Below are 144,179 nucleotides of genomic sequence, written 5' to 3' on the forward strand. Positions count from 1 at the left end.
TTTTTTTCTTTTTTCTCTTTTTACCTTTACTGATAGTCTTCATTTCTACACTCTTCTCCATACCTCTCTCTTGCCTTTTCCTATCTGCCTGTAGTGCTCCTTTAGAATTTCTTGCAGAGCCAGTCTCTTGGTCATAAATTCTTTCAGTGATAGTTTGTTTGAAAATGTTTCAATCTCCCCCTCATTTTTGAAGGACGATTTTGCTGAATATAGAATTCTTGGTTGGCAGTTTTTTCTTTTAGAATCTTAAATATATCATACCACTACCTCCATGTTTTCTACTGAGAAATCCACACATAGTCTTATTGGGCTTCCCTTGTATGTGATGGATTGCTTTTCTCTTGCTGCTTTCAAAATTCTCTCTTTTTCTTTGAAATCTGACAGTCTGATTAGTAAGTGTCATGGAGTATGTCTGTTTGGATCTATTCTATTTGGAGTATGCTGTACTACTTGGATCTCTAATTGCATGGGAAATTTTCAGTGATTATTTCCTCCATTAGTCTTTCTCCTCCTTTTCCCTTCTCTTCTTCTGGGACACACACAACATGTATATTGGTGTGCTTCATGTTGTCATTCAATTCCCTGAGACCCTGCTCATATTTTTCCATTCTTTTCCCTATATTTTCTTTTATGTGTCAGATTTCAGAAGTCTAGTCCTCTAGTTCACTTATTCTTTCTTCTTCCTCTTTAAATCTATCATTGTAGATGTCCATTTTTTTTTTCATTTCTTCTACTGTGTCTTTCATTCCCATAAGTTACATAATTTGTATTTCAAACTTTCAATTTCTTCTTTTTGTTCACCCTATGGCTTCTTTGTATCCTCCCTCAACTCATTGATTTGATTTTTGATGAGATTCTTTCATGTCTATTTGAATATCCTGAATTAGTTGTTTCAATTACTGTATTTCATTTGAACTGTTGGTTTGTTCAAACAGTTTTTTGACTTTGACTGAGTCATATTCTCAATTTTTCTAGTATGACATTATTTTTTTTTGCTGGCATCTAGGTATTTGATTATTTGATTTCCTTAATTAGTTTATTTGGGAGGTTGTTTTCACTCTTTTGCCCAGGGTTTTCTTGCTGGATGGCTTTTGTTTTCTATCTGTTCTTTTACAATTAGTTCAACTTATTCCAGACTTCTAGCATAGGTTCTGTTTAATTGATCAGAATTTTTTAGTTCTTGTTTTTTCTGTTTCTTGCCCTGTCTATATGAAGCCTTCTTTTTTTTTTTTTGAAGAGGGCTTCCTCAGATATGATAGACCCCAATCAGATTTTCCCAGACTGGACTGGCTTCCTGTCAGGAGGAAAGAGTCACCTGCATCAGCTTTCCCTGGGGGTCAGACCCAGCAGGTTTACAGATTTTCCTATGAAGCCTCTAGACTCTGTATTTTTCCTATCCTGCCCAGTATGTGGTGCTTGTTGACCCAGGGCTTCCCACAGTGTAAAGTGGTGCAGTGCCTTTAACTTCAACAGATTCTCCCTGCTAGGGATATGGTTGAGACAGAGGTGAAGTTGGAAGTTGGCTTTAATTGCTTCAGTTTTCCAGTCACTGGGGCCTGAATTCCTTGAGGGAAGGATTCCACTTGAGCTGGGCCCCACCTTTCTCCTGGGAAAGGTACAGTCTTTAGTGATTTATTTCCTTTCACCTGATTTGTTACTTTGTCAAGCCTGGTGTATACTGTGTTTCCAATCACTGACGTGGCCACAGCAGTTGTTCTGTACTGTTCCTGGCTATTTACTAGCTGCTTTGGAGGATGAACTAAATTCCACACCTCACTGAGCTGCCACCTTGCCCTGCTTCCCTTAAAATAGTTTCTCCTTTATTATTAATAAATTATTATTATTATTTGCATTCTCCTTTATTTTTGAAGGACAACTTTGCTGGGTATATAACTCTAGGCTGGCAGTTTTTCTCTTTCAGTCTCTTAAATATATCATACCACTGTCTTCTTTTTTTATTATTTAAGACCTTTATTAACAAATGTTTTAAATTGTTGACTTTTTTGAAAAAATCAAGTTGTAAACATTTATTACAAATTGAATAAGAGGTTCTTAAAAATCTCAACTTGACCAGATATGAAAAATTTAAAAACCTTTAAAGATGCATTGAGAAAAACTAGGCTTTAAAAAAACTGCATTTGTCATTACCAAAAAGAGACATCTTTAGGTAAAAATAATAAAAATCCCATGCTGCATAGATAATGCAGATAGTTCTTGCTATCTGGTTATTGGGCAAAAAGCAAGCACTTAAAGTCTTCAGCTCCAATCGTTTTTCATTTCATATTGCTGGAATTTCATATTCATTTCTTCTTGTTGGATGAGTACACCAGATGATGGTAGAGATGGTAAGCTGGCATTTACTCAGCCTTGCCCAACTCAGCCTCAAGAGCAGATGAATTCTCAGGCAGTGGATTGGCTGCTTTTGTCTCTTTGTTTTCTGCTGGCTTAGGGTTTTCTGGGTGTCTACATTGGTAAAATTGAAGTTGTGGCAGTACTGACATTGAGGTAGCTGCTGACCTTGAACATCATTTCTTTGATTTTTCTTATCATCTTCATTGCCATCCTTTCTAGGCTGTCTTTGGCAAGGATGGCTTCTGTGGAATGTGGTCTATAACCCGGATACATATTCTGCCTCACTGGTCTACCTTGTTCTCCTACACCCTGGTTGTCAGCACCCTCCATCACTTCCCCTTGCACAGGAGGTTTGGAATACTGTGACTGACACTCATAGGGTCTCCACATGTAGTAAGGAGGGAATCATTGTCTGTGGCAGAGCCAGCATTGTTGGGCCTGGCCTTCAGGAGCACTTTCTGATCCCTCCTTCTTTCCCCTACCCTCAAGATTCTGGTAATTTTGCTGGTAATTGCATGGAGGACCCCTACATCATGGATAATGTCTGTAATAGTTATGGTCTGCTGCATATTTACTGCCTTGCACTGGAACTCCACCAAGGCCTGTGATGTTTGCTGCCTCCACTCCCTTTTCTCCTTCAACAACATCAAACTCCACAGTCTCTCCATCTTCTACACTGCTAAGGTACTTCCTGGGGTTCTTCTTCTTTCTGGCAGTCTGTGTACAAACACATCTTCCTTGGTGTCATTCCTGTTGGTGGAACCATATCCCATTCTACATTGAACCACTTTACTCTTCCCCAAAACCTTGTTGCAGTGACCTTCATATCCTTGCTGGCAGGCACTGCCAATGTGAGGCCACCTGGCATGTGCTCCCTGTGGGCTCCCATGGTGCCAGGATTGGTGTTGGCAGCACCGAGGGTGGGAAACGTGTGGGGGGTTGCAGGCAGCTGCTGAGTATCTGCCTTGCTGGTCATGGTTGCAGTGATGGTGACTAGGCCAGCTATGGCAGCTGCAGCTCCTCCCAGGGTGTGATGGTAACTAGGCCGGTGGTGGTGGTGGGGCTGCTCAGGACTCTCTGGGGTTCACTTTTCTCTCCCAATACTAATCAGACTGATACCACTGTCTTCTCATCGACATGGTGTTTGATGAGAATTTAACACTTAGTCTTGTTGGTTTTCCTAGTATGTGGTGAATCACTTTACTCTTGCTGCTTTCAGAAATTTCTCTTTCTCTTTGGCATCTGAGGGCCTGATTAGTATGTCTTGCAGTGATCTATTCAGATTTATTCTGTTTGAAGTATATTGGGCTTCTTTTATTTGCATATTTATGTCTCTTATAAAGGTTGGGAAATTTTCAGCCATAATTTCCTTGAATATTATTGTTCGGAATATTTCTTGGCCCTTTTCCCTTCTCTTCTCCTCCTGGGAAACCCATAATGTGTATGCTTTCTGCACTTTTTTTGTTGTCAATTATTTCCCTGACACTTTGCCCAAATTTCTCCATTTTTTTTTTTTGTCTATTCAAATGCCATTGCTTTGTCTTCTAGTTCACTGATCCTTTCTTCTGCCTCTTCAAATCTGCTACTGTGTGTTTCTAGTATATTTTAAAATTTCATCTATGGTGTCTTTTATTTCCATAATGTCTGTTATTTATTTCAAATTCCTCTTTATGCTCTTTTGGTATCATGTTAATATCTTCTATCTCTTTATGCATATTTTCCTTCGTTTTTTAAAATTGATTCAGAAGATTTGTTTGAACATCACATGTTTGGTTGTTCCAGATTCTGCATAACCCCTGACATTTTTATTTGTTCATTTGGCTGAGCCATTTCTTCCTGTATTTTAGTATACCTTGTGATCTTTTGTTTGTATCTGGTCATCTAATTACCTTGATGGGTCTATTCTGAAAGTCAGTTTCTCTCTTTTGCCTAGTATTTAGCTTTTTCCTGAGTTTGTATTAGGGCACTGGATTGATACTTGGGTTACCAGTGTTTCTCAGCCAAAACATGGCTGGGTACCCACACGGCATAGGTTGGCCAGCTCCCATGGGTCTGGGATAGGGTCTGGAGAGGCTCTGAAAAGCCCTGCTGTTTTCTCATTCATTTTCTCTTCTGCCCAGCAGATGGTGTCCTTTGATTATTTATTCATTCTCCAAAAGGTGTTTACCTCCTGGAGCCCAGCTGCATCTGGCTGAGTGGGGCTAAAAATGCAGGGTACCTGTGCTTTCACTTGCTTGTCTCATTACAGTTCCAGGTGAAAGTAATGCAATGTTTGACATTGCCATAAATTCCATTTAAGAAAGAACTTCATGGTTTTATCTGACTTGTGAGCCCTGAGATTTTACTTTAACTCGTAGCTCTTATCAGAGTCTTCCCAACCCATGCAAATCACACTGCCAGGTTTTGGGAAGAAAAAAAATTCTCAAGAAATAAAAAAATCCCCTATCCTTCAGCTCTTCAATGTTCCAGCATTGAAGTCATAATTCCCATATTGATTGCATAAGAGTCATATCTGATTTTCATTTCCCACTCTCTCAGCTTAGGCAGTTGGAGTGAGACTTTGTACAATATGGATTGATAAATAAAAAACAGATTCATGATAGAAAAAAACAGTAAAAAAATTATTTTAGGAAACTGAACACCCAATGTATCACCTGGGACCATTGTTGAAATTTACTCTACATATTTAATCATGAAGTTATGCTTTTTCCAAGCATCTGTCAAGTATACAATTTGAATATGTGCTCTTTTGCTCCAGTATAAGGAGTAAGGTAGGCCCCAAAAGAATTTAAGAGAGTCACCAATTTCCTTAAATATCTGAGTCTTACATCACAAAACCTTGTGATTACTCTCTACAGGGCATGATAAAATAAGGGGGAAAAAAATGTCCCAAGTCAAAGAACTAGGCTTGAGAGGTCATTGATAGTAATTACTTTCTAGTAGTAATGCAAGGAATATTTCCAGGAATGTAATGTTTCCAGGGATATAACACCATGAGAACAACTGAAGAATTAACAACCCTGCAATGGTCTGTCAGCTCATGCTAGAAGGAAGACTCACCTACATTGGGTACTTGCATCTTCCATTACATTCCAGCACCTAGAAGAGTGACTGGCACATGGTAAGCATTCAATAAACACTTACGCATTGACCTAACTCCTTGCTATCAAAAAAGAATAATCATTTTCAAATACCACAGTCCCCAAAATTCTGGATAGGAAGGAGGAGTTATTACCCACTTCAAACCTGAAGATATTTGAGATGGTAGAGATAAACAGAGATGATTACAAAGTTCTCAAGTCAATTAAGGAAACCTTAAGATTAAACACTTTTCAGGTATGTGGTTCATTTGAAAGAGGACTGAAATGTCCCGGGGAAATATTTTGAAATATTAACAGAGATCCTTCTACCTTCCATTTTCTTTGCACTCTCTGTTTTTCTCACAATTAACCCATTAGAGTTTACTTACCTATTTCCTATAAGAACAAAATATTTAATGAATGATGTTTTAGTGTTTTCAGTACAAAAAAAAAGAGAGTATTTTGATTAGTAAGACAAACTTTCTGCTGCTTGCTTAAATAATACAGGGGTAAACATGAGAGCGAGAAAAATCAACAAGTGAATAAATAATGGGAATCCCTTAGAAAAAGAAAAGGAAAACTGCCCTCTTCTGGGTGAAATGAAGGGATCATTTAGACACTCTAGATAAGTTTGGGGAACTGTACTTCAAGGGGTGACTGTATATCCTTGAGGTATCAATACTACAAAATAGAAACTGCTGGTTGACATGCGTAATCAAATGGGTCTACATATTAGCAAAGATATGTTAACCTATAATAAAAATAGACCCAATCTAATAATGGCTAGACAGACTAGACATTTATTTATTGATAAATAACAGTCCTCATAATGTTCTAGATGATGGTTCTCCACTGTATCATTCAGGAAGCAAGGCCTATGCCAGCTTATATCTCTGCAATCTTTATGGCCTAGTATGTCTATGTTGCATCTGGCTTGTGTGATGTGGAGCAGAAGAATGATCCTTCATACCCTAGACAGACTGGGAGTTAATATAGAAAACATACCTGAAGGAGACTTTTGGGTGGGAGGGACTTAGCAGTGACTGGTTTAGACAGAGACTTACTAACCAAAATGAGTCAGGAATTTCTCAACTGATCTCAGGAGTTGCCAGCATATAGATTATGACAGAGAAGCTGAGATGCCCAACTTCTCTTAACTACCAAACATTTGATACCCAGTGCTAAGGCAAAAGTCTTGCATTGATGATATTAAATTTTTTCAATCTGACTTCTTGGAAGCTTGCAATAGAAAATCAACTTTATAATGGAAAAATAAAGTTGCCTATGTGCACATCTGTATTTGTATACTGAATTTTATACCTAGTACACATATCTACTTAAATAATATCGTGAAAGCAATTAAGAAACTCTCATAGAACCATGCCGCATATCACCTTTTCCAAATAAGTACAACGTATTCACTCATGTCTGTTGATAAAGCACTTTCTAAATAAAGGAATAAATGGGTTAGTGATATAAGAATAGAAGCTACTGTTGTTTCAGTAACTTTTTTTTTAAAGTATGTTATCATGACTCTTCAACCTTCCCAATGATCTTGCAAAGTATGTTTCATTATATGCATTTTCTTGATGGGACAACTGAAATCCTGAGAGGGTAAGTAACTTACTCAGCATTATACTGCTAATAAGCAATGAATCTAGAATACAAATCTATCTTTCTTAGTTTCTGTTTTTCACATAATATAGTCATTATTTCTTACTTATATGTCCTTCATTAAATTGTGATCTTCATAATCTTTGAATTCCTATTGCCTAAGAGTAACCATGAAACTAATTTTATAGTATTTATTATCTCAAAGAACTTTATATCAATTGTGTATGTGTATATGTGAATGTTGGAGGAAAAAAGTACCAAAGACCTGTTATTGAAAAACTGATATTTAGTTCTTCCTGTATTATGTTAATGTGACTATTGCTTATATTAAAGAAAACACATTTACATTTTTCATGACTGCAGTTTATTCATATATGAAATAGGATTCTGGAAATTGTCAAAGCGGAAGACCATTATTTAATATCTGAAAGCTATGAGCCAAAATTAAAGCTTAGATAAAGAAATGCTGTGATTATTAGACTAAGTCTTCTAGAGCAAAATAAATTGTCACTCTTTAGGAAGACTTTGCTGGCTATAGAGGCAAAATGGGTTCAAGCCTCTTTATGTTGCTTCCAGAAATGGAAGTGGTGTTGATATAAATCTTAGAGGCATGTTTTGTGTTGTTAATATAAGCAGAAGTATGGTGATATCAGTCTTAGAGTTTGTGGGGAATTGAATTGCATATTCCCATTTAGACATATTCTTGGTTTGTTTTGCATTCCAGTAGGTGCAGACCCATTGCAAATAAGATCTCTTCAATGTGTTACTTCAGTTAAGATGTGGCCCAATTGAATTAGATTGGGCTTTAATCTGGATTACTATTTAATCCTTTATGAACAGATCGAGTTCCATTGTTCCATTTCTTCATCAACACTTCTTATTTTCTGTCTGGTGAATTTTATACATTTGTAGGATGTATAGTGATATTTCATTGTATTTTCAGTGTGTATATTTTTGCTGATTAATCATGTTGATCATTTTTTCATGTATTTACTTAGTCATTCATATTTTATTTTTAAAGTGTCTATTTGAATTCTTACCTATTTAAATTTAAATAAACTTTACTATTGAGTTAAAAGCATTATTTATATATTCTGGATGCATGTGTTTTGCCAGACATACATATCACAGATATTTTCTTCTAGATAGTTGCTTACATTTTCATTTTCATAATGGTGTATTTCTAAGAGAGATGTTTTTAATTTTGATGAAATCTAATTTATCATTTTCCCTTTAACGAGTTGGAAATCTTTGGTTACACCAAGATGGCAAAAATTTTCTTCCAGGTTTTCTTATAAAAATTTTGTGGTTTTAACCTTTATGTTTAAACCTGGCATCATTTTTAGTTAAGACTTTGTTACAGTGGGAGGTGAACACAGACAATGATTTGTCCCATTGACAATGAACTCTAGTTGTTACATGTTTTCTGAAAACAATCCCCTTTCGCTATTGAATTATTTTGGTATCTTACTGGAAAAACCATCTATTAATTGTAACAGTGTGTGTATCTGACTATTTCCAGATTCTATTTTCTGACATGGATCCACTATTTGTTCTTACTTTCATTACAACACTGTCTTAATTACTGTAGCCATCTAGAAATCAGGTAGTGTAAAAGTCTTTCACATTTGTTCATTTTTTTCTGTGAAATTGTTTTGTTTATTCATTGTCCTTTGCATTTGATACAAATTTTAGAATCTTTCTGATTTTCACCTCCCCTCAACAATTCTTGGAGTTTATTTGAGATTATGTTAAATGGCTATATTAATTAGGAGAGAAGTGACAAGATTTCTTCTCCAGTCCATGAGCATAGTGCATTTCTCCACTTATTTTAGGTATCTTTAATTTCTCAAAATAGAATTGTATAGTTTTCAGTATTTGGGTGCTATTCATGTACTGTTTAATTTATCCCAAATTATTTTATATGATAAACACTCCACAATACATTGCTATTTTTTAAACTTTTTTATTGTATGCTATAACATATACAAAGCAAAGAAAGAAAAAAGAATTAATTTCCAAAGCACTTTTCAACAAGTAGTTACAGGACAGATCCCAGAGTTTGTCATGGGCTACCATACAATCTAGCTGCTCCAGAATATAGGAGGCTAGAAGGCTTAAATATTTTTTTATAACTACAATCAACTTTTTTCTTTCTTTTTTTTGTGAAAAATAGCATGTATAAAAAAAGCTATAAATTTCAAAGTAACAGCACAACAATTAGTTGTAGAACATATTTCAGATTTTGACATGGGTTACAATTCCACAATATTAGGTTTTTACTTCTAGCTGCTCTAAGATACTAGAGATTAAAAGAGATATCAATTTAATGATTCAGCAATCTATATTTGTAAAATCCTATATTCTTTGTTTAACTCCACCATCACCTTTGATCTTTCTATCACTCTCTTTAGGGTGTTTAGGCTATGGCAATTCTAAATTTTTCATACTGGAAGGGTCAGTCACTAATATGGAGTAGGGAGGTGGGACAATCTGATGTTCTGGAGAGGCTGAACTAGGTTTCAGGAATATCTGGACCAGGGACCCATCTAGAGGTTGTAGGTTTCTGGAAAGTTACTCTAGTGCACGGAATCCTTGTGGAATCTTGTATATTACCCTAGGGGTTCTTTAGGATTGGCTGTAATGGTCCTGGTTGGGGATTGGCAGGTTATGATAGGTAGCAATGTCTAACTGAAGCTTGCATAAGAGAACCCTCCACAGTAGCCTCTTAACTCTATTTGAACTCTCTCTCTGCCACTGATACTTTATTATTACACTTCTTTTCCCCCATCTGGTCAGGATGGAATTGTTGATCCCATGGTGCCAGGTCTGGATTCATCCCTGGGAGTCATCTCCCACATCACCAGGGAGACTTTCACCCCTGGATGTCATGTCCCACATAGGGGGATGGCAATGATTTCACTTGCAGAGTTGGGCTTAGAGAGACAGGCCACATCTGAGCAACAAAAGAGGTCCTCCAGAAGTAACTCTTAGACATGCCTATAGGTAGTCTAAGTTTTTCCGCTACCTACATAAGCTTCACAAGAGTAAGCCTCATAATCAAGGGCATGGCCTATTGATTTGGGTGTCCCTAAAGCTTGATAAAGTATCAGGGGATTCCCTGATGGTGAGGTTTAATGGTTCCATATTCTTTCTCCCCTCCCTCAGGGGACTTTGCCAATTCTTTTTGACTATCTGCTTAATATACTCTAGGATGTTTCCAGGCATTACAATAAATATATAGGATTAAATGGAAATGGAATAATCTTATTCTGTGCTCCCTGTGTTTCAATTGCCCAAATGAGCTATACAGATAGGTTGCATTAGATTATGCACTACAGAATATCTCAGTTCCAGACCAAATAAACTTTTCTTTCATTGGTCTCAAAGAGTATGTGTGGTTCTAAAATATAGACACTGTCTTCCTTACCCCCATGTTCTTGATTACTTTAACCCCAACCTGTTTGGTTCACTCTTATCTCTTAAAATCAGGTTATATATATATATAACAGCCTCTCACCACTTCAGACATAAGGTGTCTGCTATAAAAGCTTACAATCTAGGACCCTGTTTTCTTATAAGCATTTTCTAAAGGTGACCATACCATTCTTGTACTTTTTTTTTCTGGCTTATTTTGTCTCACCAAGTGTCCCATATGTTCATTCACATCGTTGCATGCCTTACGACTTTGCTCCTTTTTGTAGCAGCACAACTTTCATTCATAAGTATATACCATCGTTCAATCTACTTCTCCATCAGTGCATCCTTCAGCTACCTGTATTCATCAAGTATCATGTAGAGGGCCCAAAGTCCACAGTCCATCAGTATTCTCAATTTTATATAATTTCATTGTCCAAAGAGAAAGAAAACCAATAAACACACCCCTGCCAAATAGGAGATCTAAACCTCCTCTTAACTCTTGTCCCTCCTTACATTATTTACCTTTGCTTTGCTGTGGTAGTGCTGATGGTTTCCTTTTGAACACATCTCATAGCATGCAATAACAATTTTCCCCCTGTACCCTGGACTTAAACATTCTTTGTACAAGAATTATATCTTTGAAGTAATTATTGCAAGAACTAATTCATATTTTTAGTGTTAATCAGTGTGACACAGGTCTATACAACCCCTTTCAATCTTGCTCATTTTCAATATGGTAATATTACTTATAGACCCACTAGAGAACAACCTTCACTTCTATCTATCCCCTTACATTGGTGTTCAACCTCATTAACTAACGGTTCACCCATCTCTGGCTTCTATGAATCTATAAGTCCCCTGTATCCTGTATTATAAGCTTCTTGATTATACATTTATGCTGGTCATAAAAGTGGAATTATACAGTATCTATCCTTTTTGTCTGGCTAATTTCACTCAGCATAATGTCCTCAAGTTTCACCCATCTTGCCATGTGCTTCATGATGTCATTTTGTCTTACTGCTCCATAATATTTCATCATATGGATATACCATATTTTGTTGATCCACAAGTCTGTTGATGGGCATTTGATTTGTTTCCATCTTTTAGTGATTGTGAATAATGCTGTTATGAACATTGGTTTGCAAATGACTGTGTCGTTGCTTTCAGCTCTTCTGGGTATATATCAAGTAGTGCTATTTCTGGGTTATAGGGCAACTCAATATTTAGTTTCCTATTTTATTTGTCAGATTTATATATTCTTTTCCATCTTTCTTTTTATATTCTTTAAATTACCCTTAGTGGTACTCTTCAATTCTGTGCTCTCCTCCAGATCTCCCTCTCCTGTCTTTTTTTGTTGTTGTTTTTTATTCAGCCAAAATCTTTTCAGTATATCTTATAGGGCCAGTCTCTTGTTGATAAATTCTTTCAGAATTTCTTCATCCGTGAAAACTTTAATTTCCACCTCAGATTTTGTTCTAGTTTGCAGCCTTATGGGCTGGCAACAGCCTGCAGGGAACAGGGAGGGGGAGGTAGGGCTCAGGAGGGGTACAGGAGAGGTGGAAGGGGTAGTGCTTGGGGTAGGGGTGTGGGGCAGGTATGGTCACTGGGGGCTGGCAGGGTGGGAGCACCTGGTGCTCAGGTGCTCAGGGAATGGGAGAGGGTGATGGGGTTTGGGTGTGTGGGGTATGGGTGCCAGACATGGGTCTGTGCTGGTGAGAGTAGCACGCCCAAGGAACACGGCCTGGCTTACTTCCTAGTCCTTGGCTCCCATCTGTGCACTCCCCAGGCCCCATGCCTCCACACCAAACTCCAGCTTTTTGCCTCTCAGTTCCTCAGCCTCTGCAGCCAGGGATGCCCTATGTGGTCAGAAGGCTCTCCCAGGTTAGCTGCACTCCTGTCAGCCTCAGTTGCCCTCCTGTCCCTTCTCTAACTTTTGCATGGAGCAGGGCTAATCTTGAGCTACTCTATTCAGCATCTTCCTGGGAGTCTCTCAGTTTACTCATTTTTAAAATGAAAATAATAGACCCTGACATGCCATTATTGTACAGTCTAAATGAAAAAGCATTTTAAAGTTCCTATAACATAGCACATGTCAAAAATAATAGTTTCCTTCCTTCCTTGATACTGGTGGTGAAGTAATAGAAAAGATTTAGCCAATTTTGATTTGAAATACTACTTAAAAGAAGTTATGGTTTTGCCTTCACAGATCTATGAACAGGTGAATTTTAACATTTGATGTGTTTTTAAAAAATTTAAGTTTTAGTACTTCAGTTCATAGGAAGGAAATATCTCAAGATATAAGCCATGCTTTTGTTATTTCACATTAAAACACTATTTTCAATTACTTTCTCAGGTACCATTTTGCTCAGTCAATTGAGGAAGACTGCATGAATAGACTGCAGAAGACTTTTCTTCCTTTCACGTAGAGTTAACATTGATTGGGAATGAAAACTTCAGCATAATATGGATGATGCAATGCAAGGTAAGACAGTAATCATCTAAATGTGGCATAAATACAATTGTAATTGTGCATTCTTTTCTTTTTTTTTTTTCTAAAAAAAGTATGGAACGCTTCACGAATTTGCGTGTCATCCTTGCGCAGGGGCCATGCTAATCTTCTCAGTATCGTTCTAATTTTAGTATATGTGCCGCCAAAGCAAGCACTGCATTCTTTTATAAGATGTAAATAGGCCAAATTAAGTTATGATTTCAGTTTGTGTAATTACTGCAGTAAAAGATATAATATTTGCGTTAAGTACTGGAGCAGTTTTTTTCTGGATTTTTCTTACCCAATTCTCCATTACAGTTCCTGCTTCCCATAATTGGCTTTCTGTCCCCTTTAAAAGATCTCAGTATACAATTTTACATGCAGTTTATTTTGCTTTAAAAGAACTGGCACATCAGGAAGGAAAAAACAATGACAATATCAGTCTTTAGATAGCGTGGGCAGGACTCAGAGGCATTTCCTTTTCAGCTCTTCTTTGACTTCAAGTCATTTAAACTCCTCCTGAAAACAATTTTTTTGTCGATATAGCTGTATGATGTGAACAGCATCCAAATTCAAATTGTTAAAGCCTAAATACATTCCTTAAAAAGCTGCAAGAATAAAATATTTCTGATTATATTATTACTAATATTGAGAAAGAATGGACAATAAGTATATGGCATTTTGCAGCAAGTTGAAAGTTTTTGTGTTGTATTTCTAATCCTTCTCAGATATTATTCTTAAATCTTACTGGCCTTAAGTGCTGCATGTTGGCATTAATAGCACATTAAAATAAATATGCTGAAAACTGCTAATTTTCTAAAGAATTATTTTTTAAAAAACTTAAGTTTTAAAAATGACAAACTGATTACTCGATAATTAACAGAAGTTTTAGGGTTAAAAGCGGTTGCTATGCTTTCTTGAGTGGTATCTTTCAGATCTCTTAAAATAATTCTTCTCTTATTTCAACGTATTTCTCCACACCTTAAACTCCCATGCCAGAAACAGAGCATGAAATGCCTCCTATGTTTCTCTTTCCTGAAGTTCCAATCATATCAGGTAAATATTTTCTCCTTTTCTAAAATCATTTGACATAATTCAATCCTCTGGATTCAGAGGAATCCAGGCTCAGATTCACTCTCATCTGGATTCAGATTCACTCATATTATCACAACATTGTTTTTAAAGGTTAGTTGATATACAAGAATTAACATCTTTTAAAGAAATTCTTTTTTTTAATGTTTGATAATTTGATTTCTTTTTGAGCAAAACTTTAGAACTACTTTCACTAAAGGAAAATTGCCTTAAGAGTAAAAATCTATTTGATTCCTATTTAAACAACATAAATGAATTATGAACTCAGTCGTTATTTTGTTATTTGGTTGTTATAGTAATAAGGCATTTATTTAGTTTTAAAGTATTTTCAAAAATTCTTTTTTTTTTAATATGCACATTCACTTTTTTGGTACTCATTATGCCCATTTTGTGATAAACAAATGAAGAATTACTTGTTTGTGGTTACATAGTTCCTTCTGATCAGAAGAAACAGTGCCCGTGGTTCCCAGATTCTCAACGCCACTCCTTCCACGAGACTTCACCGCCATGTCCGACCTTAACTCATTTTTGTTCCATGGTTTCCCCTTTTTTTTTTTTTTTTAACATGGGCAGGCACCTGAGACGAACCCAGGTCTCCTGCCCGGGAGGCGAGGATTTTGCCCCTGATTTGCCTCTGAGCCACTATCGCAGGGCCTGCATGGTTTCCTTTTAATGACCCAGGGTAAGAAAGGGTGATGCAGCTGCCTGTGTTTTTGCAGCTGAGGGAAGTGAAGTAAAGAGGACACTAGGGTGGAGATGCCAGCGGAACTCTCACGGCGCTGCTGTGCAGTTCTTTCAGTCCTGTTGCCTTTGAAATTCACACTTCTTGAAAGTAACTCCTTCCATTCCATGTATTCAAAGGTGGAAAAATCTTGAGGAGTTAGTAAACTTAAAAGGATCCTCAGCTTCACGTGAGAAGTTTATGAGGACGGAGAGAGAAAAGTGTGTGCACTAATATATCTGCTACTCATGTTATGGTTGTGGTGACAGATAATGAAAATGATCACAAGTAAAACTGTTTCCAGGAATGAAGGAGGATAACTAATAGATTAGTTGGTGATTAGTGGTTTCCCCATTTTCTGTGGTCTGTAGTATTGATAAAAATTGCTTCTTCATAAAAATAATGGGAGGGTGTATTAAAATTTTCCACACTCACTTGCAAACCTAAACTGTGTGCTTGGAAAAGTGTTTATATAAAACTAATGACAAAAGTTGTCAACACTAGACAAAGCTGATCTATTTAGAGAAAATTCTACAAAAACATGCAGAAGAAATGCACGTTGCCCTGAAACTACAGCTAGGGCAAAATATAAATTGAGAATCATAAAAGTAAATTTAAAAATGTCATCTCGACAAATGAAGTCCTTTCCCATATCTGTTGGATTTTAGAACTGGGAACCCCCCATGTTTGATTAGCAATTTATTTTTTCTATTATTATTATTATTATTATTTTGTGCACTGTATGGCAGGGTCACATTTCATTATTTTTCCATGTGAGTCCTATTATTGTAGCACCATTTTGTTGAATTTTTGTTTGCTTGTTTTTTGTTTATTTGTCTTTTGCTTGCTTGTTTGTTTTTTGGGAAGTTCATGGACCAGGAATCAAACCCAGGTCTCCTGCATGGCGGACAAGAATTCTACCTCTGAACTACCCTTGCACCCCCTTGGGTAGCAATTTAGAAAACATCATGTATTAGCACACCCTGAAGTTCCAAGAAATTTCTTTTCCAGAAAACAAAACAGTAAAATGTGCTTGCCTGATAGAATCTCTGCTGTTAATATTGGAACATACCAGATAATTATAGTAATTACCAACATCAAGTCTTATTTACATAATAGCAAATCTCAATAACTAAAGACTCATGCACAATAGCTTACGAATTTGAACGTACACATTTTTTTGACAAAATTTTAGCAAAGAGCATTGCATAGGACTTTTCAATTTAATTTTTTTGTGTGGAATATTTTATTTACTGTACTGTAAGAATTTAAGTGCTGTGGAGAACATAAATTTTCTGAAATTCACTATATAATCCAAGGCAAATCTCACTTTGCTTAGTCAGAACTCTACTTTCCCATTCACATATTTTGTCCAAATCATTAAAATAAAAAAATTTTCCAGGTGGACTTGGAGAATAAAGGGAGAAGGGGTATTCATTGTCAACCACAAGCAACCTCTGTCCCATCATCATTTATCTTCCTCAATTTCTTGCATCATGCTTCATTCAGGTTAGTGTTCAAGAGTGCTGGGTTGTATGATAGTTGTATGTTTTGTTTCATAAGAAACTGCCAATCTGCTTTCTAAAGTGGTTGTACCATTATACACTCCTTTCAGCAATGTGTAAGTGATTCATCTTCTCTGTATCCTTGTCAGTATCTGATGTTGTCACTACTTTTAATTTTAGATAGGTGTGTAGTGACATCACATTGTGTTTTCTTCTATTTGTTTATTTTGAATCTGCAGATTTTGTTGAAATATATTTATACAGCATGCATTATATCCAAAATGAACTATCACTGTCTCATCATTATCATCACTTAGTTGTACAATCATCATAACTCTCAAATTTTATTCAATGTTCATTGCCCCAAAGAGAAGGATAAGACATACCCAAACCACAGAGAAAATCTCAAACACCCCTTAACTCTTTTTAAAAAATTTTTTTATTAATTAAAAAAAGCAAACAAAAACATTCTTAACATATGATCATTACATTCTACATATAAAATCAGTAATTCACATCATCACATAGTTAGGTATTCATCATCATAATCATTTCTTAGAATATTTGCATCAATTTAGATAAAGAAATAAAAAGACAACAGAAAACAATTCATGCATACCATACCTCTCATCCCTCCCTCAAATTGATCACAAGCATTTCAATCTACTAAATTTATTTTAACATTTGTACCCCTATTATTTATTTTTATTCCACATGTTTTACTCATCTGTTGATAAGGTAGATAAAAGGAGCCTCAGACACATGGTTTTCACAATCACACAGTCACATTGTGAAAGCTATATCATTATACAATCATCTTCAAGAAATGTGGCTACTGGAATACAGCTCTACATTTCCAGGTAATTCCCTCCATCCTCTCCATTACATCTTGACTAACAAGGTGATATCTATTTAATGTGTAAGAATAACCTCCAGGATAACCTCTTGAATCTGTTTAGAATCTCTCAGCCATGACATTTCATTTTGTCTCATTTCATTCTTCCCCCTTTTGTCAACAAGGTTTCCTCTATCCCTTGATACTGAGTCTTAGCTCATTCTAGGATTTCTGAACCATGTTGCCAGGAAGATCCATGCTCCTGGGAGACATGTCCCATGTAGACAGGGGGAGGGCAGTGAGTTTGCTTCTTGTGTTAGCTAGAGAGAGAGGCCACATCGCAGCAACAAAAGAGGTTCTCTTGAGGATGATTGTTAGGCCTAATTTTAAGTAGGCTTGACCTATCCTTTGTGGGGTTAAGTTTCATATGAGCAACCCCCAAGATTGAGGGCTCAGCCTATTGCTTTGGTTGTCCCTACTGCTTGTGAGAATATTAAGAATTCTCCATTTAGGGAAGTTGAATTTTCCCCCTTTATCACCATTCCCCCAAGGGGACTTTGCATATACTTTTTTACTCACTGTTCAAATCACTTTGGGATTTATTGGGGCATCACTCAGGACAAACCTACAAAATCTTATGCCCTACTCAAGGTTTCATGTACTTATGGTATTCAATTAAGCTGTCTGCATAAGTTATATTAGGAACTGCACTAGTCAAAATATAAATTTTGTACCAAATAAAGATTTTTTGCTTTAGTCTCAACACATACGTTAAAATTTTAAAATATTAATTGCCATCTATTTTCAACACCCTTCAGTAATGACATTCCTTTGTTCTTCCTCATGCAAAAACATTTTTAAACTTGTACATTTAGTTACTATCATTATATACTCTAAGCATTCCAGATTATACCATCTCAGTCTTTATCATCTGTCTTTCTTTCTGATTTCACTTGTGCCCCCAGTCCTTCTTCCTCTATCATTCTCACATTCAGCTTCATTCAGTGTTCTTAAATAGTTGTATTACAGTTAGGTAGTATTGTGCTATCCATTTCTGAGTTTTTACAATGAGTCATGTTGCACAATCTGTATCCCCTTCAGCTCCAAGTATCCAATATCTTATGCTATTTCTATCTCCTGATGTTCTCTGTTACCAGTGAAATTCACCAAGTTTATTCACTAATGTCAGTTCATATCAGTGAGATCATACAGTATTTGACCTTTTGTTTCTGGTTAATCTCACTCAGCATAATGTCATGTTGTTACATACTTCATAACTTTATTCTGTCTTACAGCTGCATAGTATTCCATCATATATATATATATATACTGCAGTTTGTTTCGCCACTCGTCTGTTGATGGACATTGGCTGTTTCCATCTCTTTGCAATTGTAAATAATGCTGCTATAAACTTTGGTGTGCAAATGTCCGTTTGTGTCCTTGTCCTCATGTTCTCTGAGTAGATACCTAGCAAAGATATTGCCGGGTCATATGGCAATTCTATACTTAGCTTCCTGAGGACCCACCAAACTGCCTTCCACAGCATTTGTACCATTTGACATTCCCATCAACAGTGGATAAGCATGTCTCTTTCTCCACATCCTCTCCAGCACTTGTTTTTTCTATTTTATTGATAATGACCATTCTGGTGGATGTGAGATGATATCTCATTGTGATTTTGATTTGCATTTCCCTAATAGCCAGGGAAATTGAGCATCTTTTCATGTGCCTTCTGGCCATTTGTATTTCCTCTTCTGAGAAGTGTCTGTTCAAGTCTTTTGCCCATTTTATAATTGGGTTGTCTGTCCTTTTGTTGTTGAGTTGAACAATCTCTTTATATATTCTGGATACTAGACCTTTATCTGATGTATCATTTCCAAATATTGTCTCCCATTATGTAGGCTGTCTCCCATTGTGTAGGCTTTTTACTTTCTTGACGAAGTTCTTTGATACCCAAAAGTGTTTAATTTTGAGGCATTCCCATTTATTTATTTTTTTCTTTAATGCTCATGCTTTGGGTATAATGTGTAGGAAACTGCCTCCTTATTATAAGATATATAAGATATTTCCCTGCATTTTCTTCTAACAGTTTTATGGTCTTAGATCTAATATTTAGGTCTTTGATCCATTTTGAGTTAATTTTTGTATAGGGAGTGAGATATGGATCCTCTTTCATTCTTTTGCATATGGATATCCTGTTCTCTAGGCACCATTTTTTGAAGTCTGTTTTGTCCTGGGTGTGTTGGCTTGACTGCCTTATCAAAGATCAATTGTCCATGGATAAGAAGGTCTATATCTTAATACTCTATTTGATTCCATTGGTCATTATACTATCTTTATGCCAGTACCATGCTGTTTTGATCACCGTAGCTCCGTAATATACCTTAAAGTTAGGTAGTGTGAGACCTCCGGCTTCGTTTTTCTTTCTCAGAATACTTTTAGCAAGTTGGGTCACCCTGCCCTTCCAGATACATTTGGTTATTGGTTTTTCTATTTCTGAAAAGTAAGTTTTCAAGATTTAAATTGGTATTGCTTTGAATCTGTTAATCAATGTGGTTAGAATTGACATCTTAACTATATTTAGTCTTCCAGTCCATGAACACAGTATTCCATTCCATTTATTTAGGTCTTCTGTGATTTCTTTTAACAATTTCTTGATGTTCCTTTGTATAGATCTTTTGTCCCTTTAGTTAAATTTATTCCTAGATATTTTATTCTTTTGGTGCAATTGTAAATGGATTTTTTTTTTCATGATTTCCCCCTCAGATTGTTCACTACTAGTGTATGAAACACTACAGATTTTTGAGTGTTGATCTTGTAACCTGTCACTTTGCTGTACAATTAGTTCTAGTAGTTTTACTGCGGATTTTTCGGGGTTTTCAACATATGGTATCATATCATCTGCAAACAGTGAGAGTTTTATTTCTTCCTTTCCAGTTTTGATGCTTTGCATTTCTTTTTCTTGTCTAGTTGCTCTGGCTAGATATTCCAACACAATGTTGAATAACAATGGTGATAGAGAACTTCCTTGTCTTGTTCCTGATCTTAGGGGGAAAGTTTTCAATTTTTCCCCATTGAGAATGATGTAAACTGTGGGTTTTTCATATATTCCCTTTATCATTTTGAGGAAGTTCCCTTCTATTCCTATTGTTTGAAGTGCTTTCAACAGGAAAGGATGTTGAAAGGATCATGTGGTTTTCTGCTTTGATTTGTTGATATGGTGCATTACATTAATTGATTTTCTTATGTTGAACCATACTTGCACACCTGGGATGAATCCTGCTTTGTCATGGTGTATAATTCTTTTAATGTGCTGCTGGATTCAATTTGCTAGGATTTTATTGAGGATTTTTGCATATACATTCATTAGAGAGATCTGTAGTTTTCTTTTTCTGTAATATCTTTGTCTGGCTTTGGTATGAGGGTGATGTTCACTTCGTAGAATGAGTTAGGTAGCTTTCCCTCCTCTTCAATTTTTTTTGAAGTGTTTGAGCAGGATTGGTACTGATTCTTTCTGGAATGTTTGGTAGAATTCACATGAAAAGTCATCTGGTCCTGGACTTTTATTTTTGGTGACCTTCTCAATGACTGATTCAATTTCTTTACTTGTGATTGGTTTGTTGAGGTTGTCTATTTCTTCTCGAATCAGTGTTGGTTGTTCATACCTTTCTAGAAAGTTGTCCATTTCATCTACATAGTCGAATTTATTAGCATAAAGTTGTTCATAGTATCCTTTAATTACTTCCTTTATTTCTGTGGGGTCAGTGGTTATGTCTCCTCTTCAATTTCTGATTTTATTTATTTCCATCTTCTCTCTTCTTCTTTTTGTCACCCTAGCTAAGGGCCCATAGATCTTATTGATTTTCTCATAGAACCGACTTTTGGTTTTATTGATTTTCTCAATTGTTTTCTAAACTAATATTTTCTCAATTTCATTTATTTCTATTCCAATCTTCATTATTCTTTCCTTTTGCTTGCTTTGGAGTTAGTTTGTTGTTTTTTCTCTAGTTCTTCCAATAGGACAGTTACATCCTCCATTTTTGCCCTTTCTTCTTTTTTTGATACAGGCATTTAGGGCATTAAGTATCCCTCTTAGCACTGCCTTTGCTGCATCCCATAAATTTTGATATATTGTATTTTCATTTTCATTTGCCTCGAGATGTTTACTGATTTCTCTTGTAATTTCTTCCTTAACCCACTGATTGTTTGAGTGTGTCATTGAGCCTCCAAATATTTGTGAATTTTCTGACACACTGCCAGTTTGATTGATTTCTAACTTTATTCCATAATGATCTGAGAAGTGTTTTGTATGATTTAAATCTTTTTAAATTTATTGAGACTTGCTTTGTGACCCAACATATGGTCTATCCTTGAGAATGATCCATGAGCGCTTGAGAAAAAGGTGTATCCTGCTTTTGTGGGGTGTAATGTTCTATAAATATCTGTTAAGTTGAGCTCATTTATTATATTATTCAATTTCTCTGTTTATTTATTGATCCTCTGTCTAGATGTTCTGTCTGTTGACAAGAGTGGTGAATTGAATTCTCCATCCATTATGGTAGATGTATCTATTTCTCTTTTCAATGTTTTCAGTGTTTGCCTCATGTATTTTGCAGCATTCTGGCTTGGTACATAAATATTTATGATTGTTATGTCTTCTTGTTCAATTGTTCCTTTTATTAATTCACAGTGTCCTTCTTTGTCTCTTTTAACTGTTTTACATTTGAAGTCTAATTTGTTGGATATTAGTATAGCTACTCCTGCTCTTTTTTGATTATTATTTACATGAAATATCTTTTCTCAACCTTTCACTTTTAACCTATGTTTATCCTTGGGTCTAAGATGTGTTTCCTGTAGACAGCATATAGATGGGTCCTGTTTTTTAATCCATTCTGCCAGTCTATGCCTTTTGATTGATGAGTTTAATCCATTAACATTTAGTGTCATTACTGTATGGTAGTACTTTCTTCTACCATTTTGCCTTTCAATTTTTCTACTTTTTACCTTTACTGATAGTCTTCATTTCTACACTCTTCTCCACACCTCTCTTTTCTGTCTTTTCATATCTGTTTCTAGTGCTCCCTTTAGTATTTATTGCAGAGCCGGTCTCTTGGTCACAAATTCTCTCAGTGATTTTTTTGTCTGAAAATGTTTTAATTTCTCCCTCATTTTTGAAGGACAGTTTTGGTGGATATAGAATTCTTGGTTGGCAGTTTTTCTCTTTTAGTTATTTAAATATATCATCCCACTGTCTTCTCATCTCCATGGTTTCTGCTGAGAAATCTATGCATAATGTTATTAGGTTTCTCTTGTATGTGATGGATTGCTTTTCTCTTGGTGCTTTCAAGATTCTCTCTTTCTCTTTGACATCTGACATTCTGATTAGTAAGTGTCTAGAAGTACGTCTATTTGGATCTGTTCTGTTTGGGGTACACTGCACTTCTTGGATCTGTAATTTTAAGTCTTTCATAATAATTGGGAAATTTTCAGCCACAATTCCTCCATTAGTTTTCTCCCTCTTTTCTCTTCTCTTCTCCTTCTGGGACACCCACAACATGTATATTCATGCACTTCATGTTGTCATTCAGTTCCCTGAGTTTCTGTTCATATTTTTCCATTCTTTTCCCTATATTTTCTTTTGCTTGTCAGATTTCAGGTATTCCATCCTCCAGTTCACTAATCCTATATTCTGCCTCTTGAAATCTGATATTGTAGGTTTCCCTTGTTTTTTTTTTTTCATCTCCTCTACTATGCCTTTAATTCCCATAAGTTCTGTGATTTAGTTTCTCAGACTTTCAGTTTCTTCTTTTTGTTCATTCTTTGCCTTCATCATATCCTCCCCAACTCATTGATTTGAGTTTTGATGAAGTTTTCCATGTCTGTTTGAACATTCTGAGTTAATGGTTTCAATTCCTGTATCTTATTTGAATTGTTGGTTTGTTCCTTTGAAGGGAATATCTTCAATTTTCCTAGTGTGTTTCATCATTTTTTGCTGGCACCCAGGCATTTAATTACGTTATTAGTTTATTCGGGAGATTGTTTTCACTTCTTTTACCTAGGATTTTCTTGCTGGATGACTTTGTTGTCTATCTGTTCTTTGACATTCAATTCATCTTTTTCTAGACCACTAGCTTAGGTTTTGTTTAACAGAGCAGAAATTTTCAGTTCTTGTTTTCTTGTTTCTTGCCCTGCCTGTATGGTGCCTTTTCCCTCCCACCCTTAGGAGGGTCTACTTAGGTATTATAGACCCCAGCTGGATTTTCCCAGACCAAGCTGGCCTCCTCTCAGGAGGAAAGAGTCACCTGTGTCAGTTTTCCCTGAGGATGAGATCCAGCAGGTTGAAATACTTTCCTATGAAGTCTCTGGACTCTGTGCTTCTCATATCCTGCCCAGTATGTAGTGTTTTACTTCTTGTGGGACCCACCAGCATATGGTGATGCAGTTCCTTTAACTTCAGCTGACTCTCTGATTCTGGTTGGGCTTGCAGCCGGCCCAGCTGGTCTAGACTGGGGCACACTGTGTTCCTGGTCACTGACATGTCCCCAGCAGTTGTTCTGTACTGCTCCTGGTTATTTGTTCTGGAGGACAAACTAAATCCCACACCTTGCTAGGCTGCCATCTTGGCACTCTCTCCTCCCCTTGACTCTTTACCCCCAAATTATTTACCCCTAGTATTGTGGTGCTAGTGAGGTATTTCTGTTAAATATAGATGATAACATGCAGTAGTAGTTTTTCCCATGTATCGCTCTATTATTAACTCTTTGTGCAAGTGTTATACCTTTGAAATAGCTCGCTCAAGAATTTATTTATATTTGTAGTACTAATTGGTGAAACACATGGCTCTAAACAACCCCTTTCAATTGTATTCATCTTCAGTACAACACTATCACTTGTAATCTCACTAATGAACTACCATCACCTCTATCCATTCCCATACATTTAAGTTCAACCTCGTTAACAAGTCTGTATTTTTTGGGAAACTGCTCTCCTTTCTCTAGCTTCTATCTTCCTCTAGTGCCATATATCCTATGTTTTGAGACTAAGTTTACATTTTCCAGGTGGTTCATATTATTGAAATCATCCAATATCTTTTTTGTTTGGCTTATTTCACTCAGCAATATGTCCTCAGTTTTCATCCATGTTGCCATATACTTTGGGACCTCATTTCTTCTTACTGCTGCATAATATTCCATCTTATATATATACCACATTTTGTTTACCCACTCTTCTATTGATGGACACTTGGATTTTTTCCGTCTTTTGGCAATTGTGAATAATGCTGCTATGACCTGCATCTGTTCATGACACTGCTTTCAACTCTTCTGGGCATATACTGAGTAGTGTTATTGCCAGGTCATAGGGAACTTGATATTTAGTTTTATCGGGACTTGCCAAACTGTTTTCCACACCAGCTGTGAGTAAGTGTTCCAATTTCTCCACATCATCTCCAACATTTGTAGTTTCTTGTTTGTTTAATGGCAGCCATTCTTGTAGGTGTGTGATGATACCTCATGGTGGTTTTGATTTACATTTCCTTTATAGCTAATGAAGATGAACATCTTTTCAGGTGCTTTTTAGCTATTTGTATTTCCTGTTCAGAAAAAATGTCTATTCATATCTTTTGCCCATTTTTAAAAAATGGGTTGTTTGTTCTTTTGTTGTTGAGCTGCATGATTTCTTTACATATACTGGATATCAATCCCTTATCTGATATGTGGTTTCTAAATATTTTCTCCCATTGGGTTGGCTGTCTCTTCACCTTTTTGACAGTGTTTGAGGCACAGAAGCATTTGATTTTCAGAAATTCCCTTTTATCTATTTTATTTTATTTTCTTGCTTGTGCTTTGGGCAAAAGGTCCAAGAAGCAACCTAATAGTCTAGGTCTTGAAGATGATTCCCCATATTTTCTTTTAGAAGTTCTGTAGTACTGGCTCTTATTTAGGCCTTTGATCCACTTTGAGTTAATTTTTGTATAGGGTGTGATTTAAGGGTCCTCTCTTGTTCCTTTGGCTATGGATATCAAGTTTTCCCAGCCCTATATATTGAAAAGATATTTCTGTCCCAGTTCAGTGGATTGGGGGCCTTGTTAAAGATCAATTGACCATAGATCTGGTGGTATATTTCCAAACTCTCAATTTCATTCCATTGATCAGATCCTCCAAACTGGCTGCAGAGGTAGGCAAGGTGTGGGAGCCTACCACTCTTGCCTATGGGTCACAACCTGCCCCAGGCACATCATGACTGAGTAAACTCAACCTGTTCTCTGAATAATAATTTCTCTACTTTTTCATTCAGGTCCTCCCTATATGATGTAGAAGTCCCACTCTGGTCACTCATATCTTGGAACTATTGTCTTGGTTATTTTCTGTCACTTCTCTTGTTACTTTATGGAGCAGAGGTGAACTCATCTATACTATTCCATAATCTTCTGGTAAGAATCCCCCTAATTGTGGTTTTAATTTGCATTTTCCTAATGGTTAATGATATTGAACTACTTTTTGTGTGCTTAGTTGTCTGCATATTCTCTTTGGTGTTATATCTGTTCAATATGTTTGGCCTATTTTCTAATTGGAACATTTGTTTTCTTATTGCTGCGTTTTGAGAGTTCTTTATTCTTTATACTTGTCCTTTATTGGATAGGTAATTTGCAAATATTTTTGCCAAATCTCTAGCTTATTTTTTCATTCTTCTAACAAGAATTTTAACACAGAAAATTTTTTATAATATTGATGTGGTTCAATTTGTCAGTTTTTCCTTTCATAGAACATGCTTCTCATGTCAAGGGTTACTCTTTGCCTAGCTCTAGATTTTGGAAATTATCTCCTACTATGTTTTTCTGAATGTTTTATGGTTTTACATTTAAGTTAGTGATATATTTTGAGTTAATTTTTGTATAAAGGTTTAGGTTTGTGTCCAATTTTTTTTTGCCTATGGAAATACAGTTGTTCTAGTACCATTTGTTAAATGGGATATCCTTGTTCAATTGAATTGTTTTTCATACCATTGTATATTTGCATGGATATATTTCTGGGTTCACTATTCTTTTCCAGAATAGAGAATTTGTATGAATCTATTTCTGGGTTCTCCACTATGTTCTGTGTTTATAAGCTTGTCTATGTCTCAAAAAAAATCATAAAATCCCTGAGGTTTTTTTTAAAATTTATTTATTAATTAAAAAAATTTAACAAAAGAACTAAAACATTAACATATATAATCAGTAATTCATAGTATCATCACTTAATTGCATATTCATCATTTCTTAGAACATTTGCATCAATTCAGAAAAAGAAATAAAAGAACAGAAAAAGAAATAAAACAAAATAGAAAAAAAAGATTGTGTATACCATACCCCTTTTTCCTTGCTTTCATTAGCACTTCAAACTAAATTTATTTTAACATTTGTTCCCCCTATTATTTATTTTTATTCCATATGTTTTACTCGTCTGTTGACAAGGTAGATAAAAGGAGCATCAGACACAAGGTTTTCACAATCACACAGTCACATTGTGAAAGCTGTCTCATTAAACAATCGTCTCCAAGAAATATGGCTACTGGAACACAGCTCTACATTTTCAGGCAGTTCCCTCCAGCCTCTCCATGACATCTTGAAGGACAAGGTGATATCTACTTAATACATAAGAATAACCTCCAGGATAACCTCTCGACTCTGTTTGGAATCTCTCAGCCATTGACACTTTGTCTCATTTCACTCTTCCCCCTTTTGGTCGAGAAGGTTTTCTCAATCCCTTGATGCTGGGTCTCAGCTCATTCTAGAGTTTTTCTCAATCCCTTGATGCTGAATCTCAGCTCATTCTTGGATTTCTGTCCCACGCTGCCAGGAAGATTCACACCCCTGGTAGTCATGTCCCATGTAGACAGGGGGAAGGTGGTGAGTCTGCTTGCTCTGTTGGCTGGAGAGAGAGGCCACATCTGAGCAACAAAAGATGTTCTCTTGGGGGTGACTCCTAGGCCTAATTTTAAGTAGGCTTGACCTATCCCCTGTGGGGTTAAGTTTCATATGAACAAACCCCAAGACTGGGGGCTCAGCCTATAGCTTTTGTTGTCCACACTGCTTGTGAGGATATCAAGAATTCAATTTGGGGAAGTTGAGTTTTCCCCCATTCTCACCATTCCCTGAAGGGGACTTTGCAAATACTTTTCCACTCACTGATCAAATCACTCTGGGATTCATCAGGGCATCACCTGGACAAACCAACAGAATCTCATGTCCTATACAAAGTTCCATGTACTTAAGGTGTTCAATCAACTATCTACATAAGTTATATTAGGAGATGCACTAGTCAAAGTATAGATTTGTACCAAATAAACATTTTTTGCTTTAAGTCTCACATATTAGTTGAAATTTTAAAATATTAATTACCATCTATTTTCAGCACACTGCAGTAATGACATTCTTTTGTTCTTCCTCATGCAAAAACATTTTTAAACTTGTACATTTAGTCAATATCATTATACACTCTAGACATTCCTAGATTACACCATCTCAATCTTTATCGTCTATCTTTCTTTGTGATTTCATTTATGCCCCAGCCCTCCTTCCTCTATCATTCTCATGTGCAGTTTCAGTCAGTGTTTTAACATAATTGTATTAGAGTTAGGTAATATTGTGCTGTCTATTTCTGAGTTTTATATTCAGTCCTGTTGCACAATCTGTATCCCTTCAGCTCCAATTACCCAATATCTTACCCTATTTCTATCTCCTGATGGTCTCTGTTACTAAGGAAATATTCCAAGTTTATTCACTAATGTCAGTTCATATCAGTGAGACCATACAGTATTTGTCCTTTTGTTTCTGGCTAATCACACTCAGCATAATGTCCTTAAGGTCCATTCATGTTGTTACATACTTCATAACTTTATTCTGTCTGAAAGCTGCATAATACTCCATCTTATGTAAATGCCACAATTTGTTTAGCCAACTGTCTGTTGATGGACATTTTGGCTGTTTCTATCTCTTGGTAATTGTAAATAATGCTGCTATAAACATTGGTGTGTAAATGTCCATTTGTGTCCTTGGCCTCATGTCCTTTGAGTAGAGACAGCATATAGATGGGTCCTGTTTTTCAATCCATTCTGCCAGACTATGTCTTTTGATTGGAGAGTTTAACCCATTAACATTCAGTGTTATTACTGCATGAGTAGTACTTTCTTCTACTATTTTGCCTTCTGGATTTTATATGTCATATCTAATTTTCCTTCTTTTTACCTTTACTCATAGTCTTCCTTTCTACACTGTTCTCCACACCTCTCTCTTCTGTCTTCGTATCTGTCCTAGCGTTCCCTTTAGTATTTCTTGCAGAGCTGGTTTCTTGGTCACAAATTCTCTAGTGATTTTTTGTCTGAAAATATTTTAATTTCTCCCTCATTTTTGAAGGACAATTTTGCTGGATATGGAATTCTTGGTTGGCAGTTTTTCTCTTTTAATAATTTAACTATATTATCCCACTGTCTTCTCACCTCCATGGTTTCTGCTGAGAGATCTGCGCATAGTCTTATTGGACTTCCCTTGTATGTGATGATTGCTTTTCTCTTGCTGCTTTCAAGATCCTCTTTTTCTCTTTGACTTCTGACATTCTGATTATTAAATGTCTTGGAGTATGTTTATTTGGATCTACTCTCTTTGGGGTATGATGCACTTCTTGGATCTGTAATTTTAAGTCTTTCATAAGAGTTGGGAAATTTTCAGTGATATTTTCCTCCATTAGTTTTTCTCCTCCTTTTCCCTTCTCTTCTCATTCTGGGACACCCACAACATGTATATTCATGCGCTTCACATTGTCTTTCAATTCCCTGAGTCCCTGCTCATATTTTTCCATTTTTTTTCCTATAGTTTCTGTTTCTTTTTGGATTTCAGATGTTCCATCCTCCAGTTTAGAAATCCTATATTCTGTCTCTTGAAATCTACCATTGTGGGTTTCCATTTTTTTTCATCTCTTCTACTGTGTCTTTCATTCCCATAAGTTTTATGATTTGTTTCTTCAGACTTTCAGTTTCTTCTTTTTGTTATTTCCTTGCCTTCTTTATATCCTCCCTCAATTCATTGATTTGGTTTTTGATGAGGTTTTCCATGTCTGTTTGTACATTCTGAATTAATTGTTTCAGCTCCTGTATGTCATTTGAGTTCTTGGTTTGTTCCTTTGACTGGGCCATATCTTCAATTTTCCTAGTGTGATTTGTTATTTTTTGCTGGTGTCTAGGCATTTAATTACCTTAATTAGTTTATTCTGGAGATTGCTTTCACTTCTTTTATCTAGGGTTTGCTTGCTGGATGAATTTGTTGTCTCTCTGTTCTTTGACATTCCGTTCAGCTTTATCTGGACCTTTAGCTTAAGTTTTGTTTAACAGAGGAGAATTTTTCAGTTCTTGTTTTCTTGTTTCTTTCCCTGCTTGTGTGGTGCCTTTCCCCCCCACACACACACTTAGGAGGGTGTACTTAGATATTATATACCCTAGCCAGATTTTCCCATACCAAACTGGCCTCCTATCAGGAGGAAAGAGTCACCTGCGTCGGTTTTCCCTGAGGGTGAGACCCAGCAGGTTGAAAGACTTTCCTGTGAAGTCTCTGGACTCTGTTTTTCTTATCCTGCCCTGTGTGTGGTGCTTGTCTGAGTGCAGGTCCCACCAGCATAAGATGATGTGGTACCTTTAACTTTGGCAGACTCTCCCTGCTGGGGGCGTGGTGGAGACAGAGGAGAGTTTGTAGGCTGGCTTTAATGGCTTCAAATTACCAAGCCCTGGGGTCTGAATTCCTTGAGGGAGGGATTCCCCCTGAGTTGGGCTTTACCCCTCCCCTGGGGAAGGCACAGGCTCCAGACAAGCCCCCAAAAGAGCTCACTTCTGCCTATGCCTGGGGCAGTTGCAGCCTGAAAAGTCCTGCCACTGTATCCAGAGGTAGTCAAGCCTTTGTAGATACACAGCCACAAAAACCTCTGTTTCCTCCCCCCCCACCCTTTTTCTGTCAGTCCTGCCCCCTTGGTGCTGGGGCAAAAATGAGCAACCTCTGCTTTGATCAGGTTCACCTAAGCTGGGGGCCTATTTTTAGTAGTCAGAATTTGTTAATTAGTTCCACAGTTGGTGTTTGATTGTGCCCAGTCCCTGCTGCTGGTAAAATCCTTTCCTTTCCCCTCTGGGAAGCGGTCTGTGGGGGAGGGGTGCTGGCCACCGCATCTTTGGGAACTCATGGTTCTAGGGGGTGCTCGCAGCCAGTCCAGCTGGTCCAGACTGGGGTACGCTGTGTGTCTGGTCACTGACGTGGCCCCAGAAATTGTTCTGTACTGTTTCTGGTTATTTAATTGTTGTTCTGGAGGACGAACTAAAACGCGCACATTGTTAAGCCACCATCTTGACCCGGAAGTTTTTTCAATCCCTGAGGTTTTGGTGAAATTGCATTAAACCTATATATCAGTTTGGGTCAATTGATTTTTTTCTTTACTTTTTAAAAACAGGTTTAATGAGATATAATTGACATGAGCCACACAATTTATCCATTTTAAAGTGTACAATTAAGCAGTTTTTAATATGCCCACAGAACTGTGCAACCATCAGCACAATTAATTTTGAGACATTTACTTCACCTCCTCTCAAAATCCTGTACTCATTAGCAGCATCTACCAACCTCCACCCATCTAAATCCTCCAGCCTTAGGCAACCATGAATATACTTTCTGTCTCTATAGATTTGCCTAATCTGAAAATTTCATGAATGTTAATATACAATATGAGGGCTTTATGACTGACTTCTTTCACTTAGCATAATGTTTTCTATGCTCATCTGTGTTGTACCATGTGTCAGTACATCATTCCTTTTTATTGCCAAGTGTTCCATTTTATGGAAACATTTTGTTTATCCATTCATCCATTGATGGGTATTTGGGTTGTTTTTGGTTTTTGGCTAGTATAAATAATGCTACTATGAACATTGATGTACAAGTGTCTGTATGGAGATATATTTTTTATTTCTCTTGCTTATAGACCTAGAAATGGAATGTCTGGGTCATATGATAACTGTCTTTAATTTTTGAGAAACTGACAAACTTGTTTTCCAAAGTGGCTGCACCATTTTACTTACCCAGCAACTAAGTATGAGGGTTTAAATTTCTTGACAGCCATGGAAACACTTTGTTATTACTTGTTTTTCTTCTTTTAATTTACAATACCCATCCTATAGGGTGTTAAGTAGTCTCTCACTATTGTTATGATTTGCATTTTCCTAATGGCTAATTATGTTAGCCATCTTTTCACGTGCTTATTGGCCATTTATAATCTTTTGGAGAAATGTTTATTCAGATCCTTTGCCCATTTAAAATTTGACATATTTATTTATTTGCTTTTTATTATCAGGTTTTAAATTATATATACATTCTGAATATAAGTTATTAGACATATGATATGGAAATATTTTCTTTCAATCTGTGGGTTGTTTTAAGTTTCTTGATGATACAGTTTGCAACACAGAAGGTTTCAATTTTGATGAAGCCCAATTTATCTATTTTTTGTTGTTTGTGCTTCTGGTGTCATGTTTAAGAAAGTGTTGCCTAAAATAGAAGATTCACTCCTATGTTTCTCTGAAGAGTTTTGTATTTCAGTTCTTACATTTAGGTCTACGATCTGTGTTGAGTTAATTTTTTTTTTTTTTTTTTTTTTTTTTTTTTTTTTTTATTAACGGAAAGAAAAAAAAGAAATTAACACAACATTTAGAAATCATACCATTCTACATATGCACTCAGTAATTCTTAACATCATCACATAGATGCATGATCATTGTTTCTTAGTACATTTGCATCAGTTTAGAGGAACTAGCAACACAACAGAAAAAGATATAAAATATTAATATAAAGAAAAGAAATAAAAGTAGTAGTAATAGTAAAAAACAACAACAACAAACAAACCAACAAGCAAACAAAAACAAAAAAAAACCCTATAGCTCAGATGCAGCTTCATTCAGTATTTTAACATGATTACTTTACAATTAGGTATTATTGTGCTGTCCATTTTTGAGTTTTTGTATCTAGTCCTGTTGCACAATCTGTATCCCTTCAGCTTCAATTACCCATTGTCTTACCCTGTTTCTAACTCCTGCTGAACTCTGTTACCAATGACATATTTCAAGTTTATTCTCGAATGTCCGTTCACAACAGTGGGACCATACAGTATTTGTCCTTTAGTTTTTGGCTGGATTCACTCAGCATAATATTCTCTAGGTCCATCCATGTTATTACATGGTTCACAAGTTTATCTTGTCTTAAAGCTGCATAATATTCCATCGTATGTATATACCACAGTTTGTTTAGCCACTCTTCTGTTGATGGAGATTTTGGCTGTTTCCATCTCTTTGCAATTGTAAATAACGCTGCTATAAACATTGGTGTGCAAATGTCCGTTTGTGTCTTTGCCCTTAAGTCCTTTGAGTAGATACCTAGCAATGGTATTGCTGGGTCGTATGGCAATTCTATATTCAGCTTTTTGAGGAACCGCCAAACTGCCTTCCACAGTGGTTGCACCCTTTGACATTCCCACCAACAGTGAATAAGTGTGCCTCTTTCTCCGCATCCTCTCCAGCACTTGTCATTTTCTGTTTTGTTGATAATGGCCATTCTGGTGGGTGTGAGATGATATCTCATTGTGGTTTTGATTTGCATTTCTCTAATGGCCAGGGACATTGAGCATCTCTTCATGTGCCTCTTGGCCATCCGTATTTCTTCTTCTGGTAGGTGTCTGTTTAAGTCTTTTTCCCATTTTGTAATTGGGTTGGCTGTCTTTTTGTTGTTGAGTTGAATAATCTCTTTATAAATTCTGGATACTAGACCCTTATCTGATATGTCATTTCCAAATATTGTCTCCCATTGTGTAGGCTGTCTTTCTACTTTCTTGATGAAGTTCTCTGATGCACAAAAGTGTTTAATTTTGAGAAGCTCCCATTTATTTATTTCCTTCTTCAGTGTTCTTGCTTTAGGTTTAAGGTCCATAAAACCACCTCCAGTTGTAAGATCCATAAGATATCTCCCAACATTTTCCTCTAACTGTTTTATGGTCTTAGACCTAATGTTTAGATCTTTGATCCATTTTGAGTTAACTTTTGTATAGGGTGTGAGAGATGGGTCTTCTTTCATTCTTTTGCATATGGATATCCAGTTCTCTAGGCACCATTTATTGAAGAGACTGTTCTGTCCCAGGTGAGTTGGCTTGACTGCCTTATCAAAGATCAAATGTCCATAGATGAGAGGGTCTATATCTGAGCACTCCATTCGATTCCATTGGTCGATATATCTATCTTTATGCCAATACCATGCTGTTTTGACCACTGTGGCTTCATAATATGCCTTAAAGTCAGGCAGCGCGAGACCTCCAGCTTCGTTTTTTTTCCTCAAGATGTTTTTAGCAATTCGGGGCACCCTGCCCTTCCAGATAAATTTGCTTATTGGTTTTTCTATTTCTGAAAAATAAGTTGTTGGGATTTTGATTGGTATTGCATTGAATCTGTAAATCAATTTAGGTAGGATTGACATCTTAACTATATTTAGTCTTCCAATCCATGAACACGGTACGCCCTTCCATCTATTTAGGTCTTCTGTGATTTCTTTTAACAGTTTTTTGTAGTTTTCTTTATATAGGTTTTTTGTCTCTTTGGTTAAATTTATTCCTAGGTATTTTATTCTTTTAGTTGCGATTGTAAATGGGATTCGTTTCTTGATTTCTACCTCAGCTTGTTCATTACTAGTGTATAGAAAAGCTACAGATTTTTGAATGTTGATCTTATAGCCTGCTACTTTGCTGTACTCATTTATTAGCTCTAGTAATTTTGTTGTGGATTTTTCTGGGTTTTCTACATATAGTATCATATCGTCTGCAAACAGTGATAGTTTTACTTCTTCCTTTCCAATTTTGATGCCTTGTATTTCTTTTTCTTGCCTAATTGCTCTGGCTAGAACTTCCAACACAATGTTGAATAATAGTGGTGATAGTGGACATCCTTGTCTTGTTCCTGATCTTAGGGGGAAAGTTTTCAATTTTTCCCCATTGAGGATGATATTAGCTGTGGGTTTTTCATATATTCCCTCTATCATTTTAAGGAAGTTCCCTTGTATTCCTATCTTTTGAAGTGTTTTCAGCAGGAAAGGATGTTGAATCTTGTCAAATGCCTTCTCTGCATCAATTGAGATGATCATGTGATTTTTCTGCTTTGATTTGTTGATATGGTGTATTACATTAATTGATTTTCTTATGTTGAACCATCCTTGCATACCTGGGATGAATCCTACTTGGTCATGATGTATAATTCTTTTAATGTGTTGCTGGATACGATTTGCTAGAATTTTATTGAGGATTTTTGCATCTGTATTCATTAGAGAGATTGGTCTGTAGTTTTCTTTTTTTGTAATATCTTTGCCTGGTTTTGGTATGAGGGTGATGTTGGCTTCATAGAATGAATTAGGTAGTTTTCCCTCCACTTCGATTATGTTGAAGAGTTTGAGGAGAGTAGGTACTAATTCTTTCTGGAATGTTTGATAGAATTCACATGTGAAGCCGTCTGGTCCTGGATGTGTTGAGTTAATTTTTATATGTGGTATAAGAAAGGAATCCAACTTCTTTCTTTCACATGTTGCTATGTTGTTATCCCAGCACCCTTTGTTGAAAAGACTATCTTTCCCTATTGAATTGTCCCAGCACCTTGACAAAAGTCAATTGATCAAGATCAAGATGTTCACAAAAGCTTTGAACACCAGCAAGAATTGGCAGAAATACCTTTCTCAAACCTCCAGAAAGCAGTAACAGGGAAAGTACTGAATCAAGAAAAAGGGCATTTTAAAAGTATTTGCAAAGTCCCGTTCGGGGAATGGTGGGAATGGTGGGAATTCAGCTTCCCCAAGTTGAATTCTTGATATTCTCACAAGCAGTGTGGACAACCAAAGCTATGGGCTGAGCCTCCATTCTTGGGATTTGTTCATATGAAACTAGACCCCACAAAGGATTGGTAAAGCCTATTTAAAAGACATCTAAGAGTCACCCCCAAGAGAGCCTTTCTTGTTGCTCAGATGTGGCTTCTCTCTCCAGCCAACACAACAAGCAAACTCACCACCCTCCCCCTGTCTACGTGGGACATAACTCCCAGGGGTGTGGACCTTCCTGGAAATGTGGGACAGAAATCCTAGAATGAGCTGAGACTCAGCATCAAAGGATTGAGAAAACCTTCTTGACCAAAATGGGGAAGAGTGAAATAAGACCAGGTGTCAATGGCTGAGAGATTCCAAACAGAATCGAGAGGTTATCCTGGAGGTTATTCTTACACATTAAGTAAATATCACCTTGTTATTCTAGATGTAATAGAGAGGCTGGAGGGAACTGCCTGAAAATGTAGAGCTGTGTTCCAGTAGCCATGTTTCTTGATGATGATTGAATAATGATATAGCTTTCACAATGTGACTGTGTGATTGTGAAAACCTTGTGTCTGATGCTCCTTTTATCTAACTTGTCAGCAGATGAGTAGAACATATGGAAGAAAAATAAATAGGGGGGCTCTTTCTCCACCGGCGGCGCTCTCGCCGCCATCCAGCCCTCCTCTTCCCCCTTCTCCGCCGGCACTCCCGTTCTCCGCTGGCACTCCCGCCACCATCTAGCCCTCCTCTTCCTCTTTCTCTGCCGGCGCTACCACTGCCATCTAGCCCTCCTCTTCCTCTTTCTCTGCCGGCGCTCCCACCACCATCTAGCCCTTTTCTTCCTCTTTCTCCGCCAGTGGCGCTCCCACCACCATCTTGCCCTTCTCTTTCCCCTTCTGCTCCACCATCTTATCCTTCCCTTTCTCCTCCTACTCCAGCAGCTCTCCAACCACCACCATGCCCTCTTTCACCTTCACCAGCTCCTCTGCCACCGTCCTCGACAGCCTTGCCATCCTCACCCTTCCTCCTCCAGAACAGCTACTAGGGGAGTAGAAACGATACAGAACAGCTCCTGGAGCCATGACAGAGATCAAAAAGACAGCGTACCCCATCCTGGAACGGCTGACTGGCTGGGAGAACCTGCTCCGGTGAGATCACCGAGGGGCGCGGGCTTTCCCAGGCGGGCTGGCAAGTGGCCGGAGTCCCTCCCTTCCTCCTTCCCGGGCCAACTGGCAGAATTGGGCAGGCAGTCCCCTCAAGCCATGGCGGCTGGTGCCCCCACCACGCGAGGCCCCCCGGACCAACTGAGAGAATTGGATTGGAAATCCCCAGACCGCGGAGAACAGTGACCGGGGGGGTCCCTTCCAAACACGCGACTCCCTGGTTTGGCTGGGAACGGTGCACTCTCCCAGGCTGCAGCAGCTGGCGCCCTCCCGCAATGCTTGGCACCCCAGGCCGACTAGGAAATTCGGACGGGTGCTCTCCGGGGCTGCGGCGGCAGGCGACCCTCCCGGCGTTCGGACCCCCGGGACGGTGGGCACTATTCCAAGCCGCTTCAGCTGGCGAACCTCCCCCATGGCGAGAGTTTACCAAAGTTAAAGGACCCACAGCACCTTTTACTGGTGGGACCCGCAGACAAACGTGTGCCACGAGCGCCACCTACTGGGCAGGATAAGAAAAACAGAACCCAGAGATTTCACAGATAAATCTTTCAACCTGTTGGGTCCAACACCCAGGGAAATCTGACTAAATGCCCAGACACCAGCAGAAGATAACGGATCACGCTCAGAAAATTGAAAATATGGCCCAGTCAAAGGAAAAAAACCAATAGTTCAAATGAGATACAGGAGCTGAGACAACTAATGCTGAATATATGAACAGAAATGGAAAACCTCTTCAAAAACGAAATCGATAAATTGAGGGAGGACATGAAGAAGACATGGGCTGAACAAAAAGAAGAAATAGAAAAACTTAAAAAACAAATCACAGAGCTTATGGGAGTGAAGGATAAAGTAGAAAAGATGGAAAAAATATGGATACCTACAATGATAGATTTAAAGAGACAGAAGATAGAATTAGTGATTTGGAGGATGGAACATCTGAATTCCACAAAGAAACAGAAACTACCAGGAAAAGAATGGAAAAATTTGAACAGGGTATCAGGGAACTCAAGGACAATATGAACCGCACAAATATACGTGTTGTGGGTGTCCCAGAAGGAGAAGAGAAGGGAAAAAGAGGAGAAAAACTAATGGAAGAAATTATCACTGAAAATTTCCCAACTCTTATGAAAGACCTAAAGTTACAGATCCAAGAAGTGCAGAGCACCCCAAAGAGATTAGACCCAAATAGGCATTCTCCAAGACACTTACTAGTTAGAATGTCAGAAGTCAAAGAGAAAGAGAGGATCTTGAAAGCAGCAAGAGAAAAACAATCCATCACATACAAGGGAAACCCAATAAAACTATGTGTAGATTTCTCAGCAGAAACCATGGAAGCTAGAAGACAGTGGGATGATATATTTAAATTACTAAAAGAGAAAAACTGCCAACCAAGACTTCTATATCCAGCAAAATTGTCCTTCAAAAATGAGGGAGAAATTAAAACATTCTCAGACAAAAAGTCACTGAGAGAATTTGTGACCAAGAGACCAGCTCTGCAAGAAATACTAAAGGGAGCACTAGAGTCAGATACGAAAAGACAGAAGAGAGAGGTGTAGAGAAGAGTGTAGAAAGAAGGAAAATTAGATATGATATATACAATACAAAAGGCAAAATGGTTGAGGGAAGTATTACCCAAACAGTAATAGCACTAAATGTTAATGGACTGAACTCCCAATCAAAAGACATCAACTGGCAGAATGGATTAAAAAACAGGATCCTTCTATATGCTGTCTACAGGAAACAAATCTTAGACCCAAAGATAAACAAAGGTTGAAGGTGAAAGGTTGGGAAAAGATATTTCATACAAATAACAACCAGAAAAGAGCAGGAGTGGCTATACTAATATCCAACAAATTAGACTGCAAATGTAAAACAGTTGAAAGAGACAAAGAAGGACACTATATACTAATAAAAGGAACAATTAAACAAGAAGACATAACAATCATAAATATTTATGCACCGAACCAGAATGCCCCAAAATACATGAGGAATACACTGCAAACACTGAAAAGGGAAATAGACGCATATACCATAATAGTTGGAGACTTCAATTCACCACTCTCATCAATGGACAGAACATATAGACAGAGGATCAATAAAGAAATAGAGAATCTGAATATTACTATAAATGAGCTAGACTTAACAGACATTTATAGGACATTACATCCCACAACAGCAGGATACACCTTTTTCTCAAGCGCTCATGGATCATTCTCAAAGATAGACCATATGCTGGGTCACAAAGCAAGTCTTAACAAATTTAAAAAGATTGAAATCATACACAACACTTTCTCGGATCATAAAGGAATGAAGTTGGAAATCAATAATAGGTGGAGTGCCAGAAAATTCACAAATACATGGAGGCTCAACAACACACTCTTAAACAACGAGGGGGTCAAAGAAGAAATTGCTAGAGAAATTAGTAAATACCTCGAGGTGAATGAAAATGAAAACACAACATATCAAACCTTATGGGACGTAGCAAAGGCAGAGCTAAGAGGTGAAATTTATTGCCCTAAATGCCTATATCAGAATAGAAGAAAAGGCAAAAATGCAGGAATTAACTATCCACTTGGAAGAACTGGAGAAAGAACAGCAAACTATCCCAAAGCAAGCAAAAGGAAAGAAATAACAAAGATTAGAGCAGAAATGAATGAAATTGAAAACATGAAAACAATAGAGAAAATCAATAAGACCGAAGTTGGTTCTATGAGAAAATCAATAAGATTGATGGGCCCTTAGCAAGATTGACAAAAAGAAGAAGAGAGTGGATGCAAATAAATAAGATCAGAAATGGAAGAGGAGACATAACTACTCACCTCACAGAAATAAAGGAGGTAATAACAGGATACTATGAACAACTTTACGCTAATAAATACAACAATTTAGATGAAATGGACAGGTTCCTGGAAAGACATGAACAACCAACTTTGACTCAAAAAGACATAGATGACCTCAACAAACCAATCACAAGTAAAGAAATTGAATTAGTCATTCAAAAGCTTCCTAAAAAGAAAAATCCAGGACCAGACGGCTTCACATGTGAATTCTATCAAACATTCCAGTAAGAATTAGTACCAACTCTCCTCAAACTCTTCAAAAAAATCGAAGTGCAGGGAAAACTACCTAATTCATTCTATGAAGCCATCACCCTCATACCAAAACCAGGCAAAGATATTACAAAAAAAGAAAACTACAGAACAATTTCTCTAATGAATATAGATGCAAAAATCCTCAATAAAATTCTAGCAAATCGTATCCAACAACACATTAAAAGAATTATACATCATAACCAAGTAGGACTCATCCCAGGTATGCAAGGATGGTTCAACATAAGAAAATCAATTAATGTAATACACCATATCAACAAATCAAAGCAGAAAAATCACATGATCATCTCAATTGATGCAGAGAAGGCATTCGACAAGATTCAACATCCTTTCCTGTTGAAAACACTTCAAAAGATAGGAATACAAGGGAACTTCCTTAAAATGATAGAGGGAATATATGAAAAACCCACAGCTAATATCATCCTCAATGGGGAAAAATTGAAAACTTTCCCCCTAAGATCAGGAACAAGACAAGGATGTCCACTATCACCACTATTATTCAACATTGTGCTGGAGGTTCTAACCAGAGCAATTAGACAGGAAAAAGAAATACAAGGCATCAAAATTGGAAAGGAAGAAGTAAAACTATCACTGTTTGCAGACGATATGATACTATACATCGAAAACCCAGAAAAATCCACAACAAAACTACTAGAGCTAATAAATGAGTGCAGCAAAGTAGCAGGTTACAAGATCAACATTCAAAAATCTGTAGCATTTCTATACACTAGTAATGAACAAGCTGAGGGGGAAATCAAGAAACGAATCCCATTTACAATTGCAACTAAAAAATAAAATAACTAGGAATAAATATAACTAAAGAGACAAAAAACCTATATAAAGAAAACTACAAAAAACTGTTAAAAGAAATCACAGAAGACCTAAATAGATGGAAGGGCATGCCATGTTCATGGATTGGAAGACTAAATATAGTTAAGATGTCAATCCTACCTAAATTGATTTACAGATTCAATGCAATACCAATCAAAATCCCAACAACTTATTTTTCAGAAATAGAAAAATCAATAAGCAAATTTATCTGGAAGGGCAGGGTGCCCCGAATTGCTAAAAGTATCTTGAGGAAAAAAAAATGAAGCTGGAGGTCTCACGCTGCCTGATTTTAAGGCATATTATGAAGCCACAGTGGTCAAAACAGCATGGTATTGGCATAAAGATAGATATATCGACCAATGGAATTGAATAGAGTGCTCAGATATAGACCCTCTCATCTATGGACATTTGATCTTTGATAAGGCAGTCAAGCCAACTCACCTGGGACACAACAGTCTCTTCAATAAATGGTGCCTAGAGAACTGGATATCCATATGCAAAAGAATGAAAGAAGACCCATGTCTCACACCCTATACAAAAGTTAACTCAAAATGGATCAAAGATCTAAACATTAGGTCTAAGACCATAAAACAGTTAGAGGAAAATGTAGGGAGATATCTTATGAAACTTACAATTGGAGGTGGTTTTATGGACCTTAAACCTAAAGCAAGAGCACTGAAGAAGGAAATAAATAAATGGGAACTCCTCAAAATTAAACACTTTTGTGCATCAAAGAACTTCATAAAGAAAGTAGAAAGCCTACACAATGGGAGACAATATTTGGAAACAACATATCAGATAAAGGTCTAGTATCCAGAATTTATAAAGAGATTGTTCAACTCAACAACAAAAAGACAGCCACCCCAAGTACAAAATGGGAAAAAGACTTGAACAGACACCTACCAGAAGTGGAAATACAAATGGCCAAAGGCACATGAAGAGATACTCAACATCCCTGGCCATTAGAGAAATGCAAATCAAAACCACAATGAGATATCATCTCACACCCACCAGAATGGCCATTCTCAACAAAACAGAAAATGACAAGTGCTGGAGAGGATGTGGAGAAAGAGGCACACTTATCCACTGTTGGTGGGAATGTCAAATGGTGCAACCACTGTGGAAGGCAGTTTGGCGGTTCCTCAAAAAGCCGAATATAGAATTGCCATACGACCCAGCAATACCATTGCTTGGTATCTGCTCAAAGGACTTAAGGGCAAAGACACAAACTGACATTTGCACACCAATGTTTATAGCAGCGTTATTTACAATTCCAAAGAGAAGGAAACAGCCAAAATGTCCATCAACAGAAGAGTGGCTTAACAAACTGTGCTATATACATATGATGGAATATTATGCAGCTTTAAGACAGGATAAACTTATGAAGCATGTAATAACATGGATGGACCTAGAGAACATTATGCTGAGTAAGTCTAGCCAAAAACTAAAGGACAAATACTGTATGGTCCCACTGATGTGAACGGACATTCGAGAATAAACTTAGTGTATTTGTTAGGATTCTCTAGAGAAACTGAATCAACAGGGAACACTTGTAAATATAAAATTTATGAAAGTGTCTCACGTGACCGTAGGAATGCAGAGTCCAAAATCCACAGGGAAGGCTGCAAAGCCGATGACTCCGATGGATGGCCTGGATGAACTGCACAGGAGAGGCTCACCAGCCAAAGCAGGAATGGAAGCTGTCTCCTCTGAGTCCTCCTTAAAGGCTTCCCATGATTGCATTTAGCATCACTAATTGCAGAAGACACTCCCCCTTGGCTGATTTCAAATGGAATCAGCTGTGGATGTAGCTGATGTGATCATGACCTAATCCTATGAAATGTCCTCATTGCAACAGACAGGACAGCGCTTGCCCAATCAGATGAACAGGTACCACAACTTGGCCAAGCTGACACCTGTCCCTAACCATGACAATCCCCCCCTTGTCAACTTGGCACCTATGTGTATATATATATATATATATATATATATATATATATATATATATATATATATATATATATATATATATATATATATATATATATATATATATCACCTTAGACCATACTCAATCTCCAAATGAAAACAAATAAGCACACATTTTTTCTTTTACCTGACAATACTCAACCATCCCGCATATAACTCGAAACACATTAAATCTCTCCAGAACAGGGTGCAAATCCTTGGGCAACATTCATTCTTAAACTTGATATCTTACAACTTAAATAGTATAACACGAACAAAACAGCATTACAGTCCTCGTTTCTGTAACTGATCACGTGGTCGAAGTTCATATTTATCACTACCTTCTTCCACTACCCATTCCATGTTCCCTTTCCCCTCAGCAAGCACTTCAGCTGGCCGTGGTTCTTTGCATGGTGGGGTGACCCAAACCTTCATTCCTGAAGTCTCAGAGCCATTAGTGGTCCTGCCTGGATTGTGTTGTTGCAGTTTTCCATTGATTTTAATCACAGGGCATGGTAGTACTAATAGACGCCCCAGGGGATCTCCTATATTCCAAGAAAGCTCTTCTTTACCTCCATTATGTAGTTGCAGTCCTCCTTCCTTCTGATAGTCAAGGTCAATTATCCCAGACAATAATGTAATCCCCTTCTTGGTGTGTTGATCCAGAGGCATAAGTAGCCCAAAGTGTCCAGGTGGCAATCTTAACTTCCACTTCAGTGGTACCACTGTTGTTTCTCCTGGAGAGAGCACACCCCATTTTGGAACTAAAACCTGTAGACCAGCAGAACTCAGGGTAGCAGGGACAGGAAGCAAAAATTTTCCTAGTGGATCACTAGGAGTTATAGTGAGTGGCACCACACCCATTTCCACCCCTTGGTTCCTGGACCCATGGATCCTGGCTATGGGAGAAACAGCACCATGCAGCGGACGCTAATTCAGAGCATACACAGCTTCCTGGAGAACATTACCCCAGCCTTTCAATTTTTTGCCACCTAGTTGACACTGTAATTGAGTTTTCAAAAGGCCATTTGACCGTTCTATCAATCCAGCTGCTTCTGGATGATGGGGAACATGGTAAGACCAGAGAATTCCATGAGCATGTGCCCATTCCCGCACTTCATTTGCTGTGAAGTGTGTTCCTTGATCCGAAGCAATGCTATGTGGAATACCATGACGATGGATAAGGCATTCTGTAAGCCCATGGATAGTAGTTTTGGCACAAGCATTGCATGCAGGGAAAGCAAACCCATATCCAGAGTATGTGTCTATTCCAGTTAGAACAAATCACTCCCCCTTCCATGAAGGGAGTGGTCCAATGTAATCAACCTGCCACCATGTAGCTGGCTGGCCACCTCGGGGAATGGTGCCATGTCGGGGGCTGAGTGTGGGTCTCTGCTGCTGGCAGATTGGGCACTCAGCAGTGGCTGTAGCCAGGTCAGCCTTGGTGAGTGGAAGTCCATGTTGCTGAGCCCATGCATAACCTCCATCCCTACCACCATGACCACTTTGTTCATGAGCCCATTGGGCAATAACAGGAGTTGCTGGGGAAAGAGGCTGACTGGTATCCATAGAACGGGTCATCTTATCCACTTGATTATTAAAATCTTCCTCTGCTGAAGTCATCCTCTGGTGTGCATTCACATGGGACACAAATATCTTCATGTTTTTAGCCCACTCAGAAAGGTCTATCCACATACTTCTTCCCCAGACCTCTTTGTCACCAATTTTCCAATTATGGTCTTTCCAAGTCCCTGACCACCCAGCCAAACCATTAGCAACAGCCCATGAGCCAGTATACAAACGCACCTCTGGCCAGTTTTCCTTCCAAGCAAAATGAACAAACAGGTGTACTGCTCGAAGTTCTGCCCACTGGGAGGATTTCCCCTCAAGGGGAATGTATTGCTTTGCTCAAGGACTGCCCTTCAAGGACACCCCAGAAAGGGGTTGTAATGCTGCAGCTGTCCACTTTCGGGTGGTACCTGCATATCGTTCTGAACCATCTGTAAACCAGGCCCGAGTTTTCTCTTCCTCAGTCAATTCACTGTAAGGAACTCCCCAAGAGGCCATAGCTCTGGTCTGGGAAAGAGAAGGTAATGTGGCAGCAGGAGTGGAAAACATGGGCATTTGGGCCACTTCTTCATGTAACTTACTTGTGCCTTCAGGACCTGCTCTGGCTCTATCTCGTATATACCATTTCCACTTTACAATAGAGTGCTGCTGTGCACGCCCAACTTTATGGCTTGGTGGGTCAGACAACACCCAATTCATGATAGGCAACTCAGGTCTCATGGTAACTTTGTGGCCCATGGTTAAGTGTTCAGTCTCTACTAAGGCCCAGTAGCAGGCCAAAAGCTGTTTCTCAAAAGGAGAGTAGTTATCTGCAGCAGATGGTAAGGCTTTGCTCCAAAATCCTAAGGGTCTGCGTTGTGATTCTCCTACAGGGGCCTGCCAAAGGCTCCAGACAGCATCTCTATTTGCCACTGACTCTTCCAGCACCATTGGATCTGCTGGATCATATGGCCCAAGTGGCAGAGCAGCTTGCACAGCAGCCTGGACCTGTCGCAGAGCCTCCTCTTGTTCAGGTCCCCACTCAAAATTAGCAGCTTTTCTGGTCACTCGATAAATGGGCCAGAGTAGCACACCCAAATGAGGAATATGTTGTCGCCAAAATCCAAAAAGACCCACTAGGCGTTGTGCCTCTTTTTTGGTTGTGGGAGGGGCCAGATGCAGCAATTTATCCTTCACCTTAGAAGGGATATCTCGACATGCCCCACACCACTGGACACCTAGAAATTTTACTGAGGTGGAAGGCCCCTGTATTTTTGTTGGATTTATCTCCCATCCTCTGACACGCAAATGCCTTACCAGTAAATCTAGAGTAGTTGCTACTTCTTGCTCACTAGGTCCAATCAACATGATATCATCAATATAATGGACCAGTGTGATGTCTTGTGGGAGGAAGAAACGATCAAGGTCTCTGCGAACAAGATTATGACATAGGGCTGGAGAGTTGATATACCCCTGAGGTAGGACAGTGAAAGTATATTGCTGACCTTGCCAGCTGAAAGCAAACTGTTTCTGGTGGTCCTTACTAATAACTATTGAGAAAAAAGCATTTGCCAGATCAATAGCTGCATACCAGGTACGGGGGATGTATTGCTTTGCTCAAGCAATGATACTACATCTGGAACAGCAGCTGCAATTGGAATTACCACCTGGTTGAGTTTACAATAATCCACTGTCATTCTCCAAGACCCATCTGTTTTCTGCACAGGCCAAATAGGAGAGTTGAACGGGGATGTGGTGGGAATCACCACCCCTGCATCTTTCAAGTCCTTAAGAGTGGCAGTAATCTCTGCAATCCCTCCAGGAATACAGTATTGCTTTTGATTTACTATGTTGCTTGGTAGGGGCAGTTCTAGTGGCTTCCACTTGGCCTTTCCCACCATAATAGCCCTCACTGCACGAGTTAGAGAACCAACGTGGGGATTCTGCCGGTTGCTCAGTATGTCTATGCCAATTATACATTCCGGAACTGGGGAAATAACTACAGGATGGGTCCGGGGGCCCACTGGACCCACTGTGAGACGGACCTGAGCTAAAACTCCATTGATCACCTGGCCTCCATAAGCTCCCACTCTGACTGGTGGTCCAGAGTGACGTTTTGGGTCCCCTGGAATTAATGTCACTTCTGAACCAGTGTCTAATAATCCCCAAAATATCTGATCATTTCCTTTTCCCCAATGCACAGTTACCCTGGTAAAAGGCTGTCGGTCTCCTTGGGGAAGACTTAGAGGAAGGTTAACAGTATAAATTTGTGGCAGTGTAACAGGTTTCTCCCCCATAGGGACCTGGCCTCCCCTTCATTCAAGGGGCTCAGGGTCTGTAAATTGTTTCAAGTCTGGAAATTGATTACGGGGCCGTGACTCTGTGTTTTTGTAATTCAGGTTAGACTTCTGTTCCCTTGACCTAGAACTCTTTTATTTATACAGCTCCAACAAGAATTTAGTAGACTGCCCTTCTATTGTATTTCTAGGCACCCCATGATTTACTAGCCAATGCCACAAATCTCTGCGTGTCATATAATTTTGATGCCTCCTTTGAGTTTGTTGTCTATTATAATACCCGCGTCTACCCTGTCTTTGGTTATTAAGTGCTGCCACCTGGCTTCTGCCAACTCGGGATCCTGTCATCCCCATTGTGTTTAAGGATTCCAGCTCAGTGACAGCAGTTCCTACAGTAAAATCTGACCTACAGAGAAGTGCAACCACAGAGCTCTTGAGGGATGATGGTGCTAGTCTCACAAACTTATTTCTCACTGTTCTGGTAAAAGGTGCATCCTCTGGACATTCCTGGGGTGTAAGAGCAGGCTTTGCATGATAAATCCACTCTAACATCCCAATCTATCTAAGCCTCTGGATCCCCTCATCTACATTATACCAGGACAGTTCTGGCATTTCAACCTCAAGTAATGTGGGCCACCTTTTGATCCATGTTTCAACCAACCACCCAAACAAGCTGTTAACACCTTTTCTTTTTTTTTTTATTAATTAAAAATAATTAACAAAACATTTAGAAATCATTCCATTCTACATGTACAATCAGTAATTCTTAATATCATCATATAGTTGCATATTCATCATTTCTTAGTACATTTGCATCGACTTAGAAAAAGAAATAAAAAGACAACAGAATAAGAATTAAAACGATAATAGAGAGAAAAAAAAGCCTATACCTCACATGCAGCTTCATTCAATGTTTTAACATAATTGCATTACAATTAGGTAGTATTGTGCTGTCCATTTCTGAGTTTTTATATCCAGTCCTGTTGCACAGTCTGTATCCCTTCAGCTCCAATTACCCCTTCTCTCTCTCTTTTTTTTTAATTAACGGAAAAAATGAAATTAACCCAACATTTAGAAATCATACCATTCTACATATGCAATCAGTAATTCTTAACATCATCACATAGAGGCATGATCATCGTTTCTTAGTACATTTGCATCGGTTTAGAAGAACTAGCAACACAACCAAAAAAGATATAGAATGTTAATATAAAGAAAAAAATAAAAGTAATAATAGTAAAAACAAAACAAAACAAAAACATATAGTTGAGATGCAGCTTCATTCAGTGTTTTAACATGATTACTTTACAATTAGGTATTATTGTGCTGTCCATTTTTGAGTTTTTGTATCTAGTCCTGTTGCACAGTCTGTATCCCTTCAGCTCCAACTGCCCATCATCTTACCCTGTTTCTACCTCCTGCTGGACTCTGTTACCAATGACATATTCCAAATTTATTCTCGAATGTCCGTTCACATCAGTGGGACCATACAGTATTTGTCCTTTAGTTTTTGGCTAGACTCACTCAGCATAATGTTCTCTAGGTCCATCCATGTTATTACATGCTTCATAAGTTTATCCTGTCTTAAAGCTGCATAATATTCCATCGTATGTAAATACCACAGTTTGTTTAGCCACTCTTCTGTTGATGGACATTTTGGCTGTTTCCATCTCTTTGCAATTGTAAATAATGCTGCTATAAACATTGGTGTGCAAATGTCCGTTTGTGTCTTTGCCCTTAAGTTCTTTGAGTAGATACCTAGCAATGGTATTGCTGGGTCGTATGGCAATTCTATATTCAGCTTTTTGAGGAACCGCCAAACTGCCTTCCACAGTGGTTGCACCATTTGACATTCCCACCAACAGTGGATAAGTGTGCCTCTTTCTCCACATCCTCTCCAGCACTTGTCATTTTCTGTTTTGTTGAGAATGGCCATTCTGGTGGGTGTGAGATGATATCTCATTGTGGTTTTGATTTGCATTTCTCTAATGGCCAGGGACATTGAGCATCTCTTCATGTGCCTTTTGGCCATTTGTATTTCCTCTTCTGATAGGTGTCTGTTCAAGTCTTTTTCCCATTTTGTAATTGGGTTGGCTGTCTTTTTGTTGTTGAGTTGAACAATCTCATTATAAATTCTGGATACTAGACCTTTATCTGATATGTTGTTTCCAAATATTGTCTCCCATTGTGTAGGCTGTCTTTCTACTTTCTTGATGAAGTTCTTTGATGCACAAAAGTGTTTAATTTTGAGGAGTTCCCATTTATTTATTTCCTTCTTCAGTGTTCTTGCTTTAGGTTTAAGGTCCATAAAACCGCCTCCAGTTGTAAGATTCATAAGATATCTCCCTATGTTTTCCTCTAACTGTTTTATGGTCTTAGACCTAATGTTTAGATCTTTGATCCATTTTGAGTTAACTTTTGTATACAGTGTGAGATACAGGTCCTCTTTCGTTCTTTTGCATATGGATATCCAGTTCTCTAGGCACCATTTATTGAAGAGACTGTTGTGTCCCAGGTGAGTTGGCTTGACTGCCTTATCAAAGATCAAATGTTCATAGATGAGAGGGTCTATATCTGAGCACTCTATTCAATTCCATTGGTCGATATATCTATCTTTATGCCAATACCATGCTGTTTTGACCACTGTGGCTTCATAATATGCCTTAAAGTCAGGCAGTGCGAGACCTCCAGCTTCGTTTTTTTCCCTCAAGATGTTTTTAGCAATTCAGGGCACCCTGCCCTTCCAGATAAATTTGCTTATTGGTTTTTCTATTTCTGAAAAATAAGTTGTTGGGATTTTGATTGGTATTGCATTGAATCTGTAAATCAATTTAGGTAGGATTGACATCTTAACTATATTTAGTCTTCCAATCCATGAACACGGTATGCCCTTCCATCTATTTAGGTCTTCTGTGATTTCTTTTAACAGTTTTTTGTAGTTTTCTCTATATAGATTTTTTGTCTCTTTAGTTAAATTTATTCCTGGGTGTTTTATTCTTTTAGTTGCAATTGTAAATGGGATTCGTTTCTTGATTTCCCCCTCAGCTTGTTCATTACTAGTGTATAGAAATGCTACAGATTTTTGAATGTTGATCTTGTAACCTGCTACTTTGCTGTACTCATTTATTAGCTCTAGTAGTTTTGTTGTGGATTTTTCTGGGTTTTCGACATATAGTATCATATCGTCTGCAAACAGTGATAGTTTTACTTCTTCCTTTCCAATTTTGATGCCTTGTATTTCTTTTTCCTGTCTAATTGCTCTGGCTAGAACCTCCAGCACAATGTTGAATAATAGTGGTGATAGTGGACATCCTTGTCTTGTTCCTGATCTTAGGGGGAAAGTTTTCAATTTTTCCCCATTGAGGATGATATTAGCTGTGGGTTTTTCATATATTCCCTCTATCATTTTAAGGAAGTTCCCTTGTATTCTTATCTTTTGAAGTGTTTTCAACAGGAAAGGATGTTGAATCTTGTCAAATGCCTTCTCTGCATCAATTGAGATGATCATGTGATTTTTCTGCTTTGATTTGTTGATATAGTGTATTACATTAATTGATTTTCTAATACCTTTTCTAACTGCTCGAGCTATAACATTGAATGCAGAATCTCTGCTTAGTGGGCCCATATCAATAAATTCAGCCTGATCCAGCCTTATATTCCTCCCACCATTATCCCACACTCTTAAAATCCATTGCCACACATATTCCCCTGATTTCTGTCTATATAAATTGGAAAACTCACACAGTTCTTTTGGAGTATAATGTACCTCCTCATGTGTGATACTTTGTACCTCACCGTTAGGGGCCTGTTGGGACTTTAGTCTAGTTATACGTCTAGAAGAAATGAGGGGTGGTGGGGGTGGGTCATGAAAAGAGTTAGAAATATCTTCCAAGACCTTTGCTTCAGGGCTTTCATTTGCAGTTTCATCTGGTGAAACAGGATTAATAACTCTAGGGCTAATCCCTTCAGGAGGAGGTTGGGTGGCCAATTCCTCAAGGCAGGCTGGAGGTGGGGCGGCTATGTCCTCAGGGCAGACTATTACAGGGTTATCTAAAGAAGGCTCAGCATGGTCTAGGGTTTCAACCTCACCCCCAACATCATTATCAATCCATATGTCACCATCCCATTTTTCAGGGTCCCACTCCTTTCCAATCAATGCCCTCACTTTAACAGCAGACACCATGCAAGACTGAGATTTCAGTGTATGTTGTAAAGTTGCTACTCTAACAATAAGATTCTGAGTCTGATTTTCAGAGATCTCAAGTCTACGGCTACAGGAAATAAAATTTTCCTTCAGGATACTCATAGAAACCTCTACATCTTTCAGACGGCACTTAAGCTTCTTGTTTGAATCCTTAAGCCCATCCCTTTCACCCTTTAATGTAGACAGTGTATCTAACAACAACCAACCAACATCTCTATAACTCTTATTTCTACAAAACTCTGTAAAGGTGTCAAAAACATTATACCTCAGAGTCTGGCTTCGTACAAGCGAAGCATTAGGAGAATCGAATGATGATATTTTGACTATCTCCTTTGCCAACTCAGTCCATGGATTGGGAGTGTCATTCTGATTACGGGAATCAGAGTCCTTAGTGTCTCTGAGCCCAGTCAGAGTAGAAAACCATTCATAAAAACCCATTTTTAAGATTCTGTTCCTTAAGAACCACTCCTGGTACCAAGATGTATTAGTTAGGGTTCTCTAGAGAAACAGAATCAACAGGGAACACTTGCAAATATAAAATTTATGAAAGTGTCTCACGTGACTGTAGGAACGCAGAGTCCAAAATCCACAGGGCAGGCTGCAAAGCCGATGACTCCGATGGATGGCCTGGATGAACTCCACAGGAGAGACTCACCAGCCAAAGCAGGAATGGAACCTGTCTCCTCTGAGTCCTCCTTAAAAGGCTTCCCATGATTGCATTTAGCATCACTAATTGCAGAAGACACTCCCCCTTGGCTGATTACAAATGGAATCAGCTGTGGATGTAGCTGATGTGATCATGACCTAATCCTGTGAAATGTCCTCACTGCAACAGACAGGCCAGCGCTTGCCCAATCAGATGAACAGGTACCACAACTTGGCCAAGTTGACATCTGTCCCTAACCATGACACTTGGAATATGTCATTGGTAACAGAGTCCAGCAGGAGTTAGAAACAGGGTAAGATAATGGGTAATTGGAGCTGAAGGGATACAGACTGTGCAACAGGACTAGATACAAAAACTCAAAAATGGACAGCACAATAATACATAATTGTAAAGTAATTATGTTAAAACACTGAGTGAAGCTGCATCTGAGCTATAGGTTTTTGTTTTTTTTTTTACTATTATTATTACTTTTATTTCTTTTCTCTATGTTAACATTCTATATCTTTTTCTGTTGTGCTGCTAGTTCTTCTAAACCGATGCAAATGTACTAAGAAACGATGATCATGCCTCTATGTGATGATGTTAAGAATTACTGATTGCATATGTAGATTGGTATGATTTCTAAATGTTGGGTTAATTTCTTTTTTTCCGTTAATTAATAAAAAAATAAAAATAAAATAAATAGGGGGAACAAATATTATAATAAATTTAGTTTGAAATGCTAGTGATCAATGAAAGGGAGGGGTAAGGGGTATGGTATGTATAAACTTTTTTTCTGTTTTCGTTTTATTTCTTTTTCTGTATAGATGCAAATGTTCCAAGAAATGATTATGATGATGAATATGCAGCTATGTGATGATATTGTGAATTACTGATTATATATGTAGAATGGAATGATCAAAATAGGAATGTTTGCATTTGCTGTTTTTCTTTTGATATTTAAAAAAATAAAATTAAAAAAAGAAAAGAAAAGAAAAAGACCATTTAAAAGGAGTAGGATCTCATGCCGTTATGTCTGGCTCTTCCCCCACCCCTCAGCAACTAGACATCAATCCACCCCACACTCCCACTGAAGACTCCTGGTCCTGATTCTGAAAGAAGCAAAATAACTCTTGGGCACATATGCAAGCATGTAAGTCTTTCACAGTTTGTCTGGTGGTGGCTGGGGTACTGAACCAGGACACTCATTGCATATTTCCCATCGTTTGATCTTACCCTGTTTAAAGAGGTGGTTCCCAGACTTCTGCTACAAAGCTCTGTGGGAAAGCAGTAAGTGTCTTCCTAGGGCAAGGGATTACTGGCTGTAGGATGTACAGTACACAGTGCCTGGGCCTATGAAGAAACTGTTTCCTAGAGATGAGGGAATATTTGAATCCATGAAAACTGGGGAGTTCTTAGGGCCATATGCATTCCCAAGAAAAGACTGCATATGCAGGAAGCATCAAGAAGACCCCTGTGCTTTGGCCTGGAGCTATTTTCTGAACTCTTTCTGTGGATAAGCTCTGAAGGAGAGCACTGGCACAGATCAGTATTCAAAGGCTGAGAAAAATGTTTCCTCCTCTTCCTTCTCCTCCTTCTTAACTCCTGACATTCAAGAAGTACTCTCTCATAACACTGACTGGATACAAGTTTAAGGAACAGTAACTGCAGAGTCTAAATTTCAGTGATAACATTAAAATATTAAGATGTTCAAGTTTCCATAAAAGATTACAAAATATACAAAGATATAGGGAAATGATGGTCCTGGCCAAGGAAAGTGTTAACATTAGAAACCATCAGTTGGGAGGACCAGATGTGGGACATACCAGACAAAGCCTTTTTTTTTTTTCTCATACTAACCCTCATATAATAAGTATACCTGTTTTCAGACGAAGAAAATGAAACACAGTGATGTTCAGAAAATTTCCTAAATTCACACAGTTTTATGTCTGTCTGACTCTAAAACTTATTCTTGTAACTAGCAATAATTAGTTCTATGCTTAGAGCTACTCAGTTACTATCTATAACAATCCTTTTAGATGACATTCTCCTAAAGGCTTTGGTTATTTGAGATAATTTTTTTAATTTTAATTGATATATATCTGTCATGGTCAGGTTCATGTGTCAAGTTGGCCAGGTGGTGATACCTGTTTGTCTGGTTGGGCAAGTGTTGGCCTGCCTGTTGCTATGAGGACATTTCATAGAATTAAATCATCATCACGTCTGCTATATCCACAGTTGATTCCATTTGTAATCAACCAAGGGGAGTGTCTTCTGCAGTGAGTGATGTTTAATCTAATCACTGGAAGCCTTTTAAGGAGGATTCAGAAGAGACCGGCTCTCTTCCTGCTTCTGCCAATAAGCCTCTCCTGTGGTGTTGGTCCAGACCCTCCATCAGAGTTATCAGCTTCACAGTCTGCCCTATGGATTGTGGACTTTACATTCCCATGGTTATGTGAGACACTTTTATAAATTTTATGTGTACAGATATTTCCTGCTAATTCTGTTTCTCTAGAGGACCCTGACTAATACAGTATTACATATCACATAGCATGTAATCATTCAAAGTGTTCAATCAATAGTTCACAATATTATTATATAGCTGTGCATTCATCATCACAATCAACTTTTTTTCCTTTTTTGTGAAAAATAACATATATACAAAAAATCAATACATTTCAAAGCACAGCACAGCAATTAGTTGTAGAACATATTTCAGAGTTTGGTATGGGTTACAAGTCCACAATTTTATGTTTTCACTTCTAGTTGCTCTAAGACACTAGAGACTAAAAGAAGTATCAATATAATGATACAGCAATCATACTCATTTGTTAAACCCTTCTTTCTTTGTATAACTCCACCATCACCTTTGATCTTTTGATCACACTCTTTAGGGGTATTTGGGCTATGCCCATTCAAGCTTGTTCATGTTGGAAGGGATTGTCAATTATATGGGATGGGGGATAGAACTAATTGATGTTTTGGTGAGGCTGGGCCCTCTGCATTTCAGGACTTATCTGGTCCAGGGATCCATCTGGAGGCTGTAGTTTTCTAGAAAGTTACCCTAGTGCACGGAACCTTTGTAGAATCTTATATAATGCCCTAGGTGTTCTTTAGGATTGTCAAGAATGTTTTTTGTTTGGGGTTTGGCAAGCTGTGATAGGTAGCAATGTCTAACTGAAACTTGCATGTAAGAGTGACCTCTAGAGTAGCTTCTTGACTTTATTTGACTCTCTCAGCCACTGATACCTTATTTGTTACACCTCTTTTCCCCCTTTTGGTCAGGATGACATTGTTGGTGCCAATTCCTGGGAGTCATCTTCCATGCTGCCACAGAGATTTTCACCCCAGATGTAATGTTCCATGTAGTGGGGTGGGCAATGATTTCACTTGCAGAGTTGGGCTTAGAATGAGAGAGGCCACATCTGAGAAGCAAAAGAGGTCCTCCAAAAGTAACTCTTAGGTATACGTATAGGTAGGCTAAGCTTCTTTGCTACATAAATAAGCTTCACAAGAACAAGACTCAAGATCAAGGGCTTGGCCTATTGATTTGGGTGTCGCTAATGTTTGACACAGTATCAGGGGTTTTCCCAGTGGTAAAGTTTAATAGTTCCATATTTTCCTCCCATTCCTCAAGGGGCTTGTCTGTACTTTTTGATTATCTACTTAATATACTGTGGGATTTATCCAGGCATTACATTAAGCTACACGGGATTAAAACCCCCCATTCTTATTCTAGGCTTCCAGACAAAGGCTTTTAAAAAATGTCATAAATATGCTCAAGGAACCAAATGAAAAGGTGCACAAAGAACTAAAGGAAATCAAGAAAACAAAGAGAATATCAATAGAGATGAAAATTGTGAAAAGGAACCAAATAGAGCGGAAGAGCACAGTAACAGAAATTAAAAACTCCCCAGAGAAGTTCAACAGAAGATTGGATCTGGCAGAAGAAATAATCAGTAATCTTAAAGGTAAAATAATTGCTATCATTCAGTCTGAGAAGCAGAGAGAAGAATGAAGAAAATTGATGAGATCCTGGAGAACCCGTGAGACACCAGTAAGTGTACCAATATATTCACTGTAGGAATCCCAGAAGAAGAAAATGAGAAAGGAGCAGAGAGAAAATAAAAAAGAAATAATGGCTGAAAGCTTCCTAAATACAATGAGAGACATGAATATATACATCCAAGATGCTCAATAAACACTAAACAGGATAAAACCAAGTTGGCCCCTCACTGCAATATATTGTAATCTAATTGTCAAATTCCAAAAATAAGGAAAAAATTCTGAAAGCCACAGGAGAGAAGCAATGTGTCACATACAAGGATCCTCAATAAGATTGTGTTTATTTCTAATTGGAAAGCACAGAGGCAAGAGGGCAAAGGGATGATATAGTCGAAATGCTGAAGGCAAAAATTGCCAGCCAAGTAATATAAATCCAGCAAAATTGTCTTCAAAAAATGAGGGAGAGATTAAGACATTACCAGATAAATAAAAGCCGAGGTAGTTCTGCACCACTAGACCAGCCCTGCATGAAATGTTAAAGAGAGTTCTGTAGGTGAGAGGAATGGACACCAGACAATAGATTGAAACACATGAATAAACAAAGATCTCCAGTGACTGTAATGACATAGGCAAATATAAAAACCGGTACTATTGTATTTTTTTATTTGTAACTCCATTTTTTACTTCTTACAGGATCTAAAAGTCAAGTGCATAAAATATAATGATAAATCAATGATTTGGGACCCAATTTGTGATAAGAACTACATAAAGTTGGGGGAGAGAGGGATATAGGAATATAGTTTGTGTATACCATTTAAGTTAATTTGGTATCCAAGTAACTGAGAGTGTTATAGGTTTAGGATGTTAAATTTAAGCCCCAAGGTAACTACAAAGAAAATATCGGAGAGTATGCAAGCTCATAGAGACGGAGATTAGAGTACAGGTTGCCACGGTGGAGAGGGTTAGAGGGAATGGACCTTTTGGAGACTATAAAAAGAAAATTGAATTATTGACTATAAGCTTCTTATCAATGTTAAATTTCTTGAGCTTGATAACTGCACCTAAGGTGGTTGCATAAGTCAATATTCTTGTTCTTAGCAATGTGCATAGCAGTATTAAGTGTTCATAGAGCATAATGTATACAACCTAAACTCCAGTATTCAGAAAATGGATTGATAAATAGATAAACAGATAGATAGATGCATAGAGAGATGGACTGATAGATTGATGGAAATATAAAATAATAGGGCAAATGAGGAAAAAATGTTAAAATTTGTAAATCTGGGAATCTGGGGACATGTTAGAGTTCTCTCTATGGTGTTTGAGTTATTTTTATAAGTGTCTCATAAGTTTGAAAGTATTTCAAAATAAAAAGAAAAAACTCAATTGATCATAAGTATAAGGGTTATTTACTGTACTATCAATTTTGTTCCACTGATCTGTTTGTCTACCCTTAAGTCAGTACACGCCATTTTGATTGTTATAGCTTGCAGTAAATTTTGATATTGTGAAGTGTGATTCTTCTAAATTTGTTCTTCTTTTGCAAGATTGTTTTGGATATTCTGAGTCCCTGCATTTCCTTGAATTCCTTGACAATAGCAAATATTGTCATGGATGTGGAAAACTGGAACTCTCATATATTGATATTAGGAATGTAAAATGGTAAAGCCACTTTGGGAAATAGTTTTGGCAATTTCTAAATGTTTCACTTACACTTAGCAGAAGAAGGCGTTTCCCCTTTAGGTATCTAATTATATGTTCACAAAAGGACATGTGTATGAATGTTCATAGAGGCATTACTCATAATACTCCCAAACTGGAAACAATACAAATATGTCTATCAACTGTTAACTGGTTAAACAGTTAACAGTTAACACCATAACATGGCCAAGGTGATGCCTGAATTTAATCACTACAGTCCTCTTAACACAGGTTGCTTTGAAGTCTCAGCAATGCTCAACATAACTGTATTCTAGCCCTTTTAAGTAAATATGTTCTGCTATCCTCCTTTTTGTTTTTTTGGTTTTTTTTGCAACAATTGGCATGGTTTGAGTGAGTAACATGATCTGTGTTCAGATAGGATTCAAAAAATGATTTTCACAGGGGAGTGTTATGCTTTGCACTGCAGTATGGCTTCTCTCAAGTGCCCATCATTGTTGGAACATGCCCCCTGGGCACGTATTTTGCCTGCAGGCTTTACTTCAAATTACAGCTCAATAAAATTTTTTATGGCTACAGAACATTAGTTCTGTTGGCAGCAGCTATTTTCCACCTATTATGTGTTGCTTATGACCAAGTTTCAGTGAATCTTTATGCATGTTTTTTCCTTTCTAGGTATACTTACCCAATTTTATGTTCGCTACTACAAATGGTATTTACAAATTTTTATATGTCCAACTCCACAGTTTTAAACTGTTTTCTGATGATCAGCTCTTTACTAAAATAGGCTATTCATATTCAAGAATGCTGAATATAAAGAAAGGGGTTGCAATATGACCTTTTTCTGTTCTATTAGCAATCAAAAATAGAACAAATATGTAAGTGTATTTTAAGCCTCTTCTATGATTTAAGATAAATATCTTAAATAAAAAAAAATGTCTTAGTTGCTTTCATCTCTGTCATTTCATGTCTTTCATTTTGGAGACTACGTCTTAAAATACTTACTTAACAGGACAAGAAGGTGTTATATTATGGCTTAAGCTAAAGGCCAGATTCCAAATGGTGGTTCCTGATTACAGTTTATTTGCTATAACTAGGATGATGATGAGGATAATGCTAACGATGAAGATGGCTTTTGCTCTGAAGGTTGGGAATGCTGTTCTCATAAAACCTCTTTCTCAAAATTGCAGAGATCAGAACAACATTCTGGAACCTTGCATATAATGACATCAATTGCCAGAGTAATGAACTTCATGCTATATAATATAAATCTGTTGTTTCAAATGGCAAAATTTTAGATGTGCTATTATGTATCTCTAAATATAATAAAATTAATAACTTAATTTTTTGTCAGACAGGCATCTTTCTTAAATCACTGGACAAGCCCATCCTACTGGACCCAATATGAGGGCACTCCATTTCATAAATGTACCCCATTGGAAAGAAAAATGAGGAGAAAAGTTAGTGTTACTGGGTTTTGAGACTATCCAGATAAATGATTACTGTACCTCAGTATTCCCACACCCCAGTGCCTCACCTGAAATCTGAGGCATGGAGAGTTGTTTTTGTTGGCAGTTCTATTATTAAATCACCTTATTGTTATTTCTCTCCTAAAACACACATTGAGTTGTAAATACTGCAGAAACTTCATTCAGTTTGCTCAGTGAAGAGAACACATTAATTATAATGAAAATTTCAAGATATGATATTTCTTGCATATTATTCTTTAATAAGTAATTGAATATTTTTAACTCTTGTTAATAATTACTTATTAAAATTCATCAGTTTTTCCTCATTTAAGATCATGAAATGAATTACTTATTTATTTCTTCAATATAGGCTGCTCCTATAAGAATGGTTTAAAAATCTCAGATGATTTGGCTTACAAACTTTTCTTAAACCACACATATTATACAAATAAATTTTGAGCAGGCATAATATTTTTGTAATTTTATACTTTGTCTTATTGCAAAAACCAATATTCACTGTAGAATATTTAGAAACTACAATTAAGCAAAAAAAAACAAACAAAAAAAACGCCCAAAACACAAATCACTCAAATCCCATTCCCTAAAGATTACCTGTTACTTGTTTTATCTGTATCATTAAAGTTTTAAAATATACACCTACAGTTGTTTAATAAGAATGGGATTATAGTGAATGTATTATAATATCACACTTTTAAGAAAGTTTTCCTTAAATTCAAGTATCTCCAGACCTCCTTCATCTGTGGCTATGGTAGCTTCTCCAATTTCTCTGGCTTTTGCCCTCATCTTCTTTACAGAATCTTAAGTCTTGCTCAAATTGCAACAGTTATGTCTGAGAATATTCTAGTGGTGACTCTACTTGTTCTTAAGGTATTCATTTGCGTATCTCTAGACATGCAATTGTTGGTACTGCGATGTCCCCCTGGTGCTACTGTGTTCCACCAGACTCTTCTAGAGCACTATTATGACCATTAAGTCCATTGGTTCACTTGGTATTGCCACTGATAAAATGGAGCCCTTGCAGAGTAAATTATGCAGGAAATTCAATGGTACAGTGGAATGCCTGCCTTTATTTTCTTTGTGTTACATTCTGTTAGAGGATGCTAAAGGAATATGCTTCATTCCTTTATAAATAATCCTTTATTCCAGTATTGCAATAGGGAAATAGATGAACAATCCTTAGTGAACAGATTGGGCATAATGCATCCATTTAAACTGATACTTATAAAGTCTACATAAAAATGTTTTTGTGTAATATTAAGTGACCCAATCATATGTATAATCAGGCCTTGTAAAGTTGCAAGCACCTACTAACCAGAAGATGCTTCCAGGCCGAGGCTGAATCTATTTGAAAAAGTGAATATAAAGCTCTCTGTGGCATGGAGAGAGTGACTCTAAGTTAGAAGAAGATGAAACAAAAGGATTTGTCCTAATCCAATTCTTCTCTTTAAAATATCTCTTCCCCTTTGTGTAACATTATGACCTAGGTTTCTCTGAGGACTCCATTTTTTCCATCTTTTCCAATCCCCTTTTTCTTGAGGTTAGAATAAGAATATCAGGAGAATTTTGAACTTTCCCTAGAGTATGCCTTAGTTAATGTAGGTCTTGAACTTCCCCTGAAAAGTACTCAGGTTGTGATTTGAAGTTCAAGTTAATACCATTTTGTTCTCAAGTACTTTCCACAGATTGTTGCTATACCCTTTAAATAGTTATGCACATTTCTTCGTCCAGGGAGGATTCTGATAAGAATTTTGAGTTACTGTTAAAATATATAGGTTTCTCAGGCTTTCCCCCAGTGATTGGCAAAGAGTAGGTCTGCATGTGTATTAAGAAGCATCCCGGTAGACACTGATCTTCTAGCAAGTTTGGAAAACATTTGTCTCACAATTTTTATGACCTTCCCTTTGTTTCTAGGCTTTAGTTTACACTCCTGGCTGTACCTGAGGACCACCTGGACCTCTCTCTTGGAAATTCTCGTTTAATTAGTCTCGAGTGGTGCCTGGACATTGGATTTTTCTAAATCTCCTCAGGTAACTCAAATGTTCAATGTTGACAGCCACAACCTTAGGTGATATAAATATCAGATGCTTTCACAGTAATAGCATTTGCTGTACTGTGAATATACCTTGGAGCATATAATATAGATTTTCAGACAAGGTTTATGCTACCAAGATTGACTTTTGAATTGAAATTTGCCAGGCAACTTTGAAGGGCATTAAAAAAATTGTTTCTCATGGATTTTATGAACAAAATTGCTATTTCCATCATCCTTCATCCTAAATATGTTGAATTTTTGAACTATCTTTTTTTTTTTACCTGCTTTGCCTTCAACTTTAAAGGAAAATTTGTCATGTTTGCATGTTGTGTTTTTAAATATGAAGCTATTAGATCCATTTTAGAGTTTGAGGAAGAAAAGATGTCTGCTATACATCTTTTATATCTAGCAGTATATATGGCTGTTTATTTAAGTTGCAACAGTAAGCATTACTTAAAACATGCAAAACCACGATGAGGTGATTTGAGGACTGATATTTTCCTCTTGCTGTTGTTGGGATCAAGTCAAAATTTGTCAGTTGTTGAATGAACCCTATGGATATATTTGCTCTGGCATTGCTAGCTAAACTAAGTTTACCACTGTGGGCAAGAAGCTCACTACATTTATTCTTACTGGTTGACAGTTTTATTTGTGGTCTCTACTTAAAATGGAGAAATTGAGCCCAGCTCTTAAAACTTTGGCTTTGGCAAAGCTACTTTGGACAAGATACAGAAGGCTTAAGAAGGAAAGGCTGAAATTTTTTCCTTAATAAACCTTTCCTTTGTAAATTTGGCAAACTGTAACTTACTAAATGATGGGTGAGCTCAAGCATGTTGTTATATGTGAACATGACCTAGAATTCCGTTACCAGTAAGCACACTAGCTTCTTGTCATTGACAGAGTCAATATTTTTCAGCTATCTATCCCAGAAGAACCTCCTTAAACTTTTTTAAATGCAATTTTATTGAGATATATTCATGCACAATGTAATACATCCAAAATATAGAAATCAGTGGCTCACAATAGTATCGTATAGTTCTGTATTCATCACCACAATCTATTTTAGAGCCATCATTATGCCAAAAGAAGAAATAAAAATAAAAATAAAAAATAAAACCCCAAATATCCCATACCCCTTATTCCCTACTATTACTTTTTTTAAACAGTTTTATTCACACACCATACAATCCATCCTAAGTGTACAATTAATAGCTCCTAATATAATCACGTAGTTATGCATTCTATGCACCACAATCAGTATAAGAACGTTCCCGTTTCTTTCAAAATTAAAGAAGGAGAAAAATCCCATAGCTTTCCTTTATACCCCCAGTTTATTAACATTCAGCTTTGGCATATTGCTTTTGTTACAGTTACAGTGTTGCTGTTACCTATAGACCTTAGTTTGCATCAATTGTATTTTTCCATATACCATCCCATTTTTAACAAATTCCTGATCTCTCTCCATAACATGCTGCATCCACAGTCTACTCCATTTCAGTTGATAGAAACTCTACTCTTACAATTGCTCAGACTGAATACCATGAAATCATCCTTAACCCTTCCTTTTCTTTCAGACTCCATATTCAGTCTCTCATAAAACACTGTAGCTCTGCTACAAAATGTATCCAGCATCACCTGCTTCATTCCTCTGCACAGTTATCACCCTGCCCAGGCCCTCATCATTTCTTGCCTGGATAACTGCAGTAGCCTCCTGGCTGGTCCCCTGCTTCCACTTTTTCTCTCCTGGTCTACTCTCAACATTGGAGCCAAAGTGAGTTTTTAAAACATAAATGAGACTGTGTTAGTCCTCTACTAAAGACCCTCCTTTGTAAAAGAGTTAAGAGTGTTTACAATGACCCCAAAGCTTCATCTAGCCTGGCTTTCATTACCTGCTGATCTTCTATAACTCCCTTCTACATTTCCTTTGCTCTGGCTTCTATGGACTCTTTGCTTGCTCCTCCTCAAATATACTTGAAAGAGAACACCTGGTTTCTTTTTGATTGCATTGCAAATTTATCTATGCTCAGAGGTGATATTCAGGAGTCTGAATTCATTAAGCAAATATGCAATTGGTGCCTGGCTGAGTTCCCTTCCTTGCTACTAGGAGAAAGGGCTTCTTTTTCCTATCAGGGAGTGATTCTCAGTCAGCCTAACATGCCTCCACAGTGTAAAAGGATTTACTTATGCATCATTGCTGTGAAATTATCAGTCTGCTTCCTGGCTGGTGTAAGATGTGCATCTGGTCTCCAAAGTCCCTCAAACTGTTGTTTCAGACTTCTTCACTATTTACTAACTGCCTGGTGGATGGGTTAAACCATACAACTTCCTATGCTGCCATCTTGTGCTCCTTAAACTTTTGAAATTTTATAAATATTAATTCATGCCTTGAATAATGTGTGAAGAGTCTATGCATGTCTTCCTGGTGATTGATAGTCATTTGCAAGCTTTTTCTTCTAGGTACAACTTAGATGAATCAATCAGAAGTTAGAATAACTTTAAAGAGAGCATCTTATATTTGTAGCAATGATAAAAAAAAAAAAAGTTTCTCTAACTTTGCTCCTTTTCACCCTACATTCCTGGCATATGAACACCAAAGTCAAAATATTTGCATAAACAGAAACATGGGGAAAAATGTCAGTCATGGATTGAACTGTGCAGGACACTAGCAGATAATAGGAATGTTACTAGAGAAGTAATAAATATTGCATTCAATTGCATATTATTTTAAAGCCTTCATTAAAATTAAAAGGAGAATTGGGAAAAGGCATTTCTCAGGGAGACTCAGAAAATGTATTGTTCTTTTTCAGGAATTTGAAAGCTGTTCGTTTTTGGTAGCATCCTGTATATGGAAGGTTGATGTTCAATTCACCAAAGCCTATCTAGCAATTCTCCCCATTTTCCAATATTGGTGCCAGAAGAATATTGGATACACTAAACACTTAGCAATTGTAAAGTCCTAGGCCCATTCCCTGACCTTAGCAAAGTGCGTTATGGATGAGAAAGTCCTCTGCTTTTCATGGACTCATTCAGATTCCACTGTACAAGTAACTATTGAAAATATGTGATTTGGATAAGATTTATTCAACACTCTACAAATATTTGTTAAGGGTTGACCATGTACCAGGCACCATTCTTCATATTGGTGATAACTCAATAAACAAAGTAGAAAAAAAATCACATTCTAGTGGTGATTACAATTTACTAGGCAAAGAGAAAGACCCTTGAAATAAATAAATGAGTAATATAGTATGTTTGGAGTCGATAAGGGCTATAGAATAGAAATCTAGTAAGAGGAATTCAGAGCATAGGGGTAGTTTGGAATTTTAAATAAGGTGGTCAGGGCAGAGTATCTTCAAAAGAGTGAAATGTGGCAAATGCTTGAAGAAGGTAAGAGAGCCATCTGGATATTTGACGGAGGAGAATCATGGGCAGCAGGAAAAGCCACTCTTGCTGTGGGGTTTACCTGGTACATTTGAGGAGAAGCAAGGGAAGTGCCATAGTAGCCACAGCAGAGGAAATAGAAGGGAATTATAGATGATCAGAAGGTAATGGAATGCCAGACAATAAAAAGCCAGAGGTTTTGTGGTGGTCGTAAAGGCTTTTACTCTTTTACACTGGAGAGTCTTTAATAGAGGAATAATAGTCTCATTTATGTTTTAAAATGTGACTGTGTTGGGCGGGTCACAGTGGCTCAGCAGGTGAGAATGCTTGCCTGCTGTGTCAGAGGACCCGGGTTTGATTCCCAGTGCCCGCCCATGTAAAAAAAAAAAAAAAATGTGACTGTGTGATTGTGAAAACCTTGTGACTGACACTCCCTTTATCCAATGTATGGACAGGTTAGTAAGAAAAGAAAACACAAAAACTAAATAAATTATAGAGAAGGATAGTGTGTGGGATGTTTTGGGTCCTTTTTCACTTTTATTTTTACTTTTATTCTTATTTTTATTTTTGGAGTAATGAAAATGTTCAAATATTGATTGTGATGCTGAATGCACAACTATATAACTACCCTGTTAACCACTGATTGTAGGATGAATATATAATATATTTCAATAAAATTGCATTAATAAAACTCACTTCTGACTTCAATGTTGAGAATAGACAAGGAACAAGGCTGGAAGTAGGGGACCAGCCAGGAGGCTGTTTCAGTTGTCCAGGCAAGAAATGATGAGGGCCTGGACAGGGTGATAGCAGTGTAGGAGAGACGTGGGTAGATGGTGGATATATTTTGTAGTAGAGTTAACAGTGTTTTATGACAGATTGAATATTGAGGTTGAGAGTAAAGGAAGAGTTAAGGATGATTTCTTGGTATTTGTTCTGAGCAATTATAAGAGTAGAGTTTCCATGAACTGAAATAGAGCAGACTGTGGATACTGCAGGTTTAGGAGAGAGATACGGAGTTCTGTTTTGGATCGGTTAAATTTGAAAAGTCTATTAGGCATTCATGAGGAGATGTCCAGATAGCATTTGGATAAATAGACCAGAGACCATGAGAAATGTCTAGGAGGGTGATGGAAACCCAGCTTTACTTGAAATGGTTACTTCTAGACTGAAAAAGAAAAATCAAACAGACTCTAAGGTATCTTTTAAGATTAGTCAGCTCCACACACACGCAAATTTAAATTTTTTTATTTTAATCTTTTTTTATTTTTATTTGATTTTTAAAATTTTTAAAGAATATAACGAACGAACTCAAACATTCTTAACATATGAGCATTCCATTCTACATATATAATCATTAATTTATATCATCACATAGTTGCATATTCATCATCATGATCATTTCTTGAAACAGTTGCATCAATTCAGAAAAAGAAATAAAGAGACAACAGAAAAAACTTAATAGATGCCGTACCCATTACCCCTCCCTTTCATTGATCACTAGCATTTCAATCTACTAAATTTATTTTAACATTTGTTCCCCCTATTACTTATTTTTATTCTGTATGTTTTACTCCACTGTTGATAAGGTAGATAAAAGGAGCATCAGACACACGGTTTTCACAATCACACAGTCACATTGTGAAAGCTATATCATTATACAATCATCTTCAAGAAACATGGCTATGGGAACACAGCTCTATATTTTCAGGCAGTTCCCTCCAGCCTCTCCATTATATCTTCACTAACAAGGCGATATCTATTTAATATGTAAGAATAACCTCCAGGATAACCTCTGGACTCTTTGGAATCTCTCAGCCATGACACTTTATTTTGTCTCACTTCACTCTTCCCCCTTTTGGTCAAGAAGGTTTTCTCAATCCCTTGATGTTGAGTCCCAGCTCATTCTAGGATTTCTGTACCACGTTACCAGGAAGGTCCGCACCCCTGGGAGTTGTGTCCCACATAGACAGGGGGGTGAGCTGTGAGTTTACTTGTTGTGTTGACTGGAAAGAGAGGCCATATCTGAGCAACAAAAGAGGTTCTCTTGGCGGTGACTCGTAGGCCTAATTTTAAGTAGGCTTGAACTATCCTCTGTGGGGGTAAGTTTCATATAAACAAACCCCAAGATTGGGGATTCAGCCTATTGCTTTAGTTGTCCCCACTGCTTGAGAGAATATCAAGAATTCTCCCTTTGGGGAAGTTGAATTTTCCCCCTTTCTCACCATTCCCCCAAGGTGACTTTGCAAATACTTTTTACTCATTGTTCTAATCACTATGGAATTTATTCGAGTATCACTCTGGACAAACCTACAAAATCTTATGCCCTACTCAAGATTTCATGTACTTATGGTGTCAATTAAGCTGTCTGCATAAGTTATATTAGGAACTGCACTAGTCAAAATATAAATTTTGTACCAAATAAAGATTTTTACTTTAGTCTCACACATAAGTTAAAATTTTAAAATATTAATTACCATCTATTTTAAGCACCCTGCAGTGATGACATTCCTTTGTTCTTTAGAAATGCAAAAACATTTCTAAATTTGTACATTTAATCACTACTGTTATACACTCTAGGCATTCCTAGATTATACCATCTTAGTCTTTATCATCTATCTTTCTTTCTGATTTCATTTGTGCCCCAGCCCTCCTTCCTCTGTCATTCTCACATTCTGCTTCGTTCAGTGTCCTAACATAGTTGTATTACAGCTAAGTAGTATTGTGCTATCCATTTCTGAGTTTTTACAGTCAGTCCTGTTGCACAATCTGCATCCCTTCAGCTCCAATTATGTAATATCTTACCCTATTTCTATCTCCTGATGGTCTTGTTGCCAATAAAATTCTCCAAGTTTATTCACCAATGTCAGTTCACATCAGTGAGACCATACAGTATTTGTCCTTTTGTTTCTGGCTAATCTCACTCAGCAAAATGTCCTTAAGATCCATCCATGTTGTTACATATTTCATAACTTTATTCTGTCTTACAGCTGCATAATATTCCATTGTATGTATATACTACAGTTTGTTTAGCCACACATGTCGATGGACATTTTGGCTGTTTCCATCTCTTTGCAATTGTAAATAATGCTGCTATAAACATTGGTGTGCAAATGTTCATTTGTGCCCTTGCCTTCATGTCCTCTGAGTAGAAACCTAGCAAAGGTATTGCTGGATCATATAGCAATTCTACGCTTAGCTTCCTGAGGACCCACCAAACTGCCTTCCACAGCAGTTATACCATTTGACATTTCCACTAACAGTGGATAAGTGTGCCTCTTTCTCCACACCTTCTCCAGCACATGGCATTTCTATTTTATTGATAATGGCCATTCTGGTGGGTGTGAGATGATATCTCATTGTGGTTTTGATTTGCATTTCCCTAACAGCCAGGGAAGTTGAGATCTTTTCATGTACCTTTGACCATTTGTATTTCTTCTGAGAAGTGTCTGTTCTAGTCGTTTGCCCATTTTGTAATTGGGATGTCTGTCTTTCTGTTGTTGAGTTGAACAATCTCTTTATATTATTCTGGATACTAGACCTTTATCTGATATATCATTTCCAAATATTGTCTCCCATTGTGTAGGCTGCCCTTTTACTTTCTTGATGAAGTTGTTTGATTCATAAAAGTGTTCAATTTTGAGGAGTTCCCATTTAGTTATTTCTTTTTTCAGTGCTTGTACTTTGGGTGTAAGGTCTAGGTAACTACTTCCTATTATAAGATTTTAAGATATTTCTCTATATTTTCTTCTAACAGTTTTATGGTCTTAGATCTAATATTTAGGTCTTTGATCCATTTTGAGTTAATTTTTGTATAGGGAGTGAGATATGGATCCTCTTTCATTCTTTTACATATGGATATCCAGTTCTCTAGGCACCATTTATTGAAGAGTCTGTTCTGTCCCGGGTATGTTGGCTTGACTGTCTTATCAAAGATTGGCAATTGTCCATAGATGAGAAGGTCTATATCTGAATACTCTATTCAATTCCATTGGTCAGTATATCTATCTTTATGCTAGTACCATGCTGTTTTGACCACAGTATAGTTTCATAATACACCGTAAAGTTAGGTAGTGTGAGACCTATGACTTCATTTTTCTTTCTCAGGATGCTTTTAGCAAGTGGGGCAACCTGCCCTTCCACATAAATTTGGTTATTGGTTTTTCTATTTCTGAAAAGTAAGTTTTGGGATTTTAATTGGTATTGCTTTGAATCTGTAAATCAGTTTAGTTAGAATTGACATCTTAACTATATTTAATCTTCCGATCCATGTACATGGTAAGCCCTTCCATTTATTTAGGTCTTCTGTGATTTCTTTTAAAAATTCTTGTAGTTTCTTTGTATAGATCTTTTGTCCCTTTAGTTAAATTTTTGCCTGAATATTTTATTCTTTTGGTTGCAATTGTAGATGGAATTTTTCTTGATTTCCCCCTCAGATTGTTCATTACTAGTGTTTACAAACACTACAGATTTTTGAGTGTTGATCTTGTAACCTGCCATTTTGCTGTACTCATTTATTAGCTCTAGTAGTTTTGCTGTGTATTTTTCAGGATTTTCAACATATAGTATCATATTATCTGCAAACAGTGAGAGTTTCATTTCTTCCTTTCCAATGTTGATGCTTTGCAATTCTTTTTCTTGTCTGATTGCTCTTGCAGAACTTCCAACACAATATTGAATAACAATGGTGATAGTGGACATCCTAGTCTTGTTCCTGATCTTAGGGGTAAAGTTTTCAGTTTTTCCCCATTGAGGATGATGTTAGCTGTGGGTTTTTTTTTTTTTTTATGTATTCTCTTTGTCATTTTGAGGAAGTTCCCTTCTATTCCTATCCTTTGAAGTGTTTTCAACAGGAAAGGATGTTGAATTTTGTCAAATGCCTTTTCTGCATTAATCGAGATGATCATGTGGTTTTTCTGCTTTGATTTGTTGATATGGTGTATTACATGAATTGATTTTTCTTACATTGATCCATCCTTGCATACCTGGATGAATTCTACTTGGTCATGGTGTATAATTCTTTCAATGTGCTGCTGGATTCAATTTGGTAGAATTTTGTTGAGGATTTTTGCCTCGATATTCGTTAGAGAGATTGGTCTGTAGTTTTCTTTTTCTTTTTTTTTTTTTTTTTATCTTTGTCTGGCTTTGGTATGAGAGTGATGTTGGCTTTGTAGAATGAGTTAGGTAGCTTTCCTTCCTCTTCAATTGTTTTGAAGAGTTTGAGCAGGGTTGGTACCGATTCTTTCTGGAATGTTTGGTAGAATTCACATGGGAAGCCATCTGGTCCTGGACTTTTCTTTTTGGTGAGCTTCTTAATGACTGATTAAGTTTCTTTACTTGTGATTGGTTTGTTGAGGTTGTCTATTTCTTCTTGAGCCAGTGTTTGTTGTTCATACTTTTCTAGGAAGTTGTCCATTTCATCTACATTGTTGAGTTTATTAGCATAAAGTTGTTCATAGTATCCTCTCATTACTTCCTTTATTGCTGTGGGGTTAGTGGTTATGTCTCCTTTTCCATTTCTGCTTTTATTTATTTGCATCCTCTCTCTTCTTCTTTTTATCAACCTCACTAAGTGTCCATAGATCTTATTGATTTTCTCATGGAACGAACTTCTGGTTTTATTGATTTTCTCAACTGTTTTCATGTTCTCAATTTCATTTATTTCTATTCCAATATTCATTATTTCTTTCCTTTTGCTTGCTTTGGAGTTAGTTTGCTGTTCTTTCTCTAATTCTTCCAATAGGACAGTTAAATCCTTGATTTTTGCCCTTTCCTCTTTTTTGATATAGGCATTTAGGTCATTAAATTTCCCTCTTAGCACTGCCTTTGCTGCATCCCATAAATTTTGATATATTATATTTTCATTTTCATTTGCCTTGAGATGCTTACTTTTGTAATTTCTTCCTTAACCCACTGATTGTTTGAGTGTGTTGTTGAGCCTCCAGATATTTGTGAATTTTCTGACAGTCTGCCAGTTTGATTGATTTCTAACTTTATTCCGTTATGATCTGAGAATTGTTTTGTATGATTTCAATCTTTTAAAATTTATTGAGACTCGCTTTGTGACCCAGCATATGGTCTATCCTTGAGGATGATCCATGAGCACTTGAGAAAAAGGTGTATCCTGCTTTTGTGGTGTGTAATGTTCGATAAATATCTGTTAAGTCTAGCTCATTTATTGTATTATTCAAATTCTCTGTTTCTTTATTGATCCTCTGTCTAGATGTTCTGTCTATTGACGAGAGTGGTGAATTGAATTCTCCATCCATTATGGTAGATGTGTCTATTTCTCTTTTCACTGTTTTCAGTGTTTGCCTCATGTATTTTGCAGTATTCTGGCTCAGTGCATAAATATTTATGATTGTTATGTCTTCTTGTTGAATTGTTCCTTTTATTAATATACAATGTCCTTCTTTGTCTCTTTTAACTGTTTTACATTTGAAATCTAATTTGTTGGATATTAGTATAGCTACTTGCACTCTTTTTTGATTATTATTTGCATAAAATATCCTTTCTCAACCTTTCACTTTTAACCTATGTTTATCTTTGGGTCTAAGATGTGTTTCCTGTAGACAGCATATAGATGGGTCCTGTTTTATTAATCCATTCTACCAATCTATGCCTTTTGGTTGGTGAGTTTAATCCATTAACATTTAGTGTTATTGTTGTATGGGTAGTACTTTCTTCTATCATTTTGCCTTTTAATTTTTCTACTTTTTACCTTTACTGATAGCCTTCATTTCTACACTCTTCTCCACACCTCTCTCTTCTGTCTTTTCATATCTGTTTCTAGTGCTCCCTTTAGTATTTATTGCAGAGCTGCTCTCTTGGTCACAAATTCTCTCAGTGACTTTTTTGTCTGAAAATGTTTTAATTTCTCCCTCACTTTTGAAGGACAGTTTTGCTGGATATAGAATTCTTGGTTGGCAGTTTTTCTCTTTTAGTTATTTAAATATATCATCCCACTGTCTTCTCACCCCATGGTTTCTGCTGAGAAATCTATGCATAATGTTATTGGGCTTCCCTTGTATGTGATGGATTGCTTTTCTCTTGGTGCTTTCAAGATTCTCTCTTTCTCTTTGACATCTGACATTCTGATTAGTAAGTGTCTAGAAGTACGACTATTTGGATCTGTTCTGTTTTGGGTATGCTGACCTTCTTGGATCTGTAATTTTAAGTCTTTCATAATAATTGGGAAATTTTCAGCCACAATTCCTCCATTAGTTTTTCTCCCTCTTTTCTCTTCTCTTCTCCTTCTGGGATACCCACAACATGTATATTCATGCACTTCATGTTGTCATTCAGTTCCCTGAGTTTCTGTTCATATTTTTCCATTCTTTTCCCTATATTTTCTTTTGCTTGTCAGATTTCAGATATTCCATCCTCCAGTTCACTAATCCTATATTCTGCCTCTTGAAATCTGACATTGTAGGTTTCCCTTGTTTTTTTCATCTCTTCTACTATGCCTTTCATTCCCATAAGTTCTTTGATTTGTTTTTTCAGACTTTCGATTTCTTCTTTTTGTTCATTCTTTGCCTTCATCATATCCTCCCCCAACTCATTGATTTGAGTTTTGATGAAGTTTTCCATGTCTATTTGAACATTCTGAGTTAATGGTTTCAATTCCTGTATCTTATTTGAATTGTTGGTTTGTTCCTTTGAAGGGAATATCTTCAATTTTCCTAGTGTGTTTCATCATTTTTTGCTGGCACCCAGGCATTTAATTATGTTATTAGTTTATTCGGGAGATTGTTTTCACTTCTTTTACCTAGGATTTTCTTGCTGGATGACTTTGTTGTCTGTCTGTTCTTTGACATTCAATTCAGCTTTTTCTGGACCACTAGCTTAGGTTTTGTTTAACAGAGCAGAAATTTTCAGTTCTTGTTTTCTTGTTTCTTGCCCTACCTGTATGGTGCCTTTTCCCTCCCACCCTTAGGAGTGTCTACTTAGGTATTATAGACCCCAGCTGGATTTTCCCAGACCAAGCTGGCCTCCTCTCAGGAGGAAAGGGTCACCTGTGTAAGTTTTCCCTGAGGGTGAGACCCAGCAGGTTGAAAGTCTTCCCTATGACGTCTCTGGATTCTGTGTTTTTCCTATCCTGCCCAGTATGTGGCACTTTTCTGTCTGCAAGTCCCACCAGCATAAGGTGATGCTGTACCTTTAACTTCAGCAGACTCACCCTGCTGAGGGCCTGGTGGAGACAGAGGAGAGGTTGTAGGCTGGCTTTAATTGCTTCAATTTTCCAAACCCTGGAGTCTGAATTCCTTGAAGGATGGAATTCACTTGAGCTGGGCTCCACCCCTCTCCTGGGGAAGGCACAGGCTCCAGAAAAACCCTCAAACAAGCTTGTTTCTGCCTATGCCCGGGGCAGTGGCAGCCTGAGAAACCCTGCCACTGTATCCAAAGGCAGTCAAGCCTTTGTAGAAACACAGCCACAAAAAAAGAAATTGAAAAATCCTTCTCTGAACAGGATGCCTGTTCCTCAGGTTTGTCAATCAAGAGCATAAGTTGGTATGTTGTTTTGTGTGCCTTCAGATCCTATATGCCCCCTCCTTTCCTTCAGGACCCAGACCCTTTCAAGTATTATGTGCTCTCGGATCCAAGAAAACCTCTGTTTCTTTTTTCTTTTTCTATCACCCCTGCCCCCTCAGCACTGGGGCAAAAATCAGCAATCTCCGCAAGGTTCAGCTGAGCTGGGAGCCTATTTTTTTAGTAGTCAGAATTTGTGAATTAATTCCGCAATTGGAGCTTAGTTGCACTCCTCCCCTGTTGCTGGTAAGCTCTCTTTCCTTTCCCCTCTGGGAAGCAGCCTGTGGGGGAGGGGTGCCAGCTGCTGCTGCTTAGGGAACTCACAGTTCTGGGTGGGCTCACAGCCAGTCCAGACTGGGGTACGCTGTGTGTCCGGTCACTGACATGGCCCTAGCACTTGTTCTGTACTATTCCTGGCTATTTAGTAGTTGCTCTGGAGGAGGAACTAAATCCTGCACCTCACTAAGCTGCCATCTTGGCACCATCCTTCCAAATTTAAATTTTTAAAAAAATCTTAAAACTTAAAATTTATAAATTTTAAAAATTCAAAATTTCTAGGATTAAATTTTCTTGAAAACAATGATAGCTAATGCATAGTGAGCACATACACCATGTCAGATACTGCGGCGAGGTATTTCCTGTTTTAGTCATTTCAATTCTCAGGTCAAATACCTAGTAAATAGAAGAGCCAGGAATCAAACCTAGGAAGTTGTATTCCTGAGTCCATCTTTTCTTAATTCATATTTTGGGAAGGAAATCATTATGGATTCACATTTTTTAAACAAATGTATTTCAATCCTTTGCAGACATTTTTCTTTTTCTTTTTTTTTTTTTAAGTGCTCAAATCATTTCATCTTTGGCTAATGGAACCACTTACTTGTTTTAGTAAACCAAGATACTTCAGGTTTGTCTTGTATATTTCCTACAATAGGAAATTAAAGACTTAAATCTTCCAGTTCTTATGATTTATTGTCCCTTTTAGTAAAAAAAAAAAAATTATTTGAATCACTCTGAAGAATGCATACTATCAGTCATATCCTGAACCTACTGCTTCCCCAATGTCTTTGATTCATCAAATAGCTTCTCTCTCTTGCATAATACCGAATCTCTATCCCTACTGAACAAGCTCAAGTCTATGCCTTCTTAAAATTTCCCTTCCTCTCCAATCTGTTTTTTGTGTTTGTCCAATAAGTCTATTTCTTATCATCATCAAATTCCTGAATAAGTAGTTTACTTTCTCTCTCTTACTTACTCAAAGCATTTTTATGTCAACAAACTACAATCTGACTTCTGAATTCCCTATGGTAGATCATTTTACCAAAGCTAATGGACGCTTTGCTGTCATATTACTTGACATTGATGGATCATCTGACACTGCCAACTATTTAGCTCAGGATTTCTCTACTGTGGCATTATTGATATTTAGGTCTGGATCATTCTTTGTTGTAGGGGCTGTCCTGTGCATTGTAGGATGTTTAGCAGGTTACCTGGTCTCTATGGAGACACCTGTGTGACAACCAAAAATGTCTCCAGATATTTCCAATGTCCCTCATGGGGGCAAGACTGTCCCCAGTTGAGAATCACTATTCTCAGGGGAGAGGATGATTAAATTGAGTCTTGTAGGACTTTCCTAACTGGGCAAATGGAACTGTATGAGCAAAGTTTCAAAGGCATGAAAGGAAATCAAAGGTTTGAAAAAGCAGCTTGTGTCAGGTTTGTGAGCTCTTAGGGGGCAAGTGGAGAATTATAGGTTGTAGTTAGATGATTCCTTTCATAGTAGTTAAATTATTCTTTTCCCATACGGCAATAAATTCAGAGGTGGAGCTCCTTTGTATCTGCTTTTTGATATAGGTTATGCTCAATAAATATTCGTGAATGAAAATATGCTTGGTTACAAAAAGCTTTAACAGTAAAGTGGTGACAGGAATTTAAAGAATTTCTGATTCCAAATTTGTGTATAGTACTAATAAAAAGAACATTTATGTTGCCTTTAATAAGAGGTTCCTTAAGAAAAAATTTTCTTTTTTACAGAAAAAATGTACGGGTGAATTATATATCTGTATTACTTTCCTGTTGCTGCTGTAACAAAGTATGATAAATTTTAGTGGCTTAAAACAATGCAAATTTATTATCTCACAGTTCTGTAGATCAGAAGTCCAGACTGGCTCAGCAGATTCCTTTGCTTTAGCTTTCACAAGGGTGAAATCAAGGTGTTAGTTGGATGAGCTCTTATCAGGAGACTCAGGGAACAACCTGCTTCCAAACTCATACAAGATATTGGCAGAATTTAGTTCTTTGTGACTGTAGGACTAAAGTCCCCATTTCATTGCTAGTTGTCAGCTGGGGTTTCTTTATCTGTGAGACACCCTCCTCAGGTCCTTGCACATGGGCCCCTTTATCTCAGAGCCAAAAGCACTTGGTTGAATGATTCTCATGTTTGGAATCTCTCTAACCTCCTCATTCTTCTATATCTCTCTGACTTCACCTTCTTCTTTTGATTATAAGAGCTTGTGTGGTTTATATTATATTATAAGAGCAAGTGTACCAGCTTGGTTAATCTAGAATAACATCCCTATATTAAGGCAAGCTGATTAATAACCTTAATTACATCTACTAGGTCCCCTCACTGTAGTACCTAGAGTAGTTTTTGATTGAATAACCAGTGAACAGGAAACTTGGGGGAATATCTTTAGGATTTTGTATACCACAGTGTCTTGTCTTATGATCATTCATGCCCAAATGATAATGTACAGCAGGACAGAGCAGAAGGTGGCAAGGTAACAAAATCAAAATATCTGTTCTCTGGGGTAGACCTGACATGGAGGAAGTGACTCACATGCAGAGATGGGGGGCAAAGAATTGCAAGCTTAATTCTTTAGGAAGTTTGCAGTCTAATATGCAATACAGAAAAATTCATTTACAATCAAATTAGCAGTGGGGAAACTGAAAAACAGGAATATTGGAAGCCAAGTAAACAGGTGGTCATCATTTGGAGAAATGGCCTGTCCCTCAGCATAGATCCACCTCACAGTTTAAGGGTCAAGGCAGGGCTTCAGTCCTTAGGTAATGGAAGACTACAGGGATGGGCATAGGGTACGAGGAGGGGAATAGGTTGGAACGAAATTATAGTGTCTATTACAGAATGGAAGGACAGTGAAAACAGAGGTGTAATAACAATAATTCAGGGACAGGGAGCCAGCCATTGGCACCTGTGATGGCACCAATTTCTGGCTATAACTTGAATTAAGTTATTTCCCCCAAAATGCCTAAGAGTTCCTCAGTGGTTCTTTATGAATACAAATGTTGTCTAAGTCTTTCTGCCTCTAAGAAATTTCTTTCCTTGTAAATGCAGTGACATTGTTGATTCATTTTATAGCAAAGGTCAATATCATACTTAGTTTCATAGGTGGAAGAGGGCAACATCCCTCAACCTCCTTTTTTTCTATTGATCTGGAAACATTATTGATGCCTGTTGGTTTACTTTTAGCATTTGTTATAAAAAATTTTAAAGGTGGGAGATAAAATATGAATGCAAAAAGACATTTACAGAAGTAGAATAAAGAAACTTACCCCCCCCACTTTGTTTTAAGTGTTTTTAAAATTTATTTGGTTTAAAAAAAGAGGATGTTTCCTAGTAACTTAGAGGGATTCTGGATCTGGACAAAGAATCTTAATTGGTCCTTTGGGAAAGATTTATCATTGATAAATCCAGAGAAGCAAAGTGAAGATTTCAGAATGTTTGCTTTTAGAGCTCTTTTCCTGGGACACATTTCATAGTCTCATTGCTTATTTGTCTTGTGGCTAAGAATGCTTTCATTTCTGATAACCATTTTGCTATTAGATGTGTGTATGTGTATGTGGAGGGGTGGGGTGGGGAGTTGGGAGGTGGAGAGGGTGAAGGGAGAGGTGGGCAATTACTGAGTAGTATCACTGTTTTTAGTCAAGTCACACCTCTATAATGAACAAGTTTATGCTTCACATTTTTTCCTCCAGCTAGCTGACACGGCCAAAACTTAATCTAGCAGATGATTGAGTGGGGCGTTAGCCAATACCACAACTGCTGCCAACTTCCTGTCCTGGGCCTCCTCTCCTGGGTTTATTATATTTCAAGTCTGGTTCTCCTCCAGCTGGCTCACTACTCCAAAGATTGCTTTCATTGTGATATGGACAGGCCATAATGTGAGTTCAGTTACAGAATCATCAGAAATCCTTACCTTTCTCCATCCATTGATGGGTTCTGTAAATTACATATCCACCTATATTAAACCCATACATTTTTATCAGAGGAAGGCAAAACAAATGTCTTAATTGATGTTAATCAGTTTTTAGCTCAACATATGGATTTAGAATGCTGTGTACTTTTGTTATAGAATATTGGAAAGTTTGCTGAGAGATAAAAATTGTCAATATAAATAATGATTATGATGAGTATAGTGTAGCTTTTGAGTTAGAACAAAAACAGGAATAAAGCAATGATTAAATTTTAAAAAATGCAAGGCAAACAAGATGGATGTGGTCACATTAATATGTTGCCAACATTTCTCAGAGATCCAGGTCTTCCCTAGTAGCCATATGAGGCTGCCTTATTGAATAATGTCTGGGTTGGTAATTTAATGAGGCAGCACTATGTACTAAGTAGGCCAAAATTAGAGGTTCGCTGTCCTATGATTAACCATAGATGAGACCTTTCATCACCAAATTGAGTTTCAATTATATTCTGTTGGCACAAGTTTTTGTATTGATGGCTCAGCACAAAATATCACCCATCTTGGACATTTTACTAGGTATATCTTATGAAGAGTAGATTAGGTGGGAAGATTGTAAAGGAGGAAGCTCTAGAAATCAGCCCCTCCACCAGAACAACTATTAAACAGGCTGGAACTATCTGAATCAACTATTATGAAACTCTGGAGTCCAGTAGAACATTGTACAGCATCCAGGGTAGAGCAGGAGGAAGAGACTGGTAAATTACAGTAAATATCAGTAAATTGCTTTCTTTCTGCAGTTACTAGAAACCATCCCCTACTGTTGCAGCAGGGTCTGGTCCATGACCTAGCTTGATGGTGCAGAAAGGGACATAAAAATCCACTTCCCCAAGGTTCTGGGAGGGCAAGGGCTAACTGCTGGACATAGTTTTTGATTAGCTACTTCGCATCATCACTAGGGGCTCTGCTCTCAGGGATACCATTGATCCAGTCTGCCCTAGGCAAAGGTGTAGAGGAAATTTAAATACCGATGCTTCCTCAAAGCTGTGGAAGACAATGGAAGGGCTGCATTATCTGGGCAGGTCAAGATAATGGAAGCTTTGAGGAGGCATGGAAGAAGCAAGTGGTGCTTTCCTCACTCCTCTTTCATCTACTATCCTGATCATTTGGGAGCCAGCAGTCACACCCTGGCCTCATACCTGTTGGGAAAGAATAACTTTGGAAACTCCTCTCTCGTTTGCCACCCCTTCCCAGAATTTGTCCTCCAAGCACAAGCAGCCTGAGTCAACAAAAAGCAGTATAAGAAACAACTGGGGTTGTTGGCCCGAGACAAAAGCTTACTTGCTTTTAGTCCCACAATGGAATACCCAGGAGAGAGAGATATCTGTCCCCTGGGAAGTAGAAGAGGCATTCAAACTCCTGTAACAGAGGAACTCTTAAGACCACTAGCAAGCACAAGCCCAGAAAAGACAGGAGGACCCTGCACTTTACATTCACTTTGGGCAGACTTCCTGGTAGGGTGATACTCAATAAAATCTCTGTCACACAAGCTCAAGAAAGAGACATCTTAGGGAATAAATCCCAGAGTTGACATTTTAACATATTAAAATGTACAATGTGCAAGAAAAGTTTATAAGACAAACAAACAGGAAATTATGGCCTATCCAAAGGAAGAAAATAAAAATCAGAAAACATCAGTGAAGAACACCAGACTATGGACTTACTGGATTAAGACTTTAAAAAGTGATCTTCAATATGCTCAAAGATTTGAAAGAAAATAAAAAGAATTGTTTTAGTTGGCTAGTACTACCGAAATGCAACATACCAGAAGCAGGTTGGCTTTTATAAAGGGGATTTATTAAATTATAAGTTTTTAGTTCCAAGGCCATAAAAAATGTGCAAACTAAAGCATCCATAAAAAGACACCTTGGCTCAAGGAAGGCTGAGGGCATCTGGAACACTTCTGTCAGCTGGGACCACACATGGCTGGCATTTGCTGTTCCTTTGGCTTATAGTTCCAAATAGCTTTCCTGGGGGCATTTTCTTTCTGCATCTCCAGTATCTCTGTCTGTGTCAGCTCTGAGCTTTCAAGCAAAATGTTTTCCTCTTAAAAGACTCCAGTAAACAGATTGAGACCCACCTTGAATGGCAGGAGATGCATCTCATGGGAACTACCTAATGAAAAGGCCACACCCACAACTGGGTGGGTCACATCTCCATGGAAGCAACTTAATGAGAAAGATCCCATCTAACAATATGTCTGTCCTCACAAGATTGGATTACGATAAAGAACATGACTTTTCTGGGGTACATAACAGATTCAAAACAGTACAAGAATGAACAAAATTATATCAGGAAAACAGTTAATAAACAATATGAGAATCTCAATTAAGGGATATAAATTTTTAGGAGGAAGCAAACAGAACTACTGGAGTTAAAGACCAAAATAACTGAAATTAAAAATGCCCAGGAGGGTTTCAACACCAGATTGGAGCTGGCAGAAGAAAGTCAGAAAACCTGAAGAAGCGACAGTTGAAATGAGCCAGATTAAGGAGCAGAAAAAAAGAATTATAGAAAGCCAAAATAGATGAAGAGAGCTCTGGGACATTGCCAAGGGTACCAATGTACACATTGTGGGGGTCCCACGAGGAGAAGGAAGAGTGAAAAGGACAGAAGAAATATGCAAATAAATAATCACAGAAAACTACCCCAACATAGCAAAAGATGTGAATATGCACACCTAAGAAAGCTGGAGATCACCAAATAGGATAAATTTAAAGAAAAATATGCCCTGTCACATATTGATCAAACTGTCAAATGCAGAGAAGAAGAAATGAGTTCTGAAGGATGCAAGAAAAAAGCAATACATTATGTACAAGGGAGTCCAATTAGATTAAATGCTGATTTCTCATCAGAAAGAAGGCAGTGGGTCGATATATTTAAAGTGCTGAGAGAAAATAACTTCCAACCAAGTATCTTATATCCAGTGAGGTATTCTTTCAAAAAAAGAGGGAAATATTAAGACTTTCCCAAATAAGTAAAAGCTGAGGTAGCTCATTACTACTACATTTGCCCTACGGGCAATGCTAAAAGGAGTTCTTCAGATGGAAAGAAAGGGCATTAGATAGTGGCTTAAAGTGGCATAAAGAAATAAAGAACTACAGTAAAGGTAAGCATTTGAGTAATAATAGATATCACAACTATTGTTTCATGCTTTTTTTTTTTTTTTTTTTTTAAGGCACTCACCCCATGGCCACGCGGCGCCAGCGCCTTGCTGGCCGCAGGGTGAGCGCGTTGTTTCATGCTTTTTGATATGCAACTCCACTTCTTGTTTCCCATGGTTTCTAAAATGTAAATGCATAAAAAAGTAATGGTAAATCCATTATTTGGGACATACAATATTCAAAGATATAATTGGTAACAAGTACAAAAAAAGGCAGGTAAATGGAGGGGTATAAGAACAGTGTTGTGTATGCTATTGAAGTCAAGTTGTTATCAAATCAAACATGATTGTTATACATTTAGGATGCTAAATTTTAAACCTACAGTAACCACAAGGAAAGTAAAGAAGAATATGTACAGGTAGAAATGAAAAGAGACTCTATATGGTATAATATAACAAATAAAATAAATAGAAAACTAGGCCTTACTGGAAGAATTGAGGGACAGAAAATATGTAAGACTTACAAAGATTAAATAATAAAGTGGCAGAAGAAAGTCTTGCGTTATTGGTTGTGACTATAAATGAAAATGGATTAAGCTCTCCAGTCAAAAGGCAATGGGAGGTGGGCCATGATGGCTCAATAGGCAGAGTTCTCACCTGCCATGCTGGAGACCCACGTTCGATTCCTGGTGTAAAAACAAACAAACAAACAAAAAAGGCAAAGGTAGGCAAGATTGATAAAAAGCATGACCCAATGATATGCTGTCCACGTGATACTCACCTTAAATTCAAAGACATAAGTAGGTTAAAAATGGAAGGATGGAAAACAATATATACCATGCAAGTAGTTAGCAAAAGAGAGCTGAGTTACCTGTACTAATATCAGATAAAATAGGCCATAAGTTAAAAATAGTTACAAGGGACAAAGATGGTCATTATATGCTGATAAATTAGTCAATTCAATAAGGAGAAGTAACAATTTTAAATATATATGCACCTAACATCAAAGCCCCCAAGTAATGAAGCAAATGCTTACAAATCTCAAGGGGGAAATTGATGGCTCTACATTAATAGTAAGATACTTTAATACACTACTTTCAATAATGGGTAGACTATCTAGAGAAAATCAATAAGAAAATACAAGATGGGAAAGAAACTCTAAACCAACTTGACCTTACAGACAGATCTAGAGCACTTCACAACCCAAAACAGAATACACATTCTTCTCAAGTGCACACTGAATCTCCAGAAAAGACCATATCTTAGGTTATGAAACAAGTTTCAAAAAATTCGAAATATTGAAATCATGAAGTATATCTTCTCTGATAACAATGGAATGAAGCTAGAAATCAAAATCAGAGGGAGAAATGGAAAATTCACAAATGTGTGGAAATCAAACTATGTACTCTTAGACAACCAATAGGTTAAAGAGAGAAATACAAAGGAAATTAGGAATATCTTGAGGTAAATGACAAAGAAAATACAACATTCCAGAACTTTTTGGATGTAGCAAAGACAGTGGTGAGAGGGAAGTGCTTACATTAAGAAAGAAGAAAAATTTCAAATTAGACCTAATCTCAAAACTTAAAGAGTAAGGAAAATAGAGCAAATAAAACTCAAAGCAAGTCGAAAGAAGGAAATACCAAAACTCCAGTAGTTGGCTCTTTGAAAAGATCAATAAAATCATCAGATCTTTAGTGACACTGATGGAGAAAAAAGGGAGAGGGCATAAATAACTAAAATCAGATATGAAAAAGTAGGCATTGTTATGATCATGCTGACATACAAAGAGCTACAAGAAAATACTATGAACAGCTATATGCCAACAAATTAGATAGCCTAGAGGAAATGGACAGATTCTTAGAAAAACGCAAACTGCCTATACTGACTCAAGAAGTAGAAGATCTCAGGAAACCAATAACCAGTAAAGAAATTGAATCAATAATCAAAAACCTCCCAACAGAGAGAACTCAGGATCAGATGACTTCACAGAGGTTTTCTATCAAACACCCCTATAGAATTAACTCCAATTCTTCTCAATCTGGTCCAAAAAATTGAAGAGGAGGAAACATTCTCTAATTCATTCCACAAGGCCAACATAACCCTCATACCAAAGCCAGATAAAAATATCACAAGAAAAAAGTACAGACTAATATCTCCTATGAATATAGATACCAAAATCTTCAACAAAATACTAGCAAACTGAATCCAACAGCATGTTCCATGAATTGATCCATAACATGATTAAGTGGGATTTTTATCAGTTATGGAAGGATGGTTCAACATAAGAAAATCAATGAAATAATGCACCACATTAACAGCATAAAGTAACCTCCCCAACAATCATGTCAAATGATGCAGAAAAGCATTTGACAAAATCCAGTATCCTTCTTGAAAAAAACACTTAGAACACTAAAAATAGAAGGAAACTTCCTCAACGTAAAGGGTGCATTTGGAAAAGCCTTCCACTAACATCATACTTAATGGTGAAAGTCTGAAAGATTTACCTCTCAGATCAGGAACAAGATAAGAATGTCCACTGTCACTACTGTTATTCTATATTGTACTGGAAATTTTAGCTAGTACAATTAAGCAAGAAAAAGAAATAAAAGGGATTTAAATTGGAAAGGGAACTTTTCCTGTTTGCAGATGACATGATCCTGTATGCAGAAAATCCTGAAAAATCAACAGCAACGCTCCTAAGCTAATAAATGAATTGAACAAAGTGTCAGGATACAAGATCAATAGTGTTTCTTTACACTAGCAAGGAACAACTGGAAGAAGAAATTAAGAAAAAAGATCCCTCCATAATAGCAAGTAAAAGAATCATATATCTATGAATAACTTTGAGGATGCAAAGTACTTGTACATAGAAACGGAAAAAAACATTGCTAAACAAAATCAAGGAACTAAATAAATGGAAGGACATTCCATTTTCATGATTGGAAGGCTAAATATTGTGAAGATGTCCAAAGCAATTCACAGATTCAACATAATTCCAGTCACAATTCCAACAACCGTCTTTGCAGGAATGGATTAGCCAATCATTAAATTCATAGACAAGGTTAAGCAGCCCTGAATAGTGAAAGCCATTTGAAAAAGAAGAAATTTTGGAGGGCTTTCACTTCCCAATCTTAAAACTTATAAAGCCACAGTAATCAAACATGCAATACTGGCACAAGGACAATATAGCATCAATAGAATTGAATTGAGAGTTCAGAAATCAGCCCTCACATTTATGACCAACTGATTTTTGACAAAGCTACCAAGGCCACTCAATTAGGAAAGAATAGTCTCTTCAACAAATGGTGCAGGGAAAAGAGTTCTCCATTTGTAAAAGAATGAAGGTGGACCCCTACCTCATGTCATATACAAAAATGAACTCAAAATGGATCAAAGCCCTAAATGTAAAACCCAGAATTATCATATTCCTGGAAGAAAACTATGAAAGCATCTTCAGGACCTTATGTTAGGCAATGGTTCCTTAGACTTTACACCCAAAGCTCAAGCATAAAAAATAAATACATGGGGTCTCATCAAAATTAAAGACTTTTGTTCATTGAAGGAGTTTATGGTGTAAGTAAAAGGACCACTCACACAATGGGAGAAGATATTGAAAAACCACACATCTGATAAGGTTTTAATATCCAGAATGTATAAAGAAATCCTTTAACTTAACGAAAAGACAAACATCCTACTTAAAAATTGGGTAAAAGACTTGAGTAGCCATTTCTCCAAAGAAGACCTATAACCACAAGAGTGCTTTGAATACTATTGCTTTTTTATTTATTTGTTTTGCATATATGTTGTTATAGTATACAATAAAAAGTTAAAAAGAAAAAAAAGAATCCAGTACTTAGAATGAACCTAACTAGGGATGTAAAGGACTTGTACACAGAAAAAACAATCAAAGGAACTGCAAAATACATACAGTGAAGGCTATAAAAGTTATACCATGGACTATAATTAAAAGTACAATGATAAAAATGGCTTTCATTATACCAAATGTATCACACCAAATGCAAAGTGTTAATAGTATGGCAGTATATGGGAATCCTGCATTTTATGCAGGAATGTTCTGTAAACCCACTACTTTTCTAATTAAAAGAAATAAAATATATGAAAATTATGAATGTTTGATGAATTTAATTCAGTGTATTTTGTACAATGGTACAATTGTAAATATTTACTTTCATCAATTTTAACAAATGTGTCACACCATTGCATGGTGTCAATTATAAGGTGGTATGTGGGAATTTTTTATTTTACACGTGATTGTTTTGTAAACCCATGACTTCCCTAATAAATTAAAAAAAGAGTGGATGAATGACACAATTTTCATATTCAGAGGGCAGCCTGTGATATAGTTTTGAAAGGTAAAGAAGATGGATGCAGACAGAATGTGGAATCTAGACCACTGGAAGGGTTATGACAGGGTTAGCAAACTGATTTGGAGGGCCAGAATCTATGTACTATTGTTCATCTAAACTAGCCTAAATTCACTACTGTCTGATGCAGATACTAGAATGCCACTTTTCTGTGTTGGTTTAAAAAATAAATTGAACTTCCATATAGATATGATATTGGTTAGCTGATACATTGTTCACCTTTAGCCTCTTAAAGCTAAATTTTAATTGGAAGTTTGCTTACTGAGTATAGAGTCAGAATATAGGATTTATCTTGGACAAGATAACTTTAAATCCTCTTCTTCTCTGTAGAGAAACCATCGCCGATGTGCAGTAATGGTCTGTCTGAAGGAGGAGACTCTCCTAAAGAGTGCAGATCAGGGTCAGTAATTCTTACCTCACTCTTTTTTTTTTTGCATGGTTTACTTAGGATAATTCTTTTGTTGATAACTTTAAAATTATGTTGGTAATGTTGTCTCTTCTGAGCTCAAACATGAGTATAAAAATTATTTCTTGATTAATATGTTGATGGTTGATATTTGGTGAATTTCCCAGTCACCCATTTATAAATTGTTGCTTAGTTTGTGTAAATTAACATATGGCCATCTTTAATCATTCTATTCTGATGAAGTTAGAATAATTCTGAGTTGTGATGTCTATCACTGTTGCCCTGTGATGTGGGCTACAGTTAAATGGCCCACCCTTCCAAACTAAAAGACTTCATGTAGCTTCTCTCTGATGGTGCTTTTCACCTTTACAGCAGTATACACATTATAAGAAGAATCTGACCTCATGTGCTTTACCTAATTGCTTCCAACAATAGTAAAGCATAGGCAAAGGATCTTTTATTTTTTTCAGAGCTTTAGCATGCTGGTAGGTAGGTTATACATTGGTATTCAACACAGGATATTTATGATACGATTTACCTGTTCACTAAATTTTCTAGTACTATTATATAACTACCTTGAAAATTATTTTCTATCGAATGTAATAGCTGCTAAAGAAATGGAATATATTAAATTGTGGAGTCATCTGAGCATTAAAAGAATTTAGCTAAATATAAATATTTGTGAGATTGTAAGACACATGATTTCTCACTTAATTTTTTTCCATGTGAGCCCTGTCCCCTTATTTAAATACTTTTATAGGTTATGGTAGGGAGAGCTAAGTGTACTCATTCTTAGTATACTTTCTCTGGTGGCTGAAAGAGTGGGTATTTGTGTGGTCTGTTTTGACATCTCATCAGCCATCAGTGTCAGTGACTCTGCCATTTGTGAAACTCATTCTAATCTTACAGCAGCTCATTTTTTCCCTTCTCCTTCTCCTCCTTTAAGAGCAAAATATTAGAATTATTCTATGCAATTGTTATGGATTTAATTTTTTTATGGATTTAATTTTGTATCAACTGCTAGGTGGTACTTCTGTCTTCTACCAGAAAATATAGTCATATTACATTATGTGCAATTTTCACTTGCGTAAATATAAAAAATAACTGCTCCACATATTCCAAATATGTAATAGATTGCCTTGGCAGATAGTTGCTGAATTTTTTGGAAATCAGCATAGCAAGTTCTTGTCTTCATGGGTTAACTCCTTTGCTTATTGTTCAATTGATTCAGAAATAAAGAACAGATAGCACTTTATTTACAAGGAATGCTTGTAAATGGGCTTTGCTGAATCACCAATTCATTGGTAAGCATTAACAGTCAACATCTAAACAGAAAGTACAAGAACAAAAAGTATTTAATCCTTTATTTTGAATATGTAGGAAATGTTCCTTCAATGTAGTATTCATTTCCTTTGTGTTTAAATTAATGCTGGACAATTTGGGGATCATAGATATAATCGTCATCAATTAATGAAAAATTCTTTATACATTTTGAAAAATGTAGCTCTATTAAGAGGTTATTAGATGATTATCTACATAGTAGTTGAAACTAGATTCTCCAATAAATGAGAAGACAATTCATAAAACTGCTATATGATAGTGATGAGAGGAAGAGGGCAAAATATACAGTTGGCATAAGCTTCAAAGACAGGTAAATGTGAGGGGGAGGTTATGAAAATAATGCACTGGAATTCATAATGGGCACACTGAAAATCCCAACCCCTGTTGAATTCATAGTTAGGGAAGACGACCAAAGAGATTTGAGATTGGCTTTTGGCTTATGCCTTTCATAACAAATTAGTTGAAGAAATCTTTATAATGTAATTTAGGGCATGGAAAGGGGCAAGCTCTGTTATTTTAATAATCTAAGCTCTTAAGGTACCAGTTCAAAATTTTGTCAGTGGATGTTTTGGTTGTATATTACTATATAACAAATCATCTAATACTTAGAGGCTTAAAACAGCAACCAGTTGTATTCTCTCACACAGCTCTCTGGGTTTATTAGACTCAGTTGGGTGGTTCTTCTTTTTCACATAATGGAACTACACCATCTAGAAGACTGACTGGGCTGCAGTGCCAAAGATGGCCTCCTCACATGGCTGGCAATTGGTGCTGGCTGTCAGCCGGGAGATCAGCTCATGTTGTAAATGGTAGTGCCTCCATTCTTCCCCATATGGCCTCGCATGGCATATGCGAAGTGAAAGCTGCTATTCTCAAGTTCTAAGTTTAGGATTTCCAGAATATCACTTCTGCTGCATTTCATTGATCAAAGGCAGGCCCAAGACCACCCTAGACTCAGGAGAACAGGAAACAGCTTCACCCCTTGATGTGAGGAGTGGCATGCTCTTTTAGGGCAGGAGAGTTCAACTCTTTTTTTTTTTTTTGCATGAGCAGGCACCGGAATCAAACGCCGGTCTCCAGCATGGCAGGCAGGAACTCTGCCTGCTGAGCCACCGTGGCCCTCCAGAGTTAAACATTTTTAATGTGTTATGTAGAATTTTTGAAGAAAATGAACTCTCACAGTGTGAGGTATTTGACTTTAGATGATTCAAGTTGCAGCCTGAAGGGGAAAACCTCATATCTCCACCCGACAGACAATGAAGCTAAGGCTCATCCATCTGTATGGTACTGCATACCACCAGTACTATGCAGACACCTGCATGGAAGAGAAAAGATTTAAAAGTAGATGGTAGAGGCTGTGAAATTTTCAAGATTTTCAAAGGGATTTAATCATTATTTCAGAATATGACTAGGCATTACAGGAGAGTGTAGAGTTCATGACAGCCAGCTACCTGAATCTTATCTCCCTTCTTGGACTCTGTACAGCTTTGAATGAAGGACAGCCTTATCTTTCATTGGGATCCAATGCATATTTGCTTTGGGGAAATATGGGTGTCAGCTATCACTGGGGGAAACATCCATATTGTGAACTGAAGTGGTAGGGAGTGTATGCCAACAGTCTGAGGAATGCTTAGATCAATCCCTTTTCTTTTCCTTCTCTAAGTCTATATATACCTGCTGTGTAGGGATAGGGCAGAGCACTAGATCATCTGGATTACAGTAGCTTTTATATCTATAGAATTTTGAAGAGAAACTTGTATATTCAGTGGAGAGTTGGATTTCAGTTAGAATAAGAAGATAGTTTCTGTGAACTGTTTTAACATATAGCACTTTATTTACAAGGAATAAATATTTCAGAAATGAAGGGTAAGGCTGGGTCTTTGAGAGATGATAAGCAACAGGTAAAGCAGAAATAGGATATTCTAGTTTGCTAGCTGCCAGAATGCAATATACCAGAAATGGAATGGCCTTTAAAAAGGGGGATTTAATGAGTTGCTGGTTTACAGTTCTAAGGCTGAGAAAATGTCCCAATTAAAACAAGTCTATAGAAATGTCCAATCTAAGGCATCCAGGGAAAGATACCTTGGTTCAAGAAGGCCGATGAAGTTCAGGGTTTCTCTCTCAAGTGGAATGGCACATGGCAAGCACAGTCAGGGCTTCTCTCTCTCATCTGGAAGGGCACATGGAGAACATGGCATCATCTGCTAACTTCTTCTCCTGGCTTCTGGTTTCATGAAGCTCCCTGGGAGGTGTTTTCCTTCTTCATCTCCAAAGGTCACTGGCTGGTGGACTCTCTGCTTCATAGTGTTGCTTTGCTCTCTCTGAATCTCTCATTGTCCAAAAAATTTCATCTTTTATAGGACTCCAATAAACCAATCAAGACCCACCCAAATGGGTGGAGACATGTTGTCCCCTAATCCAGTTTAACAACCATTCTTGACTAAATCACATCATCCAGGGAGATGATCTCATTACAGTTTCAAACATACAGTATTGAACAGAAATTATTCTACCTTTATGAAGTGGGATTTATATTAAAACATGGCTTTTCTTAGGGGGCATACTTCCTTTCAAATCAGCACATAGGATAAGTAAAAGTGGAGCAGTGGGTTAAGACACAAGGGAGTACATGTAGTTGGGCTGTGTTCTGTCTTCCATTATATGATGCTGGTTTTCGGGGAAAATAATTTGTTTGAAATGGTCTCCATATGCTACAGTATACTTTTAGTGTTAAAAATCATGCCTGGCAGCTTTCGCATTGTTAAATGGTGACAAGTACAAGAAGTTGACAGAAACAGCAGAAAAGGAGGTATTTTCAGTATAGTAATTTAATGGATATTTTAGTTTGCTAAAGCTGCCAGAATGCAATACACCAGAAATGGATTGGCTTTTATAAAGGAGATTTATTTGGTTACAAATCTACAATTCCTCAAAGGAAAGGCAGCTGGCTTTTATCTGGGTTCCTCTGTCACACTGGAAGGCACATAGTGAAATCTGCAGACCTTCTCTTCTGGCTTCTGGTTTCAGATGATTTCCCCTGGGGCATTCCCTTTCTGCATCTCCAAATGTCTGGGTCTGTGTTGGCACTGAGCTCTGAGCTGAGTTGGGCTGAGCTGCACTCAGCAAATTCTTTCACTTCTGACTCCTTTTACGCCTCCAGCTAATCAAATTAAAACATCACTGATTGAGGGAAGCACTCCTCTTAGCCCACCACAGATGTAATCAGCCATAGATGAATTTCACATGCTGAGGATTTAAGTTCACAGAAACAACCTGGACACCATCACCTGGCCAAGTTGATAGCTGAAGCTAACAACTACAATAGGTTTGAAGTTTGGGGCAATTGGTTTAAAATTCTGTTTTTAAGAGTAGATTTAGTTTTCTGTGTTATAGGGATTATTTTATTTATTTTGAGAATTTTTAATTTTTATTCACTTTGGGAATTTTATTTTTATTTCTACTCACTTCGAAAACTTTATTTACTCAAAATGACTCCCTGCCATTAATTTTTAAAATGAGGCTTCATGAATGTATTAGTTGAGTTCTTCAGAGAAACAGAACCAACAAGAGACATGTATACAGAGATTTATTTTAAGGACTTGGTTCACACAATTGTGGGGGCTGGTAACTTTATGTTTTATAGGAGATGTCAGTAGGGTAGAAACTCTTCAACATGAAGTCTTGAGTCTGAATTCCTTCAGGGATGCTGGCAAGCTAGAAATCCCAGTACAAGCTGACAGTGAATTCTTTAGGCAGAAAATTTTCTGGTCCCTGTAATCTTCAGTTCTCTCTTAAGCTCTCCAACTGATTGGATGAAACCTACCACATTATCAAGAATAATCTTTACTTAAGATCAACTAATTGTAGACACTAATTCTATCTGCAGAAACCTCCACAGTCACACCTAGATCAGTGTTTGGCAAACAATTAGGTATCATAACTTGTCCAATTTAACACATGACATCACAATGAACAAGAAAAATTTCAAGAAAAGGTCTAATCACTTGGGCACATCCCAGCTTTAAAACATTCTGCAACTATTTACATTATGTTAATTTCTTTTAGTTTAAATGTTTCTAATATCTCTATATGTGTTCATGAACATAATGTAACTTTTCATTATTATTTTTCATGCTAAACTTTGTAATCCGTTATTCTGCTTTGTTTTAGATGCAGAAAATGTGAGACATTTATCCTAATCAACTCTGTCTTATATAATACCCAGCATTTATTTCTTGAATAGATTTATTTCAACTTAATTTAACTGCTTCTTTTCATCAGTGAAAGAATGTGAGGCTGCATGATCTGTGAGCAATGTTGTTAGTTGTTGAATCAAAGGCTGAAGCAATCTTTACTTAGGTTTTTTTTAATCAGAAAATTATGATTTCCTTTTTTATAGTCAATGTTCTTTGACATTTTATCAGCATTCAAGTTTGTTATTATAGCAGAAGTAATTTATCCAATTACCTAATCAGCCTCACTAGTTTCAAATTAATGGAGATGGAAATTGTTACCTTATAAAGTTTTAGGACCTTGTCTGTGAAGACTGTGAGAAGTCAGGTTTCCTCTAAAAGGTTAGACAGTGACAACATTTCTGTCTTGCCTCCTGGGATCACTGTGGTTCTGAAACTTTAAAGTGCCAGATTTCTGGATTCTGCATGGAGATATGAAGTCTTACTGCCCAGGAAGAAAATCATGACATACTATATCATTATTTAATCAGCAAATATTAGTTTCCATGAAACCAATCTCCTCACTAGGGACATTCAATAAAAAATGGAAAATTTATATGGCTCATTAAATAATACTTTGAAAATCAATAGTTGTATGTCTGTGCGTGGGGGTACTATCATCATTTTCACACTGGGAATGATAATTTGAATGTAAAAACCATTCATTATATATTTTAACCTACAAAGTTCTTTATCTTTGTTTATCTTTTCTCAAGTGAAAGCAGAGCTGAACTTCAGCTAGTATGCGATTTTACTAAATAGAAGTCTCTTGAAAAATCAGCATTCTTGATGGCATATGAAAGAGTATTTCTAATTAAAGAAAAAAAAACACATTGTTTTATTTTTCACAGTGTGCAATCTCAGAGCACAGTGTTTAAGAAAGTCATCTCATGAATTTTTTTTTGGGGGGGTGGTGCATGGTCCAGGAATCAAACCTGGGTCTCCCGCATATACTACCACTGAACCACCCATGCACTCCTCATGACTTTTTTTAAAGGTGATTTATTTATCCCCAAATTCTATGTATTCTCCCCTTTTATCCTCATCTACATGCTTTCTCATATAGTTTTGAGTTAGTTCACCAAAATGGACTCGACAATTTGGACACAAGGGTTTATCAATCTCAGCTATGGTGCCAATGGAATGCTCCCAAGAAGTTCAGTCATTAAGCACTTCTCTTCACAATCCAGGTGGAATTTGCAGGTCTTTCTTGTATGTGGACATTCTGTACTTCAGCCATATACTTTATGTAGTATTTTGGAAGGTTCATTGCTCATATAAATGTCTTAAATCAGCTAGATGGAACATTCTCCAATATGTCCAAGGTCCCTTTCCTGGTTTATAATTCTCTAGAAGTTTGGGGGTGGTTGAGATGGGAAAGTTTATGGTGTATAATAGTCCCACAATTAAAAAAATAAAGAATGAGCAACTAAAGAGGCAATAACAATTAAATGCAATACATGATTCTTGATGGGTTCTAGTAACTAAGGAGAAAAGGCTCAAAAGGACATTTGGGGGAATAAGAAAAAATTGGAATATAACCATAAATTTTCTATCAATGTTAAATTTCTTGAACTCTAATTGCCTTAAGGTGGTTGTATTAGTTTGGAGCTGTATGTACCCCTAGAAACATATTCTTAAATTTAATCCATTCCTGGGAAATCAACCTATTGTAAGTAGGACCTTTTGATGAGGTTACTTCAGTTAAGGTGTGGCTCATTTAAATCAGGATATGTCAACTGGAGTCCTTTATAAACAGAATGATATTCAGATTGAGAGACAGAAAAACACAGATTAACCCCCTACAGGCTGACATCAATGGAACCTGGAAGAAAAGGGGGAGGTCAGAAGAGGCTGCCATGTGCCTTGCTGTGTGACAAGCTAAGGACCAAGTATCACCAGCCCCAAAATGCCACAGTCTTCAGGGAGAAGACATTGCTTTGATGGCACCTTGATTTCAACTTTCTTTTAGCTTTAAAACCATGAGCTAATAAATTCCCATTGTTTATCCTAACCTATTTCATGGTATTTTCTTGAGCTGTTCAGGAAACTAGAACAGCGGTTATATAAGTGAATACCCTTGTTGTTAGGAAATGTACATGGCAGTATTAAGTTTTCAAGGACATGATGTATGTAACGTACACTCAGCTGTTCCAGAGAATGGACTGATAAATAGACTGAAAGATAGACAGCTGGATAGATAGATGGATTGGCAGATAAAATAATAAAGAAAATGTTGTAAAATGATAAAATTGGCGGCTCTGAGTATCTGGAGTATAGGGGTACATTGGAGTCTTCTGTGTAGGTTTGATATTATTTTGTAACTATTCTGTAAGTTTAAAGTTATTTCAAATTAAAATAAAAAAGATTTGAGGATGCTATGGCATTTAAATATTTTTTCCCAGATATTTGCTTTAAAAATTATGTTCCCCTAACCCTAAGTTAATTTTTTTTTTTTTTTTTGGTCTGGGCAGGCACCAGGAACCGAACCCAGGTCTCGGACGTGGCAGATGAAAACTCTGCCTGCTGAGCCACCATGGACTGCCCTAGGTTAATTTTTATCATCAGACTTTTGGACCTTTAGACTGACAGCCTCGATCCATAGTGTGAGCTATCTTTAAACAAATATATATTTAAACAAATATAGCTCTGTTGACGGAGGCCAGATAATGATCTTTTCCCCTTCTTGGGTATGTAGACAAATGAGTGACTTTATGTTTGCCCCTGACTCTGCACTAGATGATATCCACAGCTGAGGTGAAAGAGAGTGGGTACCAGGGTGCATGCTAGGACCAGGTATTTAAAGTAAAAGAGTAGCTGGCAATTTTCCTCATTAATGTTTATATTCCAGCACATAATGAAAGCAAATTATGATTATTGCTATTATTTTACCTAGTATACTTACCTTCTTTCAAGAAAGACTCAAATGTTCTTCAATTTCTCCCTGTATGTGCTTACTGTCCAGGTCTTCTAAGGGTTGCTTTTTATATTTTGTCAAGAATTTTGAGTGGTTATCTGTGTCTGATAGAGTCCAATATAAGCTACTTAATCACTCATAGAATAAATGTAATTATGAATTAAATATGATGCTGCATCCTTGAAAAGTAATTCTGAAACAAAGAGAAGTATAGCTTAAATTTCCTGAGAGTGGTTTTGTTATTGAAGGACAAATAGAATTAGCATAGAATTCTCTGAGGGGAATTTAGTTTTATGATGGATGAATGCATAAAGTGAAATTTAATAATCTCTGTGTGATCATTTTTATTCACATATGGAAAAACTTATTGACTATTTGACTGAAGATGAGGGAAAAAGAAACATCCAAGCTAATAATTTTTTACTGAACACATACTTTGTCCTTAAAATATTACATTTTAGTTCATAAAAAACAATGTGGAATGTTCCTCATCTTTCCAGTTCCTCTTAATCATTCAATTAAAAAATTATCTTTGGATATAAGGAAGATATAGTCAGTGGCCTAAATTTTGATTCCCCTTAAATCCTTCAATAATATAGAGTACTAAGAAAGAAAACCACCTGTAAATTGTGCCAATCTGAGAACAGCAGTCAAAACTGGGAGGGTCTTCTCAGGGTCTGATTTGTTGGTTGGTGAGTGGGGTCCGTGGTCTGATACTGAATGTTGGGGCAGTCTGGGTCATAGAAACTCTCAATTTAAATAAATACAAATCCTCTTCAGGTCAAAACCTTGAACAAGGAGAAAATGCTAGGAACAGAATCCAAATTGAACATGATGAAAACAACAGGGTCAAAGGAAAACATTGGTCTGAGACTCGGGAGGTGGCCACCTTTTTCTTTAGCAGGACAGATATTAAATGCGTAGGCTTGATTGCAGACCGAATGTTATCTCATTGCATATCTTCTTTTTTTTTTTTAACAACTCTTTAAGTGAACAGAAAACAATCTTAGCTTGAGTACAGTATGAAAACAAGCCTGAAGGGTGCATAGGTGGTTGAGCGGTACAGTGTTCATCTTCCATGTTGGAGACATGAGTTTGATTCCCAGACCATGTCCCCCCACCCCCACCCCCCAAAAAAAGTCTGAGATTCGTATTTGGTTCAGATGCAGTAGTTTACCTCCCCTGATACTGGTAAAAGTGAGAAAGGAGAGCAGAGGAAGCAGACCTCTAAGTAGGAAGCCATATTATTTTAATTATTTTTTTTAGAACAACAAAAGAAGGTGCTCTCAGGCTATGCAGTTTGAAAGGATAGCATGGACTAACCCTTCTTTCAAAAGTGATGTAAAAACTCATTCTACATAACAGCAATAAAAAAGGGAGCAATAAAAAATCTCACACTAATTTAATATAGAAAAAAGGAAAATAAGGGGAACTAAAACATGTTATAGTTAATACATGTATTCAAGAGATACATACAAGCAAAGAAATGAAAACTATAATCTAATGATCCAAGACAAAATACATGAAAAATGTAATACAAATATGGATGAATTAGATAAACTAGAATGATGAAAATGCAGAAATACACTCCTCTGAAGAAACTGTTAGCATTTTTGTTTTATTTTTTTGTTGACTTTTAAAAAATATATACTAAATAATAGCTTATTGAATTCAATGCTGATTTAATTTATCTAATAATATGGATAGGATAAAATGCCCCCTACCCTCTAATCTCTTATAATTTAGGAAGGATCTCTGGGTTTAAGAATAGGATCCGATGTTGCCTTCATTGTCTGTTCCTTCTCTTACCAGGTAACTTGGCTGAGAGAATTTCCTGAAATTCTTTAAAGCTGTCCAATGTCTTACTATGAAAGGGACTTAATTTTGTGAGGAATTGGACTGAACAGGTGCATGATAATAGAGATAATATTTATAGTTTTAGAAGTTAGAATAAATTCATGTACTTACAAATAAAATATTTAAACCCTCAGTTTGAAAAGAAAATTATATGGGTGAAATGGATGTTATTTCTTACTCCATTTTTGTTTTGATCAAATCTCAGGAGATGATTAAATCTATTGAAATTCATCAAATTTATCATTTATCTGAAAGATGACCTTTTCTCAGCAACCCAGTGCACTTAATCCATTATAGGAATGTACACCATTCCAGGAGGAAAAGATTTCTGTTTTTCTAATATTACCCCCTCTTGCAATCAATGCTGTTCTCAAGAGGATTTTTGTTTCATGGACTAGATGTTCTTTGTACATTCTCAACATGACCTAATATAAAAATCAATGCATCTTTAGGTAAGTTCATTTCTATTATTAGATCTAGCTGTAGCTTCACGCTAACGTGTTTTGAAATATAAGGAGCACCAACCACAAGTCATGGCTTTTCCTGGTAATGCATTAAATTTCATTATGGTAAAAACCATTACAACAACAATAAAACCACCACAGGTTTTTAAAAAAAGACTCTCTTAGCTCCAAGACAATGTTTGTGCATTAATGTTCTCATTACAATATTAGTCTCTATTAAGATAAAAATTCTTTTTTGTCCAGGTGATGTCTCTGTTCGTGATGGCACCTCACAATAACGGAACCCCTAGTTTCTGGCTGAGCAAGGACTCAAGAAAACTCTTAGTACGACACTAGAATGAGGAGGGGAAAATGGGCTCTTCGGGAGTTCATATCTAAAGAGCGAAGCAAAAGAGAGCACTCAGCATTGCTTGCAAGATAAATTAGCGTGAACAATTTATTTCTTAGAATAAAATAATAATTTCTCCATTTTGCATATTCATGATATATCCTGCCCAAATTAAAGAAACGATGTGTAAAGAAGTCTTGGGATGGGAGGGGGGCATTTGAGGTCCGCTTTGTTTCATTACAGCTCTAATCTAGGGGGTTCGTAATTATCCTGATACTTGGCTTTTCTATCCATAATAATCATAACATTCCAGCACAAGGAAAGAATTTAATCACTCTTTGAAGTATTTGTAGAAGGATTTGCCTTGAACTATACTTTTTCTGGAATCTAGAGTACACAGAACACTTGACTGGTAGCATTCTCTATTGATCTTAGTCTCCCATCAGATTACAAAAAAATTTTTGTAATTTTCACACATCTTTGAAGCTGTGTGACTTTCTAATGATCACTTATGTTGTTCATTATCCATTGAGAAAAGCTCACTTCTATATTCTAGACTTCATAATTATGTGCTTGATTGAAATAATCATCTTATGTTTTTCATGTTTAGCATAGCGGGGAAGAAAGACTCTTTGAAGCAGCACTATTATTATACATTAGCAGGGAAGGTGTGAGTCAGCAAGTTTACAAAAACTCACAATGCCAGACTGAGAGGCCCACTCAAGGTGAGTTGGAAAGTGATGTAGAGGCATTTACCAGGACAGAATGGAGAAAATAGACGTTCAAATCTTCGTGGTGAAATTTCAGTGTTTATTTTGAAATGCTTCCAGAACATTTGACGTGCTGAAAATAACTACATATAAAAATAGTCTTTACAGACAAGTAAGCAATTGGGATAATCAGAGTTCCTATGTACCTTAATTTGAACTGATTACAGTTTAAAACTCCTGCTCAATACAGAATATTTTTCTCATTGGCTAATGTCCTGTTATTTAAATTTATTAACATCACTTTACATTTTAAAAGCATAGGTATGCAAATGTTTTTTTTAAATTCCACTAATCGGTTCTGTAAGCTACTTTTTTTTTTTTTGATATTGATGCTTTATGTTGCTTAAGGGAATGGGGAAAGTTGAATTATCTACCCCCAATTTAGACATGTTCTTAATCTAAAATCTACATTCTTGTGGATGTGAGCCCACAAATCTATTGAAGATGTTATTTTAAAGTAAGGTGTAGCCCAACCACGTGAGGTTGTGTCTTAATCTGATTACTAGAGGCCTTATAAAGAGAAAAAGAACAGAAGCCAGAGTGAAAGTCACAGGGTGGTGCTGGGACTCTGAAGACAACAGAACCAGGACAGAGGGAACTGGGAGAGAAAGGAGAGGATACCACCTCGTGACACGAGGTAGGGATAAATGCAAGGAATGCTGATCGCAGGCAGCCAGCATGAGAATGTTACAGGATTGGCCACAGGAGCATGTATTTTAATCCTAATGTTACAGAATGTTACAGAAAGCAAGTCATTGTCTTGCTGATGCCTCAATTTTGGACTTTAAGCCTCATAACGATGAGCCAATAAATACCTGTTATTTAAGCCAAATCATGGTTTGGTATTTGTTATAGCAGCCTGGAAAACAAACTAAAAAACCTTTAGGAGAAAAGAAAAAGGTTGTGAGAATTGTAACCCTGATGTTAAACACTCAAGAGACGGGGTGCAATATTTTCCCCACAACGTGGCTGTTCAAAGGAAAGGAGGAAAACTTCTACTGTCATCATAAGAGGACAGAAAATCTCCTGGTGGGGAAGTGGAATGTAAGCAGAGAGAAGGCTCTTAATATCTTCAAGAGTCCTGTTTGTAATAATGCTACTTTTTCTGAGGGGTATTAGTGATTACAATGACTGACCCTTCCTCATAATATTCTTCCCCAGTTTTGCATCACAATTGGTTAGAACACACCATTTAAAAATATGGTGCAATTCATCTGAATAATAATGAACAAATAAATGAGAATTAAAAGAGAATACTGACATCAAATATATAAAAAAATGCAATCTTGAGGACTATACTCACCAAATGAGAGACCTAGCTGTGACAAGACTACCAATAACTTTTTTTTTCTTTGTATGCTGTATGGTGAGGGTCACATTTCATTTTTTTCCATGTGAGTGTCCCCTTATTGCAGCACCATTTGTTGAATTTTTGTTTTTGTTTGGTTTTTCATTTGTGGGAAGTACATGAGCTGGGAATTGAACCCAGCTCTCCTGCATGGCAGGCAGGAATTCTACCACTGAGCTACCCCCACCCCCCACCCCCACCCCCCACCCCCCCCCCACCCCCCACCCCAATAGCTATTTGAAGGAAACTTTTATTGAGTTGAGAGAGTATAGGATTGGCCACAGGAGCATGTATTTAAATCCTAACCTGTCAATTACCAATGAGATGACCTTGGGAAAGACCTTCAATATTTCTGTGTCTTTGTTAGGTAAAGGGAAAACAAGGGGATTTCTTAGGCTACTTTTTAGTATAACATTCTGTGCTTTTTAATTAGTTATACTGTTAGAAGATTTGTATTATTTTTAGTTTATAAGAAAGGATTACACTTTTATTTTATATAATTTGCCTAAGGAAATTTTTAAAGGAATGGAGAAACAGATTAACTAGTTCTAGAGAGTTATGCAATTTCTCTCATCTCTTCTGGATGTTTTATAGATGTATTTGAAAAATTCAGGAGAGAAGACAAAGAAAAAGGAAATCAGTGCTATTCAGTTTTACATCCTTCAGTGCAAAGAATGATTTAGCAATATGAAGATATTTTCCACCAGGATTCTTAACTGGCCAAGTGTGTTGATATTCAATCCAGCATTTCCCTTTAAACAGTATGACTTTTATGTTACTTGATGTTCTTTGTTCAATTCCTGAACAAAAATCTTAGGTCTTCAATAACCAGCTTTTCTAATTCTGTTCCGTAATTGCAGTAAGGCATCTCTGAGGATTTATCTCTAGTGATGCACGCCAATAGTATGTGGCCTTTTCTTGAACCCATCAGAATTGTGACTTTTCTTTGAACTCTTGGCTGCTTGGTGCTACTGACCTTGTTGCTCATTTATAACTTGGGTGCCATTTATCACTTCCAGATGAACAGATATTATTGTGGAAAGAGACTGAATGCAATCATTCATGCCATTGCCTCTTTCTAGTGGTGCCTTCCAGCTTCCTTCCTTACAGGATAACTGATAGGGAGAGATTAGTGACAAAGTTGTAATTCTATTGAGGGATAGTGACGTAACTGTATCATAAAGCATGAAGTGAGACTCAAGAGATTCGAGATCCCCAGAATGCTGAGATTAAGTTACAGCAGCCACAGTCAATCTCTGTCAATATGTGTTTTGTGATGGTTTGTAATCTGCCTGTAAAATATTAGCTACCTGTAGAAAAGTAGAAAAATACTCTTTTTATGGTATTGACTTTATTTTATAGCTTCTCTAATTTAAAAGCTTAAAAGAAACATTGATTTTTGTTTTTACAAATATAGTCAGGCATTTTAGACACTATTAAGAAAGGTTGCTCTTTGATTCAGAAATATGTGTTTAATTCTATGAAACTTTTTCTTGACTTCTCATACACCATTTGAAACACATAGGTTTTAATATTTTAAAAAAGAAACTTTAGTGCATATGTGAAACTTTCAAAATGCAAAAATATATTATTTGACTTGATGTTTTATTTACTTGATACTTACAAGGTGTCATTATGTTTGAGTTGTCTATATCATTTCAGTTAACTTGTATTTGGAAGTCATTTTGTGGGAGGAAGTTGTCCAAATCACACAAGTCTGTGAGGGTATTATATATATTATTTATTGTGTTAAAAAATACTCTTGTTGAAGCTAGTGTAAACAATTTTCTTTACCGCAGGAGTTTTTCAGAAACTTTTCATATGTTAATTCACTTTGCTTCTCTTTAATTTAGAACCATAATGTATAGCATTTCCAAAATGATTTGATAGTGAGCCTTATTTTTCTTGGTGCCTCCTGAGAATCTACTGTTGAGACCCACTCTTTGTTAAGCAATAATATAGGCCTAATTAAGAGATTGTAGGAGGAAAATAAAAAGAAATAGGAAATTTTCATTAAAGGGGTTTTTAAGAAATGAAGCAGACTTTAAAGTCACATACTGACTCTCGCTGGCTCTTTGGTAGAAAGAGCAAAAAACTATGATTCACAATGTCTGGATTTTCTTCTAGTGGGTAAAAATAGTGACTAATATATTTAGAGCATTTCTATACATCACCTGTATTTCTAGCAGTAACTCTGAAAGCGAGGTATTATTGTCCCAATCTTATATAGATGTATAAATTGAAGTGAATGGAAATTTGATGATTTTATACTTAAATCCTGTACTATTTCCTGCCCTATCTAAAGACTTTAGTAAAAATATATATTTTATGTCCATATGTCAGGAATCCCAAGATCTAAACAAAAATGTAAAAATACATTTCCTGGATAAATGAACAAATTATGATGGCTGACCTTCATACAAACCTTCCCAGACTCACAGTGAGTTATGGGATCAAGGGAGGAAGGAACTCTGTTCTGTTTTTATAAATATAGTTAAAACCAATGTAAATATATGACTTGCCTTAAACAGTAAGGCTTTTTAGACATAGATTGAGCTTGCAATGAGGGCATGTGTGTGTTTGCCTTCGCCAGGCTATCCCAACTCATCAAATAAAGGAGTCAATTCTGGAGTCCAGGGCAGAGTGGGTGGGAGGAGAGGGGCACTGAAATGCCAAAATGGATTCTTCATGTTTAAATAGCTCCTTCTTTATTTTATTATAGGAAAAGAGAAAGTGAATAGATGTGGTCATATCTCAAATGGCCCAATGGATTTTTCTTTTTTTTCCCCTCACACTTTCAAAGTATTTTTGGTTGTTCTCTTTCCCTAAACTCATGCTTCTCCAAAAAAAATTCCTCAAATTTCTCTTGTCCAAGCTTGTGACAAACCTTCTTAAAATTGCTTTATCTTGTGCATGCTACCACAGTTGCTTTATTTTCCATGTTTTCATTATTTACTACCATGGCACTACTTTCTCTGTGACTGACTCTCACGAGGAAGAGACTTTTAGTGGGTGTCTCTCTGCCCTTCACTACCATATTTGTCTAAAACACAAATATACTCTCAGCCCAGGCCAAGGACCTATCTTATTCAGCTGAGCACACTCATGCTAAAGAAACGATGGGTACACAATAAATGAAGTGGGAGTATAAGTGAGTTTCAGAGTTCATTTTACACGTTAAAGCAATGATATATGGAAAGAATCAAGTGGTGAAATTAGAAGCCTGGGGTGAAGGATAAAGCAGTAGCCTAGAATTTGAGAAAGGTGGGCTATTGACAGTTCTGCCACTGATTCACTGCATGTCTTTGGGACCGCATTTCAGCTTCTTCAACTGTTAAATGAATATGTTGGACCAGCGTTAGTGCTCTGAGTGTATGATTTTAGATGGGATTTGCCTTTGTTTCCTTCTGCCATATTTGACCTGGCAAATGCAAATTATGCAGACTAGATTAAGTATGCAAGAATTTTTGACTACCTTATAAACTTTTTTGTTTTATTTACATCTAGTCAACAAGGGAAATACATAGACAATGTGCAATCAGTCTTAAGCTTTAGCATTAAGTGCTAATGTCTATTTTCTAAAAGGCTTTAAAGAGGTTTAATAAACCAAGAGCATCAGAATCATGAGCCAGAGTAAAAGCTCATCCAACTTATGCGCCTCAGACTTTAAGGACCATTGTGTGCAGAAGTGGCAGCTCCTTTCTTTGATCTTTATCACAAAGTATGAAGTTCAGAGGGTTTAAGGTATAACTTAACTCTTGATAGGTTTCTTTCATTCATGATCTCATCTAAAGCTTTCCTGAACCTCCTGTTTTTAACCTCTGTCACCTTTCAGGTTGATGGAGCCCACCGAGTAAAGGTGTACGTTCATTGACAAAACTGTCTCCTTAGAATCTGAAGTCCCTGCAGCCTTGTTCATGTATTCTGCACTTGGAAATGAACATGTGATCATCCTCTCTCTACCCTTCATGTTTTTATAATTCTTAAACATATTCTTCTCATAGTCTTTTCCATTATAAATTGAAAATCTTAAATTGCCTCTATTGTATTTCTATTTGGAAATTTGTAGTTCATATGAATTATTTCAGTTGCCCTACAGTTGCAATAAACAGAATGGCTACTGTGCATGAGTTGGTGGAAAATAGGAAGCAAGGATACTAGGTAACTAAAACAATTGGAAAAGAAAGACAATGATATCAGAGTCAGAACCTTGAAGACGAGGTTAGTATTGTGGGACTTTGGACGGTTGTCTAAGTTTTTCCCACAGTCATTCCCAATTTTTAAATGCTGACTTATTTCCCAAGACTCATCTTCACTTCTCATCTACTTTGTGATACACAATTAGTTTTCCTTCCTCTTTTCAATAGCACATGGGCTAGTTTGAATCTCAGAAAGGCCATGTCTGAAGCCGGATCCAATCTCGTGGAGGCAGCATTTCTTTTGATCCCCATTCAGCACTGTAGATTGGAAGCTTGATTAGATTATCTCCGTGGAGATGTGACATGCCTAAGTGTGGGTATTAACTCCATGTAGGTCTCGATTGGTTTACTCAAATCCTTTAAAAGAGGAAACATTTTGGAGAGGGTCAGAAATGACAGAAACCTCACAGCCAACAGAGAGAGAGCTGGCAGAAACTTCAGAGCAGAGCTGACACAGATGCTGAAACTTGGAGAACAGATACAGATGTTTGAAGATTCTTGGAACCCAGCAGATATTGCCATGAAAGTTCAAGCAAACCAGAACCTGGAGAGAGACAAGGGAAGCCAAGAGATGAAAGCCAGCCCCAGAGAAGCGAAGTGAGGAACCCCTATAGGAACAGAGGCTGAAAGCACAGAGCCTGGCAGTGGGGGACCAGCACATGCCAGCCGTGACCTTCTCAGTTGACAGAGGTGTTGCAGATGTATTGGCCTTCCTTGAATTAAGGTATGTTTCCCTAGATATCTTAGTTTGGACACTTTCACTTCCTTAGAACTGTAAACTTGCCACTTATTAAATTCCCCTTTATAAAAGCCATTCCAATTCTGGTCTATTGCATTCTGGCAGCTAGCAAACTAATACAGATACATATTTACTCTGAACTTAATGCTGCTCATTTCTACTTCTAGGATGCAGGAAGAGGCCCCTGATAATGTATTTATATGCTCAAGAATTTTCATAAATTGCATAAAAGGTGGTTCAACCACAATGAGGGTTTGAGTCTAATTCTACTCAGTGCAGTGGGCTAGAACCTTTTTGTGATAAGGCAAAGTGGAAGCCATTTTATCTACAATATGAAAATATGTTTTTGTATGTTTTTATATAACAAGTGAGAAATTACATACTCCCGATTGGGACATTTATTTTAAAAGTAAAAGAAAATTCAGATAAAAATGCATGAAACAAAGTACTATAGCAAAAAAGTTTAGGGATAAAATTAATTGAAACTATTCTGACAACTATAAGAAAAACACCTTAAAATCCTTTCTAGAAGTGGCAGAATTCTTGCCTGCCATGCCAGATACCCAGGTTCAATTCCTGGCACCTGCCCATGCCAAAAAACAAACAAACAAACAAACAAACAAAAAAACCCTATCTAGAACAGTAACTCATTTGGAGGAAGAGATAAATTTTGAAGGGGAAAAGGAAAGAGATGGTATAAAACTATTTGATCAACCAGGTAATGAAAAGAAATGAGCTATAGGAACACATTAGAAAAAGATTTAAATTTATTGCTGATTGGACATGATTATTGACTTTGATGAGGATAACATGAAATTTTTAATGACATCAAAGCAATGAAGATATCTGTGACAAACTGGTTAATAAAAGTTGTCAACTCAAAGAGTATGTGAGATTGTCATTGCACAGAAAAAGTTGAAATCTTTTTTTAAGATTTTAAGCCTAAAATCTTATTTGTGATAGAGTTCTAGGAAGATGACAGAACGGCATAGTTCAAGTTCACCCCTGCTCCAAGGAATAGCTAGAGAAGGGACAGAAAAGTGACCAGGCCAGCAATTCCAGGATGTAATTGAAGGGTCTTCTATACCACATAAGAAGGCCCTGGTTGAAAAAGCAGAAGAATTGAGACACAGAGAACTGGAGACCATCCAGCTAGTTAGTTCAAACAGCCTAATGTGACACTTTCAAAAGGGAGGCCCAGAGACAGACAGGGAGAGGGGACAAAGAAGTAAGCCCACACCCCTTTTCCATGAAAGCACTACTCTTATGCACACCATCCCCACCCAATAACCTGCAACTTCCTCGACACACCACGTACCTGAACCCTATTACTGGATTCCCCACTGCATTACAAGCACTCAGTTTATGAAGCTAAAATCATTTTAATACCAAAACCAGATAAAGATGCTAGAAGAAAGAAAAACTACAGGCCAATCTCCCTAATGAACATAGACACAAAAATTCTAAACAAAACACATCTATCAAATTGAATCCAACAACACATTAAAAGAATTGTACACCAAAACAAATGGGGTTTATACCAGGAATGCAAGGATGGTTCAACACAAGAAAAGCAATTAATGTAAAACAACACATTAAAAAATCAAAAGGGAAAAATCACATGATCATCTTGATTGATGCAAAAAAAGTATTTCACAAAATTCAACGCCCTTTTCTGATAAAAACACTTCAAAAGTTAGGATCAAATGTAACTTCCTCAATATGATAAAGGACATATATGAAAACCTATAGCCAACATTGTACTCAATGGTGAGAAACTGAAAGCTTTCTCCCTAAGATAGGAAACAAACCAGGATGCCCTCTGTCATCACTTTTATTCAACATTGTACTACAAGTTCTAGCTAGAACAATCGGGCAGAAGAAATAAAAGGCATCCAAATTGGAAGTGAAGAAGTAAACTTTCATTATTTGCAGATGACATGATATTATACTTGGAAAATCCTGAGAAATCTACACCAAAGTTACTTGAGCTAATAAATAAATTCAGTAAGGTAGTGGGATATAAAATTAATGTGCAAAAATCAGAAATGTTTCTATACACAAGCCATGACCTAACTGAAGAGTCAATTAGGGAAAAAATTCCATTCAAAATAGCAATTAAAGAATCAAGTACCTAGAAATGAACTTAACAGGGGATGTAAAGGACTTGTACACAGAAAACTACATAACATTGCTGAAAGAAATCAAAGATCTAAATAGGTGAAAAGATATTCCATGCTCATGAATAGGAAGGTTAAGTGTAGTTAAGATATCAGTTCTACCCAAATTGACCTACAGATTCAATGCATAACAATAAAAATTCCAATAATAAAAATTCAGAAGTCTCCTATTTTGAAGATGTAGAAGAGCTAGTTATCAAATTCATCTGGAAGGGAAAGAGACCCCAAACAGTTAAAAGCATCCTAAAAAAAAAAGAATAAAGTGGGATGATTAACACTTCCTTATTTTAAAACTTGTTATAATGCCACAGTGGTCAAAGCAGCATGATACTGGCACAAAGATAGAAATATTGACCACTGGAATCAAATTGAGAGCATAGAAATAGATCACCAAATCTATGGTCAACTGATCTTCGACAAGGCCCCAAATCACTGAACTTGGATAAAATAGTCTTTTCAATAAATGGGCATGGGAGAACTGGATAGCAATAGCCAAAAGAATGAAAGATGAGAGTTACCTTACACCCTATACAAAAATTAACTCAAATTGGATCAAACACCTAAGTATAAGAACCAGTACCATAAAGCTCCTAGAAGAAAATGTAGGGAAGTATCTTCAAGACCTAATAATAGGAGATAACTTCCTAAACTTTACACAGAAGGCACAAGTAACAGAAGAAAAAATAGATTTAAAAAATCCTCAAAATCAAATACTTTCGTGCCTCAAAAGACTTTGTCAAAAGTGAGAAGGAGCAGTCAACTCAATGGGAGAGAATATTTGGAAATAACCCATTGGGTAATGATTTGATGTCCTGTAAATATAAAGAAATCATACAACTCAACAGCAAAAGAACAAACAATCCAAGTATAAAATGGGCTAAAGTTATGAATAGGTAGTTTTTTGAAGATGGCTTTTTGTATTTTTGAAGAAATACAGATGGCTAAAAAAGCACATGAAGAGATGATCATTTTCATTAGCTATAAGGGAAGTGCAGATCCCACCTCACATCTATAAGAAGGCTGCTATTAAACAAGTATGAAATTACAAATGTTGGAGAGGTTGTGGAGAAATTGGAACACTTAATGCACTGCTGGTGGAAATGTATAATGGTACAGCCACTATGGAAGACAGTCTGACTCTTCCTCAGAAAACTAAATATCATGTTGCCATGTTAGACCTGGCAATATCACTACTCAGTGTATACCCAGAAGAGCTGAAAGTAGTGATACAAACACAGATTTGCACACTGATGTCTATGGCACCACTGTTCAAAATTGCCAAAAGGTGGAAACAATCCACATGCCCATCAACGGACGAGAGGATTAACAAAATGTAGTATATACATACAATGGAATATTATGAGCAGTAAGACAGAATGACATCCTGAAATATATGACAAGATGGATGAGACTTGAGAACATAATGCTGAGTGAAACAAGCCAGAAATGAAAGAATAGATACTGTATGATTCCAGTTTTATGACATAGGTAAGGTAAAATGAGAGGCTTCTAATACAGAATATAGGGGGCCTAGAGGTATACAGAAACTAGAGATGGGTGAATGGTTAGATAATGAAGTTGAACTTAAATGTAAGGGAATACATAGTAGTGAAGGCAGTTCACTAGTGGGTTTAGAAGTAATGTTACCATATTGAAGATGAACCTGATTGAAAAGGGTTGTATAGACCTATGTGTCCCACTGATTAACACTACAAATACAAATAAGTGCTTGCATGAACTACTGCAAAGGTACAAAACTTGTACAAAGAGTGTATAGTTTTGAAGTCTAGAGGGAAAACTGCTATTGCATGCTATGGGCTATGTTTAACAAGAAAACATCAACAGTACCAAAGTAATACCAAGGTAAATGATGGGAGGAGGGGCAAGTGTTAAGGAGATTTTCTGTTTGGTGAGGGTATGTTTGTTGATTATCTTTCTCTTGGGAATAATGAAATTATCCCAAATTGAAAGTTGTGATGGACTGTTGACTTTGGACGTTATATATGATGCCTAATGAATGGAGGTGGCTGAAGGATGCACTGACTAAGAGGTAGATTGGCAAATGATGGTGTGCACGTATGATCAAATATTGTGCAGCCACAAAAAGGAACAAATTTGTGAGGCATGCAACATTGAGAATGGATATGTGGAGAGACAAAATAAGCCAGAAACAACATAGCAAGAATTGTGTGGTCTCATTTGGAAGATACTTAAGAGAAAACCGAGGTCTAGATTGTAAGCTTTATAGCAGTCACATTTAGTCCAGAGAGATAATGACCTTCTGGGTTTTTGTGAGACTGTTTTTTATATGCATAACTGGAATTTAGAGATAAGAACAAAGCACATTATGATGGGATTAAGGTAATTCAGAACACAGAGGTAAGGAAGACGTTGTCTATATTTTAGAACTTCATCTACTCTTTGAGACTAAAGGAAGAGACTATTTTGTCCAGAAACTAAATTTTCTGTAGCACATAATCTAACTCAACCTGACTGGATAGATCATTTAAACAATCCAGACACAGGGAGCCCAGAATAAGAATGATAACCTATAATCCTATATAGCTTAATGTAATGCCTGGATACACCCAAGAGTATATTAAGCAGATAATCAAAAAATATTAATGAAATCCTTTGAGGGATGGGGGAAAGAAATATGAAACTATTAAACTTTACCACTGGGGAAACCTGGGATACTGTGTCAAACATTAGGGACACCTAAATCAAGGTCAAGCCCTTGATCTTGAGGCTTGCTCTTATGAAGCTTACTTATGTAGCAAAGAAGCTTAGTCTACCTACAGGTATGCCTAAGAGTTACTTCTGTTTTATTTCTTTTCCCACACTTGGTCAAGAAGGCTTTCTCAATCCCATAATACTAGGGCCAGGCTCATCCGTGTGAGTCATGTCCACGTTGCCAGGGAGATATACACCTCTGGGAGTCATGTCCCACGTAGGGGGAAGGGTAGTGAATTTATTTGCAGAGTTGGCCTAGAGAAAGAGGCCACATGTGAACAACAGAAAAGTTTCTCTGGCGGTGAATCTTAGGCATAATTATGTAGACTTAACTTTCCTTTTGCAGGAATAAGTTTCATAAGGGAAAGCTCTGAGACCAAGGGGTTGGCTTATTAAATTGGGAGTCCCTAATGCTTAAGAGATAATCAGGAATCTCCCAGGAGAATTTTAGGATTTCCACATTTTCCTCAGCCCCTCCAGGGGACTTTGCAAATAGTTTTTAATTTTCCTCTCCAAATGCTCTGGAATGTATAAGGGCATTACATTAGTCTGTACAGAATTACAAGATCTCATTCCCTATTCTAGATTCCATGGAATTATATTTGTTTAAATAAACTGACCATATAAGTAAGTTAGATAGCATGCTACAGAAAGTATAAACTCGGAACCCAATAAACATCCCTTCCTTTGGTCTTACATAGAAGTTGAAGTTTTAAAATACAGTCAGTATCATTCTTTACTCTGTATTCTGATTTACCTTAGTCCTAACCAAGATTATTTGATTCATATCTCTAATTGAAGTCTGATCTCTTTTTCAGCTTCTTTAATAGGTGCTATATGGAGTAATACTGACTCTCAGGACTACAGAATTCTTATCTAGAGTCTCAGTGTCACACAAATACCCAAGTTCCAGAGAACTACTAGGTTATACACAAAGAGCTCAGCATATCAGAATTTAGAAGTCACAGTCAAAACTCAGGAATAGATGTGACTGCTATAAGATATTATAATCAAGGAACCTTTACAATAAGCCTTATTAAACATTCTGTATTCCTAAATCATCAATTTCTGCCCATGTTCTATCACTTGATAAGCCATGCTCTCAAATTCAGTTCTCAGAGTTTGTACATTATAGGTAGTCCACATTAGTGAGGCCTTATAAAACTTGTCCTTTTGTTTCTGATTTATTTCACTCAACATAATGTCCTCAAGTTTCATTCACTTTGTTTTGTGCATCACATTCATTCCTTCTTGCAGCCACTCGATATTCCATGGTGTGCTGCTTTGAAAGGATTTATGTACCCTAGAAAAACCATATTTTAATCCTAATCCCATTTTGTAAAGGCAGCCATTTCTTCTAATCCCTATTCAGTAATATGCTTGAAACCTTAATTAGATTATCTCCCTGGAGATGTGACTCAATCGAGAGTAGTTGTTAAATTGGATTAGGTGGAGATGTGTCTCCACCCATTCCAGGTGGGTCTTGATTAGTTTACTGGAATCCTATAAAAGAGAAAACATTTTGGAGAAAGTGAGAGATTCTGAGAGAGCAGAACATAGCGTGAGAAGCAGAGAGTCCACCAGCCAGTGACCTTTGGAGACGAAGAAGGAAAATGCCTCCCAGGGAGCTTCATGAAAGAGGAAGCCAGGAGAGAAAGCTAGCAGATGATGCCACGTTTGCCACATGCCTTTCCAGATGAGAGAGGAACTCTGACCATGTTCGCCATGTACCTTTCCACTTGAAAGAGAAACCCTGAACTTCATCGGCTTTCTTGAACCAAGGTATCTTTCCCTGGATACCTTAGATTGGGCATTTCTATAGACTTGTTTTAATTGGGACATTTTCTCAGCCTTAGAACTGTAAACTAGCAACTTATTAAATTCCCCTTTTTAAAAGCCATTCCATTTCTGTTATATTGCATTCCAGCAGTTAGCAAACTAGAACACACAGTATGTATACCCCACAGTTCACCCTTCACTACCCTATTGTTAACACCTTGTATTGATGTGGTATGTTTGTTAGAATTGATGAAAACACATTTTCATAGCTGTAACATTAGCTATAGCTACTGGTCAATTTTCTTTGACTTTGGGAGCAAATCTCACATAAACTCTAATGAGGTCTTCATTTAACTTAAATATGTTTAGATGTGGGTATTGTTAGTACTATGACATGTTTGCTTACTTTTTGAATGAATATAGGTGGAGCATACAATTAGAGTAGATCATACTCATTGCTATGAACATTTAAAGGGCAAAATGTGAATGAAAGAAGAGTTCAAATTTTTGTTTTACTGAAGGTGGGATATTTTTAATTTCAAAAATGAGAAATTTTAAACTGGAATAGATGTATTTTATTCCATATGCATAGCAAATAAGTTTTAGGAATAGAATGATAAATTCAAATTAAGCATCTTTGAACTTTGTTCTTTTAACAAAATATTTTTTCACTGCAAAGAATAGTGACATATGAATTTATTTGGTAGATATATAATTAAACAGACTACGTAAGTTTTCTTTTTATCTACTTGAGATTTGACATGTAAATCAAAGTTTCTTAAAAACTCCCTTGTTTGTCATCAAAGTTATATCATACTTTTTATTTGCTTTAAATGCTGTGGTTTATATTATGCAGTGAAAGTAATGTTTAGTGATAGTTTTTTCACAATTAAAAAAATATTATTGAAATAAAATATGGAAGTGAAGAATTCAGACAATATTTACTACTGCTAGAAGGTTTTTGTCTGGTATCCTGGCTTATGTGGGTCCTGGCTTATGTGGGCAGACTTAGATGTGCTTCTCTCCTTTGAAATGAGAATCCTTATTTCCTAATATCCAAGTAGAGAATATGATGCCTTTTGAATTTCCCCACAGGAAAAAAAAATGATTACGTGGTTCGCAGGATTGGGGAAGACTGAAAAATCTAAGAGACCCTCCGTGTCCTATAGAGAGATAGTTCCCTTTAGTTTATGCTCTTCATCCAGACGTTCAAACAATAAACAAGCTTTCTCTCTTACTCCCAACCCCAAAACATTATTTTGTACAAGTCTCCTTCTCTCAGTCAGCAAATATTTACTGAATGTCTAACACTATGTGAGACAGACACCATGTTATGGTGTGGTACCCTTCATGAATCCTTGGCCTAATTTTTGGGAATATATTATAAATGCTAAGATTATAAGTGGGAATGGAGTCCTGTGGGAACAAGGGGAGGAAAGAAATTAACTTGGCTTGGACAAATGAGGAAAGCTTTCAATAAGCAGCTTGAGCACTTGTTTGCATTAGAATCATATCACTTTAGAGTTAGAAGTAGCTTTAGAGAATATTAATCCATAGATTAAATTTAAAAATTAAAATAAAATATTAATGAGTCCAGTAGAGTCAAAAGTGAAACTTTTCATTGATTTATTCAAAAAATAATTATTGAGTACAAACTATATACTTGGCACTAGGGTTAACACTGTTCAAACAACAACAACAAAACTTCTTGCTCTCATGTAACTGGGGAGGTCACACAATTTAATCTCTAGTACATCAGATGGTAATAAACTAATAACTGCTATGGGTTAGCTAAAATGGGAAAAGGAAGTAGAGATTATGAGAGTTATTTTAAATTAAAATAATTGGGCCAAGTAAGACCACTGAGAGATGAAATCTGAGCAAGGACTGAAGGAATTGAGAGAAGCCAGTGGATATTGATATGAGGTTTAAAAGAATGAGAAGTTCAGGATGATTCTAGGATTTTCAGCTGCAACTAGATGATGAAATGGGGGAGACTGTAAATGGAGCAAGTTTGGGACATAGTTTGTTCTTTTTACAAACTAAGATTGAAATGCCTAATGCATGTTCGAGTAGAGATGACAAGTTGGAAGCTCAAAATAGGACCTTGGAGAAGTGAGCAGAGTTAGGATTTAAGCTTTGAGATTCCACGAGATCTCAAAAGAAGTTAACATAGAAAAGAGAGGAGGATCAAGGACTGAACACTGAGTATACCTCTGTTGTAGGTTGTTTAGAAAGAAGAAAACAGCAAAGGAACCTGAGGAGGGAGGCTACTGGGAAAACTAAGAGATGCTTTGTTCTAGAAATGAGTGAAGAAAGTGTGTCATGGAGGAGAGTTCAGTCATGCCAAGTGCTGCTTAAGTTTCAAGTAAAATGAAGCCTGAGTGAGAACTGATCATGTGATTTAAAGTAATACAAGTCAATAAAGACTTTGAAAAGAACAGTTTCAGTGAAGTCGTAGTAGGGGTAAAGCCTGGATGAAAAAGTCTCAGAGAGAATGAAAGGAGAAATTGGAAAGGGCCAGTATAAAAAAGCTTTTATGAGAAATTTTATTGTCAATAGAAATAGGGAAATGGAGTTTTGTTGAGAACGAGTGTGTGATTAGAAGTTTTTATTTATTTATTTATTTATTTATTTATTTAATTTATTTTTTTTACATGGGCAGGCACCAGGAATCGAAACTGGGTCCTCGGGCATGGCAGGCAAGCATTCTTGCCTGCTGAGCCACCGTGGCCCGCCCTATTTATTTATTTTTAAAGGTAGGAGAATCACTTCTCTGCCTTTTGGCTAAGATCAATTGTAAAGGTGGGAGAAAAATGTTTATGTGTCATCCTGAATAACCAGAAGGAAAAATAGCTGATATAGAAATGAGGAAGAATTATTCATGGTATGACTTTGATTTGGTCATGATATTCTTTTTCTGAATTGCAAAGGTGTACTTTTTGACTGGTGGGGTTAAATGGAGTAGTGATTCTCAATTTTGTCTTCCTGTGGGATCACTTGGGGACTTGAAAAAAAAATTTAAGTGCTCAACCCCCTCCCCAGGATAATGAATGAAATTCTGATTCATCTGCTAGATCCTAAAAGCAACCCAAGTTAATTAAATGTAAAATTAGAATTAAGAACTAAATGAAGAATGAGGTCCAGGAGGTTGGGGCAAGATGGCAGCTTGGTTAAGTGTGGAATTTACTTTGTCCTCTAGAATAGCTAGTAAATAGCCAGGAACACTACAGAACAACTGCTGGGGCTACAGCAGTGACCAGACTCACAGAGTACACCAGTCTGGACAAGCTGGATTGGCTGAGACCCCACACAGAACTGTAAATCCCCCAAGCTGCAGAGGACTGCGCCCCTCACCCATGGCACTGCAAGCTGTCCCTGAGGGGAAAGGAAACAGATTTTATTAGCAACAAGGGCTTAGCTCAACCAACCTCCAATTGTGAAATTAATTAACAAATTCTGACTGCTAAAAACGGGTCCCAGCTCAGATAAACCTGGAATAAGAGCTAAAGGGACTAGGAGTTTTTGCCCCAGCAGAGAGGGGGCAGGGTTGACTGAAAACAAAATAAAACAAAACAAAGGCTTTTTGAGTTGGACAGCACAAAATACTTGAAAAGGGCAGGACCCTATAAAAGGGAGCCTGGAGATACATAGAGCAATGCCACAACTTAAGTTCTTGATGGACAGACTTGAGAAGCAGGATTCCTGCTCTGAAAAGGATTTTTTTTTTTTTGCTTTGTTTTTTCTACTTAATAGTTCATCACATAGAACTGCAAGCCTTCTCAGGCACCAACACTGCCCCAGGCAAGGGCAGAATTAAGCTCATCTGAGAGGCAAAGTAACTAATTAGGTGAAAAGAGTTAATTCCTTAAAGGCTGTACCTTCCCCAAGAAAAAGACCGGGCCCAGCTCAAGTGGAATCCCTCCCTCAAGGAATTCATTCCCCAAGGACTAGAAAACTGAAGAATTTATACCCACCTACAATGCCCCTCTGTCTCAACCAGGCTCCTAGCAGGGAGAGTGTGCTGAAGTTAAAGGCATCACAAAACATATGCTAGTGAGAGGCTGCAGGCAGACAAGTGCCACATTGGGTAGGGCAGGAAAAACAGAGTCTAGAGGGTTCATAGGAAAGACTGACAACCTGCTGGGTCTCACCCTTAAGGAAAACTGATGCAGGTGCCTCCTCCTGAGAGGATGCCAGTTTAGTCTGGGGAAAATCTGTTGGAGGCTATAGTATTTGAGTAGACCCTCCACACATAAAAAAGGCTCCATATAGGCAGGGCAAGAAACAGAAAAACAAGAACTGAACAATTCTGATCTGTTAAACAGAACCTATGCTGGAGGTCTAGAATAAATTGAACTGGATGTCAAAGAACAGATAGAGAACAAAGTGTCCAGCAAGAAAATCGGGGTAAAAGAGTGGGGGGAAAAAAAACCTTCCAGAATAAACTAATTAAGGAAATCAAACACCTAGATGCCAGCAAAAAATGATGTCATACTAGGAAAATCAAAGATATGTCCCAGTCAAAGGAATAAATCAATAATTCAAATGAGATACAGGAGTTGAAACAACTAATTCAGGATGTTCAAACTGACATGGAAATTCTCATTAAAAATCAAATCAAAGGTTGAGGGAGGATATAAAGAAGGCATTGGATGAACAAAAAGAAGAAATCAAAAGTTTGTAAAATAAATCACAGAATTTATGGGAATGAAAGGCACACTAGAAGTGATGAAAAACAAAACAGTACAATGGAAACCTACAATGATAGTTTTGAAGAGGCAGAAGAAAGTATTAGTGAACTAGAGGACTGGACATCTGAAATCTGACACACAAAAGAAAATGTTGGGAAAAAAATGGAAAAATATGAACAAGGTGTGCTGGCTTGAAAGGATATATGCCCCCTAAGAAAAGCCATGTTTTAATATAAATCTCATTTCTTAAAGGTAGAATAATCCCTATTCAATACTGTATATTTGAAACTGTAATGAGATCATCTCCCTGGTTGATGTGATTTAGTTAAGAATGGTTGTTAAACTGGATTAGGGGATGACATGTCTGCACCCATTTGAGTGGGTCTTGATTAGTTTCTGAAGTCCTATAAAAGAGGAAACGTTTTGGAGATTCAGTGAGATTCAGAGAGAGCAACACTACAAAGCAGAGAGTCCACCAGCCAGCGACCTTTGGAGATGAAGAAGGAAGATGCCTCCCAGGGAGCTTCATGAAACAGGAAGCCAGGAGAGAAAGCTGGCAGATGACACCATGTTCGCCATGTGCCCTTCCAGCTGAGAGAGAATCCCTGACTGTGTTCGCCTTGTGCCTTCTCACTTGAGAGAGAAACCCTGAACTTCATCGGCCTTCTTGAACCAAGGTATCTTCCCCTAGATGCCTTTGATTGGACATTCCTTTAGACTTGTTTTAATTGGGACATTTTCTTGGCCTTAGAACTGTAAATCAGCAACTCATTAAATTCCCCTTTTTAGAAGCCATTCCATTTCTGGTGTATTGCATTCCAGCAGCTAGCAAACTAGAACAGTGACCAATCCCAGAAATCTGCCCTCTGCCCTAGCAACAATGGTGACCAATCCCAGAAATCTGCCCTCCACCCTAGCAACAGCGGTGACCAATCCCAGCCCGACACGTGTCCCTGCATGCTCCCAGCCTATATAAGCCTGTGCACTTCCTCAATAAAGCACACGCCTTCCACTCTCCCCTGAGGGTTGTCTCCTGAGTCGTGTGCTGTGTGCTCTGTGTCTGCGTGACTGACTCAGTACGGCCGCTTACCCCCAGCCATCAGCTAACCAGCCATCAGCTACCCAACAGCTTACAATCTAGGACTCTTTACAATAAGCTCCAACTTGATAAACCATGTTCTTGACTTCAGTTAACTAAATTTTTATAACATTCTTTAATCATAAAGCTGGTTGGAGTAAAAGGAGAAATACCATAGTTATAAAAGTTGTCTTCTTGGGAAAAGTCTTTTCTACCTCTAAATAATTATGATAAAATAAATGATACTAAAATTGGTTGAGAATTAGTTACCTTGATTCAGGGGATTATGATTTACTGAGCGTTTCTACACTACTCTCGTTTGCTCTTTTTATGGAAATGGTAAAGCCTGGACACAAATACAAAATCTGCTCCTTCCATGCTGAAATCTATGCTCTTTGCAGTAGTCCGTGACTGATCTTTAGGCTTCTGAGCTAAGTGCCAGATAATCATATAGGAATTTACGCATTACAAGGAAAAGCTCTTGACTTTTTAGAGTTATTGAATGAAATGGATAGTTATTTTTAATTACTCAAGATGAGTAGACCATAAAAATTCTCCTTATTAAACAAAATTTAATAAGTCATAATTTAAAAATTCACTAGGGGGCATTGGCTCTCATCCGGCCTGCAGTATGAACATAGTTTATGTATCTATTGAATGTAGTGATTAGTATGTGAAGTTATCAGCTTTTGTATCTCTTAAAGGAAAATATTCAAGGTTGTTTGGGTATCTCTCAAACCCTAAATATCAATCTGACAGTTTCTGATAATTTGTTCCTCCTCTTCTAGTTGCTGATCCTTTCTTCTCTTTGATCAGACCCATTTTTAAAATGTCATGACTCTTTCTCAATTATGTTCAGCCATACTTTTCTTTCCTTTTTCTCCATTTCATCTCTCTTTTCTTCCTTCGATTTTTAATTTTTCTTGGGGAGAATATTTGTCCCTACTTATTTTCTGTTATACATTGAGGTTCATATCCGGAAGTGAATTGGCACACACCACATTTTAAAAAAAGGAAATAGAAAAAGAACATAAATATGAGAGTATACAGCATGTAGTGAGGGTAAGTATTACTTTTTGAAACTTTCATATTTGTATATGTAAATATACTTGATCATGATATAAAATCTTTTCTTTTTTTATAGGAAGTCACAGTTTAAAAGTTAAAAGCCACTGGAAGCAATGAGTGTTAAAGACTGGGTAAAAATGTACAGAATTATTTTGAGTAACATATTTTAAAAACTCAACCAAGCATGAGCTATAAACCAGGGGTTATGAGTATTTTGTTTATGGTGATTATTTGTTTGAAAATCTTTGTGGTTGCAGAATTTCGTTGTGTAAAATTCACCATAATTTTCATTCATATTAGGTATATCTAGTTTGGAATGAGTTCAGCTCACAGAACAATCAGACCCTCATGAAAGGTGAACTGAGGGCACATTTTTAATTTTCGTACCTAAGAGCCAGGTATTTTCATACCCAAGAGCCTCTCTGGGAGTTGCCTTTACCTTCCTGCCCATACATTCTTATACACAAGACTTATTCTAAAGGTGATTTTCATCCTGAAAAAATGTTGTTAAACATCCATGGGCCAACTTACTAATAATAAATTTTTAATATGGAAACGGTGGGTGAGGTTTTGTATTAGTAAAAAGAGACTCTTGTTTTGGGATTAAATGTTTCATTCTCTCCTTTTGTTTTCCAGCCAGGGCTATAGGAATAAAAATGAGAAGTGTTATTTAAATTCTTATTTTATATTTATAAAAACATCCAACTTGAAATTTTGTCTGAAGCAAAGCAGGTGATAACTTGATGTCTCAAATAATTGCTTGATTAATTTTAGAGGCATCCTAGATTTTCATCAAGAAGTTAGGGAGAACTTACTATAAGAGTGATGTAATTACTATAATGTAACGTTTCCGGCTTGTTGGCATGAAATAATTTTTATGCAGAACATTAAAAAGTTTAATGCAAAACAATATTAGATATAGCAAGTTGTATACATAATTTCTTCATTTGCCTGGTTTACCATTTCCAGTTTCCACCAATCTTATAAATTCCTTGAATGTATCCTAGCAGTGATTAAGCATAGTCAATTATTACAGCAGGGGTACTGAAATTAGTTTTTGGTATCTGGACTTCCTGTGCCCCTGACATTCAATATGTGTCAGTAGGAACCAAAACAGAAATTCAGAATGTTAGAGAGGCAAGGATCTCTGAGATCTCTTCATTTAAGGGACTTGGCCACTGTGACCAGTTGCCTAGAGGTTCAGGGTCATGTTCACAGCTCTGGTCTCAGAGGCAGAGTGGTCCTTAACTGCCAACCTTGTAACATATGATGCTCTTTCAATTTGTGTTGGATCATGTTACAACAAATTTTAAGCTCTAAGCTGGTGTAGTGCACTGTCTAAAGCATATTTCTTTCTCATCATCTTCCATCTATCTTTAGTTACTGTATCCCTTTTCTTGATTTTAGGGAACCTAGATACAGCTGTATGATTCACGGAATCTCCAATAATTTGTACTTAGAGTAAATCCATCCATCATAGGAGTTGCTCTTTCACAATTGTATTGACTTGCAACTATCTCACCAGGCTTTCTTTGTAAATCATCACTAACATTTTTAATAAGTTTTAATTTTTTATGAACTGTTTTTAGTGTCCATCTAGGATTTCGAACAGTGCAGAGAAACTGGATGAGTTATGATGTGATTCTCAGATCTTAGAAATAAAACAAATGCTTTTTGAGGTTCTGTTTACTACTTTAATCTCAAGGCAAGTAATAAGAGCCCAAGTCCACTCACAATGTTTCTGAAGTCATATATATTCACAGAATAAACTATACTTCACCGTCATTACACTGGGAGCCCTTGACTGTACTGGTTTGATAATTGTTAGCTTCTTATAAGGGACCCTAAAAATCTATGATCTCAGGCCAGGTCCTTCCTTTTGTGGCCCTATCATTTGTGCCCAATATTGCCAAGCACATAACAGGTATAAAATAGATTTTGCTGAAATAATGAGGGGTACTTTGACTAAGTGGTAAGATTTCACCTGACATGTTATCTGTAGTATTGGCTGTTATTCTAGGAGCACCACCTTCAGTTCATTAAGAAAAACAATAATGAGTGCACTTTTTAAAAACCTGTATCTTGAATTGGCTAAAATGAGTGTCCAAAGGATAGAGATAGCTCTACCATAATGTGAATTTCCACTCACTAGAAGTATGTATAAGAACTTCTGGAAAAAAAAAAAGAACTTTCGATGATACCCGTGGGGCATGCACTCATGCACATATTAAAAAGCTATCCCATATATTTTATTTACATTTACTTATCAAAATTAAAGGTATATTTTGCTACCATTTAGCATGAAGATTGACAAAATATACATGTAATGTATAAACAAAACTCAGAATACTGGGGGAAGGTTTCCATTTCTTTTTTCAAATACCAGTATGGGATTAAAAAAATTTTAATATCATGTACATGACCACCATAAATGCATATCCTGGGCACCATGATGATGTGAAGTACTAAAGGGTGGTGTATGAACATGTGTCCTCTTCATTGACATAAGTGTAGATGACGGAAACCATTCAGTAAATATGCCTGTATTTTAAACCAATTTTTAGAGATCACATTATGGGAAAATTCTGGGGACTATAGGCAAATTACAGCTGCACACAGAGAAGCCAAGTAGAGTTGAAGAACATTCCACATAGGTAAAGTAGAAAGCCAATGAATAAGTAAGGTTTCCCAACAAAACTTTGGAAAACTCCTCGGATCAGCTTTAACACAATTTTGGGTAGAATATACTTCGGGTTTGCTAGTAGGACCATTTACTGGAAAACCCCTAATCCAGACCAGTCAAAAAGGCCACTGGGGTATGTAGATGACTTATATCAGTGGCGTAAATGAAAGACAGAAAACAAGAGTATATTATTTGTAGCACAGTGAGGGAAAAACGTATATCAAAATAATCGTACATACAAAGGAATTGTGTTTAAATTAAATTTTAAAGACAAATATATATTTTTTTCAAAAATATAAAAAAAATAAAAGCAGACCTGCATAGAGTTTTCACATGAGGAAGAAGGAAAATGATTACAATAGAAATATCTGAGATGCACAAAGGAATAGTGAGCAAATAAAATAGAAAAATCTATGTAAATCTAAGCAAATATTGAATATAAAATCATCATAGAATGTTTCTAATTGAAAGGATAAAAATCAAGAGAAATAAGTATGGAACAACAAGAGAATATGAAAAATGACTGATTAGAATTAAAGCACTTTGAGTTCCTTTACTTGTTCAGGAGCTATGCAAAGATACTGATCAACTTTAGTATTTAAGTGAAATATGCATGTTAAATATTTTAACAGCTACTGAATAGAAATAAAATGCTTAATTGCCAAAATATGGAAGGGAACAACTTGAAGTTTAAGTAAAGCAACTGAACTATTTAGATAGACATGCAAAATTATAATATTGACAGCAGAGGGCAGAATATCCCTGATACTGTTTTCTTGAAATTGCAAATCTAATGTTGTCCCTAAAATCTTATGTTTTATGTATTAAGCTAGATATTAGAGATTTCATAAGTTTAAAAATATTGATGACATGATTTAAATTTTATTAAAAACAAAGATGCTGCTAGGACATGTGTGATATTAAGACTTAGTTTCTAAGTCTTGGATTTAGGAAATCTATTGAGTTTTGCTGGTACATTTTAAGAATTATGTCTTTTTTTTTCCTGCAAGATGATTTTGAAGGTCTTAGTTAAAACCAAAGGAAAAGGAAAAGGCGGCTATGGAATAGAATGGTGTGAACCATATTTTCTAAGTCAGATAATCTCTAAATAATAACTAATGTGGTTTCTGGGTGTGATGCTCTGTTTATACACTTTCCCCATCCTATAAATAACATAAAAGTCTTTCTTGACTCCTGAATCCCTCACAAAATTTTTGTACCTCAGTGTAGACACAACTTATATCCTGTTACAAGTAACATTGCTAGTATACAGGAAAAATTCAAATATTTGTTTCTGAATAAGTGAGGTGTTTTATGTGGTTGCCATCTTTATGTTGATTATTCTAAATAAAATGTCAAAGTAAGGAGTGTAACTGGAATTTATATTGTCTTCATCAGTTGAGATAGACTATGTTACACTATGATAGCGAATGACCCCCAAATCTCAGTCAGCAACAAAGGTTTATTTCTTATCATGCTACACAGATATATGCGTTGGTCTTAGCTGTGTTCCATGTTGACTTCACTTTGGACCCCACGTTGATGGAACAGCCTTTATCTAGAATATTCTAGACTCATAACACAGGAGAAAAATGGATAGAGCTTTACCTGGCAAACTACATAATGGTTTTTTAAAATTTCTGCTTGAAAGTGACTCATGTCACTTTTGCTTACATTTTATTGGTCAAAACGAGTCATTTGACCTAGGTTAACATTCAGAGAACAAAGAAGTATAATCCTTCCCCTGAGTTGGGAAAATGTTTGTAAATAATGACGCAAATACTGTACTATCCTTATGACATTTCTTAGAAATATACCCCAAATTTTAGTCAATTGGTTTATATAAACTCTTACTACAAAGAACTTGTGTTTTATAAATGTGATTATTACTAATTCTTACTCCCTGAGATTTCTGAAGAAAGTGTTTAGGAATCTAACAGATGGAATGTTTAGAAATAACTCTATCTCATGATGGTGATTACCAATGATAAGGAAAAAATTTAAAGAACGGATTATGGGTTTACTCTGGGTTTTTGTTGTTGTTTTGTTTCTTGAGTTTTGCACAGTGATAGCAAAGATTCTGAGTTCCAGGTCTCTTCTTTTCTATACGTTTCTGGTGAATGAGATTATATGTTTGTGAAAGAGAAAAAAAGTATTCTTTGTAATAATACATTGTAAGTCTGATAAGAATTATCTTACTAGACAGAGTGTTGTAAATTGATAAGATAATTTCGTGAAATTTTTCATGTAACTCTCACAATAACCCTTGTAAGCTAACAGGTGATAGGATTGGCATTTTCCTGTGCAGGATACAGAATTAGAGACAATTGACACAGGTTGTACGACTGGTCCATGATAACAGTAAGACTGAGAGTTTCTCTTGCTTTAGATTATTCAATTTCTCAATTATTTTAGGAGGCATATTTAATATGGGCTCATTCTATACTTGTGGACATGGCTCTTAAATAGTAAAAAATCAAATAACTGATCCAATCCAGTGATTGCTTTCAATTCTATAAACAACAAGAAAAAACAAAATGTGATAAAATTATTTTCCCCATTATTTTGAATTTGAAACAATTAAAATGGATAGAGCTTTACTGGTCAATATTGTAAAACTTAGACAAGTTCACTAAATGACAATAACTGAAGTTAAGAAAAAATATATAAATCATAGGATTTGTTAAATTAAACATTTCTTCTCTTTTTTTGTGGGGGGGTAGTGTGAGGAGGGATGGTGCATAGACTGAGAATTGAACTCGGGTCTCCCATGTAGCCGGCGAGCATTCTTCCACTGAACCACCTATGCATCCATAAACTAAATATTTCTATATTGCTAATATACTAAAAAGAGCCCAAACTTTTCTCTTTTTCTCCTCCATTTCAGAAATCTAAGTCTTGCCCAAGTTTCAGCTTTGCACATCTATCTTGAAATAATGTTGTTAAAGCCACATTCTATTAGGGAAGCTACTTGCCTTTTTTATGCCCCCTGGGCATGCACATCTTTTTGCCCACCAAATCACAGTTAGTGACAATTCATATTAATTGGTCAGTATCTTTAGAAAAGGATTATATAAAGAGTGAAAATAATTATTTCAGAATGCCTGAGCCCACACTATGAAAAGAGAGCCACTTTTATTTTATTTTCTATTACTATATGGTGGTTATTTATTAAAAGCATAGGTTTGAGTTTGACTTTGGCTTTACTACCTGATCAGAGGTTGGCAAACTATACCTCTTATTTTGGCAGCACAGCCACCATGATATATTTAAGTACTATCTATGGATGCTTTCACACTGCACAGCAGTGTTACGTGGTTGTGAAAGGGAATTTTATGGCCAGCAAGTCAAAAAATGTTTTCTGTCTTGGCTTTTAGGAAAAAGTTCTTGGACCCCTGTACTAGGGGATGGTATTGGCCAAGGTGCCTAAATATCTGTGCCTCGCTTTTCTAATTATGAACTATGAATAGTAGTAGTCTATGAAATTGGGTTGTCATGAAGATTGAATTACTCTGTATAAAAATTTAGTTGTGGATAATGAGTGTATTATAAAGGCAAACTACTGATAAAACGATGATCACATCCAGGAAATATAAAATGGGTATATGTCCTTCTCACTAAGGAATGAGTAAAAACTCCTGTAAGAGAATAATCTCTGGTTATGTTTGGTCAAGGATCTGGATTCTTTTTGTGTTGTTTCATTTCTGCTGAGTTTCCTTTTTGTGTCCCACGTAATTGTAGCCTCATGCAACCCTGTTCCAGGCTGTCACTTCTTGTAGCAGGCCCTTTCTTATTATTTGTGGAAAAAAATCTTCATTTCTACATCTGGAATTGCTCAAAGATCACTGTAAATATTGGGTTTATTAATGGTTTGTTCCCCTCCAAAACACTTTCCAAAATGCCTGCAGCCAGGGACTTATATCTAGCGAATGGTTTTCCTCTGTTTTCAGAGACCTCAAAGCTTTTGCTCTTTATTTGTTTTCTCAGTGGAGAAGAGAATGGTTTTATCATGCTTCATATTAGGCCTGAAGTGTTTTCATCAGCTAAAAACAGGTTCTTTGTTGGGCAAAAATATTTTAGTCCTGAGTGTTTACTCATTTCAGATTGTAGCAAATTTAGGGTTTTCAGTTTTCTAAACTCTATGTCCAATGTCAGGGGTACCATAAAACACAAAAACTCACATCCTCAGCTTTGTGGATTTTCATATTTCTTAACATATTCTTTTTCAAGTTATGATTGCAGTATGTACAAATTTTTAGAAATTTTAAAAAACATAGAAGAGTATAAAATAAATTTTTAATTCTGCTCATAATCTTTTCCCCCCAGTTGTGGCAGTTCTCCACATAAATTGTATATGTATTACATTATATGTAATAATATATAGTGATATATTTAAATCATTAGTATGCTTTATTATAATTCTGTATCTTTTTTGTTTGATATTGTCCTTTGCATATTTTCCCATGTCATTAATCTTTGCTGCATTGTATTTCATTCTGTAGAAGTACCATAGTTTTAATAACTTAAACGTTTGCATATTTTTGGACACTTAGGGAGACACTAAATTGTTACAAACTTATCTAGAGGGTAATTTGTTAGCATAGTGCAAAATATTAAATTAAAATTTTTTTGATGTGGAAAATTGCACTTTTAGGAATTTTTTGTAAGTACGTATTAGGACGGGCTCACCCAAATATGTGCACTAGAATGTTCAAGTCAGTGTTTTTAATAGTGAAAAAAGTTTTGCAGCTTAAATGTTCATCAGTAGAAGACTGAATAAGTAATTTACAGTGTGTTTTCAACAGGAATGCAAAATGGTTAAAAATGAAGAAGCTGATTTTTATTTATGTACATGAAAATTGTTAGTTGCTTTAAGCAAAATGGAGCAAATTAAAAATAGTTTACTTGATCCTGGTTCAGTAAACATACACACACACACATATATGAATATGAAAATCTAGAACAATGTACTTCATAATACCAACGATAGTTATCTGTAAGTACTGGCATCTTGGTGATTTTTCCTTTTCATCTTTTCTTTGTAATATTTAACAGTGGTCCTTGTGTTACTTTTGTGATGAGGGAAGAAAACAAAGATCATTTCAAAAAGGGGGAAAAAAAGATTTGTTAGGTATGAGTCTTCACAAATCTGTGTCTATTTGCCATAGTTGAGAAGGCTTTAAAAATGATTCTTACTTCTTAGTGAGATCTTTATTTTTTCAGTATGCCCAAAAGTTTGTAATAATGCTGATTCAAAGTTTCTACAAAAATAGTTTTTATGCAGGGATTGTTGGGTCAATGGACAGATGGGAATATTAGAGCTCCTCTTATAGGGGTAGAAGTATCTACTTCTCGCCATGCTTAATATGATTTTTCCAGAAAGCTGCTCAATCAATGGGATGAAGGAGGAGATTCAGTAAGGAACAAATGCTAAGAAGTCCTAGAACTAATAAGGAGGTTGTAGAACTTTTCCTGCTACTTACTACTGTTGTTCTTTAAGTAAGTAATGGGGCTAGGAAAGCACAACATATATAATTAAATAAACCTTGATATGGCCATCCAGAGTTATTGCCTTGTTCTTCATTTGGCCATAAATAGTTTCAGGACTAATTAGAGTTTTAAAATTCCAACTCAAGACATATCCTTAGAAAGAATTCTTAGAGGCAGGATTGCCATTTGGCACTCAGAAAGCACTTTACCTTTCCAGCCATGTATCATGATATGTATTTCACAACATTATGGGGGAAAATAGAATTTAATTGTTTTTCTTCATATTTCTTTAAGTATGAAATATGAAAACTGTTTCATATTTTATTGAGCAGTTTATTCTTATTAAAAATTTCTGGTATAGTCTTTTTCCCTTTTATCTATTAGAGCAGGGTTTGGCCAAACCCAGTCTCTGGCTATTTCTGTAAAAAAAAAAAAAAAAGGTTTTACTGGAGCACAACCTTGTGCATTCATTTACATATTATATTTTCTATGGATGCTTTTGTGCTACAACAGTGGAGTTGAATAGTTTTGACAGAGACCGTAAAGACTGCAGAGCCTAAACTATTTATTATCTGGTCCCTGCCCTTTATAGAAAGAATTTGTAGACTCCATTAGAAGAGCGATTTTTAAAAATGATTTTTATCTATTTGCATGAGCAATTTCTGTAGTAAGGATATTAACCCTTTGTTTGCAGTATTTTTGCAAATATTTTATTTCAAGTGTTTGAATTGCATGATCAGGCCTTGGATGGTTTGCATCTCTAAGGAGTTCCTAGTATTTGTCTTGAACTCCCCAGTGCCTGGGATATTGCAGTGGTAGATATAGTGTCTACTAACTTAAATGCCTGCTGCAATCATTTTTTTACCATGGCTGGAGAGTAGGCTGGTTTAGTACATGGATCATCACTTTCTCATCAAAATGCTTTCAATCTTCACACTTGACTTGGATGCTAAGGAATATCCATTTCTGAGAATCTTTTAGGATCCTTCTATTTATATTTAATCTTGATATCTTAGCTCTGATAAACCTTTAAAGTTATAAGGCCATGCCTTGCGTAGATTTCTAGCTTGCTTTCCGTAAAAATTATAACATATGTTTTATAACATTTTACTTTAATTTTTCCTTTTTTCCCTTTTTGTCATCTCTTTTCCTCCATTTTTCCTTCCTTACTTGTTTTATTTCCTACCAGTAACTTTGCTTTTGTTCAATAATCTTTTCTCCACATGGTATCTTTTGTTCTGAGTGAATTCCCACCCCCTTTAATTAAGAACCAATTAGATTGTTACATAGACTTCTTTCAAACAATCTTAGTCACTAGGTATTATCATAATGAAGAACTGGCACTATAACTACTGCTTCCTATCCGTATGTATTGTATGACCTAGTACTTTGAGAATTATTTCTCCACTAAGGTGATCAAATGATACTACTGTGGCTTATTATGCTTCTGTGTTTATGTGACCATTAAAAAGTAAGGAGATAGAACATCCCTAGTCCTCACCTTCCTATGCACAAAGACTTCCCAGCCTCACTTATTGTTAGGGTAGGGCCACCTAATTGTGGCTAAGGCTGTGAAAGGAAATGACCTGTATCACTTCGAGTCTGAAGCATTTAAGTGTGGATGTAAGTTCCTCTTGCTCTGGTAACGTTGGAAGCCACTTGAGATGGTAGATGAAAGGCAGCAGGGCCACCAACTGGTTCCCTAAGTGACTGTATGGAGGAGAGTTCCCTACTAACCTGCATATGTTGTGTGAGTCAGTAATTACTCTCTGATTTGATAAACCATAGAGATTCTGGGGCTAATTTGTTACCAGAGTATTACCCATCTATTATTACTAACGCAGAAACTGGTTTTAGAAATGGGGTGGTGGTACCATAATAAAATGCTTAAAATGTGTTTGATAGGCAGTGAGAAAATTGATGCTGGAGGTGATGAACGAATCCATATTATATAATAGTAAAATATTTGGTGAAATTATTGCATGTTGTAACTTGGAAGTAAACTTGCCTAGTAAACTTTAAGCTCCTGGTTAAGAGGGTGGAAAAGAGCGTGCCAGTTGTGTTTTAACTGCTATTGGCAATGCTTGGCAAGGTGCTATAAGATCAAAGATGAATTCAGGAAAGAATTGGCTGGTTTGCAATTAGAAACAGGAAGAAATAAAGAGGATCTATAAATGTGGATCCTTACAATACTGGGTAAGCCAACTGATTCTAGACCTCCACACTGTAAATTTTACAGAGGCTTTCAGTAACAATCATGCAATAAAATCTTTCAGTTGATTAGAATGACTCAAGGCAGAGGAAGATTTAAGAGTGAGGCCTTCTTACTTATTATTACAGTTATACACTAGAAGGTAGCCACTATTAAATTGAGAGAAAAAGACATACGTTTTGAGAAAACAAAGAGCTATATGAGATTTGAGAACTAGGTATTTACAAGTGTGGGTCTAGTTACTGACACATGGAACTGATTGGAAATAAATAGAGAAGAACTCTCATAAGTATTTGAGAGAAATGTCCTGCCAAAGAAACCGCAAAGCTGGACTAAAAGAGCCTTTGACTGTAAAAGGCTTAAAATGACCTTTGTGCACACAACTTTATGTGAGCAAGGACAAGACCGAGAAAGCTGTGCCCCCGAGGAGACTGATTTTCAGATGGAGTCAAAGTTGAAACGCAAAAGGAAGAATCTGTCTGGTGGAAACAGAAGCCATACGCAAGGTAGGGAGTCTTCACTTGTGTGCCCAGCAGCACGTCAAGATTTATAGGGGCTATAGTTCATCCAATTCTTCTCCTTTCTAAAAGTGAGTGTGTTGTGGTTATCCTGTTCCTGTCCCTCATTTGTTTATTGATTGCAAATGTAGAGGGATGGGGGAAGGTAATTTTATGTTTAAATTCGTATGGCTCCAGACCAAGAGAAGCCACATCTGGGCTCCATAGTGGGATTATGCACTTCATCTAGAGACATTGGACTCTGAGATTCATTCATTGACTGAATGGGCTTCAGGTGTTCTTCCATCTGGAGATGCTGGGTGTATCTGTGAGGAAAGGCGTGAACTGAATATTTTCCTGAGTTGAACATTGAGTGTGTAGAAAGGAGGTAGAGATGGCTAGTCTTTAATAATATTGCTTCTTCTTCCTTTATTTGAACTCTTCCCAAGATCCCTTGAAGCTATGTCTGGAGCATAACTTGTAATGAACTGTGAACAAGAATGAAGCTTTTCCCTTAAAGGCAGCTGTGTGTTCTCTAAGCTCTCTCTTCTTTTGCCATGGCATGTCACAAGATAGTGAAGTCTCCATTATTCTAGGTCCCTAAGTTCTTTAATTAAGTACTTGTTTGAAAGGCAAAACCATTATGAAGAAGGGAATCTTTTGTTAACCCAAGTTAGATATACAATGAACGTAAGAAGAGAAACTTCATTATGCTAAGCCATTGAGAGTTAACAACTGTTATTTTTATAATCATTTGCAACAGGTTTTCTACTTTGAAAAGTTCACCAAAATCTGAGATTGGTTCAAGGTACACACTATTTAAATAAAAACTTAAAAGCTGTCAGAATAAAGACTGTTTCATATAGGTTCAAGCTAGGAGAGAGCATAAAGCTTCAGCTCTAATTCCCTAAAACTATATCTCATGCTCCCAACAATCGTTCCTAATGAAAAGTAATAATTTGATTCTGAACATATCCCATATACAACATTTCAACCATCCCAAAAGACTAATTAAAGTCACATGCATTTCTTTTAGTGAAAGATATTGTTTTTCATCTATAGTTATGAGAGGTAGAAAGCTACATAGCATATTATTTAATTAGGCTGGTTTCATTTTCTAGGTTAATTTATTTTTAACCTAAGGACATCAGATAACTTGTTAAATATTTTATAGGACTCAAAACAAACAACAGTGTTTACATCAAGGATATAAAGCATTCACTTATTAAAAATGTACATAGGCCATAAATCCGCAGTTAACACCCATATAAATTATGCACAGGTTTAATGTGGGGCAATGAGTCAGGAACTCTATCCAAAATATGACCACACTGGCCTGTTTATCTGTTTTCTCAATTATTGGTACACACTTTGATGAAAACTGTAGTTTTATAGGAAAGGTAAATGAGAGTGCTAAAATGGAGAGTCATCACTGAAAGAAGCTAGGGCAATTTAAACCTCATGGAACAGAGAAATTGTTCCATAAACTTTGTGGAACAGAAAAAAACAAGTTGGATAGAGCAAAATGAACTAAAATGTAACTTTTTGGGAAATACACACATGCACATACACATATCTTTTTGGTTTGTATAAATTATCATTTCCAGCTTTGCTGTATATTATAGTGTGGAAATGGTCAAATTTTCATGTTTGCAAATTGAAATTTGCATGTACAACTGACTGAATTTTTAAGAAAGATAGAAATCCTCCAAGCATTTTAGTTTAATTTGCTAATGTTGAGTCTTATTTTCTTGTTTAAACTTAGCTTTTTCTTTAGAATACAGATTTTTTTTTCTTTCTCTCAGGCAGACCGGATCTTGCACTCGACCTGCTCATAAATATAAGACAGAAGGGAAATAAATAATCCGTTCGAAAATCCACTTGACATGAGTACTGCATTTTACGTCTTATAGGGCTAGAGATAGGTTTGACTTTGAAATCACTGCAGGACTATATGAAACTTTCAGAAAACAAATCTTTTTTTTTTTTTTTTTTTTTCCCACTGAGCTAGAGCTCTCTGGCCTTCTAACTTCTTGCACTAGTGAATTCATTTGATACTGCATTTGCAAGGTCAATGTTTTATTTCTAGAAAAAGAGTGTTTACTACAATTGGATATTATGGTTCTCTCATGCCCAGAGAGGCTTTCTTAAGTGTACTTCATGTGGGAAAAAGAAAGGTGAGTAGCTTTTGTTTTTTGGAGTGAGTTTATATTGCTCTTTTGCAGTCTGAAATTTGTAAATAGCTTTTAAAACTCTATACCCATGATAAAATAATCATAGCAACAAATCAAAATATTATTTTCTGCTCCTTAAATTATATTAATTGCTAGTCATTTATATGCATTTACTAATGAGATAGGTTGTTTCCTTCTTTTTTCATGGCATTCAACAAATTCTCAATGTAATAATATTGCATTGAAGATAACCTTTTTTTTTGAGATGACTTAAATGAATTTATTTCTATAGTAATAATTAAACCCCTTAGGATTGATTTTCTATTAATCATGAAAACAAAAGCAAAATTATATTGGAGTTTTGAAAAATGTACAGTTATCATTTTTCACCCTAAAATTTGAAATTAAAACAACAAATAAAGACAATTAGTGAGCCATTAACCTGTGGAGCTTTAGGTAAGTGGACAAAGACTAAATGAGAAGTCAGTCAAATGGCTAAGGTAGTGCATTTTCATGATTTTTGTGTTAATCTTTCTTAGACTCGTCACTGCTGCTTATATGAGCATTTTGGGGGAGATAATTTCTCTGCATCTTTACTTCTTTAGTGATGTCTATGTATTTTTTTTTTTCCTTTTGATTGAGATAGTTTCACTTTGAGGGATAATTTACCTGAGCTCAAAGACTCAAATAAAGCATTAAGCCTGTTACCCAGTTAATCTGGATATTGGGAGCGTAAACAGATACAAATTAAAATCTCTCTTTCTTATTCTCTCTCTCAACCCCCTCCTCTCTACCTTGAACAAATTTTTCTGGTTAGCTAACAAAAATAAGCAAAGTGATGTTTTATTTTTTTTAACACTATCAAAATTAATACAAGAGAGCCTAATGCCAGCTGTACCTTGGATTATAAGCAATTGGGGGGATAGCTAATGGAAAAGTTACACCTGTAAGTTGAATGACTCCACTGTGTTGTATTCTTCCTGTCCTTTGATAATCACGTGTCTGTGCATCACCTGTGCTGCTGAAGCATTTTAGAATGCTTTAGGAATTTTAGATTGCTTGGGAACTCAATACACAATAACTTCGTTGGATGTTCAAAGTCAGTTGCAGAACTTTGATACATCTTTAAGAGACAGCAGAGTTTTGAGAAAAATAAATTAGTTGATAAATAGTAAATAGGAAGAAATTATTAGACATTTTCAATTACTTAGTTTAAGGAAAACAAGATTACATTGTTGGATGTCAGTGAACGATGTTGAGACAGGTTGAAAACTGAAGAATAAATTTCTGATTATAAGGAAAGTAACAGAAAAGTATGGTCTTCCTCTCTTTTGTGGTGGGGCTATTAGCTTACTGCTCATCTCTCATTGATTGAAAGGCACTTGGAAAACATGGTTCTGATTTTTAAATATGTTTACCAATTGCCCTGCTAAAAGTTGAACCTAAGCAAATAATGGGACATGTGCCCCAAGATGTATTTTCAGATAAAGTTATCACAACATCTCTTCAAAAGGGAAATATTGGAAACATCCTAATTGCCATTTAAAAATTTGTGGGACAGGCATACAATAGAATAGTGGGCAGGCCTTAAAAAGTATGTGTGAACTATCTTATTTATGGTACAAAGTCTCAGGATACATTTGTTGATAAGTGAAAAAGAGATGGCTATATAAACATATAACACCTTCCTGATGCACATACACCCACACTATAAAAGTATAAAAAAATTAACAGTGGTCATATCTGGATAAAGGAGCACAGACTATCTTTCTTCCTTCTAATTTCCTTATTCCTCAGATTTATTTTAAAAATGAAAAATATTTTTTATGTTTAAAGAATCAAATTCAGAAATGAATTGTTTCATTATCAATATCTGGACTTTTGTCTTAAGACCTCAGCAATAAACAGTATTTCAGATTAAAAAAAAAATCTTGAGTAAATCCCAAAAAGAGTCATTTAGTATTATGGAATTATTTAAAGCAATGTCTTTTGTATTAGTGGCCTCTTTTTTTAATCTCTTTGTAAATAACCAAACATCGGAGCCTTTAAGAAGTTTCTCAGGCTGCTTCTTTTCTAACCCTCGTGCTGACATGATGGTCAAAGATACAGAACTATGATAAGGGATTTGTCATGTGGTGCAATGATGAGGAAAGCCATAGGATATGGTTGAAAACTGCTAGGTTGAAATCAGACTACAGGGAACTCTAAGAAAAAAAATCTATGATTTATTTTTAAAGATATGAGTATTCATTAATACTAAATAGCCAGATGTATTTCTAACCATTTCAGAGAAATATTGACAATGGAACACTTGGCTGTATAGCAGGTTGGCCATAAGCACATTGTAGGAAGCAGTTGTTTTATAAGAATTCAGAAAACTTTCATGTTCCATCTGTGGGGAGAGAGGAGCCTTGACAAATATTTATCATAGTGAACAGAATGGGATAAGATAGCATAGTTAAGAGAGGAGGGTAAAGTGTGCACATCATATATGAATATACAGGTAAATCTTGTTCTAAAGATGAAACGTAAGACCAATATATAGAATTCCAGGAAAACTAGCCTCTTAGGGTAGCTATAGAATAATTTCCATAGATTCATAGTTAATATGTAGCAGTTTCAAATGAAAAGAAATATATCTTCAGTGGCAAGGCTCAGGAACATGATTGCCATTGACCTTGTCTTTAAATGAAATTTTTTCATGGTTTTATTAGTGCCTATTATGACTTTTGCAGTTGAGCATTCCAAACTGAAGTAAAGCAACTGGAACAGACACAAATGAATATGGCTTAGGAAAATTTTGGAACAGTAATGATTATCTCCTACACAATTCCAGCTTTCTTGTTAAGGACTATGAATACAATTTTATTAAACTTACTTTTTAAATTGAGGGACGTTCTGTTTGAAGAATATAGGACTTAATTTTGAGTATGAGACCTGTGGGATTTAATAGTGGAGATCACCAGTTCCCTTTCATTATGTGAAATAAATAGGATTTTTCCTACATGAGGGTCTGTGATTATTCAGCTCTAGCAAAAGTAGCTCCTGATTTTGATTTTGTAGAGCACATTAATATTAATTTTGTACTTGAACACTTGCTTTTCATATAACAGAATCCATATGCTTGGTTGAGACCAACATATGCTGTTTATTATGCAGGTTTATCTGTTCCTGATGATACAGCACATGAATCAAATCTAAATTAAACCAACACCACTTCTACCCTACGCCATGACATTTAGGGATGACATTGTTGACTAAAGAATCATGAGGAAGAATAAAGTACTTTTTCTTATTGAATGTGGCACAATATATTTAAAGCTGTTTGTGAGATGTTCTTTTTGCCCTCAACAGTAACATTGCTGATCAGAAATTTTCAATATTTCCATTATAGGTCCTTTGGTTTATGAAGTTATTTTGCTTTGCTTTTGAAAGCTTCTTTCTAGAAGCTGCATATGAGCTTACAAGCAACACAGAATTTCAAAATAATAAATTGGCTTAGTGAGACTTGCTTGTTTGATTGATTTTAAAATCGGGGATAGAGGGTATGATATTAATAAAACACATGTTTAAAATGAATTGAGGTCATTTTTATTCTTTTTTGTCTTCAACTGAATGAAATGTCAGTTATGGCAACGTTCAGTTAGATGTTGAGACATTTTTAATGTGAAAATTTTGTATTAACTGCAGCGCTGAAGGAATATGGGAAACATCTTTGTTAGTGGCCTCTTAAATTCTTTATAACCAATACCATTTATTTTTAAGATTGAGTTGAACCGAAGTGAACTTTTTGTGACAGCTTTTCATGTTTCCATATCCTTTATTCAATAAAGGAGTTATATATTGAGCTCGTTAACTGCAATATATGGTGCTTTGGAGAACGTAAGGCTGATTTCAAGGCTCTCAATCAAGTACAGACATAATGGTCACAAGCAACTTGTCAGACTGACCCGTATATTTAAGGCGTAGCATAAATGCTACCTTTTTCAGATGGCTTTCCTCTATTCTTTGTTCGTCTTTTCTTTCCTGAACTGGAAGTTTTCCCTTTTGTCTGCCAACTTCCATGGTGGCTTTTATCTTTGAGGTTGGTTGCAAGAAGCAGAGTGAAATAAGTCACCACAAAGGAAAAGAGATATTTGTAGAAGAGTCCTCTTGGCCTAGAAATTTTCCTTAGGAATAGAAACAGAGCTGTCATCTCCCTGTCTTGCTCTGGGGCTTGGTGGTTTTCCTACTTGGTGTTTGGGTGCTTCTGTCCTCTGAGACCTTTGCCTTTCTCCTAACCATCACTTCACTGGCACCTGGCCCACAGTGACCCTATTGTACAGCCTGCCTGCATCATCTTGTACTGCTCCTACTGCTGGATTTCTTAGTTCTAATTCCTGAGATGGAAAACAAGGCTCATTATTTTACTTTCACATGTTAGTTTCCCTTCATGGGTGGCAGCAAGTTTTGGACTGCTTCACCATGTTTGTCCAGTAGCTTTCACTCATCACGGTACACAGGTGAGCATCTTTAGTGAGAGAAACAAGGACATAATGCATATTACGTATTTTGTTATCCTGTAAATACATACCTAATAAATGAATGGTGAAATGCTATGTTTGGGAATCCTAAAAATGTAGTGTCTAGGATCACTCTTTTTGCTAAGGAACGAGAGAAGGCTGAGAAAAAGAGCATAATGGTTATGCAAAATCGATTTAACCTTGGAACAAAATGCTGTTCTTTGAAACAAATAAAAGTTTTGCCTGCATGATTGGCAAGCTACTTAATATAGAGAAATCATTATGCTGTGCAAACATGGTGAATTGGCTCAATGAATTCTTTTTACTCTTTATCATATCTGATCTTTGTATTTGATAGTGTTGGTCATTCTTCTCATCTTGACCATTTCTTCTTCCTTGGTTTCTTGGCCATTACTTTGACCCGTATCTCTTGACCTCTCTGACTGCCCTGCTCAGACTCCTTTCTTGACTTCCTTTTTACTCCCCACCTTCAGGTTTTGGTGTCATTCACACTATTGTCTTGAACATGTTCTCAATTATATAACTATCCTGATCAATATCATTCCCTTCCATGGAATAATCAATCATCTATATTCATGAAACTTATGTTTTCATCCTCAACACCTCTACTAAGGGCCAATTTACTGGATATTTCCAGCTGGCAACTTATGGGCATATGCAATCTTCCCTTGCCACTCTGAACATTGCTGCCAAAGCTGCTGCTGACTTTTGTATTTCCTATGTCAGTGAACCAGCCATTCAAATCAGATAGAAAGAATAATACTCTACTTCTCTTTCACAATTCCTGTGGTGAATCAGTACTCTTGTCAGGTCTGCTGCTTTTACACATCCAGTTCTTATCTCCGTTTTCCATTTTTTCTATCATAGACTAGAACTCCATCATAGCTCACATAACTGCTTTCCTGATTTGAGGATCACTGTTCTCTCTTCTGTCTTTCACATTGCTTCCAAAGTGAGCTTATAGAACATAAATATAGTATGTTCTATATATGAAGGGGTGAGTCCTTCCAAAGTGAGCATATGACCTAAGATTTGTCATTGTTTTCCTGAGGTCTACAGATTCAAATTCACCCTCTTTTTGAGTGGTATATGAAGTTTTACAATGATTTGTCTCCTCCCCTAAAGTTTGTGCTTATCCTTCTCTTTCACATGTTTCTTCCTGCATCTGTAACTGACATGGCAAAATGCTCAGATACGAATACCATGACACTTTTATATCTAGCATTTGTTCAGGCTACTCTCATTGCCTAGAATTATCCTCTTTATTCTTTCTACCACTTAAATATATGTAGCTTTTCATTATTCAGCTCATATCTCTTCTGATCCCCTTTGGTCTGATCTGAAGTGAACTGATTGCTTCCCCTTTTGTGCTATCATGGTGTCTTTTTAAGAGTTCTGTCTTAAAATCCAGAGCATCTATTGTATTTGGATCTTGCATACTTAATATAGTAAGTACACATCCATTTATGTTTAAAAGCACTCTAGACCAGAACAAAATAACATGAACCTTGTTTAATAATACATTTGAATATTTCATAAAGGTTTTATTTTCAGTATATGAAAAACATTGAGATCTTCTAAAATTATTTCAATTTTGAAAAATATTCTTGGATTTATTAAAATCTATACTTCATAAATTATCCACAAAATCCCCTATATACTTCTCCTAAGCCTCATATTGCACTGCTGTCCTCTCTTGCTCTCTGCTGCACTGCATTGGTCTCTGTGTACCTCATATCTCCATGTTTCATTCTTCCCCAGGACCTTTGCATAAACTGTTTCCTATACTTGGAAGGAATGCTTTTCCTTCCCCCATTTGCCTAGTTAACTCTTGTTTATTCTTCGGCTGTCAACTGAATTGTAACTTCCTCAAGATATCTCTGAAATAAGTCATTTTTATCTGTCTGTCTTCAGATAACTGTTTACCCTTTGTTTAGGTTCTTAAATTCAGTTATTTTACATATATTTGTATGAATTATTTTATTAGTTTGTATTTCTCAGTAGAGAATAAATTCATGTAGGATAAATCACTTAACTTTCATGTACCTTGGTTTCCTTATCTATAAAATACAGATACTAAGAGTATCTACATTCTATTTTTTTATGAAAAATTGCCTTGATATCTGGCTAACTATTAAAAGGAACAAAATATACTCTTAGGAGCCAAATGACAAAGGAAAAGTCCATGTGCTGTGGTCAATAAAGTAGATACCAGGTTCAAATTGTGTACCTTAAATTATATGATATTATAGTAATTTACATGTAGTTAATTTAGCTAAGAATTGACTTTTTTTTAGGTTGCTTAGAAAAAACAGGAAGTCATCATGTTTTTAGAGAACAAAATAGAGACCAACATTTCAGTGCTGTTTCTTCAGATTCATTTCGAAGAATATTTGGGGCCTGATACACTGTTGACATGGCCTATGAGAAGAAGCTGTAGAAAAATGGAGTTGGGTGAGAAAAATAGTAGTGTTCCTACGTACTGCACATAGGGCTTTGAACTAGATATTTTGCTGGAAAGGTCAGAGATTTAATTTAAGCAGTTTAAATATGCATTTGTTCCATTTCCATTGTATCATCAAATATGATTTGTTCCCTCTAGAATATAAGTCCTATATAACTAATTGGATAGAGTGATTGTTAAAATTTACCAAATCAATTTTAAGATTTGTTTTTGTCTTCAGTATCTTGTTCTTTATATAACAGATGAATTTTAGAGAATTAGTGTTCTTTTAAAGTCAACATTTCATATGAAAAAAAGTAATTTCTCCTTGGACAAATTTATTTAGAGCTTAAAACACAGTCACTAAAAATGTTGCAGTGTGGAAAGTTCAATAATTCAGTCTTGTTTATTTCAATTGGCATAAAAATTAACTGACCAAATTTTATTATAAATAGCTTAATTTATCAAGTTATCTATGTAAAACTCTCAAAAAATTAGATAAAGAGACTTGGTCTATCTGATAGAATAGGTCTTTTTTACTCTTATCTGAGTAAAAAAATTATAACATTGAATATAATCAAAACGTAAAACAGAAATGGAAGCAATATTCTCCTTTATCTTGTTTTTATTTTCATTTTACATATGTTCTTTGTCCATCACATTGTATATTTGAAGTCTGGTTCCTATTAGTTTTTTTCATTTCCTTAAATATTTTTAGTTTGTTTTGTGTCTCTGAATTCTGAGGAGTTTTATTATCTTTCTATCCCTTTTTCTTAAGTGATATTTCCCATAAATATGATTCATTCAGAGTAGCAAAATGCAAACAACTCTTTCTAATACTGTGCCTAAGGAGGAAATATTACCTTACCTGATTTCAGAATTTTGCACAGTCCATTTTAAAAGCCCAAACAGAAAATGTAGGTGGATATATAAATAATCCACCTACATATGTGCTTCAGCTCATAACTATAAAATGGTTTTGTAGTATATATATTAGTTTCCTATTGCTTCCATACAAATTATCACAAATTTAGCAGCTTAACATATACAAATTTATTATCTCACAGTTCTATAGGTCAAAATTCTAGTTATAGCATGGCTCAACTGGGTTCTCAGTTTAAGCTAAAATCAAGGTGTCGGCAAGGCTGAATTCCTTTCTGGAGGCTCTGGGGAAGAATCTGCTTCCAAGTTTACTCAGATTCTTGGCCATATTTAGTTTCTTGTGGTTGTAGGACTGAGGTGCATGCTGTTCATGAGCTAGGGAAAGTCCTTGCTCCTGGAGCCTGCCTGCATTCTTCTCAAATTTTCCATGTGGCCAACAATGGCAGGTGGAGGCCCTCTCACCCTTTAAATCTCTCAGAGTTTTATCTACTACCACGTGTTTCTTGCTCCAAGCTAGAGAAAGTTTTCTGATTTTAAGGGCTCAGGTCATCCCCATGATAATCCAAAATAATCTCTGATCATAAGATTCACAACATGGGGGGTGCAATTCTACTGGTAGAATTCTCACCTGCCATGCAGAAGAACTGGGTTCGATTCCCAGCGATACACTTTCCTCAAAACAAACAAACAAAACAAAAACTTCAACAAATGGTGCTGCAATAATGGAATACTTACATGGAAAAATAATGAAATGTGACCCTACCATACAGCATACAAAAAATAAAAAAAATTCACAACGTGAACTACATCTGTGAAATCCTCTTTTCCAGACAACACAACATAGTTAAAGATTTCAGGGATTAGGGCATGGGCATCTTTGGTGGGTTATGTTTCTGTCTGTCACACTATATTAAAGTCTAAAATCTTAGTAATGAAAAGTATTTTAAGAGGTTATCTAATTTTGTTGTGTTTGCCTCCATAAAACAATCTAAAATACATGTGAATTATCTCATTGTTAAAGATCTTAGAGGACTCAAGATTTTGTTTTATTTTTAAAGAAATTTTATGCAGGTATTTTATTGTGAAAAACCACATACATACAAAAAAGTACACAAAATCAAAACAAACAATTCAGTGACACATCAAAAAGCTTTCACGGATGGAGAAATATAACCTTGTCAACAACCCAGAAGCTACCCTAATGCCTTTTCCATTTAGTATTTCCATCTTTTCCCATAAAGATGTCCACTATTATAAATAAAACAGTCACATCTTTGCTTTTCCTTATAGTTTTCCTACAAAAATTACAATTGAGAGTTTAGTTCAGCCCATTTTAAAAAAATTATATAAAATGGACTCTAGACAATAGGAGAAAGAGAGTAGGGAGAGAAGACCCTTTAGGAAGCTATCCTAAGTATCCCAGCTGATTCCCGTGTTATTAAGTATTTATGCTGCACTGTTGGGAAGGATATTGGGTCAAGCTAAGTATATTTACATTAAATAACACAGGCCTCTTCCTTTATCCACAAATAACAGAAATGGTTAAGAGCTTGGGTATGGAGTTAGGCTATAGGTTTTGGAATCAGACCACCTGGTTCAACTGATTGTCTCTCCACTTGCTAGCTTTCTGATTTGGGGCAAGTTACCTTACATCTCTGTGCCTCAATTTCTTCATCTATGAAGTGGGAATGGGAGAAGTCTCATCCAATTCGGTGAAGGCCTTAAAAGAAGTGATGATTTCAGCAGTCAGAAGGGAATATTTCCACCTTTACTTTAGCCTATCAGCTTCTCCTGGGAATGCACTGAAAACCTTAAAACTTTCATCAGATTTCCCAGCTTATTGCCTGCCCTGTGGAACGTGGACTTGCCATCCCCACAGTCATGTGAGCCAATTCCAATAAAAATCTCATAATATTTATATTTTATATATATATATAAATATATATATATATCCTGTTGGTTCTGTTTCCCTAAAGAATCCTGAGTAATACATCATTTTCCCTTCAATTCTGCCATTTATGCTTGCTTTCATATTTATTTGTTTTTGAGAGTGTACCAATTTGAGTCCCTTCTCATTTATTTTTGTATATACTTTTCATATATTTTCTTTGTGGTTATCATGATACTTAAATTTAGCATCTTTATTCTATAGCAAACATATTTGATTTGATATCATGTTAATTTCAACATCATACTCATATTTTCTATGCCATACCATCCCCCACTTTTTTGGTTGTACTTTTTGCAAACTATATCTTTGTACATTTTATGTTCATACCATAAGTTTATCATTACTTTTTATGCATTTAAATTTTGTAAACTTTAAGAGGTATAAAGTGGAATTACAACATCAAAATTACAATACAGTAATACTAGCATTTATAACCTAAATGGTTACCTTTACTGGAGGTCTTTATTACTTTATGGCACTTATACCCACTGTCTAGAGTCATTTTCTTTTAGTCAGAACTGCCTTTAGCAACTGCTTGCTGAGCAAGTATAGTGGTGACAAACTCTCTCAACAGTTTTTATCTGACCGTCTCAAATGCGTCCTCATTTTTGAAAGACAGTTTTTCAGCCTTTTAAATATTTCATACCACTTCCTTCTTGCTTCCATGGTTTCTGATGAGAAATCAGCACTTAATCTTAGTTGTGGCTCCCTTATCTATGACATTTTGCTTTTCTTTTGCAGCTCTCAGAATTCTTCCTTTGTCCTTAGCATTCAATAGTTTGGCTTCTTGAATGTCTTTCATGCAATTTGGGAAGTTATTTACCATTATTTCTTTTAAAATGCCTTCTGTCTCTTTCTCTCCTCTCCTTTTGGGACTCCCATAATGTGTATATTGGTATGCTTTATGGTGTCCCAAAAGTCTCTGTTCAGAGACTTTATGCTTTCAACTGTCTTGAATTTGAGTTCACTGATTGTTTCTTATGCAACTCCAATCTGCTATTGCAACCCTCAAGACATTTTTCATTTCAGTTACTGTATTCTTTAATTCCAGTAATTCTGTTTGACTTCCTTTTAAAATTTCTATCTCTTTATTGAGATTCTTATAGTATTTGCTCATCATTTTCTTATTATTCTTTAGTTCTTTTTCCATGTTTTCCTTTATCTCCTTGAGCATATCGAGGATCATTTCTTTAAAGTCTTTGGTATGTCTCAAGTCTGGTCTTCTCTATTGATGGTTTCTGGATTTTTATCTTGTCCCTTTGGTTGGGCCATCATTTCCTGTTTCTTTGTCTTATCTTTTGTTGCACACTATATATTTTTAAATGTTAATTCTTGGTCTAGTCTCTGAGATGTATGCTCCTTAACTAGCTGGGTATAGTGGTATGGCAGAGATTTCCTTGAGGTCCAGGAGCTAACAACAATAACAACAACAAAAAGAACTTAAAAATCAATCTCTCACAGTCTTTGTAAATTGGCCGTGTTGGCTGGTGCTCTCCTTCAGAATTTAGCCCTCCTATTAAGAAGATCAACTTAAGGCAAAAGTGAATTGCAGGATCCTCTCCTTTTTTTGCTGAACCTGTTTCTTGTTCTGGTCTTGGCCTTAAGAATTCTCCCTTTTCCAGTAATTCAAATGCCCCTTTGTCCTCCACGTGAAGCAGACTTTCTTTCCCTTCAGGGTGCTTTATAGCGTGTCTTATAGCAGCTAATCTTTTGCTCTAGGTTGATTTGACTTAATTGTTTCTTAGACACTGTTTTAGGCGTACACAGGCTACTTCTGCCTGTAAGGCAAGTTCTGGGAGGACTTGGCAAGTCTGAATTCTGTAAGGCAGGCCACAAACCCTACAGGAATTGCAAGGAAGGTTTCCATAAATTTCCCAGGAGAAGGTGGCAGGCCGAAATAGAGATCGAAATTCTTCTTTCTGAATGGCTGAAATAATCAGTATTTCCTTTAAGGCCTTCAACTGATTGGATGAGACTTCTCATTGATGAAAGCAATCTCCTTTGTTGATTGTTCATGTAATCAGTCACAGATGCATCAACTAACTAATGATTTAGAGCCATGAAGAACCCTCATAGTAACAAACAGGCCAGTGTTTGCTTAACCAAACTAGTCATCATAACCTTGCCAAATTGACACAGGAATGAAACCATCACTCTGAGGTCCTAAAATTTATAAATTTGTAATTAACAAAGGGTCTTAAACTCCCATAGTTACATTATCCTTTTTATTAAAGTTTCCAACAGCATTAAACAGCAATGGAAAATGCTTGCCCAGGGGAAATTTACATTTTTGGCAAGCAATAAAATATTGAATATCAATGGAAATCACCCCTAATCCTAGCACAGGTGGTTCTCCTGTGTTTTTTTTTCTTTCTGGCTTTTTCCAGTTATACTCTTTTTTTGTATGCTGTATGGCTGGGTCACATTTCATTATTTTTCCATGTGAGTATCCTGTTATTGCCGTACCATTTGTTGAATTTTTGTTTGTTTGTTTGGCTTTGGGGAAGTGCAAGGTACGGGAATCAACCCAGGTCTCCTACATGGCAGGTGAAAATTCTACCACTTAACTACCCTTACACCTCTCCAATTATACTTTTAAAACATATTTAACCCAATCTTACAATTGTGTATCTTTATTTTTCTCTAAATATGTCTTAAAATTTTTTCTTTTAATTACTATGGTCTTCAGAATTATTATTAAATTTAATAATTTTTCCAAGGAACATTCTCCAATTTCTTGCCATCTAAATAAACTTGCAATGAACGAAATAATTCATTATGATTTTTCCCCCTTTGAATGTGTTTACTTGGACTAAATTTCCAGAAATAGAATTACTGAATAACAGGCTTTGAAATGCTTAAGGTTTATTGTATGAAAAGCCAAATTTCCTTCAAAACAGGGTTTTAAGCAATGTAGATGTCATAATATAGTTCATATATCAGTTTGATTCCCCTCCAGTATTATATATTATATTAAATTTTATTCATTTATTCATTTATTTACTGTCTCATTTCCAGATTCACGGCAGATCACAAGCTCTTGGAGAAATAAGACAGGGTATATTTTGTCACTTTTAAAATTTTCATTAGAACAATGTGTAAAACATATTAAGTAAATGGTAAATATTTGATTTTTTAAATTGACCTAATACTGGAATTCTTTTTCCAGTTAGCGTAAATAACAAATTTCTTCATGTGTAGGTGAATTAGTGTATTTTGATGCTAGTATTTTTTTTTTAATTGACTGATACTTGTGTTCCACATTCTTAGGGTATTTAAAAAAATAACCGTGCTCCATTATTTTCTGTGTCATCCTTGCAAGAGAACATATTGTTTAATCTGAACCGTGTCAATTTTAGGATCTTTTCTGCCAAAGCATGCATCATTTAATTTTACTAATTTAGTAAGCAGCTGTATCACTGAGCTTATGGTTTTTTATTCTTTTTTATCAAAATGGTATTCTTCCTTTTGTAAATTGTTTGCTGATGGCTTTGTCTAATTGTATATTGAATTTAATTTTTAAATAGTAACCTTTTTCTTTTATGTTTGTTCTAGATATGTTTCAGTCTGTTTTTCTTGGATTTTAATTTATGGCTAAAATTCAGATGTTTCAAAATTTTATAAAATCTTATTTATTTTGTGGGGAGACATCTTTTTTTAAATACTTCTAAAGTTATTGAAAACCCCCACCCCACTTCTCCTGAACAATTGGCTAAATGTTCAATTTCATTTATTTGAGGCATTCTAGATATTGTTGAGATTTTATATAGTAATATGTATTTCATCTAGAATGTATTTAGGACTGGGTTTTTTGTGTGTGTGATAGTATAAATTGTTTCTTAACTTGTGAAAGTACTGTTTAAGCACATTTTAATTAAAAGCATTTTCTTTTATTTTGATTTCTGTGTCCATTTTTAATTGTCCTTACTTTTTCAATGAAATGTCTTTATTTTGTGCCACAGTTTCATTTATTAATAGTTTAGCATATATTTTATTATTTGTTAGGTCTAGTCCCCGCATTAATTTTGGAACTGTTCTTAAATATTCTCCATTAATTAATCTTCCAGATGAAGTTTGTCATCTGAACAAATATCAAGGTCCAGGAAGGAGTTTAGGATTTTGATTTACATTTTATTAAACATTAAAATTCATTCAGAAAGAATCATTATTGATACACAATTACCCCTCCCATTCAGGAACATCTTAGTCTTTCCATTCATTCAAACAAAAATTTCTTCCAATAATGTCTTTAGTTTTAAGTATAAAATACTTATTTCTCATTAACATTTTTCAGATTATAATTTTAGTTAATATTGTGATGATAATTTTCATTTTTTATTAATTTACCATTAGTTGTTCAGGAATGCTATTGGGTATTGGATTTTTATTCTGCCTCATTTTTATACTTATTACATGTAATAATATGATTTCTTTATAAGGATGTGCATCTTCTTTTCTGGTTCATATCACATTTCCTTTCAGTTTAATATTAACTCTTGCTTAAGAACAGACCTTCCTTATAGTGACAATTCATCATGATTCTATTTCAATTTTCATTAATTTTTATTTGTAAATAAATGTCGAATTTATACAATTTTTTTTTTTTTTTTTGCTTTTTGGCTCAGGCAATCACCGCACAAATATTTGTTTTTAAAATGCATTTATTGGAATTATTATATTTTTGCACATACTTCTTATATGGTATATTATGAATTGTCCTTATATTGAACAACTGTGAAATTTTTAAGCAAGATTTTCTAGATCATGTTCAATTATTCTATCACACTATTCAATGTCGCATTTTATTTCCTTTATAGTTTCCATGTATCAATCTATAAATAGCAATATATCTCTTGCATACATGCTCTGTAATATATATTGTATTTTGGGGATCTAGTCAGCTTGATTTAAAGGACAAAATTGGATGCATTTTGATATCCTGAAATGTCTTGGGACAATTTTCTATATTATTAAAATGCTAAATTTCATTAAAATTGATCACATTTTCTAGTGACTTACGAAGGGGAAGATTTTTTGGACTGATTTCTTAGACTTTCCTTATTTATATCTCTTATTTTATTTATTTGGATTTCTTCATCTCATTTTGTTGTTCTGTATAATATTTAATTAAACATTTTCAAATTGATTAGTTTCTAACATATTACTTATTTAAAACTCTTGTACATCTTCACCATTCCATCCTATTCTAATTTTTGTTTTATATATATATGTATATATATTTCTTCATTATATTTGTCTTAAGTTTTTTTTTTTTGCACGGGCAGGCATCAGGAATTGGACCTGGGTCTCCATGGCATGTCTTAAGATTTTTATTTGTACTTTTATTTTTAAAATGTTTTATTACCACTATTTTCTTATCTTTTTGTAGCTATTTTCCCTTTTGCATATTTTCAGATTAAAAATATATATATATATACTGATACAAGATTAAACAGAAAAAAAACAAATTTTTAGATACCTAGTTGTGTGAAAACTAGGTAAATAAAGTAAAAATAGTTGCACTGTTGTTCACATTACCACATTTAATTCTCACCATAATCCTCTGAGATTG

At 36.3% G+C, this 144,179-nt stretch overlaps 1 long non-coding RNA gene, 1 other non-coding gene and 1 pseudogene across 2 annotated transcripts; 1 reads left to right on the forward strand and 2 right to left on the reverse strand.

Moving 5' to 3' along the window:
• Nucleotides 1–2,357: 2,357 nt before the first annotated feature.
• LOC143647984 (Y-box-binding protein 1 pseudogene) lies at nt 2,358–3,328 on the reverse strand (annotated as a pseudogene).
• Nucleotides 3,329–12,827: 9,499 nt separating this feature from the next.
• On the forward strand, nt 12,828–84,019 carry LOC143647985 (uncharacterized). The gene is made up of 3 exons (XR_013158298.1): nt 12,828–12,948; nt 59,833–59,948; nt 83,950–84,019. It is a non-coding gene; the product is annotated as an uncharacterized LOC143647985 (long non-coding RNA).
• LOC143649041 (U6 spliceosomal RNA) lies at nt 13,024–13,130 on the reverse strand. Its single transcript, XR_013158919.1, has one exon. It is a non-coding gene; the product is annotated as a U6 spliceosomal RNA (small nuclear RNA).
• Nucleotides 84,020–144,179: the final 60,160 nt, after the last annotated feature.

This window comes from Tamandua tetradactyla, chromosome 10, assembly GCF_023851605.1.
Source record: "Tamandua tetradactyla isolate mTamTet1 chromosome 10, mTamTet1.pri, whole genome shotgun sequence".
NCBI classification, from domain to species: Eukaryota; Metazoa; Chordata; class Mammalia; order Pilosa; family Myrmecophagidae; genus Tamandua; species Tamandua tetradactyla.